The sequence below is a fragment of the Anomaloglossus baeobatrachus genome, chromosome 3 (assembly GCF_048569485.1).
Source record: "Anomaloglossus baeobatrachus isolate aAnoBae1 chromosome 3, aAnoBae1.hap1, whole genome shotgun sequence".
Taxonomy (NCBI): domain Eukaryota; kingdom Metazoa; phylum Chordata; class Amphibia; order Anura; family Aromobatidae; genus Anomaloglossus; species Anomaloglossus baeobatrachus.
The window spans coordinates 677,292,439-677,436,617 of NC_134355.1; the positions used below are offsets into that span (position 1 = coordinate 677,292,439).

The 144,179-nt window shown below is 47.7% G+C and overlaps 1 protein-coding gene and 1 long non-coding RNA gene across 2 annotated transcripts; one reads left to right on the forward strand and one right to left on the reverse strand.

Annotated features, from left to right (window-relative positions):
- Positions 1-22,051: 22,051 nt before the first annotated feature.
- On the reverse strand, positions 22,052-51,279 carry ZNF395 (zinc finger protein 395). The gene is made up of 10 exons (XM_075341272.1): positions 51,200-51,279; positions 44,413-44,636; positions 37,815-38,056; positions 37,408-37,514; positions 37,004-37,239; positions 36,819-36,919; positions 32,068-32,326; positions 31,707-31,802; positions 31,397-31,497; positions 22,052-27,086 (listed from the first exon to the last, which is right to left on the reverse strand). The coding sequence occupies exons 2-10, from the start codon at positions 44,629-44,631 to the stop codon at positions 26,975-26,977; spliced, it is 1,473 nt and encodes a 490-aa protein (XP_075197387.1). The 5' UTR covers positions 44,632-44,636; positions 51,200-51,279; the 3' UTR covers positions 22,052-26,974.
- LOC142297043 (uncharacterized) lies at positions 35,317-94,022 on the forward strand. The gene is made up of 3 exons (XR_012751726.1): positions 35,317-35,728; positions 85,046-85,090; positions 93,956-94,022. It is a non-coding gene; the product is annotated as an uncharacterized LOC142297043 (long non-coding RNA).
- Positions 94,023-144,179: the final 50,157 nt, after the last annotated feature.

A 144,179-nucleotide genomic window follows, 5' to 3' on the forward strand; every position in this document is an offset into this window, starting at 1 on the left:
GTTACGTCCCGCTCATCTCCGCCCCTCCGCTTTGATTGGCCGGCCGCTTAGTGACGTTGTGGTGACGTCGCTGTGATGCCGAACGTCCCTCCCCCTTGAAGGAGGAGTTTGTTCGGCAGTCACAGCGACGACGCCGACCAGGTAAGTATGTGTGACGCTGCCGTAGCGATAATGTTCGCTACGGCAGCGATCACAAACAATCGCATGCGCGACGGGGGCGGGTACTTACACGCTCGCTATCGCTACAAATTGCTAGCGATATCGCTACCGTGTAAAGCCCCCTTTAAAGAATGAGAGCGATGGCGCCAAAGAGTATATACCGTACAGTTGCTAAGGTGGGGCCCCGACATGGAATACTCACCACACTCGGGGATATGAACACACACACAATGCGCCACACACTACCACGTGCTTGAGCACATATACCACCCTCAGCACACATCCATACCTCCCAACCGTCCCGGATTCTGCGGGACTTGCACGATTTATCAGGGCTGTCCCGCACTCCCGCGGCTCACAGCTGATGTCCCGGCTCCTCCCCTCAGTGAAGTGAATAAATTAAATTATCATCGGCTCTGGATTTTCGGGGCGGCCGGGACTCGAACTCGTGGAACTGTGTTTCAAAGGCAGCAGCTTTACCACTGAGCTACTGCCTCTATTGAAAGCAATAGGAAGATTTTGTTATCTTGACCTCTATACTGCAGGTGAGACACCAGAAGCAGGTTATTCAGCTGCAAAGATGGATGGAGGGATGGATGAATGGAGGGATAGAGGGATGGATGGATGGATGGATGGATGATAGAGGGATGAATGGAGGGATGAATGGAGGGATAGAGGGAGGGATGGATGGATGATAGAGGGATGAATGGAGGGATAGAGGGAGGGATGGATGGATGATAGAGGAATGAATGGAGGGATAGAGGTAGGGATGAATGGAGGGATAGAGGCAGGGATGGATGGATGATAGAGGGATGAATGGAGGGATAGAGGGAGGGATGGATGGATGATAGAGGGATGAATGGAGGGATAGAGGGATGGATGGATGATAGAGGGATGAATGGAGGGATAGAAGGAGGGATGAATGGAGGGATAGAGGGATGAAAGGAGGGATAGAGGGATGGATGGATGATAGAGGGATGAATGGAGGGATGAATGGAGGGATAGAAGGAGGGATGAATGGAGGGATAGAGGGAGGGATGGATGCATGGATGATAGAGGGATGATTGGAGGGATAGAGGGATGGATGGATGGATGATAGAGGGATGAATGGAGGGATAGAGGGAGGGATGGATGGATGATAGAGGAATGAATGGAGGGATAGAGGGAGGGATGAATGGAGGGATAGAGGCAGGGATGGATGGACGATAGAGGGATGAATGGAGGGATGAATGGAGGGATTGAAGGAGGGATGAATGGAGGGATAGAGGGATGAAAGGAGGGATAGAGGGATGGATGGATGATAGAGGGATGAATGGAGGGATGAATGGAGGGATAGAGGGAGGGATGGATGCATGGATGATAGAGGGATGATTGGAGGGATAGAGGGATGGATGGATGGATGATAGAGGGATGAATGGAGGGATAGAGGGAGGGATGAATGGAGGGATAGAGGCAGGGATGGATGGATGATAGAGGGATGAATGGAGGGATGAATGGAGGGATAGAGGGATGGATGGATGATAGAGGGATGAATGGAGGGATAGAGGGATGAAAGTAGGGATAGAGGGAGGGATGGATGGATGATAGAGGGATGAATGGAGGGATAGAGGGAGGGATGGATGGATGATAGAGGGATGAATGGAGGGATGAATGGAGGGATAGAAGGAGGGATGAATGGAGGGATAGAGGGATGAAAGGAGGGATGGATGCATGGATGATAGAGGGATGAATGGAGGGATAGAGGGAGGGATGGATGCATGGATGATAGAGGGATGAATGGAGGGATAGAGGGATGGATGGATGATAGAGGGATGAATGGAGGGATGAATGGAGGGATAGAGGGAGGGATGGATGCATGGATGATAGAGGGATGATTGGAGGGATAGAGGGATGGATGGATGGATGATAGAGGGATGAATGGAGGGATAGAGGGAGGGATGAATGGAGGGATAGAGGCAGGGATGGATGGATGATAGAGGGATGAATGGAGGGATGAATGGAGGGATAGAGGGATGGATGGATGATAGAGGGATGAATGGAGGGATAGAGGGATGAAAGTAGGGATAGAGGGAGGGATGGATGGATGATAGAGGGATGAATGGAGGGATAGAGGGAGGGATGGATGGATGATAGAGGGATGAATGGAGGGATGAATGGAGGGATAGAAGGAGGGATGAATGGAGGGATAGAGGGATGAAAGGAGGGATGGATGCATGGATGATAGAGGGATGAATGGAGGGATAGAGGGAGGGATGGATGCATGGATGATAGAGGGATGAATGGAGGGATAGAGGGATGGATGGATGATAGAGGGATGAATGGAGGGATGAATGGAGGGATAGAGGGAGGGATGGATGCATGGATGATAGAGGGATGATTGGAGGGATAGAGGGATGGATGGATGGATGATAGAGGGATGAATGGAGGGATAGAGGGAGGGATGAATGGAGGGATAGAGGCAGGGATGGATGGATGATAGAGGGATGAATGGAGGGATGAATGGAGGGATAGAGGGATGGATGGATGATAGAGGGATGAATGGAGGGATAGAGGGATGAAAGTAGGGATAGAGGGAGGGATGGATGGATGATAGAGGGATGAATGGAGGGATAGAGGGAGGGATGGATGGATGATAGAGGGATGAATGGAGGGATGAATGGAGGGATAGAAGGAGGGATGAATGGAGGGATAGAGGGATGAAAGGAGGGATGGATGCATGGATGATAGAGGGATGAATGGAGGGATAGAGGGAGGGATGGATGCATGGATGATAGAGGGATGAATGGAGGGATAGAGGGATGGATGGATGATAGAGGGTTGAATGGAGGGATAGAGGGAGGGATGGATGATAGAGGGATGAATGGAGGGATAGAGGGAGAGATGAATGGAGGGATAGAGGCAGGGATGGATGGATGATAGAGGGATGAATGGAGGGATAGAGGGAGGGATGAATGGAGGGATAGAGGCAGGGATGGATGGATGATAGAGGGATGAATGGAGGGATGAATGGAGGGATAGAGGGAGGGATGGATGGATGATAGAGGGATGAATGGAGGGATAGAGGGATGGATGGATGGATGATAGAGGGATGAATGGAGGGATAGAGGGATGGATGGATGATAGAGGGATGAATGGAGGGATAGAGGGAGGGATGAATGGAGGGATAGAGGCAGGGATGGATGGATGATAGAGGGATGAATGGAGGGATGAATGGAGGGATAGAGGGAGGGATGGATGGATGATAGAGGGATGAATGGAGGGATAGAGGGATGAAAGGAGGGATAGAGGGAGGGATGGATGGATGATAGAGGGATGAATGGAGGGATAGAGGGAGGGATGGATGGATGATAGAGGGATGAATGGAGGGATGAATGGAGGGATAGAAGGAGGGATGAATGGAGGGATAGAGGGATGAAAGGAGGGATAGAGGGATGGATGGATGATAGAGGGATGAATGGAGGGATGAATGGAGGGATAGAGGGAGGGATGGATGCATGGATGATAGAGGGATGAATGGAGGGATAGAGGGATGGATGATAGAGGGATGAATGGAGGGATAGAGGGAGGGATGGATGGATGATAGAGGGATGAATGGAGGGATAGAGGGAGGGATGAATGGAGGGATAGAGGGAGGGATGAATGGAGGGATAGAGGCAGGGATGGATGGATGATAGAGGGATGAATGGAGGGATGAATGGAGGGATAGAGGGAGGGATGGATGGATGATAGAGGGATGAATGGAGGGATGAATGGAGGGATAGAGAGAGGGATGGGTGGATGAATGGAGGGATGAATGGAGCGATAGAGGGAGGGATAGAGGGATGAATGGAGGGATGAATGGAGGGATGAATGGAGAGATAGAGGTAGGGATAGAGGGAGGGATGGATGATAGTGGGATGGATGAATGATAGAGGGATGGATGATAGAGGGATATATAGATACACGACAGATAATAGATAGATAGAGATAGAATCATAGATAGAATCATAGATAGATAGAATCATAGATAGATAGATAGAATCATAGATAGATAGATAGATAGAGGGATATAGATAGATAGATAGAGGGATAGAGATAGATAGATAGATAAATACTGTATCTTAATGTTGGTGAAAGAGTCAGATTCATTTGTTCCCATAAAACTACTATAAAGAAATGAGGAAAAAAATACAAATATAATTTTTTTTTTTTATCTTCACCACCTTGGATTCAAACCAGCAATGTTCAAAACTTGTGTCCAGCAACCTCCTGGCTTTCCTAGCTGCTCTAGCTGTTTAGCCCCTAGGATTGATGATGTCAGAGGGAGGATTTCACATAAATGAACCTACAATGCAGCCTCTTACACAGCAGATTACACAGGACACAGCTCCATTGTACAGAGCAGCATCTCTATGTCCTGTATTCTAGAGGGAGAGGAAAAGAGGATTTTTTTTCTTGTAATAAAGTTACTAAAAATAATAAAAAAAATAGAATAATGTAATTTTATTGCACTTTTTTTTAAAATAATAAACATCACAAATCAGCAAATAACATGGACATATTTGGTGTCCCTGTAATCGTAATGACCTGAACAACACAGCGATCAGATTATTTATGGGGATCGGTAAATGGCGGGAAAAAAAGGCGCAATTTATTATTTTTCTTTATTAAAACCCATAAAAAATGTAATAAAAATTGATCACTGAGGCCGTGTTCACACATAGCGTAAATGCTGCATTTTTTCTGCAGGTGTCCGCGCCACGAGTGCAATAACAATGTTCTCTGATTATTGCGTGTTTGCGGTATTTTTTATACATTGTCCCCCTTATTTGATACGTTTGTTGCTGATGTCAATCCTGAAGCTTATAAAGAAAGAAACACCAAATCCGCACCGTTCAGCGGCGTCTTTCCACGCACCAGGAGCGGAGATTTCAGGCCGTCTCATCCACTTTGCTTGGACAATTAGTCCATATTCACATGTAGTGTAAATGCTGCATTTTTTTCTGCTGTTTCTTTGCACATTTATTCTGCTGTGTTTAATTGTCCAAGTAAAGTGTATGTGGTTCCATGAAAAGACGCCACTGAATTCTGCGGTTTTCGGGGGGGGGGGGGGGGGTTCTCTGGAGGTTTCTATGTGGAGCTTAAAAAATGCAGGAAAAAGCTTCTCTGTACAATAAAAACACTTAAATACGCAGATTCACATCTGAACCAAAAACGCATTAAATAATGGAGAAAAGGCAGAAAAAATGCAGCAAAAATGGAAAAACCAGAGAAGATTGTTATTGTGTAGTTTGGTGCAGACAGAAACAAAAAGAAACAGAATTTATGCAACGTGTGAACACGGATTGATAGGCACAAATAAGCAACATGTCATATAGTGACACAGAAATATAAAAAAATTCTGACTGCTATGAATATGAATGAACAGTCCACGGCATCTGCTGAATGACCCTTACTGCCAAATGGGTGTGGCTAGGGGTGTGGCTAGGGGCGTGGTCAAAATACTTTGTCCCTCTTTCCTTTCTTGAAAAGTTGGGAGGGATGCACATCTCACCACACATACACCAACCTCACCACATAATCACCCTAAACACACACAAGTCTGGTATTATCCTTCACAAATAAAAATCTGATTAATAAGCAGCCAAACTACAAGAACAACAAGTGTACCACATAGGAAATACGGCAGCCGTCAGTCACATGACCTGTCTATATGTGTATGTGTGAGCATATATATACTGTCAGGGGGAGGGCTTTCTGTTGCCTGGAGATTTATCAGGCTGCCAATAGCAACCAATCACAGCTTAGCTTCTATTTTGCTACAGGTAATTAATCTGAGCTCTGATTGGTTAATATAGGCAACAATTTAATAATTACATTTCTATCTATTTGTTTTGTGGTTTTTGTGTGCACAATACATTTTTGTTAATACATTCTATTTTGTTAACAGCAGTTATTAACCCGGGCGAAGCCGGGTAGTACAGCTAGTATGTAATAAAAGGGGGGATTGAGGCATTTAACCCCTTCATGACCGGCCGATTTTTCGCTTTCCGGGTTTTTTTTCGCCATTCTTCTTCTGAGAGATGTAACTTTTTTATTTTTCAGTCAATATGGTCATGTGAGGGCTCATTTTTTTGCGGAACGAGCTGTACTTTTAAATGAAACCATCAGTTTTACCATATGGTGTACTGGAAAACGGCAAAAAAAATTCCAAATGCAGAAAAATTGCAAATAAAGTGCGATAGCACTATTGTTTTTTAGATATTTTATTCACTGTGTTCACTATATGGTAAAACTGATGTGTGGGTGTGATGCCTCAGGTCCATGCGAGTTCGTAGACACCAAACATGTATAGGTTTCAGGTTAAAAAAACACACCAAAGAACGGATCCATCAAAAAACGGACAGAAAACTGGATCCGATATGCTGGATCCGGGAAAAAAATGGTCCGGCGCATCCCACTTTTCACAAATATTGCCGGATCCGTTGCGGGACTCACACGTCGGATTCTGCCTGACGGCAAAAACCTGATGTGTGCACTTAGCCTAACAAATTAACAACGCCTGGCTCATTCCTATGGAAAATGAACTTGTCTCAAGGGGCAGCTGTAAGCAGTCTGAGAGTGATAGTAGATCCTCCCTGTACCAATGTACACACCCAGGATCCCCCATTTCAAGTAACATGTTACCGAGCAACAGACGTAAACCTCGCCCACAGCTATGGCCCAGAGCCACAATACAGAAGCCCCCAAAAATGGATGGGAACAAAGTGCTGGAGAGTCCTGATGTGTCAGCAACGAGTCCGGATCTAAATCCCATTGACACCTGTGGAAACATCTGAAAATTTGGTGTTGGGAGAAGAGAAGAGGCCTTCAGATATGAGAGACCTGGAGCAGTTTGCAAACGACAATTTTGGGGGTCTTCTGTGACATTATGTCCAATTTGCTTTTTTTCCCCCTGTTTTTTTGTGTTGTCCCTTATACACATTCCTCTCAGGCTAATATTCTGCTGCTTGCAGTATCCTACTGCTAAGGCATGCCTAGATGCAAAGGTAGGAGCTCCACAACTATGTGGACAGAAGACTAAGTATTGGCCCTATGAAATAAGAACACAAACAACTGTGAATGTAAGACGACCCAGGAGGATTCTACCCTGTGGGGGAGTGAGATGTACCCACATTAGCTCAACCTGTGCAAGGAGAACCCTGAACTGCTAGGGAAAGACCAAGATTCCCATGGAATGTAGAAGAGCCCAGACCTCCACCCTGCACAGTCACCTACTGGGGGAAGACACCAGTGGATGAGTTAGGCTTGTTGAGGAAAAAAAACAAGACTTCAAATCTTCAAACACCCTAGTGGTCCAGCCAACATGACAGACGTCTGAAAGGTCTGCCTTAAAGCTCGAATGAGACGGACCTGGCCATCGCTCTCCTAGGGGTGATACAGGATAACCAACTTAAACAGCTCAGGATGCGTCAACCCCAGTGTATCTGATCAACGACCTAAAACCTGCCTGCTGCAGAAGCTTATATGGGTGTGACCCAACAGCATCCCGTACTGCAAATTGAAAAAAACTAGCAGAGCGACGCAGTCACCCGGCTTCTAGAATTTGGGGAAATGTTCCTCAATAATATAAAGAACCTCAATTACCAGTATAAAATGTAACCTTTATTAATATCTAGATTTAGTTAAAATACACCCAGTGACTGTGAGCACACATAGGGGCATACAAGCAAAAAAGGGGCATTACCAAATGGGATCCCTCTAAATAAGGAAGAAAGGGACTGCCCTTAGCTGTGGGGAATTATATGCTGGCGTGTCTGTAGCATACACCCCCTTTTTTTTAGAAAACTAATTATTTCTTGATGCCCCCCAGATATCAAAAAGCATTCATTACACCATAGGTGCACAAAAGGGTAGAAGGGGTGGACAGTCTCTATGGAGTCCCTATCTCACCCTATACATGCTTGCTCCTACCTACCTATGTTCCTCATAAAGGTTGGAATGAATCACCAACCAAAAGGAAGCCATCATCCTCCAGCCTGAAAAGTTGGTAAAGGGCTACCTGGACTGCTCGAGGGATGCACGAAGCTGAGAGGTCTCTTCAAAAGACAAAGATCCTGGATGGAAGTTAGAGAAATGTACCAAAGTTTGTGACTTCACCAAACAAAAAGGCCTCTGTCAATAGCGCTCTGACCTCCTCCTAGGTGAGTCATTTCGGTTGTCCACCAGAAATTCACCCTACCGAGGTGAGATTTAGCTAGACTTTCTTACCTAAGATGAGATCAGAGTACCCACTAGTTCGTGTATGCAAACTGACCTACCAAGCGGTATCTGCTAGATCGTAACTCACCCATGAGAGGCCTTACTTGTTGGGCTAACCTGCTTAAAAAAAAAAATGGTCAAAGCCCTACCTGTGCGATATGTATTACTGAAGGTTTTTGTTAACCTAGTTTACTTACCTATGAAGAGGTCCTTGCCTGGGGAGGTGGTCAGAGTCCCTTTTTGGTCAGATATGTGTCAGTTATGTGTTACTTTCAACAGAGGAGTCTGATTTTGGTGGTCTGAGTAATACAGGGAAGAGATCAAAGTAATGTCTAGTCCGCTGTTGTGATACACCCAAAGAGGAATATCACGTAGCTGAACCGTCTGAGGGCCATGGAAAGATCACCGCCTGGTCTGCTTCCAAACCGTGTGGCTCACTTGTGCGATCTTACCTAAACATAAGAGAAGACACTGGATTAAAAGGTCAGTCTCACTCGGAGTAGTCAGGTTTGCTTGTGTGGTTACGTCCTACTGAGGGAACTCTGCCTGATAATCTGACCCCCTCTGGGAGCGAGCATTGTCATACCATGAGAAATTGGACAGGCAGAAAATGGAACGTGGTTATCCAATCCCTTGGGAAGTGCTTAGACTATTGCCCTGTCCGCTGTCAAAATACACCACTAAGAGAAGACACAGCCACCCTCACACTATGTACCGCTGAAAGCACTCCGGTAGCTATTCTAACTCCTTTGGCATGGTCAGGGTAGTGTCTGACTCACCTGAGCAACACTCCTCTGAGCGAAATCACTTTGTTGGTCTGACCTACTGTGGAAAGGTGGTAGGGTAAGGTACAACTCACATTACCTGGATCCCCTACGCAACCTGACCCTACAATGAGGTCTTTGCTGGGGGTTCAGACTCACTGAGGGAAGTGATCAGAGAGCCTCCAGATTGTTCACTTAGCCGGTCTGACTCACCCAGGAAAGTGGAGAGTGCTTTCTGGATCACGTCTGTGATGCGCCACCTTATATGCTGTTGGAGAAGGTCCAAATAGCGCCAGGTCTCAGGTTCATCTGTAAAATCAGTGCAGCTGCGAGGTCTCATCTAGGAGGGTCAGACTTACTAGAGGTGGCCAAAATAATACCTTTTTTTGCAGGGTCATCTTCAGGATTCGACCAGTTGCAAGGTCTCAGCTGGTAGGGAGGCAGAGTGGCATTTTGGTTGCAGGATCCTGTGCAGGCTTTGCCCAAATGTACGGCCTTAGCTGGTAGGTCCAACTCTGAGTGGTGGTGAGAGTTCCAAAGGACAGAGAGAAAATTGTGAGATGTTTCACAACTGTAAACAAGAACAATGACATCTTGGTAAACTTGACCCATGGAGAGACAGAGCTATGCCCATTTAGTAGGGAAGTGGCAGGTGTCAACACAGGGGCGGGCGGCAGTGCCAGAAGTGTAAATCACCACAAACTAAACAGATATTATATCTACTAAAAAACACCACAAAATTATTGTTATTATTACTGTTATTAAGCACTTGCATTTTATTCATTATTATTCAGGGTATTTTTCATACAATTTTTCTTTGTTTTTTTTTTGTTTTTTTTTATTCTATCTACTAGGTTTGGACCTGATGATAGGAGAGAAAGAGCTACCTGGGCACAGCTACTCTTGGCTGTCCAGCAGGCTACTGGAGAGTGACTTCAGACCTTGACCTGGAGAGTGGCTTCACGAGTTGCCAGTGGTCAGGCAACGGTTTGATGTGAAACCCCGCAAGCTGACACTAAATAGCGGTCTGGAGGGGTCAAACTGATGCCGAGCTGGCTTTGACCTCTGTGGTGAGAGCGCCTCAGCAGAGCAGGAACAAGACCGTGACTGCATCCTAGATGGTGACCTTGACACAATGAGCTGATCCGAGGCCATTTAGATCACTTCCCCAGTCGGCTGTGTAGGTGTAGTGTAGCTGAGGGATCTAACTCAGCAGTCAGACTACCAAGGGTGGTTGAAGCTTTAGGCAATTGTTCCACAACCATATCCAGGATCAGGGATACCTTGGTTAACTCAGTTAATGAATGAGCAAAAGTCAGGGACCATACACGATGGAGAAGGGGGAGGGGGGAGCTCATCCTCCTCCCGGGTTGCGGGGGTCCCCCCCTTGAGCAGGCAGTTGAGGATATGTGACGCCCTGGCAAAACCAGGTAGTCACATAGATTAGGCCCCCGCACACCTTCCCTCACAAGGTTACACACAGCCGACCTGAAACCCTAGTCAATGCCCCCCCCAGGGAAGGACAGGCACACGAGTGGGCGGGACTAGGTGGATGAACGCCCACCTAGGGGTCTGGAGAGCCCAGGGCGGGAAAAGAAGGATTTTTGTGTACTCACCATAAAATCTCTTTCTCTGAGTCTTCATTGGGGGACACAGGACCATGGGTTATGCTGTTGTCACTAGGAGGCTGACACTAAGTAGACAAAAAATGTTAGCTCCTCCCTAGCAGTATACACCCCGAGCCGGAGGCAGGCTCAAATCAGTTTAGTGCACAAGCAGTAGGAGGAGTACCAAAACAACCAAACATAATTCAAGGTAATAAATATAACAAAGTAGCTGTGCGACAAGTGGCCTGGGAATATGGACCACTGAAATAGGCAGGCAATATGTAATAAAACAACCAACCAAAAACAAGCAGGGTGGGCGCTCTGTCCCCCAATGAAGACTCAGAGAAAGAGATTTTACGGTGAGTACACAAAAATCCTTCTCTTTCGTTTCATTGGGGGACACAGGACCGTGGGACGTCCAAAAGCAGTCCCTGGGTGGGAATAGGCAAGCACCGCAGATAGGAAGGAAACGGCCTCCCTCGGCGGGCTTGCACAAGATCTGAATGCTCTTACCTTGTTACAGGTGTGCTACTGCCACTTGCAAAACCTTTCTCCCAAGACTGGCCTCTGCCGGTGCTTGGGTGTGAACATGGTAAAACCTAGTAAAGGTATGCAGACTAGATCAGGTGGCGGCCTTGCAGACTTGGTCGGCCGACGCCTGATGCCTAATCGTCCAAGAGGCTCCCACTCCACGGGTAGAGTGCGCCTTTACTCCCCGCGACGGAGACCTGTCCTTTATCCGATAGGCCTCAGATATGGCGGAATGGATCCATGTGGCAATCGTGGCTTTGGACGCCGGCATGCCCCTCTTGGGACCAGTTGGAAGGATGAACAGACCGTCCGCCTTACGGAAAGGTGCGGTCCTGGAGACATAGATTCTGAGGGCTCGCCCCAGGTTCAAAGTGTGCAAGGCCCTTTCCAGGCTGTGAGAAGGACCAGGACAGAAGGACAATCTCCTCGTTTAGATGTAACGGCGAGACCACCTTGGGCAGAAAGGAGTGGTCCGGCCGGAGCACCACCTTGTCCTGGTAGAAGACCAAAAAGGGGGAAAGACAAGAAAGAGCTACCAGCTCTGACGTTCTTCGTATAGAAGTGATGGCAACGAGGAACACCACTTTCCAAGAGAGGTGAGAAAGGGAAGAATCTCGTAAAGGTTCAAATGGAGGACCTTGAAGCGAACCCAGCACTAGATTAAGGTCCCACGGTTCTAGTGGACGATGATACGGCGGAGCTAAATGGGCAACTCCCGGGAAGAAGGTCTTAATCTGCAGGCGAGAAGCGAGCGGCTTCTGAAACAGAATTGAGAGCCGACACTTGGCCTTTAAGCGTGGCGAGCGAGAGACCCGCATCCAGACCTGACTGCAAGAATGCCAGCAATGAAGGAAGGGAGAAGGAGAGAGGAGAAGAGATGTTGTGTTCCTCACACCACCGGAGGAAGACTCTCCACGTGCGGTAGTAGATCCTTGAAGAAGATGGCTTCCTGGCCCTAATCATTGTCTGTATCACCCTTGTCGAAAAGCCTGCCTGAGCTCGTACCCAGGATTCAATAGCCAGGCCGTCAAATTTAGGACTTCTGAGTTCTAGTGGAAGAGAGGGCCCTGCCACAGAAGATCTGGAAGGCGCCACGGGGCGTCTGCGAGGAGCTGAGTGAGTTCCGCGAACCATGCTCGTCTGGGCCACTCTGGAGTCACCAGAATGACTGGGATTCCTTCCGCCTTGATTTTCTTGAGAACCTTCGGGATCAGGGGAAGCGGTAGGAAGATGAACGGGAGCCTGAACTGGCTACACGACAGGGTGAGGGCGTCGACCCCTAGCGCCAGGTGGTCGCGGAACGATAAACTGTGGAACTTGACGTTTGAATCGGGAGACAATTAGGTCCACATCCGGAGTCCCCCATCTGCCGCAGATCTGGTTGAAGACTTCCCTGTTGAGGGACCATTCGCCTAAAGCGAGGCCTTCCCTGCTGAGGAAGTCGGCCACCCAATTGTCCACGCCGGGGATGTGTACTGCCGAGATCAGGAAGTGATGAGACTCGGCCCAGTGCAAGATCTTCTTGACCTCTCTCATTGCCATGACACTCTTTGTGCCTCCCTGGTGGTTGATGTACGCCACCGCCGTGGCATTGTCCGACTGGATCCTGACTGGGCAACCCTGTACTAGGTGCTGAAACTGTTGCAAGGCTAGCCAGATGGCTCTGATCTCCAGAATGTTGATAGGGAGACAATTCTCTTGGTGTCCATCGGCCTTGCGCTGTGTGATGCTGGAATACCGCACCCCAGCCTTGGAGACTGACGTCGGTGGTCACTATCCTCCAGTGGAGCGGAAGGAAGGACCTTCCTAGCGAGAGGTTGCGAAGACTGGTCCACCAACGAAGTGAGTGGCGGGTCTCCGGCAATAGACGGAACCTGTGGTCTAGAGAAAAGGGAGATTTGTCCCACTTCTTCAGCAAGGCCAGCTGGAGAGGCCGAAGATTAAACTGGGCAAAGGGTAAAGCCTCTATTGCCGCCACCATCTGACCGAGAACTCGCATACCAAACCTGATGGAAACCGGGTGCGGATGGCAGAGAGTACGGAGGCCTCGGTGCAGGGAAGAGATCTTCTCTTGTGTGAGGAATACCCTACCTTAGATGGTATCGAATACCATGCCTAAAAAGGTGATCCGCCGGGCCTGGGTCAGAGAGGACTCCTTCCGATTGATCAGCCACCCTAGCCGCGAAAGGGTGTCGATAGTGATCTGAACCCCAAGACGACAGTCCTCGAAGGAAGAACCTTTGACCAACATGTCGTCCAAGTACGGAATGACCATAACACCTCTGGAGTGTAGGATGGACATGGCAGTCGCCATGACCTTTGTAAACACTCTGGGGGCAGATGCGAGGCCGAGGGGAGAGCCGTGAACTGGAAGTGATCCTCTGCTATCGCAAAGTGGAGGAACTGTTGGTGGGATTGGGCTATCGGAAGGTGAAGATAGGCATCTTGAATGTCCAGCGACGCCAGGAATTCGCCCACTTCCATGGACGCGATCACAGAGCGGAGAGATTCCATGCGAAATGCCCGAGGCCTCACCGACCTGTTGAGAAGCTTCAGGTCGAGGACGGGGAGGACCGAGCCATCCTTCTTGGGGACCACAAAGAGGTTTAAATAAAACCCCTTGAAGTGTTCTGAGGGAGGGACTGGTACCACGACTCCGGCTTGAAGGAGAGACTTTATGGAGCGCGGGATACTCGGGACGGCGAGATTGGGAAAAACGTCTCGGTGGCATTGAATCGAATTCTATTTTGTAGCCTGAGACAATGATCTCTCTGACCCAGGCATCTGCGGTTAATGGGTGCCAGACGTGCTGGAACCGAGATAGGCGCCCCCCCAAGAGTCTGGCACTGCTACACGCAGACCGCGAGTCATTTGGAGGAGTGTTGTTGGTACTTGTTGACGGAATTCGTGGACTGGTGGGGACGTGAACGCCAGGAGGGATTGGTCTTGAATGACGGAGCTTTCCTGTCCCTCCGAGGGGAGCGAGTCTTCCGGGGTTGAGGTGGTTAGTTGAAGCTGGGATTGAAAGGACTAAAACCGAGTGGTGGGACGTCGATTCTGGACGCGTTTGGGCCAAAATTGGGGAAGAGATGTACTCTTTCCTCCCGTAGCCTCAGAGATCAACTGGTCTAGCCTATCTCCCGAAAAGACATTCCCCTAAGAACGGAAGGGAAGTCAGCGACTTCTTAGAGGCCGCATCCGCGTCCCAGGTCCTGAGCCAGAGGGCTCGACGGATGGCCACACTGTTGCTAGAGGCCTGGGCCGTGCAATTGGCAGACGCCAGGGCTGCGTTGAGAAGGTACTCACCCGTGAGTGAAATCTGCGAAGACATGTTAACCAGTTCCGGATCGGCAGAGATGGCACGGAGTCCGCTGCGTAGAGTGTCCGCCCAGGACATCAGCGCCTTCACAACCCAAACCGAGGCAAAGGCCGGGGAAAGGGATGCGCCCGCTGCCTCGAAAGCCGAACGGGCCAACCTAACAATGGTACGGTCCGAGGAGTCCCTGAGAGACGTACCGTTAGGGAGAGGTAGGACTGTGTAAGAAGTCAGGCGGGACACTGGCGGGTCGACCACAGGGGAGCCTGCCCATTCTTTTCGGAGCCCTTCAGGAAAGGGATAATGTAAATTAATGGACTTACCGCTGGTAAACGCCCTGTCCGGTTGTTGCCTGTGATTGCGCAGTAACTCAGCGAACTCTGGATGTCCACTGAATGCGTTATGGGCCCGCTTTATCCGCTTAAAGGAGGCCTGGGTGCTCTGAGAGGATACGGGGACTACCTGTACCTTAGAGTCTGATTCACTGCTTCTACCAGGCTATTCACCATGTTCCGAACATCAGCCGCCTGCTCGGAATCCAGCAGAGGTGCTGCATCTGAGTCATCACCGGAGAGGTCGGAGGACTCCCCTGAGGAGTGGTACTCTGGACCTGGGGGTGAGGGTGAAGCCTGGGAAGAAGCTGAATACGAGACCTGGCGGGTCCGCTTCTGAGCAGTAGATTAGGTCCTTGGAACGGGGCTCACCTCCTCCTGAGGAGATTGCGCTAGGCCTGTGGAGGTATGGCCGAGCGTCGGCAAAAGGCGCAGCGCTTGCGCGATGGTCCTAGAAGCCTCAGAGAGGGAATCTACGGACTGAGACAGGGACGCCAACCAGTCGGGAGGGGGCGGGACACAGGGCCCTGCAGGAGCTGAGGCTGCGGCGGCAGCTTCTGAGGCATCGGCAGAGGAGTCCTGTGGAGGCTGCGGGTCTGCAGAACAGACTTAGCATAGCGGGACGTCCTGGCCTAGGGGAATTTGGTTTTGCAGGCGGAGCACGCAAAAAACAAGGCAAAGGGGGCCTGCTTGGATCGGGAAGACCTAGGATTAGGCATGGGTGCAATGGTACTCTCACTGGGACTGCTAGGAAGGAGAGAGGAGAGCGACCAACCAGTCACTAAAATAAAGTGAGGGCTACCTAGTGAGGGCTAACTCTGTAGGAGCAGTTCTTACCCAATTCCTGTGTGCTGCCCACCAGTCCAGAGAGAGGGATCCAGGTCACACCGGAGCCAGGAGGAATAAAACCCAGAGCGCTGCAGCCTCAGCAGACGCTGAATGAGGGTGGAGGAGGGGCCGAGGGGAGCGCGAAAAACACATCCACCACCCACACTGTGATGCCTGGAGACTGAGCGGTGGGCGGAGTCGGGGGCGGAATTGCCGGCGGCTAATAGCGCTGCAGCGGGGGACGTGGATGGGACGTAGGGAGACTAGGCCGAGACCGGGGCCTAAATTTGCAGCTGCCCGAGGGGGAGAAGGTAGGAGAAGGGGGGTCCTACCTGAAATCAGTGGCGCCGCTCCAGCGATGGCCCGGTGTGCAGGCAGAGAGGTCTGCACTTGTGCCCGTGAGCACCGCACACCAGATGGTAGGGCTGCGGGCTCCAGGGAAACCGAGGGTGGGAAGGCAGGGAGGTGGACGCCGGGTGGGGACCCCCCTGCGAGTGTAGGCAGCGATGCGGGCCCAATCAGAAATCCGAAGCGCTGCGGAGGTCCAGCCCCTGGTGCTTGGCCCTGTGCACCCTTTGGGGTAATACCGCAGGGTGGATCAGGGGTGCCCATGCAGGATCTGCCCCACATGCAATCCCGGGAGTGGTACCGCGGGACTGGACGGGGGAGAGGGCCCGACATCACAAGCCTCTGCATCCCTGGGGAGTGGTACCTACAGGGATGGAGAGGATGAGGGATGAAAAAAGACGACACCTGCAGAAAGAGAAAAAAACAGGAATGAGAGCGATGAGCGTCGCCGAGAAAAAAAAAAAATAATTAAAAATACGCAAGAAATCAAGTGGCTGAGGGGGGCCAAAATGGGAGCTAACATTTTTTGTCTACTTAGTGTCAGCCTCCTAGTGACAGCAGCATAACCCACGGTCCTGTGTCCCCCAATGAAACGAAGGAGAAAGCAGTTAGTTCAGTGAAGTCAGTGAAGTTGAGTGGAGTAGGAAGTTGAAGTTGACAGGCGCCGGGGTTGGAACCCTGGTGCATTGGCTAGGTGGCAGACGGTGGTCCGTGTCTAGCAGGAGATCCGAGGTGGATCGGGGCAGGGTTGGAGCCCACCGATAGCGACACCGGAGAACCGTGCACAGAGGGGATACTTGGACCATGAAGCCAGGACCGGAACCAACAGCCTAGCTAATTAACCAATTGAGGGCAGGATTATAGGTCCTGTCCCAACCAAAGTCCCAAAAGAAGACAACCACCCACAGAGAGGGATAGGGCATCCGCCAAGGCCCAATAGATCCCACGGGTCAGCGTCAGCGGGCACGGCTCCCAAGAATACCACACCGGGAAGTCCACCACATCACAACACAGTGCAGAAGAAAGTGACACAGACCACCAGCCCGGGTGGGGGACCAGAGTACACCCGGCCGCGGCGGCCGGCCACCAGCACCTTGGTTAAACCACTGGACTGGTCTGATTTCTTTAACCGTGAGTAAGCCGAGACTCCCTGGTCTGACCAGGCGCGCCAGCCCCTGCAATCACCGTCACCTGCACCAAGTCATGGGTCCCAGGGCAACCATCCCTACCCACGGAGGGGTTAACAACCAGCTGCCATCCCATCGCCCTGGGTGTCCCACAGCAGCAGCGGTGGTGCCATACTTCATCACACACCGTGGGTGGCGTCACAGACTGTCTACGGCAAACCCCGTACAAATACGTCCCCCTTTGATTTGGAGTGTCCGCGTGACCCCCGGGTCCGGAGAATCCCTCGAGCCACACTGCGGGTACGAGCAGCCCGGCTGATACTAACGTGGGGGCAGTATAGATACAAGCAGTGCAATACACTACTCTGGGGGAAACTTGCCCTTTGCAAGAGATGCAGAGATGTTGCGGGCGGGGGCCGCTGCCGATTCTGGGGCCGCTCGGATCCGGGTTCGCTGCTTCGGCTCGAGTGGTGACCGGACCCGGGCTTCAACTTCGCGCCTTTTTCGGGGAAGAAGATGACGTCGTTGTTCTTGGCCAGCAAGATGGCAGTGGTTCAAAATTTGGCAACAGTTCACGGTCTACGATTCAAAAGAAGGTGCACGTCATCCAAGTCTATACGTGGGGTAGGAATCCTGTTTGTGATGCCAGGTTCGGGTTGTTGCGGGCGGGGGTCGCTGCTGCGATTCGAGTCGTTACCAGACCCGGGCTCGCATGGCCGTCCGTCATCACAACCGTCGGAAAGGGGATATTTACAGGGGATTTGATGCGTCGGTGACGCCACAAGTGGGTTGCAGTGATGGGGCGCCCGGGGCTGATGGAGCGGGGCAGCAAGGTGGGATCCCCTCCACGGATTGGGGAGGTGTAGTCCCGGGGCCCGTTGTCGGTACACGGGAGTAATAGCTGCTGGAGGTGGCGTGTCGGGTTGGACCGGGGATCAATGGTGTACTCACAGTTCAGTAATCACACACAAGTCCAGTGGTAAACAAAGTTGCCAGTGACCGGTCGCTGTTGGGGGATATATTCGGGTCCCGCACGCGGGTGTAGCAAACAGGTGTCCCTTCCTCCTGCACTCTGTGTTGGTCTCTTCTGTGTGACAACTCCGCATGGAACGGGGAAGTCCACTCCCGGTACTGAGTATGTTTGGGAGCTGTGGCCCGCAAAATCTGACCCTTGGGATTTCTGTGGGTTCTGACGGACACCCTATACCCCGCGTTGGGCTTCCGTTTCGCTCTCTGGGCTTCTGGAGAACAAGGCCTGAATCCTCATCCTCTGCTGGTTGATTAACAAGGGGCATGCAACCTTCCTCGTCCTAGGGTCCAGGCACCCAGTCTGTGCACGGCCTCCAGACCGGATCCCCGCTGTCGGCACCGGCGGGCTACAACCCTGCCCCGGTCCACTTAAGGTCTCCCGCGACCGGATCTGCGTCGCCTGTGGCCCTGTTTACTGTCTGCCACCTAGCCGGGTAGTCCAAGGGTCCCTTCCCCTGATCCACTTCTCTGTCTGCACTTCACTTCTACTCCACTACAACTCAACTCTCCAACTTCAACTCAACTTTCGTGTTCCCGCCCGACACCTCAGGACCCCTAGGTGGGCGTTCTCATCCGCCTGATCCCGCCCACTGGTGTGTCCTTATTATCATAAGAGGGTGGCTAGGCTTTAATGGCTGTGTGTTGTACCTGGGTGTGGGTTTTTGGTGGTATCAAGGAGGGTTGACCACTTTTGTGACTACCTGGTTTTGCCAGGGCGTCACACAGGCATATTAATAGGTAACCAGTCTAGGCTCGGCCATCGAGTGTGTGCGGTCTCGTCTGGCCTTCCCTTATGAGAAAGAGAAGGTAAAGGGATAGGAAATACAAGGGGAGCTATCTGGTGCCCAAAAAGAAGGAGTGCTGTTGGGGAACTGCAAGTGTCGGGCCCCCAGTAGTAAAGCATCTACACGGTCCAATGTTCTGCTTAAATTAGAGTGTGGTGAAGATTCAACAGGTTAGTGACCATGGCCGGGGAGGAGTGCAAAGTAGTGCAACCAGGACACGGCCATGTTTTGATCACCAGCCCTAGGAAAAAAAATATGGCACTGCCAAGATAGCATAAAGTGCAGAGGCATGGTCTTGAGGAGGTAAAAAGCATCCATGCACAGTCCACACCAGATAAAATAAGTCACTGGGGAAGGAGGGGGGTGCGCTACTGCCCCCCGCATTACAACTCCACTAACTGGCACACAGTAAAGGGCTTGCTGGCCTACTAAGAGTGGCCAGGGGTGCACGAACGCCGACCGCTCAGACAGGTAGTCAGGAAGAGACCGGCTCGGATAAGTTAATGGGGAGGTGCACAAGTTAGAGAATTGATAACAAATGGGGTCCCGCCAGCAAGCCCAAAATAAGTAAATAGGAAAGCCAATAGGGCCACACCAATTCTAGGCCCTTTCGGAAAACACCAAAAGGTGGGTGGGCAGGAGTCAAAGGCAAAAGGACGAAATGCCCCATGTAGCAGATTCCGAACTACGTCAAGGTACACAGTCCTGCTACACCGACAAGGGGATACATGCTGAACAGTAGTTTTTACTCTTAGTCACTTCATGGGGGGGTATAAGGGTAACTCCAAATCATGAATACCCATAGGGTATATGCGCAAGCAACCAAAACTGCAGCTTGTCCCAGAGTGCCTGGCAATGTTAACAAAAAAAAAAAAAAAAAAAAAAAAAAACACGTGGTAATGGTGCGTTTGTTAATTCTGAATTTGACGCGTTTGTGAAAAAAATAGTGATGGTTGACCGGACTGTGTAGTCAGACCCCCGTAGGTTCAAAAGGCACCCGCGGGGGTTGGACACTCGGGAAATAAAGAAAAAGACAAAAAATAAAACTGGTGCAATTTACTTACCGAGTCACCTGCATGGCTGTACACTACTTCTACAGCCTCTGCTTCTTTCGGGGCCGCTCATTAAGCTCATGCATATTCACCGCTTCCCCCGCCTACCAGCATCTGATTTGTTGCAGTCAAGACAGTGCCCCCCAGCCTGTGTGATGCTTCTAATCACAGCCTGCGGGTCTATAGCATGATGTAAATATAAAACAACGGCGTGTGGTGCCCACCAATTTTGATAACCAGCCAAGATAAAGCCAGACAGCTGGGGGCTGGTATTCTCAGGCTGGGAAAACACATTTTTAGGTTGGGGGGCTCCCAGTAACATCAGCCTGCAGCCACCCAGGATTATCGTGTGGCTGCCATGGCGTATCACATTTCTAAGATGTATTCTCAGTGTCAGCCTCTAGGTGACATCCTATTAACCCATGGATCCGGTGTCCCTCAATGAAGCAACCAAGATAGAACAGATTGTCTACATAAGCCTCTTCCCGTTCCAGAAACCCTTTTATTCTGAGGATAGAAAAGTGTTTGAGAGATCCACCACCTCCCCCCGCCTTTCGAAGCAACTCCCCATCCTCGTCTCCGGTTCTTCTGATCCTGAAGACTGTGACATCAGTAAAATTTATGTCATTGACGCGCGTCACCCCTCCATGCAGAGCATAAACAGCGATCCAATTCAGATGGTTTTATTTGGACAAATAAAATTGGCGCCCAAACAGGGAGGATTCTAATACTAGTTAATTCACTTTAATTGCAACTTTAAAAGATCATTTCTCATGCTCTCTATCGAGAACCCAATTTTTATTCTTAAATGAAAGCTGTGTAATACTTCATTTCCCCTGTGGGGGCGCTGCAGGGAAACCAAACACTAGAAACCAGGATCTTCTTGCAGTCGATCATTGTGATTGCTTACCATTGGAGGATCCTTCTAAATCTATTTATTCCCTTTAATGTTTCTATACTAGAATTCACATTTACTCATTAAAAAAAAAAAAACAAAATTGTATTAATAAATAAAAACGTAAGACAAAAGTATTATTTAGAAAATATATTTCATATCGCCGCTGTATAAACATACAAGTTCACATTTTTTTTTTATTGTATTACAATAGAAATAATACTTGGAAGACGGCTGAAAAGAAACAAAAAAATTAAGCTCCAGCAAAAACAGTAAGGAAAAAAGAAAAAAAAAAAGTTTTTTTTAACAAAGTTAAAATCGAGGTTACAACATGCACATTTACAACAAAATTATTGTACAATAATTAATAATAATAATTTTATTCATTTATATAGCGCTATTAATTCCACAGCGCTGTACAAAGTAACAAATCTCTTGATTTTAAAAAAAATAAAGAAAAAAAAAAAAAAACAAAGACCCAGTTTAAAAATGGCATAAAGACAATGATTAGTGTTTGGATGAAACTGTGGTGTGTGGATATAAACAAAGTATTTAAAAAAAAAAAAAATAAAAAAAAATATTAAAAGTATTGAAAAGTTGCAGTTTAACTTCGGAGGCTTCACCGATGAGTAAAAATTATAAAATTTGACACCCATTTATAGAATTAATGTCCCAAATTACAATTAGTACGTTAATTGAAAAATTAAAAAAAAAAAAAAAAAGCACTATCAACCCTCCCCAAGGCCGACAAAGCACAAAATTACGAAAACATGCAGTCTCAAAGCATTAGGTGAGTTTATAGAAAAATTGTGTTGCTAAAAGGGTTAAAAAGGTAGAACAGAATTATATTAAAAAATATATTTTTTTTATAATATACATTTTAAGATATATATATATATATAGATATATATATATATATATATATATATATATATATATATATATATATATATATATATATATCTATCTATTTTATAATGTATATTATAAAAAATATATTTTTATAATATACATTATAAAATATACATTATATACCGGTATTTATTATTTTATAGTGTATATCTATTCTATAATGTACATTATAATTTTTTTTTTTTTAAAATATACATAAGAGATGAGTTAGATATAGATAGATATATATATATATATATATATATATATATATCTCAAGAATTATTATATATGTATATTATAAAAAAATATATATAATTTTATCATGGCTCTCTTAAGGAAACAGCGCCACCCATACTCATGGGTTGTATTTGGTATTGCAGCCTAGATCCAAAGGAGCTGAATAAGGTGGAGCCGCACTACCGCACACAACCTGAGGACAAGCAAGAGAGCAGATTTTTTTTTATTTTTTATTTTTTAGAATTCTGGACAATCTTTTTAACATTTTTTTGGGATTTGTTTACCAGTGAATGTGCAACATAATTATAAAAAATTCTTAAGCGCTTTAGATTTTTATTTTTTTTTTTTTAAATCAAATTGAGTAAATATATTAAATCTTAAAAGTTTTAGCCTTTCTCTAGGGAAGTGCTAGATTTTAAAAAATAAATTAAAAACACTCCAAAATTCAACTGTAATCTTCATAATAAAAAACAAAAAAACAGAATTTAAAAAAAAAAAAAAAAATATATATAGAATTAAGTGTCCATGGCTATTCTTTCTCAAAACAGGTGCAAGTGCAAACAACCTCAACTACATTCAGGCCCCAAAATGTATATATTTAAAATTTCGAAAAAACAACAACCGGGGAACCGATATTTGATTAATTTGACATGGGATTATTCTTATCTCACACAATGACGGAGTTTTCAAAATTGATACAATAAAGAGAAAAAAAAACAAAATATAGCTGCCAAAAAAACAAACAAAAACCCAAAAACAAAAAAATAAAATAGGATTTTATACAAAAAAATTTAATAGGGCAAAGAGTACAGTGATCAAATTACAAAAACTCACTTTACCGCCCCCAATTTTTTTTAAACTCCTCTAGAATGGAAGTGGTCCTGTGTACATCCTCAACGGGGGCAATAATTTCTTAACCTGCCTTATTTTCAAGAGTCCTAACCAACATTCAAATTTATATACAAAAACAACAAAAAGACCACTAAGAAATGCCCCATTAATGGGCAATTTATTAAAGTAGTTTCCCCAAAATGACTAATGATGGGCCTGAAAAATAACATCGGGGGAGGTGAAACAGTTATAAACACCCCATCCCTAGTCTGGCCCTGGGGGTGTATTCATATGGTCACTTTTATTGAAGTTCCAAGCCCAAGGAATAGCTCATTAAAAGAAGACCTGTCTCAAGATCAAAAGCAACCAGGTTGTGTTTTACTGATTCCTGATGCTTCCCTGACTATTCCAGTTTTTGTTTTTCCTAAATCCGCCATACGGTTCCAGAGATATGGGACTTTTTGTATACAGCCAACTGTTGTGGTCTTTAATAAAGAGGTGTGGCTCCAGGATTCCTTGGGGGTGTGCCCTTAGACAATTTCCCTGAAGGGACCACCCACTAGGACCATGAAAATTAGTATCAAATACTAAAAATGACAATATCTCTGGAACCGTATGACGGATCTTGAAAAAATAAAAACCGGAATAGTCAGGGGAACAACGAGAATAAAATAGGAGCAAGAACTAACTACTTTTGACCTTTTTAAATAAGTTATCCCAGACACAATCTTCACAAGATGGCTTTAAAAATATTTGAGAATAAAATAAAACGTACATTATAAGACAAAGTTTAAATTTGATATACGAAAAAAACAAAATAAAACGCCCACATGAAAAATTTGCACAAATGCTAATGCAGCTTGAAGTGGAAGTGTAAACATCGAGGAGATTTATAGCCCTCCATGCATCTGCAGTTCTTTATTTTAAGCCCCAAAATGGAGTGTGCCAGACCTATATTTTTTTGTGGGGTTAAAATATATTTATATAAAAAAATATAAAATAAAAAACAAATACACAAAATGTATATATAGGAGATAGAAGGCCCAATCTCTTAAGAATCTTGGGCATAGAGGTTCTAATGTTCTAAGAGGGAAAAAATATTTTAGGGATAATATACCCCCGGGTCTGAGTGGTTTCATAAAAAAATATTCTAAATAGGCATTAAAGTAGGATAAGTGTATAGCTTTATTACACTAGCTCCAAAGTAGCAGCAAACTATAAAAAAAAGTAAAATAAAACTTTTTGGATTGCTACATATATAGACGAAGTCACCTTTTTTGGGAGCTATTTTTTTTCCAGTACGGGCCAGACAGCATCATGCAATCAGCAGCACTTTATATATTGGATTATGGGGGTTTATATTTCACCCTCTCCTTTTATAATGCAGACACATAATCCATATAAAAGCAAGTTCTGATCCTTCCAACTTTTTTGCGCAGAAGCTCGGCTATGAAATGCAAAATGCTAACTATACAGATACATTCACATTGATAAGAAACAGAAAATACACAATAGAATAAAAAAAATTCCTACAAAAGGTGCATTAAAGCTCTAAGGACCACTCCTACTTAAAGCTAGGAAAAAGGAGGGGGGGGGGTCACATACTTTCATCCTGGACACGACAATGATATTTTATGGGCCAGTATGTGGACCTCACCCAACTTCATCAACACGATGAAACTGTCTTAGATGACTCCCGAGCTGTCCAGTATCCCAACTTCATAAGTGCTTTAGAGTATCACGATAAATCTTCAAAATACTGATGTGCAGATAGTAATTTTTAGACAGTAATTTTTAGACAGCACCTTGTAGAAAATGGTCCGCGCCAAGACTTGATTTCAAATCAGCACAAAATGGAGGAGAACCAAACCAAATCGGAAGACCACAGAAATCTTGGTGGAAACGGTCATTTTTAGGACAAACCAATATTCAGGAGGAATACATTTTTGGGCGGTAGGAACACCAATAGATGGATCATCCATGCCCATTCACACTAGTCCTCAAGTATCTCCAAACAGGAGGTCCTATGGAGAGCACCACCTGGCCTGTTCGAAGACCTCCAAGGATTAGAGTTGAGAACTACTGGTCTAGATAATCTAAAAAGGGACCACCCAACGTCCTCCAGACCATGTATAATATACTCTCCAAGGACCATGTTTTGGACATATTTTGCATCACATTAGGATTCCTCTGCTGAATTCTGGTCTTACTTAGCACCTTCATATTAAACGAGCACCTAGTGGTTTATTTTGTAGGTTGTATCAGCGTTCCAGAGACAGTCGATGGATTCATGAAAGGGTTGACCAAAAACAGCCATGTTTACCCAATCCTAGACAACTCCTTCATAAGATACCCAAGAATACAAACAAAAGTCCAACTCCACCCTTGAAAAAAAACAACCAAAACATTGGTCATGAGTAAAGATGATGTTGACATCTTGCAATGGACAACCTCCAATAATGAAGCAGTCTCAAAAACAGCCATGTTTACCATCCTAGACAACTCCTTCAGAAGAAACCCAAGAGTACAAAGAAGGGAAAAATCCAAGAAGACAAACAAGAGCCCAACTCCACCAATGAAGAAAAAAAAAACAAAAAAAAACCCCACATTGGTCATGAGTAGAGATGATGTTGACCTCTTGCAATGGACAACCTCCAATAATGAAGCAGTCCAACCGCATACTTTTAGTCATCTCTAGTCATGAGAACAAGATGCACTTCTTCTGAGGAAGTTTCAACAAGTGGGCAACCACCATGGTCTAAGCCTTCTGAAGAAGTATCCACAACTGGGTAACCATGGTCTAAGCCTTCTGAGGAAGTTTCTACAACTGGGTAACCATGGTCTAAGCCTTCTGAGGAAGTTTCTACAACTGGGTAACCATGGTCTAAGCCTTCTGAGGAAGTTTCTACAACTGGGTAACCATGGTCTAAGCCTTCTGAGGAAGTTTCCACAAGTGGGTAACCATGGTCTAAGTGGTGGAAGACCACCAAACTAGATGAACTGATTTTAGTCACGAATTTGCCCTTAGATTGAGTAACTCTGCCCCTTTTCCTATGCACGTCTTGAGAAGACTGAAATGTCTCCATTATCTAGATGGAATACCGGTGGCATGTTAGGTTTTGGGCCAGGTGATAGGGCACCATGGCCACCATACATTAGTATTTCACAAATATCCACCTTACGGTGAAGATTTTGGACTGGAGTTCTCCTTGCCGAGATTCTTCAGATTGGGCACATAGAGCTGCTCTGGAAAAACTGTCAAAACACACAAAATAAGGATTTTTTTTTTTTCCCTCTGCGCAAAATGGTACCAATAAACGGAGGATAGCTGCTCAATATATTATGGATCAACGTAAGCACTTGGCCTACAGAAGATACAGAACACCACATGATGAGATATGTTCGTTTTTGTGGAATTTTCTGGTCACTTGATACAATATTTTTGAATAGATGCCAAAAAAGTGCAAAATCTGGAATTTCAGACTTCGCCAATGAAACAGCCATGTGATGGACCCTGGACGCTGCAGGAGTCAAAAATGCATCTTTACTGTACATACAACTATGTATTAAAAATAAAAAATATATATAATGGTGTCGGACACGTACAGATCATGAGCTGAAGTGGACGCTATATACAACAAGGACGGGTATTTCTTCGAAATTTCGTTAAAAAAAAAAAAAAAATAAAAAAAAAAAAACAATCAAAATTTGTAGCAATGAGGGATTTTAAAAAGTGAACACTTTGGTCCCTACACATCCATTTAGCAAATGAAAAAAAAAAAAAAAAAATCCTACAGTCTAAAACAAATTTAAAAAAATCTGGCCGACATACAAGGATGTACAGGTTTCGTCATTTACAATTCTTTACAGTCTTTAGTCATCACCACTCTTTCAGAGATGCTTTGAAATCAGACTCTAGGAGCCTTAAAGTGTTGAAGCTAGATATGTCCGCCTCTTGGGAGACGCGCATATTCTGCGGAGAAGTGGGACGACGCGTTTCAGTCAAGGAACCTCTGGCAGGCTTTTTTCCACCGGCAGGCGGTGCACCATTGGTCCCGGTGCTCAATGCCGTAGACCTTACGGCATTTTTTGGCTTCGCCACGAACTTTCCTTAAAAAAAAAAAAAAAAAAAAAATTATAATTAATTATACAGTGTTATACTGGTTTATTATCCTCATGAAGAGCGGTTAAGCAACAGATATAAGGAATATAGTAGTCTCTCAGGTCACAAAGAGACCCAAGGTCACCTCTAAGCAACTAAAGGACTTGCTCAGATTCATATTCCCAAGTCCACTATCAGGAGGACACAAATAATGGTGTGCATGGAAACATTACAGTCGAAAGCCAAAAAGAACATCACTGCCCTACTACTAAACATCACCTAGACAATGCAGAAGACTATTTGAATAGTATATTATTTGAAGGTGAATTTAGAGACTGGTGTTTTTAATCAATGGGAGGACAATCATATGTGAGTGAGCGACCGGTTATATTTAAATAAACAGGGATCTATAAAAAGTCCTTCAAAACACATTTCTAGTAGTAACAAGGGAGGTTTGTAAGGATCTTAGAACAAGAGATTTTGGTGTTCATCAGGCTGGTAAGGGTGCAAAACCCTTCTTTAAAGAGATTGAACTCCAGTAAAGCACAGTCAGATTGTGTACAAATGGAGGAAATCCAAGACCTTTCTTATCCTCCTGAAAAGCTGTTAAGCAACAGAGATCACTAGAAGAGAAAGTAATAGAATATTCTGCGAGGTCACAAAGGAAACCAAGGTCACTGCTAACCAACTAAAGGACTCGCTCATATTAAATGTTCCCAAGTCCAAAACCCATCTCTAAAGAGATTGGACAACAGTAAACCAGTGTCAGACTGTGCACAAAAGGAGGACATTGATTCAAGACCTTCAACATTCTCCTGAAAGCTGTTGAGCCACAAAGATCACAAAAGCAGCAAAGAATATGGTAGTCTCTGAAGGAACCCAAGTCACTGCTACGCAACTAAAGGACTCGCACATATTAATGTTCCTAAGTCCATGATCAGGACACAAATAGTGTGCATGGAAACATTATAGGTGAAAGCCAAAAAGAACATCACTGCCCTTCTACTAAACATCACCCGGACAATCCAGAAAACAATTGCATTAGCATATTATTTGAAGGTGAAATTAGAGACCGGTGTTTTCAATCAATGGCACGACAATCAGTTGTGGGTGGACAACTTGTTCTATTTAAAGAACAGGGATCTATAAAAAAAATCCTTTATAAAACACATTTCTGGTAGTCACTAAAGGAGGTTTCTATGGACCTTCGATCTATTGATGCTCATAAGACTGGAAGGCTACAAACCCCATCTCTAAAGAGACTGGAGTCCAGTAAACCAGTCAGATTGTGCACAAATGGAGGAAATTCAAGACCTTTATTACCGTCCTGAAGAGCGGTTGAGCAAAAGATTACTAGAAGAGCAAGTGATATAGTCTTTAAGGTCACAAAGGAACTTAAGGTCACCACAAAGCAACTAAAGGGACTCTCACATTAAATGTTACTAATTACAAAACCCATCTTCAAAGAGACTGGACTACAGTAAACCACCGTCAAATTGTGCACAAATGGAGGACATTCGAGACCTTTACTATCCTCCTGAAGAGGTTGAGCAACAGAGGTAGTCTGCGAGGTCACAAAGGAATCCAAGGTCACCACTAAGCAACTAAAGGACTCGCTCAGATTAAATATTCCTAAATCCACGATCAGGAGTACACAATGTCGTGCATGGAAACATTACAGGAGAAAGCCAAGAAGAACATCACTGCCTTTCTACTAAACAAAACCTGGACAATCCAGTGGTGCCATCATGGTTTGGGCTGTTCTTCTGCACCTGGGACAGATTTTTTTTTGCAGAAATATGGAAAAAATAATTGTTGGGGAGGGGAGGCATGCATCATTTAAATTAAAATAAACAATAGATATCATACTTCCTACACAACCATGTGACCGGGATCATGAAGTTTATACACCGACAGCAGCGCTGCGGCAATATAATGACCAGTGGGGAGGGGACGAGAAGCAATTATGTGGCAGAGAAATTGGAAATCCCCTTCGCCTCAAAGCTAGAAAATAGATTTACAGCAGATCTGTCAGCAGATTTCAACACATTAAATCCACAGGACCAACATCTTGCAGATGTGATGAGGTGTGTGTGTGTGTGTGTGTAGGTTCAAGATGAAGAAAACCATTTCACTCAGTTCAGATATAGTGAGTGTGAGATGAGAAGGCCAAGTGGATTCAGTGTCCACCCACCAAGCTGCAGCTTGTACTGAGCAGTGCGAGATCTGAGCATCAGCAGGGAGGAGGGACACTGAGGAGCAGATAATCAAGATAAGTAACTGGAAATTCAGCACTGTGGGGAGCCATCAATCAAGCTAGGTATGTGGTGATTTAGCAGTAGCAGAGAGGAGGGACACTGAGGAGCTATCAAACAGGATAGGTGAGCAGAGATTCAGCAGAAGCAGGGAGGAGGGACACTGAGGAGCTATCAAACAGGATAGGTGAGCAGAGATTCAGCAGAAGCAGGGAGGAGGGACACTGAGGAGCTATCAAACAGGATAGGTGAGCAGAGATTCAGCAGTAGCAGGGAGGAGGGACACTGAGGAGCTATCAAACAGGATAGGTGAGCAGAGATTCAGCAGTAGCAGGGAGGAGGGACACTGAGGAGCTATCAAACAGGATAGGTGAGCAGAGATTCAGCAGTAGCAGGGAGGAGGGACACTGAGGAGCTATCAAACAGGATAGGTGAGCAGAGATTCAGCAGAAGCAGGGAGGAGGGACACTGAGGAGCTATCAAACAGGATAGGTGAGCAGAGATTCAGCAGAAGCAGGGAGGAGGGACACTGAGGAGCTATCAAACAGGATAGGTGAGCAGAGATTCAGCAGTAGCAGGGAGGAGGGACACTGAGGAGCTATCAAACAGGATAGGTGGGCAGAGATTCAGCAGAAGCAGGGAGGAGGGACACTGAGGAGCTATCAAACAGGATAGGTGAGCAGAGATTCAGCAGTAGCAGGGAGGAGGGACACTGAGGAGCTATCAAACAGGATAGGTGAGCAGAGATTCAGCAGAAGCAGGGAGGAGGGACACTGAGGAGCTATCAAACAGGATAGGTGAGCAGAGATTCAGCAGTAGCAGGGAGGAGGGACACTGAGGAGCTATCAAACAGGATAGGTGAGCAGAGATTCAGCAGAAGCAGGGAGGAGGGACACTGAGGAGCTATCAAACAGGATAGGTGAGCAGAGATTCAGCAGTAGCAGAGAGGAGGGACACTGAGGAGCTATCAAACAGGATAGGTGAGCAGAGATTCAGCAGAAGCAGGGAGGAGGGACACTGAGGAGCTATCAAACAGGATAGGGGAGCAGAGATTCAGCAAAAGCAGAGAGGAGGGACACTGAGGAGCTATCAAACAGGATAGGTGAGCAGAGATTCAGCAGAAGCAGAGAGGAGGGACACTGAGGAGCTATCAAACAGGATAGGTGAGCAGAGATTCAGCAGAAGCAGGGAGGAGGGACACTGAGGAGCTATCAAACAGGATAGGTGGGCAGAGATTCAGCAGAAGCAGGGAGGAGGGACACTGAGGAGCTATCAAACAGGATAGGTGAGCAGAGATTCAGCAGAAGCAGAGAGGAGGGACACTGAGGAGCTATCAAACAGGATAGGTGAGCAGAGATTCAGCAGAAGCAGGGAGGAGGGACACTGAGGGGCTATCAAACAGGATAGGTGGGCAGAGATTCAGCAGAAGCAGAGAGGAGGGACACTGAGGAGCTATCAAACAGGATAGGTGGGCAGAGATTCAGCAGAAGCAGGGAGGAGGGACACTGAGGAGCTACAAAACTGGTTAGGGGAGCAGATTCAGCAGAAGCAGGGAGGAGGGACACTGAGGAGCTATCAAACAGGATAGGTGGGCAGTGATTGAGCAGTAGCAGGGAGGAGGGACACTGAGGTGGTGTTAGGTTAGATGGTGGAGATTAAGCAACAGCAGCAAATAGGAGGAGCTGCAATCAGGCTCGGCAAGTGGAGACACAGCAGCAGGGAGGAGGTACAGTGAAAAGCGGTCCATCAGGGTAGGCAGAGAACGAGTTCCAAGTTTCCAGGATTCTACAGCCATTCTGACAAGGATGTTTACAGTAAGTACACCGGCCCCAAATGATCAAGATCTTGGATCTTATGTATTTTGTGGTTTCAAATCTGGTGACCGATCCAAGGGACGAATTCTGAAATATCATCATTATTTATTATACCAACGCTGACCTCTAGTGGCCACTTTGGTAACAACGCAAATATCGTACTGAAAGAGCATCTCAATTTACAGCCTGCTGCAAAAGTTAAACATTTTACCTTCCGGTTACTGGGCAATCAACTGGAGAGAAACCTACCTGCTCCCATTAGACGCTCGGGGTGGGGAGGCCACGATCAGCTGGGACTTTATGGTGGGAGTCTGCTGCTGTTCACTGAAACTGAGCGACCGGCTCCGGATCTGAGAGGAGGAAGACGTTGTGTAAGGTTACAGCACACCCGACCCCAGAGGTCTCACAGCTGAGGTTTTGTTACAGTGCAACAGTCCTCTGTGAGCTGAATGTATCTCCTGCTTGTTACATAGTATCAATGGAGTGTGGACTCCATAACTGACAGCAAGCAGAGATGGAAGGCGAATGACCCCAGCGGGATCGCACCCAGAGCACTTACTGGAGAGAGGGTGGGGAGCGTGGAGGGAGCAGCCGCTGCCCAGCTTATACTGGTGAAGATATGAGGGGAAACCGGGATCTGGATGGTAGGCAGCGCCTGGCGGGACAAGGAAAACTCACATGTATCTGTATATACACACAGCCATAAAACATAGCCTTTCCTTCAGAGCTGCATTCATAATTCTACAGCTAAACATAGAGGTGGGAAAAAAAATGGAGATGCATAGCGCAAATTTTACATGGACCCATAGAAAACAGCGGCACCTAAAGCCTCCCATTGGATAATCACATGACCGGGCAGATTATATGTTCAGTGACGGCAAAGGCAGCCAGAAATGTGAATTAAAGCTGCGTTCAGTTACCTGGTAAGCGTGATCAGCCTGGATATGCCAGAAGGAGCCGGGAGCCGACTGACTGAGGACACTGGGCAATGGGGACTCCAAGCTGTGCACCTCCAGACCCGGCGTCTCCAGCTTGGGGGTCAGAGGCTGGATGAGAAGAGGTGCGGTCGCAGTGATGGGGCTCCGCGGGGTGCTCTCCGGCTCAGATTCATCCTTCATTTGGACCTCGGTGTAGTAGAAATCCTCCTCTCTCTTACGCTGATCAGTATCCATCCCATCTCTAAAAAGAGAGGAGATCAAAGGATCCTGTATTATACTCCAGAGCAGAACTCACTATTCTGCTGGTGCAGTCATTGCGTACATACATTACATTAGTGATCCTGAGTTACCTCCTGCATTATACTCCAGAGCTGCACTCACTATTCTGCTGGTGCAGTCACTGTGTACATACATTACATTACTGATCCTGAGTTACCTCCTGTATTATACTCCAGAGCGGCACTCACTATTCTGCTGGTGCAGTCACTGTGTACATACATTACTGATCCTGAGTTACCTCCTGTATTATACTCCAGAGCTGCACTCACTATTCTGCTGGTGCAGTCACTGTACATACATTACATTACTGATCCTGAGTTACCTCCTGTATTATACTCCAGAGCGGCACTCACTATTCTGCTGGTGCAGTCACTGTGTACATACATTACATTACTGATCCTGAGTTACATCCTGTATTATACTCCAGAGCGGCACTCACTATTCTGCTGGTGCAGTCACTGTGTACATACATTACTGATCCTGAGTTACCTCCTGTATTATTCTCCAGAGCTGCACTCACTATTCTGCTGGTGCAGTCACTGTGTACATACATTACTGATCCTGAGTTACCTCCTGTATTATACTCCAGAGCTGCACTCACTATTCTGCTGGTGCAGTTGTGGCGCTCTGTGCCCGAGTCGCCACAATGAATGGCTACATGTGTACTTCCATCTGTATAACATGTATTGTCAGCATTAATGACATTCGGTTTTCTTTGCTCCTCACCACATACAGACATTTACCCACACTCCCTTACTGGGGCTGGTCACCGCATACACACATTTGCCCACACTCCCTTACTGGGGCTGGTCACCGCATACACACATTTGCCCGCATTCCCTTACTGGGGCTGGTCACCGCATACACACATTTGCCCGCATTCCCTTACTGGGGCTGGTCACCGCATACACACATTTGCCCGCATTCCCTTACTGGGGCTGGTCACCACATACAGACATTTGCCCACACTCCCTTACTGGGGCTGGTCACCACATACAGACATTTGCCCGCATTCCCTTACTGGGGCTGGTCACCGCATACACACATTTGCCCGCATTCCCTTACTGGGGCTGGTCACCGCATACACACATTTGCCCGCATTCCCTTACTGGGGCTGGTCACCGCATACAGACATTTGCCCACACTCCCTTACTGGGGCTGGTCACCACATACAGACATTTGCCCACACTCCCTTACTGGGGCTGGTCACCACATACAGACATTTGCCCGCATTCCCTTACTGGGGCTGGTCACCGCATACACACATTTGCCCACACTCCCTTACTGGGGCTGGTCACCGTATACACACATTTGCCCACACTCCCTTACTGGGGCTGGTCACCGCATATACACATTTGCCCACACTCCCTTACTGGGGCTGGTCACCGCATACACACATTTGCCCGCATTCCCTTACTGGGGCTGGTCACCGCATACACACATTTGCCCGCATTCCCTTACTGGGGCTGGTCACCGCATATACACATTTGCCCACACTCCCTTACTGGGGCTGGTCACCGCATACACACATTTGCCCGCATTCCCTTACTGGGGCTGGTCACCGCATACAGACATTTGCCCACACTCCCTTACTGGGGCTGGTCACCACATACAGACATTTGCCCACACTCCCTTACTGGGGCTGGTCACCACATACAGACATTTGCCCGCATTCCCTTACTGGGGCTGGTCACCGCATACACACATTTACCCCACGCTCCCTTACTGGGGCCGGTCACCGCATACACACATTTACCCCACACTCCCTTACTGGGGCCGGTCACCACATACACACATTTACCCCACACTCCCTTACTGGGGCCGGTCACCACATACACACATTTACCCCACACTCCCTTACTGGGGCCGGTCACCACATACACACATTTACCCCACACTCCCTTACTGGGGCCGGTCACCGCATACACACATTTACCCACACTCCCTTACTGGGGCCGGTCACCGCATACACACATTTACCCCACACTCCCTTACTGGGGCCGCTCACCACATACGCACATTTGCCCACACTCCCTTACTGGGGCCGGTCACCACATACACACATTTACCCACACTCCCTTACTGGGGCCGGTCACCACATACACACATTTACCCCACACTCCCTTACTGGGGCCGCTCACCACATACACACATTTGCCCACACTCCCTTACTGTGGCCGGTCACCACATACACACATTTGCCCACACTCCCTTACTGTGGCCGGTCACCACATACACACATTTACCCACACTCCCTTACTGGGGCCGGTCACCACATACACACATTTACCCCACGCTCCCTTACTGGGGCCGGTCACCACATACACACATTTACCCCACGCTCCCTTACTGGGGCCGGTCACCGCATACACACATTTACCCCACGCTCCCTTACTGGGGCCGGTCACCGCATACACACATTTACCCACACTCCCTTACTGGGGCCGGTCACCGCATACACACATTTACCCACACTCCCTTACTGGGGCCGGTCACCGCATACACACATTTACCCCACACTCCCTTACTGGGGCCGGTCACCGCATACACACATTTACCCACACTCCCTTACTGGGGCCGGTCACCGCATACACACATTTACCCCACACTCCCTTACTGGGGCCGGTCACCACATACACACATTTGCCTCACACTCCCTTACTGGGGCCGGTCACCGCATACACACATTTACCCACACTCCCTTACTGGGGCTGTTCCCCTGAGCTGATATAACAAGGCTTGTGTTCCCGCCCTAGAAGGAGAAAGGGGAGGAGCTTGTGTTCGCTCCCTAGAAGGAGAAAGGGGTGGAGCTTGTGTTCCTGCCAAAGGAGAAAGGGGAGGAGCTTGTGTTCCTGCCAAAGGAGAAAGGGGAGGAGCTTGTGTTCGCTCCCTAGAAGGGGAAAGGGGCGGAGCTTAGGTGTGAGGTAAATTCAGTCGACAGTGTGAGGGGAGGAGGTGACATGGAGACGTCCTGTCCTGAGGGCAGTGATAATCCTCTGCAGGGGCAGCTGTACATTGCAGGTATCAGCCTCTAGGCCACCAGGACATTTATGGTCAGTGGTAAGCTGAGCGGCCATTAGCCTTTCTATAATGAGCAGTGAATTGCCCGGAGCTCAGTGACACGTGATGGAGTCTGGAAACTTCCAGAAGAAACAGTGAGGTGTTCCTCAGATTCCAGTCTCCGCTCGCTGGAAGGGGTTAGAGATCCAGAGGTTTCTTGTCTTGGAAATTCCAGACGTCTTCTCCCAGAAGGAGGAACACACGAGCCCCGCACAGCAGAGGAGCCGCTGTCATCAGGGCAGACCCCATCATTGTGAGGGCTGCAAGGAAGGTTCTGGAAGGTTCTGCAGAGCGTCAGTAACAGGTAACCGCTCCCTGTCCTGTCTGTGGCCGATTATTCTCTTCTCCACCATACCCAGGAGCCAGCCCTAATTGGGGGGGGGTGGGGGGGGGGGGTGTGAGGGGACAACCCTCTGGCACTGCGCATCACCACCGAACTCCTAAGGACCCCCAGCAGTGCCGCCATACCACAGCTGACCATCATAACTGGTGTCACAAACTATTTATTTATCCCTTTTTAAATATTTTATCCCCCCTGTATTATACTCCAGAGCTGCACTCACTATTCTGCTGGTGCAGTCACTGTGTACATACATTACATTACTGATCCTGAGTTACCTCCTGTATTATACTCCAGAGCTGCACTCACTATTCTGCTGCTGCAGTCACTGTGTACATACATTACTGATCCTGAGTTACTTCCTGTATTATACTCCAGAGCTGCACTCACTATTCTGCTGGTGCAGTCACTGTGTACATACATTACATTACTGATCCTGAGTTACCTCCTGTATTATACTCCAGAGCTGCACTCACTATTCTCCTGCTGCAGGCACTGTGTACATTACTGATCCTGAGTTACATCCTGTATTATACTCCAGAGCTGCACTCACTATTCTGCTGGTGCAGTCACTGTGTACATACATTACATTACTGATCCTGAGTTACCTCCTGTATTATACTGCAGAGCTGCACTCACTATTCTGCTGGTGCAGTCACTGTGTACATACATTACTGATCCTGTACAGATCCGGAGTTACTGTTGCTGGAGATATTACATCCTGTTATTATACTCCAGAGCAGCACTCACCATTGCTAGTGAATACCGGAAACCGTAAAATACAAGGAATAGTTGTTAGTTTTGTCATTACTGTAGAGAACCTGCTGTAAATGTGCAGTTTCTCAGAATAGAAATCATAGACCAAGCAGGAAATGCTGAAGAATTTCAGCTCTGAAGCATGCTGCACCGTGATTACAGCTCAGAAGCATATTATAGGCTGGAATGGAATTACAACATTGTAAAGCAGATTTAACAAAAACAGCAAAAGGCAGAATTAACTCCATCGGACAGTTTGGAGTTTCTGTATGGGGGGGGGGGGGATATTTGCTCTTACCCCAGGTGTTGGGTCTTTACGTGGCGCTTTATGCCCACGATGGAGCGCAGCAGTTTTCCGCAGTTCGGCCACAGACACTTGTACATCACCTTCACTGAGTTCTGGAGGGAACAAGAGACGAAAAGTCAGAGGAGAAGACGAGAGAAAGCAACTTATGATCGCCGGAGGGTCCTTGGGGGCGTCACCTTCCGCTTCCGCGGGGCCGGCTCGTCCAGGAGGAAGGGGTCGGGGTCTGTCTCGAATCCTTCATCCACGTGAGAGGCGTTGAACACCTCGCCTGTGTACTTAGGGCTGGCCTCGGTGTGCGGAGGGGACGGGGTGGAGGCGCCACACTCCACGCTCCAGTGCCCGCTGGTGGTGCTGCTGCCGCTGTCCGACACGTCACCGCTCTCCTTCCACAGATCGCAGGAGACTTGAGGAGCTGAGGATGAAAAATCGGAATCAACGTCACAGCTGAAGCTTTGCTACAATTGCATCCGCTCCTTGCACATTGGGACACATCAGCAGCACAAACCTCACTCCCGCCGCGCTGATTTGTTACAATGTATCAGTGCAGAGTAAATATATCAGCCCCCAAAAGACCCCTCACCTGGGATGATGTCACTGCAGGGTGGGCTCTGTATGATGGGGCTGCAGGACAGGCTGGTGAGGACCATGGCCGCCATCATCTCATCCATCTCCACCGCATCCGAGCGCCTAGAAGACAAGATATCAACGTCTGATCAATAACTCTGCTAGCCGTCAGTGAACGAAACCTGAGCACAGAACGTCTATTAATACAATGTGCAACTTATGGTGAAACGATACAATGTATCATTCTGCGTCTAGAGGTGTATACAACAGGAAAGTCTCCTCTGCTTTTCACAGCTGAGGGTTTGTTACAGTGTATCACTCTGCTTTCCTCTTTGTGTCTCCATTCACTACTGGCAGCAGAGATGCTGGAAATTGTGATGAGAAGAAAAGAGAACCGGACGGAGCAGAGACGCCGCCGCTCACCTCTTGGGAACGTCAATGCTGCGAGACACCATCCTCTGAGCGGCGCTGGACGAGGGGCTGCAGGACGCAACCTGCTCCATGGGGAGGCTCAGCACCCGCGGGGTCTCTGCCAGGCGCACGTCTTCTGTCTTTCGGCACAAATGTAGCCCGACCTCAAACGCAAAAATCTTCACCTCATCGTCCACATGGTTGTGTTGTTCCACCAAACCGGCGCACTCCTGACCATTGTGTGTAACGTACACCTGCAGAATACACAGCATGTCAGTACAACATGGTATATACTATATACAGTATACAATCACACATCATACAGTACAGATCCTGAGATTCCCATGTATTATGCTCCAGAGCTGCACTCACTATTCTGCTGGTGCAGTCACTGTGTACATACATTATGGATTCTGTATTATACTCCAGAGCTGCACTCACTATTCTGCTGGTGCAGTCACTGTGTACATACATTACATTACTGATCCTGGGTTACATCCTGTATTATACTCCAGAGCTGCACTCACTATTCTGCTGGTGCAGTCACTGTGTACATACATTATGGATTCTGTATTATACTCCAGAGCTGCACTCACTATTCTGCTGGTGGAGTCACTGTGTACATACATTACATTACTGATCCTGGGTTACATCCTGTATTATACTCCAGAGCTGCACTCACTATTCTGCTGGTGCAGTCACTGTGTACATACATTACATTACTGATCCTGGGTTACATCCTGTATTATACTCCAGAGCTGCACTCACTATTCTGCTGGTGCAGTCACTGTGTACATACATTATGGATTCTGTATTATACTCCAGAGCTGCACTCACTATTCTGCTGGTGGAGTCACTGTGTACATACATTACATTACTGATCCTGGGTTACATCCTGTATTATACTCCAGAGCTGCACTCACTATTCTGCTGGTGCAGTCACTGTGTACATACATTACATTACTGATCCTGGGTTACATCCTGTATTATACTCCAGAGCTGCACTCACTATTCTGCTGGTGCAGTCACTGTGTACATACATTACATTACTGATCCTGGGTTACATCCTGTATTATACTCCAGAGCTGCACTCACTATTCTGCTGGTGGAGTCACTGTGTACATACATTACATTACTGATCCTGGGTTACATCCTGTATTATACTCCAGAGCTGCACTCACTATTCTGCTGGTGCAGTCACTGTGTACATGCATTGTGTTTCTCCTCTAGACATTCCAGATCTCTTTAGCTCTGGCAGAGAAGTTGGAGGAATCTGCGGTCACAATGTCTTCCTTTCTGCAGTAACCTCGGGGGGCTCGTATAGCGCTGTGGGCAAATCTCCTGGAGTCTGGCGCGGTGCACACACACACACACACACACACACACACACACACACACACACACACACACACACACACACACACACACACACACACACACACACACACACACACACACACACACACACCCCTGCAGTGGGCACATCTCCAGGCGGCCAGACAGTAAAAGGGTTAACCCGAGCGCTACTTACAAGATGCCGCCAAGAACAAATAAACAGAGGGACATTTACGCTCCTTGGAAAGTTCACCCTGAGCGCGCTCGCTCCGTTCCTCGCCAGACGAGCAGAAGACAGATCTGCGCAGGGAAATTCCATGCAAAGCGGACGTTTCCTTACAACGTCTCGGCCGCGGCGCAGCGTGAACTCTGCAATTATCTTTGTTGGTAAATATTATAACATAATCCTTGGAATACGGCTCTTCCGTTTTGGGTACACAGCTCTTCTGCAGAACAATGCACCTAGTAATCCGACCTGGTGGCTCCCGATTTATATCCTATTCTTGCAAACTGAAAAAGTTTCCCCTGTACTTATCTGAAGGCAGCTATAATATAAGGGGGTGGTAGGATTTTGGGGGCTACCCATTTGATCTTTTGGGCATGCAAACAATTAAGAAAGTTATACATGTAAAATGATTGACCTCAATGGGAGTTATATGGAATCTATACACGTTATACGGAATCTATACACGTTATACGGAATCTATACACGTCATATGGAATCTATACACGTCATATGGAATCTATACACGTCATATGGAATCTATACACGTCATATGGAATCTATACACGTCATATGGAATCTATACACGTCATATGGAATCTATACACGTCATATGGAATCTATACACGTCATATGGAATCTATACACGTCATATGGAATCTATACACGTTATATGGAATCTATACACGTCATACGGAATCTATACACGTCATATGGAATCTATACACGTTATACGGAATCTATACACGTTATATGGAATCTATACACGTCATACGGAATCTATACACGTTATATGGAATCTATACACGTCATATGGAATCTATACACGTCATACGGAATCTATACACGTCATACGGAATCTATACACGTCATACGGAATCTATACACGTTATATGGAATCTATACACGTTATACGGAATCTATATACGTCATATGGAATCTATACACGTTATAGTCACAATTCCACTGAAAACCGTCAGCAAGCTGGTCACAAGTGTCTCACCTACTAGGCAGGGTGCACTTATTTTTGCTTATAGCAAATCCATGACATTTCCCAGAATGCATATCCCCAGAATTACCTGTCAGTGGGGGGGTCTGGCTTGAATTATATCCCACCAGTCAGCAGTAATGGAACAGCGCCATACACCATGTAGTGGCCAGGAATGGTACTGCATGCTCCCTCCAATACACGTGGCCCTGCGATACCATTCCTGGCCACTAGACTTTGCACGGCACTGTGTTAACCCCGCTGATCTGTGGGATCGAATCCGTAGAAATACAGGATATTGATAATATTCCAAAACAAATTACCAATATTTCAGTCCCACAAAACCCCTTTAATCTGTACACAACTTTATTTCTATTGGATAGACGACCCCTTTAAATGCCCCGCCCCCTTCTGCAACAGGAGCTGCGGACACAAAACAATAAGACCTCTTTCACCAAGATCTATTGCAATACATCAATCTCATCATCCCGGGACTTGTGACTCAAGATCAGGAGGACAAAAAACAAAGGATCACAAAGAGGTCACATGATCCGTCCACGAGCCGCACACGGGAAACACAGACATAAGACTGGGGGACAATTGTGCAATTATAGGAGTTGCCCAACAAATAGAAAATAGCAGTTGCTTTCGTTTTAAAAACAGCGCCACCCCCGTTCTTCAGGTTGTATGCAGTACTGCAGCTCACTGCAAAAGGAAAGGAGGTGCAATACCAGGCACCACCTGCGGAGGCAGTACAAAGTCTTAAAGGGACTTTCCATGATTACTAAAAACTTTGCTTACTTACAGAAACAGCTCCACCCCATGGTCGGGTCTGGTACTGGAGCTACGGGATAAGATGGAGCCGCACTACTGCAAACAACCTGAGAGCAGGAGGGGGCGCTGTTTTTTAATGAAAAGAAACAATAATATTGTTCAACTTCTTCAAGTACAAAGTAAATAAACTGGAACTGAGCAGACAGATAAAAGGACTGTCAATCATAACGGCCTGACTTTAGCTCCACCCCCCTGCAGACATGTGACTCCCACAATGCAGTGCTTCAGGAAACCAGCGGGATCTCCCTTCTGTCTGGACAAATCCTCATATAATTAAAGAGCGGAACGAGAAATGGAAAAAAATAAAAAATTACAAAACGCTCTCAATAGTTGATGTAGATTTTTTAAGAGGCGCATTGTAAACATTCATGGAGATGATTGAAGTGAATGGGGCCAAGGTGCAGTACCAGATCTAACCTGTTATAATGGGAGGCGCTGTTTCTAGAAGGCAGCAGCTATTGTGGCCATTCCTGGACACCCTAAAGACACCATTTATGGTCCCATGTTTGGTCAATAGGGTGACCGCAAAAAAAAAAAAAAAAAAACGATGTCGGAATTTTGTCCGTCTGGACCCCACAAAACGATTCCCCTTTCCAGATATTGAGAGAGCCAAAATTTGAGCTCGATCAAACGACGTTAACCCATGCACTGTATCTGCTGTTTACAGCTGTATAGATGTGATCAGCAGATAGATAATAGCGATCGGATTGCTGATCGCTATAGCCCCGTAGGGGGACTAGTAAAATAAAAAAAAAAGTAAAAAAAAGTAAAAAAAAGAAGTTTTAAAAAATAAAAAAAAAAAACCTAAAAGTTCAAATCACCCCCCTTTCCCCCCATGGAAAATTAAAGGGTTAGAAAATAAATAAATAAATATACACATATTTGGTATCGCCGCGTTCAGAAATGCCCGATCTATCAAAATATAAAATCAATTAATCTGATTGGTAAACGGCGTAGTGGCAAAAAAATTCCAAACGCCAAAATTACGTTTTTTGGTCGCCGCAAGTTTTACGCAAAATGCAATAACAGGCGATCAAAACGTAGCATCTGCGCAAAAATGGTACCATTATAAACGTCAGCTCGAGACGCAAAAAATAAGCAGTCACTGAGCCATAGATCCAAAAAAATAAGAACGCTATGTGTTTCGGAAAATGGCGCAAAACGTGCGCCACTTTTATTGGACAAACTTGTGATTTTTTTTTTTAACCCCTTAGATACAAGTAAACCTATACATGTTTGGTGTCTACAAACTCACACCGACCTCAGGCATCACACCCACACATCAGTTTTACCATATAGTGAACACCGTGAATAAAACATCCCAAAAACTATTGTGCCATCACACTTTTTTTGCAATTTTTCCGCATTTGGAATTTTTTTTTGCTGTTTTCCAGTACACCATATGGTAAAACTTATGGTTTCATTTAAAAGTACAACTCGTCCCGCAAAAAACAAGCCCTTATATGGCAAGATTGACGGAAAAATAAAAAAAAAAAAAGTTACGGCTCTTGGAAGAAGGGGAGCAAAAAACAAAAAACGCAAAAACGGAAAGGGCTGAAGGGGTTAAATCGGTCAAAGAATGTAAATGTTTCTTTGGTAAGTAAATTTACCAATCCTCCATCAACTACCTCTTAATTTTTCTTTCCTAACTTTTGGATTTACAACCCTAGCGTGCTCTGATGGTTCATCTGTGCTACTGAGCAATTTATTAGCCATTAAAAACTTTTCATCGTCTGTAATGGTGGGATCAAAAAACGATAATCCCACCAACTCTGCATTCAAATACCACAAATGGTTGGAAAATGTGGTCAGGGCTATTTCTGCGATGTCGTTGTCACATTCTTTATAGTCTAATAGACTATGCAACATACCTAAATCTTGCTTTGGCGCAAGATGAGCTTTTGGAGCATTGAACCAAGCTTTACAATAAATTTTAACTAGGAAAACAGAAATGGCACGCACAGAACTTTCTTCTTCTTTACACATCTTAAATTCACGACGAAAAATGAACATTTTTAAGCAGTAAATAGCCTTTGCCATCCACCTAGCGTGATGAATGGCTCCTGGAGTTCTAAAACCCACAACATTGCCGTCTAGTGACCCAACAAATACGAGAACCAACTGCAACAGCTCCTTGTAGTAGCTCCTTCTTGGGGCTAAAAGCTGTTGTAACTCAGTTTGACTTAAAATAACAACAATTATGTATAAAATATACATTTTTAAGAACAACATTAGCTTTCTTTTGAGATATTAAGCGTGTTTTTATTATTTACCGTTCTGGAGTTATGGCTTCATATGTCAGCTTTTTGGCCAAAAATTTTGATTTTTTCAAACTTTGAGCAACGAGCGGCACGGGTTAACGTCATTTGATCAAGCTCAAATTTTGGCTCTCTCAATATCTGGAAAGCGGAATAGTTTTGTGGGGTCCAGACAAACAAGAGTCCGACATTTATTCCTCCCCCCCCTATGAGATCCGGTCACCCTATTGGTCAATCCTGGACACCTCAAATACATCATTTGTAGATCCCACGTTTGGCCAATTCTGAACACCCTAAAGACACCATTTCTATGTATCACTCTTGGCCAATCGCGCACACCCTTAAGACACCATTCTAGGTCCCACGTTTGGCCAATCCTGGACATCCAAAAGACACCATTTCTTGGTCCAATGCTGGGCCAATCCTGGTCACCCTAAAGATAACCCTTTCTTGGTCCCATGTTTGAACAATCCTGGACACCATTTCTAGGTCCCATGTTTAGCCATTCCTGGACACCATTTCTAGGTCCCATGCTTGGCCCATCCTGGACACCCTAAAGTCACCATTTCTAGGTCCCATGCTTGGCCAATCCTGGACACCCTAAAGTCACCATTTCTAGGTCCCATGCTTGGCCAATCCTGGACACCCTAAAGTCACCATTTCTTGGTCCCATGCTTGGCCAATCCTGGACACCCTAAAGTCACCATTTCTAGGTCCCATGCTTGGCCAATCCTGGACACCCTAAAGTCACCATTTCTAGGTCCCATGCTTGGCCAATCCTGGACACCCTAAAGTCACAATTTCTTGGTCCCATGCTTGGCCAACCCTGGACACCCTAAAGTCACCATTCTAGGTCCCATGTTTGGCCCATCCTGGACACCCTAAAGTCACAATCTCTTGGTCCCATGCTTGGCCAATCCTGGACACGCTGAAGACACCATTTCTAGGTTGCACGTCTTGCACTCGTCTCACCTTCTGGCCTGGATACAGTTTGAAGCGACTCGGAGGCAGATTTCCAGAAATACAAGGGCTTTCCTCAAAACATGCTCCATCGTAAGCTCCAAGATGGGCCCCTCCGGTAAGGTCACCAGGCCCTTCAATGGTCATTCCGTCTGCAGATAAACTCGGGGTGCAGACCCTGGCTCCAAGGAGAGACCGCTTGCCGAGACGCTTGGAAAGTATGCTAGCCATAATAGCTGCAAAACATAAGAAGAAAGACATGGGTGAGAAGATGCAGTTTGGTAAAGTGACCACTGGGGGAGCTATAGCTATGGATCCCACCATAGATAGGACCCATCAGTGACTACAGCCCGGCTGCAACGTGTATTGTGTCTGAACTCCTCCTCCTGCCGCAAAGCATCAGACAGCTGCTCTGTCCTTTCTCCATGCTTTACACTGCAGCTTTGCTTGTTTTAGAACTTTTCTTACTCAGAACAGAGGCTGAGAACTACAACTCCCAGCATGCACACTGGGCACTTCTGTATACAGTATGTATGAAATCCAGCAGTCCTGACCAGATACAAAGGACCAAACCCTCAGCTCTGTCCAGCAACGAGCCAGAAAATCTGGAAAAACAGCAGCTGCAGAGTCCAAAATAATAAAAACCAAAATACTATTGCAACTTTATTTACACAAAACTGGACAAACAAAGCGCGGTGAGTGCGGACGTGCCGGGAGCAGCCCGGAGGTGAAGGGGTGAAACACAGATCCTGTTACAGCAGTGCAGGTCTCAGCACATGAGCATTGTATGGCCCCGCCCCCTGCTCAGCCACACCCCCTACTGCTGGCCCCTCCCCATGCTTAGCCACACCCCCTCCTGCAGCTGACAAGACAGGCAAGTGCATGTGACAGCTGAAGAAAAAAATATGTTCAGAGCTCAGGAAAAAAAAATAAAAATGAATATCTAGCAAAGTATTAACCCATGGAACGCCAAAAGCCAGATGCAGACTGGGTCATAACAGATAGGGACTATCCCTTTAAGACCGCAGACGTTAATCCATTAAGGCTGTGATCTGCAACAGTGACGTGAGCCAAGACTACTTGTACACTCTTCCATGGCCATCTGATAATCCAACACGTGCCTGGCCCTTTAAAAGCCAGATTAAAGGAATGACCTACCTTAACGTACAAGAAAGAGGCAGAGCGGTATAGCGCCCCCATATACAGAGCAGGGTCCCAGTCATTACACTTATCAGTAGACCCCCCCACCCGTGTGGCGGCAGCTGTCTGGCAGGCGGGGTGGCGGGTGTGGTAAGGAGCGGCCCAAGAGATAAGGAGCGAGGTCGGCAACATTTCACAACATCAGCAAATCCGGCAACTAGCCACATAACTGCAGGAATTAGCCAACTGCGTCTGGGACAAAGAAGCCTCCAACCCATAGACCCAATACTGGGAGCAAGAAGAATGACCCCAATGGGGCACATTTATAACATCGACACCCCTCTTTTCCCACTTGGGGGTTCCATAAATGACCTCATTATCAGCCATGTGCTGCCCCCTACAGGGGAGAAGCAACTTACCCCAAGTCCATAGAAATTAACAGATGTTCTCACATGTGTATACACAGAGCGCCCTGCTACCTCACACGTACTGTATATACACACACAGAGAGCCCTGCTACCTCACACGTACTGTATATACACAGAGAGCCCTGCTACCTCACACGTACTGTATATACACAGAGAGCCCTGCTACCTCATGTACTGTATATACACAGAACCCTGCTACCTCACATGTACTGTATATACACAGAGCCCTGCTACCTCACATGTACTGTATATACACAGAGCCCTGCTACCTCACATGTACTGTATATACACAGAGCCCTGCTACCTCACATGTACTGTATATACATACAGAACCCTGCTACCTCACATTTACTGTATATACACAGAGCCCTGCTACCTCACATGTACTGTATATACACAGAGCCCTGCTACCTCACATGTACTGTATATACACAGAGCCCTGCTACCTCACATGTACTGTATATACATACAGAACCCTGCTACCTCACATTTACTGTATATACACAGAGCCCTGCTACCTCACATGTACTGTATATACATACAGAACCCTGCTACCTCACATTTACTGTATATACACAGAGCCCTGCTACCTCACATGTACTGTATATACATACAGAACCCTGCTACCTCACACGTACTGTATATACACACAGAACCCTGCTACCTCACACGTACTGTATATACATACAGAACCCTGCTACCTCACACGTACTGTATATACACACAGAACCCTGCTACCTCACACGTACTGTACATACACGGAACCCTGCTACCTCACATGTACTGTATATACATACAGAACCCTGCTACCTCACACGTACTGTACATACACAGAGCCCTGCTACCTCACATGTACTGTATATACACAGAGCCCTGCTACCTCACATGTACTGTATATACACAGAGCCCTGCTACCTCACATGTACTGTATATACATACAGAGCCCTGCTACCTCACATGTACTGTATATACATACAGAACCCTGCTACCTCACATGTACTGTATATACATACAGAACCCTGCTACCTCACATGTACTGTATATACACAGAGCCCTGCTACCTCACATGTACTGTATATACATACAGAACCCTGCTACCTCACATGTACTGTATATACACAGAGCCCTGCTACCTCACATGTACTGTATATACACAGAGCCCTGCTACCTCACATGTACTGTATATACACAGAGCCCTGCTACCTCACATGTACTGTATATACATACAGAACCCTGCTACCTCACATTTACTGTATATACACAGAGCCCTGCTACCTCACATGTACTGTATATACATACAGAACCCTGCTACCTCACATTTACTGTATATACACAGAGCCCTGCTACCTCACATGTACTGTATATACATACAGAACCCTGCTACCTCACACGTACTGTATATACACACAGAACCCTGCTACCTCACACGTACTGTATATACATACAGAACCCTGCTACCTCACACGTACTGTATATACACACAGAACCCTGCTACCTCACACGTACTGTACATACACGGAACCCTGCTACCTCACATGTACTGTATATACATACAGAACCCTGCTACCTCACACGTACTGTACATACACAGAGCCCTGCTACCTCACATGTACTGTATATACACAGAGCCCTGCTACCTCACATGTACTGTATATACACAGAGCCCTGCTACCTCACATGTACTGTATATACATACAGAGCCCTGCTACCTCACATGTACTGTATATACATACAGAACCCTGCTACCTCACATGTACTGTATATACATACAGAACCCTGCTACCTCACATGTACTGTATATACACAGAGCCCTGCTACCTCACATGTACTGTATATACATACAGAACCCTGCTACCTCACATTTACTGTATATACACAGAGAGCCCTGCTACCTCACATGTACTGTATATACACAGAGAGCCCTGCTACCTCACATGTACTGTATATACACAGAGCCCTGCTACCTCACACGTACTGTATATACACAGAGAGCCCTGCTACCTCACACGTACTGTATATACATACAGAACCCTGCTACCTCACACGTACTGTATATACACAGAGCCCTGCTACCTCACATGTACTGTATATACACAGAGCCCTGCTACCTCACATGTACTGTATATACACAGAGCCCTGCTACCTCACATGTACTGTATATACACAGAGCCCTGCTACCTCACATGTACTGTATATACACAGAGCCCTGCTACCTCACATGTACTGTATATACACAGAGCCCTGCTACCTCACATGTACTGTATATACACAGAGCCCTGCTACCTCACATGTACTGTATATACACAGAGCCCTGCTACCTCACATGTACTGTATATACACAGAGCCCTGCTACCTCACATGTACTGTATATACACAGAGCCCTGCTACCTCACACGTACTGTATATACACAGAGCCCTGCTACCTCACATGTACTGTATATACACAGAGCCCTGCTACCTCACATGTACTGTATATACACAGAGCCCTGCTACCTCACATGTACTGTATATACACAGAGCCCTGCTACCTCACATGTACTGTATATACACAGAGCCCTGCTACCTCACATGTACTGTATATACACAGAGCCCTGCTACCTCACATGTACTGTATATACACAGAGCCCTGCTACCTCACATATATACACAGAGAAACCTACTACACACAAAGAAATATACATATGATATTTATACATATATAACCCTAATGATGATTTCTTCAGTCACTACATTGCGCCCATGATTGAGTCAGAGGCTGGCTCCTCCGGGAACTCAGATGGGCACGTGCCACCCACTGCGGGCACACAGAGCCCCCATGGGGCACTAGCCCTTCTATGTAGTTCAGCACAGTGGGCTCTGCATCCTCCGCTGGATGTGACACGACCAGGTAACATCCTTCGTTTTTATACAGAAAGTTGCTGAAAAGATTTTTTGTATGTTTTTTTTTTTCCCCCTTAAATTAGCACCCCCCCACCCCCCTGGGAACGACCACCATTCATTTACAATGCCTTCTCCAGAACACTGGCCTCACCAGGCTACTCATGCCCCAACAGTCGCAGTCCATATCTTACGGCACGACGGACAGAATAGGTTTGGACTGATGACGTCCCAGCTGCACAAAGCGCAGTTATCGCATTTCCAGCTGTAATTGGATGGCGATGGTCCGTTACCCCCTTTACGGTCCAAACGAGGGGTCCAACCGCCCCGATACATGATCCCTGCCGCACAGACACTGAAGTAGGATGAAATCCCAAGTGACAAGTTCATTCACCTGGATCGCGGTGCTGCCACCAAAACAGCCACAGAACGGACGGGATACCCATCACCACAAGGCACTGCAACAGATCTGCTGCGTGTGAATGGGGGGGGGGGGGGGGGGTGTCACACGGACGGAGGACAATCCCGGGGATCGGGGGGGGGGGGGGATTGGGGGGAGACGGCAACACAAGGGAAATACAAAAGGAACAGCAAATTGTCAGCAAGCCCAACGTGATGCACAGACCAAAGAGGTCCTGCCACCTCCAGATACAGAGCTCCACACCACCGAAGGGGGCACTGGGCAACCACAAAATAGGGGCACAACCGTAAAAGAAGCATGGCTGTCCCAAAGTGCTCACCACATACTCCATCACCGAAAGGCTGTCCCCGATTACCTAGAAGGGGCACAAACTCTCAAAACTCCGAGACCATAAAGAGGGCCCCGCCACCCTCCAGATACAGAGCTCTACACCACCGAAGGGGGCACTGGGCAACCACAAGATAGGGGCGCAATCATCCAAAGAAGGAGCACGGATGCCCCAAAGTGCCCACCACATACTCCATGACCAAACTAGGAACAGACGATCCGGATTACCAAAAAAAGGCACAAACCACCCAAACTCAGAGTATAAAGAGGGCCACTGCAATTCTCAAACTATGCAACCACAGAATGCATAACCAGAGGCGCACAGCAGCCCCCCAGGACCACCAGGGACACCCCGACCTCTGGGGATGGAAACACTGGAGCAGTTGATACAAGTTTGCAATGTGCATTAGTGGAAATCCGGTTCCATCATGTGTGAGAGCGGGGAGGCCCCGGGCAGGGTGGGTGTGCCGGCCGGAGCTGGCAGCACGGAGGGGGGTGTGCGCTGACATGGGAGGGGACACGGCGCAAAGAACGCCAAAATACAGCGATCAATCACTGCGCCGGGGGTCCGAGCCCCCAATCAAGGGGCTGTACACACCCCCAATCAAGGGGTTGCACCCCCCCAATCAAGGGTCACATCTGTCAGTAATGTCCATAACGGTCCCCCAATGCCCTGCACCCACCTTACGGAGCTATGCATGCCCCAGAGCTGTGCACCCCCCCCCCCCCCCCGGGGGAACCATGCATTCAGCCGCCCCCCACCCATGCAAAACCCCAGACTCGTAATCCCCCCCATAGCCGTGCATCCAGCTATCCCCCACCCATGCAACCCCAGACTCGTAACCCCCCCCCCCATAGCCGTGCATCCAGCTATCCCCCACCCATGCAACCCCAGACTCGTAACCCCCCCCCCATAGCCGTGCATCCAGCTATCCCCCACCCATGCAACCCCAGACTCGTAACCCCCCCCCATAGCCGTGCATTCAGCTATCCCCCACCCATGCAACCCCAGACTCGTAACCCCCCCCCATAGCCGTGCATTCAGCAGATGCCCACCTGAGCTCAGCAACCCCACAGTTGTGTGCCCCCCCCCCGGGAGTCGAGCAGCCCCAGAGCCCCCTGGGGGGCCGTGCATGCAGATCCCCTCCCCCCAGGGACCGTGCTTACAGATCCCCCCCCATAGTCGTGCAAGCAGATCCCCCCCCATAGTCGTGCAAGCAGATCCCCCCCCATAGTCGTGCAAGCAGATCCCCCCCATAGTCGTGCAAGCAGATCCCCCCCCATAGTCGTGCAAGCAGATCCCCCCCCAGAGGCGTGCATGCAGATCCCCCCCAGCTGTGCGCCCCCCAGAGCCGTGCATGCAGATCCCCCCCCAGCTGTGCGCCCCCCGGAGCCGTGCATGCAGATCCCCCCCCAGCTGTGCGCCCCCCGGAGCCGTGCATGCAGATCCCCCCCCAGCTGTGCGCCCCCCGGAGCCGTGCATGCAGATCCCCCCCCCAGCTGTGCGCCCCCCGGAGCCGTGCATGCAGATCCCCCCCCCAGCTGTGCGCCCCCCGGAGCCGTGCATGCAGATCCCCCCCTTGCTCAGCGCCTGCCCCCTCCTCACCTGCCCCGGCGCAATCCTCCTCCGCTCGATGTCTGCGCTCCCGGGGCTCGGGGAATGGGCGTCCTGTGTCCCCCGTGCAGCCTCCTCTCCGCCAGCTCCGATCAGGAGAGCGCGCGATCCCGCGCTGGATTCTGGCTGCGCTCGTGTGTGCGCGTCTCCTCCGCTGCGCCCGGGTGCCGGGGATGTGCGCGCCTGCGGCTGCAGGGATTCGGCTGCTGTGCTGCGGCCGCGCCGGGTTTTCTCCCTCACACGTCGCTGGCTGCGCCCCTCCCCCCGCTGCCCGTCCTCCTCCTCCTCCTGCCGCTGCCGGCCGGGTTAGAGCAGAGTTGTAAACAAGCTCCCCACATGCTCAGCCCTCCGCCTGCCATTGGAGGATGCACAGCCCCGGACTCACACCCACCAGCGCAGGCGGAAAACAAACAGCGAGCTGCACCGAGCGCCACAGGCAAGAGGTTCTGCAGCAGCATGCACACATGCACGTCACAGCTGCTGCAGAATCTCTTCTAAAAAAAGAGGTACTGCAGCAGCATGTACAAACATGCACGTCACAGCTGCTGCAGAATCTTATAAAAAAAAGAGGTTCTGCAGCAGCATGCACACATGCACGTCACAGCTGCTGCAGAATCTCTTCTAAAAAAAGAGGTACTTGCAGCAGCATGTACAAACATGCACATCACAGCTGCTGCAGAATCTCTTCTAAAAAAAGAGGTTCTGCAGCGGCATGTACAAACATGCACGTTACAGCTGCTGCAGAATCTCTTCTAAAAAAAGAGGTACTGCAGCAGCATGTACAAACATGCACGTCACAGCTGCTGCAGAATCTCTTCTAAAAAAAGAGGTACTGCAGCAGCATGTACAAACATGCACGTCACAGCTGCTGCAGAATCTCTTCTAAAAAAAGAGGTACTGCAGCAGCATGTACAAACATGCACGTCACAGCAGCTGCAGAATCTCTTCTGAAAAAAAGAGGTACTGCAGCAGCATGTAGAAACATGCACGTCACAGCAGCTGCAGAATCTCTTCTAAAAAAAGAGAGGTACTGCAGCAGCATGTAGAAACATGCACGTCACAGCTGCTGCAGAATCTCTTTTAAAAAAAAGAGGTACTGCAGCAGCATGTACAAACATGCACATCACAGCTGCTGCAGAATCTCTTATAAAAAAAGAGGTACTGCAGCAGCATGTACAAACATGCACATCACAGCTGCTGCAGAATCTCTTCTAAAAAAAAGAGGTACTGCAGCAGCATGTAGAAACATGCACGTCACAGCAGCTGCAGAATCTCTTCTAAAAAAAAGAGGTACTGCAGCAGCATGTAGAAACATGCACGTCACAGCTGCTGCAGAATCTCTTCTAAAAAAAAGAGGTACTGCAGCAGCATGTACAAACATGCACATCACAGCTGCTGCAGAATCTCTTATAAAAAAGAGGTTCTGCAGCAGCATGCACACATGCAAGTCACGGCTGCTGCAGAATCTCTTATAAAAAGAGGTGCTGCAGCAGCATGTACAAACATGCACGTCACAGCTGCTGCAGAGTCTCTTACAAAAAAAGAGGTTCTGCAGCTGCATGCACAAACATGCACGTCACAGCAGCTGCAGAATCTCTTCTGAAAAAGAGGTGCTGCAGCGGCATGTAGAAACACATGCACGTCACAGCTGCTGCAGAATCTTATAAAAAAAGAGGTTCTGCAACATCATGTACAAACATGCACGCCACAGCTGCTGCAGAATCTCTTCTAAAAAAAAGTGATGGACAGCTCAGCTTGACAAGAGGTTCTGCAGCAGCAAGAGCACAAGTATTAAATCAAATGCATGCACATCACAGCTGCTGCAGAATCTGTTAAGAAAAATGATGGATAGATGAGAGATGAGCTTGATAAGAGGTTCTGCAGCAGAAGATTTATAATGCACGTCACAGCTGCTGAGAACGTGATGGACAGCTCAGGCTGATAAGATGTTCTGCAGTAGAGGATTTGTAACATACCAGATGCAAGTATTAATATGCAAATCACAGCTGCTGCAGAATCTCTTCTAAGCCAAATGATGGACAACTCAGCCTAACAAGAGGTTCTGCGGGAGCAGGGACACACGTATAGGATCAGATGCATGCACTAATCCAAGCTTCTGATGAATCTAAGAAATGTGATGCACAGCTCTCCCTCACAAGATGTTCTGCAGCAGCATAGAAATCTCGATATATGATAGAACTTCTAATTCACTGTGCAGCAGAGTGTTAGCCAGGCAAGATGTTCTGCAGCAGCAGCAGAAGTTTCTAATGACCAGTTTCCGGTACAAATATGCGAGTTGCTGCAGACTATCTTCAAAGCCAAGGTGCATTTCCGGCCGACACGAGGTTCTGCAGCAGCAGGTCCCTATCTATCACAAACTAGATCAATGCACTAGTAACCAAATTATGGCTTCTAGAGAATCTTAAATGAGGACATAATGAATATCTCAACCTGATAAGATGTTCTGCAGCAGCAGTGAGACCCAAATATAGGGTAGGCCTTGTAATTGATTGTGCTGCTGCAGAATCCCAGCAACGCAAGATGATCTGCACTTGAAATCACAGCTGCTGCAGAATCTCTTCAGCAGGGTGACAAAGCCAAGTGATGGACAGCAGAGCCTGCAAAGATGTTCTGCAGCAGCAGGCATATCACAGTTGTGTAGAGGTTATTTGTACTAAAACGCAAATCACATGATGGACAGCTCTGCCTGACAAGATGTTCTTCAGCAGCAAAAAGTTTCTGGTATATTACAAATCTAATTATGCTACAGCATAATGTCAGCCAGGCAAGATGTTCTGCAGCAGCAGTAGTCTGCCCGGACACATATGCAGATCACTGTTGCTGCAGAATTTCATAAAAGCCAAGGGAAGGCCAGATCAGTCTGATAAGAGGTTCTGCAGCAGCAGAGGTTTCCCTGTATCACAGACCAAATGCCTACAATGATATGCAAACCACGGCTGCTGCAGAACCTCTTTAAACAGACGAGAACTAATCAAGATGTTCTGCAGCAGCAGAGTGCACCCCAGGCCTACAGCAGCTGCAGAACCTCTCATAAGATGGCTGCAATGTTTTCGGTCTGACAGCTCGTGTGTGGGCGCACAGAGGAGGGAGGGTCCCCGGCCAGGAATCTGTTTGTTTTCTCCAGCTCCCCCCCCCCCCTTCTCGGCCCCTCTTGCGCCCCCGTCTTGTTGGACACATAGGCAGCGCATGCGCAGGAGCCAGGAGTGAGTGGGTGGGCAGGAACCTCGTGGATTTGTTATGGAAACAAACAGAAATATATCGAGTGCCCAGTGGGTGCTGCAGCAGCCGGGCTCTGCCCATGCCGGGGGCCCCCACAGTGATCGGTGGCAGCGGGGGCCTGACAGCCGGCGCTGCAGCCGCTCTTCCTTCTCACTGTGAGAGGGGGGCGGGGGCTGTGAGCCGGTATGTACCGGCTCCTGCTGTCTACGTGCAGACATCCACGTGTGGAGGGTTCCCCGGGGCTGCCCTGTGCCTGCCGGCTGCTGCCCTGTGCCTGCCGGCTGCTGCCCTGTGCCTGCCGGCTGCTGCCCTGTGCCGGCTCAGGAATGCGGCCGGAAGCGCGCACTGCAACAGTGCAACAATTCATAAATAAACGGTTACAATTTCATAAATAAACGGTTACAATTCATAAATAAACGGACACAATTTATAAATAAACGGACACAATTTATAAATAAACAATGTAACGGTTTATAAATAAACAGAACACGAGCGGCCACAGAAACAGCCACGACTGCGGCACCTCCAGAGGCCACATCAGCCTCACTACACCCACTGTTCACCAGTGACCCTGATAAACGCTGTAAACGCCACTAAAAGACGCTCAAAAATGCCCAAAACAATGGATTTATTGTTTTTATTGGAAAAAAAAACATTTCGTTGCATTCTTTAAATGTTCAGACTTGCAAACACTCCAAGCGCTTTTTTCAGTTGCAGTTTATAAAGCTGAAATAAATTATTAATAATAATAATAATAATAATAATAATATAAAAAATTAACATGCAAAGCTGAAAAAGTGATGGAAAAAAATGTTTGCAAAAGAACATACCCTTAGGTTGTGTTCATTGTGCAATTTTTTTATTTTTTTTGCTGTTTTTGGAGAAAAAACTAAGTGGAAACTGTACAAAATCCTCCTCCAAAACTTGAAAATGTAGTGAAACTCAGCAAACCCCCCCCCCTTCCTCAGTGTTGACCCATCCTTAGGTTATATTACCATGTTACATTTTTGCTGCAGTCAAAACCTGCTCTCTTGGCAATAAGGCCGCTTTCACATTGCGTTTTTACCTACGTTCACTGGTCCCGTCGGGGCATCAGTCTAAAAACCCCTCCCCCCCTCTCCTTCCCCCCGCAAAACGGGTTTCGGACGCATACGCCGACGGAACCATTGACTGAGTCAAAAAAGCTGCTCACAAAAACCATGTTTTGCTGCTTTTTGCTGTGTTTTTGCTGCTTTTGTTCTGCATTTTTGCTGCTTTTTTGATGCGTTTTTGATGTGTCATGTCTCCAGTACATTTAATAGTTTAATTCACCACAACAGCAGCAACAACTAAAGCAAGAAGTCAGTGGTTTCATTTTTGCAGCGTTTTTGGCCTTTTTGTCATTGCTTTCAATGGTGAAAAAACACTGCAGAAATGCTGAAAGAATTGAGATACTCCTTTAAAAAAAACGCACAAGTTTTTTTATTTGTCAGTGGAAAAAAAAAAAAAACAACTAGTGTGTGTATGCATATTTCAGCTTTTAGTTTGCATAAATCTCATGAAAAATACTGCAAAAAACTGCAAAAATGCAATGTGTCCAACATATCCTTAGAGAAAGAACGGATATGCAGTTTGAATTGAACTTATCACATCTTTCTCTTCCCCGAAATCATCCGCACCCCCAATATTTGTAGGTTGGAATACCGTTAGTGTAATGTGCATGGGCGCCTTAAAGGGTTTGTCCGGCTTAGGCTACAAGTCTGCAGTCCCTCTATGTGTCGCTCTATATGACTGTAGACTGGTGAATCCTCGCATCATGCGCACTGTGGGGATTCTCGGGGTCGGTGCCAGGAGCGGATGGTCATGTGACCACAAATATGCGATTTTCATATTTCTGGCCACATACCAACTAGACTTGCATTGAGCGAGGCCATGCCCATTGTCACAAACCACCGGGGGGGTCACTCAGAAATCCCCCGCGCTGGCTACCAGTACGTCACAATCGGGGGGTAACAAGTGGGGGTCACCCCTCCTTTATACCTCCCGACCGACAGACAGAGCACGTGACGCGCTCTCTAGCGCCCCTCTTATAGTCAGGCCAATTATGGAATTGCCCGACAATAAGCAAGGAGGCCGCTATACTACTTATGCCGATTATTGAAGGGTCCCCGGTGAGAGTAAGGTATATATTCCCCCGACCTCCGCGGGCGGAATATATAAAATCTCCCCGAATCTCACTGGCCTCCCCACAATAATCCTTGGCACAATTCGCTGCCACCAACCGATTTACGGTAACTATTAGCCGAACACACAGACGTGGGATTCAAGATCGAGATAACAGAACAGCCCAAGATTAATTATATAATTTAATCAGCCTAAAGCACACTAGAAACTACAATATATACAATAGGGAATCTACAGAATATACATATGTCAGAGTACAGTTACAATCAAAGCATGGGTTACAAACAGGCATACACAGTTCCAGCAGTTACCTTGTTGCGTCTGGCCACAGGGGGGCGCTGTACCCAGGTTTCTAGGATCCTTCCCACAGATGTTTCCTACACGTGCCCCCAGCGAAAAGAACACTGGAAAATGGCCGAAGTAGGGTTATCAACCTGGGCAGATCCAGGTCCCCTCCTACCTTCGTGACCTCAGAGGGAGCACTGCTCCACCCCTGGCTGGAGTTATGGACAAAATCCACAACATGGAATATGGCCATAACTTGGCCTGGGAGCGTCGTAGGCGGACGCCAATGCTCTCATTGTGACAGTTATGAATTTAGCTACAGAACGAGGGGACTCATGACCTGTCTGCCAGTTCCCCATTGGCTGATATCACGCCTGGGGCATTTCCCAATGTCCTGCTCCCATAAAAAGGGTGTGCCGGCATCGTCCGCATGCGGAGACACCATTTTTATGGTTGCCATATTTATCGGAAATATGGCTTGCGAGATATGAACCATTTTTTACTGGAGTCGTTCTGTCTGCTAGTTCCATAGCCTTGCTAATGAGATACAACTCTTGTTACAGGGTGACGGCAGGGAGTCATCCTGTGTCCATTGTTCCCACACCACCTCATTTCCATATCACAGGACATGGCCATGGAGGTGTAAGTGGAACACTGAGAACAAGAAGGGAGGGGGCACTGCCAGGGAGTGATGAGGGATTATGACTGGAGTCATAATTCATCTTCATATCCCGGGATTTGCCTCACACCTCCCCCCTTTTGAGGGCGCTAGGGGGCAGCACACTCCGGTGTTCCCCCGTGCGCCCGTCCGCGACCTCTCCTTGTCGAGACAGCCCGTCTGCGTTACCGTGGTCACGGCCCATTTTGTGGCGAATGGTGAAGTTGTATTGCTGGAGCGCAAGGCTCCATCGCAACAATCGCCCATTCGTCCCAGAGACGGTGTGCAACCAGCTGAGGGGATTGTGGTCCGTCTCCACGATGAAGTGGCGCCCGTATAGATAGGGTTGCAGACGCTGCAGGGCCCACACTATGGCCAGGCACTCCTTCTCCATCGTGGAATAGGCAACTTCCCTTGGTAACAGCTTCCTGCTCAGGTACAAGACTGGGTGCTCTTGGCTCGCAGAGTCCACCTGGCTGAGCACCGCACCGAGGCCGAAGTCACTGGCGTCGGTCTGTACTACAAACGGCCGCGTGAAGTCGGCTGCCTGTAGCACGGGCGGGCTGGACAGGGCGTCCTTTAGGGCCCGGAAGGCTGTCTCGCAGTCCATTGTCCAATCGACTGCAGAGGGCAGCTTCTTCTTGGTGAGGTCCGTCAAGGGCTTTGCCAGGCTACTATAGCATGGAACAAACCTCCTATAGTACCCAGCGGTCCCCAAGAAGGACATCACCTGCTTCTTGGTCCTGGGGGTGGGCCAGGATGCGATGGCTTCCACTTTCTCAGGCTCGGGCTTCAGTGTTCTCCCACCTACCCGGTGACCGAGGTACTGGACCTCGCTCATGGCCAGCTGACACTTTCCCGGCTTGATGGTCAAACCTGCCCGGTGGATCCGCCTGAGCACCTGTGCTAGATGCTCTAGGTGGTCCTCCCAGGTGGGACTGAAGACGGCAATGTCATCCAGGTACGCGGCCGCGTACCCTTCAAGTCCCTTGAGCAGGGTGTTGACCATCCGCTGGAAAGTGGCAGGGGCATTCCTCATCCCGAATGGCATCACCGTGGACTCGTACAGTCCAAATGGGGTAATAAAGGCAGAGCGTTCCCTGGCCTTGCGAGTCAGGGGGATCTGCCAATATCCCCGGCTCAGATCCATGATGGTCAGGTACTGAGCCCCGGCCAACTGATCGAGCAGGTCATCGATGCGTGGCATTGGGTACGCATCGGCGACCGTGACCGCATTGAGCCCCCTGTAGTCCACGCAGAACCGAGTGGTTCGGTCCTTCTTAGGGACGAGGACTACAGGCGAGGCCCAAGCGCTGTTGGATGCCTGGATCACCCCCAGCTTCAGCATCTCGTCAATCTCCCGGCGCATGTGTTGCTGCACCTCCAGGGAGACCCGATATGCTGAACGCCGGATCGGGGGATGATCCCCAGTGTCCACGTGATGGACAGCCAAGTCAGTCCTTCCGGGCTGGTTGGTAAACAACCCCCGGAAGGGGAGGAGGGTGGCCCACAGCTGGGACCGTTGGTCTTCCAAGAGCTGGTGGCCAACCTCCACATCCTCAATGGATCCGCCTGCCCTAACCTGGGCTAGCATATCCAAGAGGGTTTCCGCTTCTCCCTCCTCGGGCAGGTTGCACACGGGGAGCGCACATGCCTCCCGCTCATGATGTGCCTTCATCATGTTCACATGGAAGGGCTTCCGCCTTCCACGGGCAGGGTCCAGGGTGACCAGGTACGTTACAGGGTTGAGCTGCTGGTACACGAGGTATGGGCCTTCCCAGGCTGCCTGAAGCTTGTCCTGTGGTACGGGGACCAGTACCCACACCTTTTGACCCACTTGGTAGGTCCTCTCACAAGCGTTCTGGTCGTACCAACGCTTCTGATCGGCCTGGGCTTGAGCCATATCGTCGTGTACCAGTTGCGTCAAGGCTTGCATTTTGTCCCGGAAGCGCATGACATACTCGATAACCGACACTCCAGGGGTGGCCAAATCCCCTTCCCAAGCCTCTTTCACCAGAGCCAGGGGGCCCCGCACACGTCGCCCGTACAGGAGCTCAAACGGTGAGAATCCTGTTGAGGCCTGTGGAACCTCCCGGTAAGCAAATAACAGGTGTGGGAGATACCGCTCCCAGTCACGCCCATGGGAGTCGACCAACATCTTAAGCATCTGCTTTAAGGTGCCATTGAACCGCTCGCACAGGCCATTAGTCTGTGGATGGTACGGGCTGGCCACCAGATGTCGCACCTGGACTTGCTTACAGAGGGCCTCCATCAGCTGGGACATGAATTGGGTCCCCCGGTCAGTGAGCATTTCCTGGGGAAAACCCACTCGGGAGAAAATCTCCAGCAATGCGGTGGCCACCTTGTCAGCCCGAATGGACGACAAGGCCACTGCTTCTGGGTACCGGGTGGCATAGTCCACTACCGTCAGTAGGAAGCGTTTCCCGGAGCTGCTGGGGATGGCCAGCGGGCCGACCAGATCCACAGCCACCCTCCTGAAAGGCTCATCGATGATTGGCAGAGATACTAGTGGGGCTTTGGGGCGTGGCCCCGCCTTCCCCACTCTCTGACAGGTTTCACACGAACGGCAGTAGGCAGCCACATCGGCCCCCATTTGTGGCCAGTAGAAATGCTGGTTTAACCTGGCCTTGGTCTTAGCGATCCCTAGGTGTCCGGCCATCGGAATCTCATGTGCGATCCGCAACAACTCCGTCCGGAACGGATAGGGTACCACCAACTGTCGGTCCCTGGGCCACGCCTCCGGTGAACCCTGCTGGACCGTGGCCCGGTACAGCCGTCCTTGGTCCCAGACCACTCGCTCCGGGTCCGAGTCCGAGGGAGGCTGTGCCGCCTGCTCCTTAAGAGCTTTCAGGCTGTCGTCAGCTTCTAACGCTGCCTGAAACCCCTGACTAGATGTGGCCAGAATCGACGAGACTGTCACATCTTCAGTCAGTACCCCGGGACCTGTGTCCTGGCCTCCACCTGACTCGGCTGCCACTTGGTCAGAAGGGGAAGAGCTATCGGACCTCCGGGAGGCCCCTTGGCTTCCAGCACTCCCACTGCGGGTGACAGCGGCCACAGCCGCTGCGACCGTGGGTCGTGCCTGCTCCTCCTCCGTTCCTGACCAAGTCGCCGGTTCAGGCAGACCTACCTGGCTTCCTGACACCCCGGTTGTGGGGGAACCATGCACCGAGATCTTACCTGGGAGCACTTCCGCTCCTGGACCGGCCCCAATCTCACCTGCCTGTTCCCCTCCTGCAGCAACAGAACCCCGCTGTGAAATCTCTGGGGACCCCACATTTGCTGTGGTAGCCCCCACCCCACACACTGGTCCTCCCCCTGCAGCACCCGGCTCTCTGCTTATCCCTGCAGAGGGCAACAGATCCCAGCTCACAGGCTGGTTACTTGTAGAGGCATTGTCACACCTTTCTCTGACCCCCTCCCCTGTCACAGCTGCAGCTGTGTGTGTGTCTATGGTGTCTATGCAAGCAGAAATATCAGAGTTCACTCCCTCCTCCCTTACATCATTCATAGATAACACATTAACATTGTCCGGAGGCATGTCAGTACTGGCTGAAGGTTCAGCCCTTGGTTGGGGCCCAAACTGGGAGGTTATCTGCCCCAAATCCGTCCCAAGTAGCACGTTTGCGGGGATCCGATCAGTTACCCCCACCTCCCTCACCCCCCGCCCTGCGCCCCAGTCCACATAAATGTCAGCAACAGGCAGCGCCGGGTCAGTGCCTCCAATCCCGGAGACAGCGAGGGTTTTTCCAGGGATCAAGTCTTGGGGGGACACCATCTCAGGCCGCACCAGAGTCACCTCCGAGGCGCTGTCTCGCAGTCCTATGGTCACAGACCGGCCGACGGTGACAGGTTGGAAGCTGTCCAGGGACCTACCACCACCCCCACCCACACAATACACCTTGGGCGGCCCTTGGGACGGGGACGGAGCCGGGGCCTTGGGACGCTGAGGGCACATGGCCTTGAAGTGTCCAGGTAAGTTGCACTGGTGGCACCGTCTTGGTTCCGCCACGGGCCTGGAGAGGGGAGTTGAGGGGGACACCCCCTGCAGTCTAGGGGCAGGTGGGGCAGTCGCCGAATTCATCTTACCCCCTCTCCAGGTGCTGCTGGTGGCCGCTCTCCTGGCCTCAGGGGCCCGGTTGTTGGTGTAGTCATCGGCAAGGGCAGCTGTAGCCGTGGCCCCCTTTGGCTTCTGGTCTCGGATGAACTGGCGGAGATCCTCAGGGCAGTTCCACAAGAGTTGCTCCGTGATGAACAAGTCCAGGATCTCCGGTCCGGTGGAAAGCTGCAGGCCTTGGGTCCAGTGGTTGGCAGCTCGGGCAAGTGCCCGCCGGTGGTCAGCCCAGGAGTCCTTTGGTCCCTTCTGTAGGCTCCGGAACTTCTTGCGGTAGGACTCTGGAGTGAGGTTGTACTGTTGGATCAGGGCCCGCTTGATGGTGTCGTAGCCCTGATCTGCCTCAGCAGGCAAGTCCCCAAGGATATCCAGGGCCTTACCCCTTAAACGGGGGGTCAGGTATTTGGCCCACTGGTCCTTGTCCAGATGGTGCTGCAAGCAAGTCCGTTCAAAAGCAGTCAAGAAAGAGTCCAAGTCTCCATCCTTCTCCAGCACTGGGAAGTCCTCAACACGGACCTTTGGAAGTTTGGTGTCTCGAAGGTCACATGTGGCTGATGAGGGCCGGAGCTGAGCTAGCTGCAGCTGGTAGTCACGGTCTGCCTGTCGCTCTCGCTCTTCACGCGCTGCCTGCCGCTCTCGCTCCGCAGCCTCACGCTCTGCGTGCCGCTCCGCAGCCTCAGCGTCACGCGCTGCCTGCCGCTCTGCCCTGCGCTCTGCCAGGAGTTCCTTGTAGCCCTTCTGGTCTCCAGCCTGGAGAAGGGCCATAGCCATTTGAAGAAGGCTATCCGAGCCTCCCAGGCTCGGTGGAATGGCACGTGGTGATCTGCGGCACGCTGCAGAGCTAGGCGATTCACTGTCCCTTTCAGAGCGGAGGGCTGGCATCTGGCTCGTTGAGGAACCTTGGGTGAGCTCCTCCTCATCTTGTCCAGCAGTGCCAGGTTGCGCAATGTCCTCGGCAGAACGGTTTTCTGGCGTCGAGCTCCTGGAGGACTCGTGGGCAACCTCCTCATTGCTGTCCACAGCACCGTCCTCCCTCTCTTCGGCTCCTGCCTTAGCATTGGCCAGTTGCATAGCTCTGCTCCTGGTGCCATCAGCCATTCTTGCAGACTTTTGGTCACTGACACAGAACTGACACCTGATGCCTCCACACACCTTACAGTATCTGCACTCTGACACTCTAGTGTTGAGCTAGTCTGAAGACCCCAGCAGCCACAGCTGCTGCAGGCAGTCTTTAGTGTCTGGGAGTATGGGTCTCACACTCACACACACTATTATCTCGATCCCACCGCTATGCCACCAATATGTCACAAACCACCGGGGGGGTCACTCAGAAATCCCCCGCGCTGGCTACCAGTACGTCACAATCGGGGGGTAACAAGTGGGGGTCACCCCTCCTTTATACCTCCCGACCGACAGACAGAGCACGTGACGCGCTCTCTAGCGCCCCTCTTATAGTCAGGCCAATTATGGAATTGCCCGACAATAAGCAAGGAGGCCGCTATACTACTTATGCCGATTATTGAAGGGTCCCCGGTGAGAGTAAGGTATATATTCCCCCGACCTCCGCGGGCGGAATATATAAAATCTCCCCGAATCTCACTGGCCTCCCCACAATAATCCTTGGCACAATTCGCTGCCACCAACCGCTTCACGGTAACTATTAGCCGAACACACAGACGTGGGATTCAAGATCGAGATAACAGAACAGCCCAAGATTAATTATATAATTTAATCAGCCTAAAGCACACTAGAAACTACAATATATACAATAGGGAATCTACAGAATATACATATGTCAGAGTACAGTTACAATCAAAGCATGGGTTACAAACAGGCATACACAGTTCCAGCAGTTACCTTGTTGCGTCTGGCCACAGGGGGGCGCTGTACCCAGGTTTCTAGGATCCTTCCCACAGATGTTTCCTACACGTGCCCCCAGCGAAAAGAACACTGGAAAATGGCCGAAGTAGGGTTATCAACCTGGGCAGATCCAGGTCCCCTCCTACCTTCGTGACCTCAGAGGGAGCACTGCTCCACCCCTGGCTGGAGTTATGGACAAAATCCACAACATGGAATATGGCCATAACTTGGCCTGGGAGCGTCGTAGGCGGACGCCAATGCTCTCATTGTGACAGTTATGAATTTAGCTACAGAACGAGGGGACTCATGACCTGTCTGCCAGTTCCCCATTGGCTGATATCACGCCTGGGGCATTTCCCAATGTCCTGCTCCCATAAAAAGGGTGTGCCGGCATCGTCCGCATGCGGAGACACCATTTTTATGGTTGCCATATTTATCGGAAATATGGCTTGCGAGATATGAACCATTTTTTACTGGAGTCGTTCTGTCTGCTAGTTCCATAGCCTTGCTAATGAGATACAACTCTTGTTACAGGGTGACGGCAGGGAGTCATCCTGTGTCCATTGTTCCCACACCACCTCATTTCCATATCACAGGACATGGCCATGGAGGTGTAAGTGGAACACTGAGAACAAGAAGGGAGGGGGCACTGCCAGGGAGTGATGAGGGATTATGACTGGAGTCATAATTCATCTTCATATCCCGGGATTTGCCTCACACCCATCTTGTCTGCATGTGACCGCACCACCCCTATAATAACGGGCCCTCATTACAGTAATAGTCGTGGTGCCTCCGGTGACAGTGACATCCTTATATCTTGGCGCGGTGTTACATAATAGCGCCCGACAGTAGCTAAATGTGGATGAATGCATATCCCTGAAGTGGCGAGAATGCGAGCGCCGTGTCATGTGACTCCAGTTATGTGACATTCTTGCACTGGGCACCTCGTAGCCGTCCAGCCAGTTCTGTCACAGCCCCCTCCCCCATCCCTATGCCTCATAGGTCACAGGAGATCCCGGCTACTGAATGCTGCAGATTGGCACACTACTGTTACAGTTTCAGCGGCCACTTTTTTAGGATCCTCAAGTGTTTTTTGTCATATCTAATCCGAGCCCTCCCAGTAAAAGCATCAGTGCTATGGAACCTTCCCAGAAAAAGCCATAACATTCACCATATACAAGTGTCATTGTGCCCCCAAAACTGTGACAACCGCAGTGTCCTGCACCATTAGGGATGGAGACGTGGTCACAAATGTGCTGCTCCCTCCATCTATCCGGGGCGTATTCTATATGTCTAGGGCATGATTACTTTTCTCACTATGTTAAATGGATACATTTTCACACTATTTGTAAATATAAAAACCTTTGCAATTCACTTCTTATTAATAATCTCCTCCAGTTTTGTTGTTTAGGTTTCCGCCGACCACTGCAGTCTATGAGAGTTGGCAATGAATGCAACACTTGCAAGCCCTTAGTTATAGAGCTTGTAAGTGCTTCTCTGAATGCTGTTGGTCTGAACTGTCAATCAATCAGGACCACTCGGCCCCTCCCCCCACTCCCATCTCCAGAGGGCTCTTTGTTTAACAAGATGAGAAACCCACTTTAAGTTTGTTTGGGCCCTAATCATGGGTTCCCTTATCAACACCAGACTATAACACTACCATCCATGGTGCCACCATCAAGCGCTTTTTGGCCCAGTACCTACCGATATGGACCAATCAAATATCGGTCAAAGAGATGGCAAAAAGATCTGCACCTCCCCCATATTGTGCACTCAATGACCTGACATCTTGGGCATAGGTCTGCATCTTCCCCGGGCAGTGTGACAATGGCGTTTATTCATTAAATATGGAGGCAACTTCCCCCACTAGAAAGACACCACATCCACTATATCTGTAACTGTGTGCACAAGGCTGGGAACGGGATCATCAGGGAGCTGGGTAGGGTGGGGGCGAAGAGTACTTTTTGTACTCAGGGAGATATATTGACGATGTCTAAATAAGGGTTAATGATTTGTTGCCCTCTCTTTGAATCTCACTTTAAATATTTGGTGACATATACAGTATATATATATATATATATATATATATATATATATATATATATATATATATATATATATATGTGTATATATATATATATATATATATATATATAAAACCAAAATTTTGGACACACCCCATTCAAAGAGTTTTCTTTATTTTCATGACTCTGAAAATTGTAGATTCACATTGAAGGCAACAAAACTATAAATTACCACGTGTGCAATGAAATACTTAACAAAAAAGTGTGAAACAACTGAAAATATGTCTTATATTCTAGGTTCTTCAAAGTAGCACCTTCTGCTTTGATTACTGCTTTGCACACTCTTGGCATTCTCTTGATGAGCTTCAAGAGGTAGTCACCAGAAATGGTCTTCACTTCACAGGTGTGCCCTGTCAGGTTTAATAAGTGGGATTTCTTGCCTTATAAATGGGGTTGGGACCATCAGTTTTGTTGTGCAGAAGTCTGGTGGATACACAGCTGATAGTCCTACTGAATAGACTGTTAGAATTTGTATTATGGCAAGAAAACACAGCTGAGTAAAGAAAAATGAGTGGCTATCATTACTTTAAGAAATGAAGGTCAGTCAGTCTGAAAAATTGGGAAAACTTTGAAAGTGTCCCCAAGTGCAGTGGCAAAAACCATCAAACGCTACAAAGAAACTGGCTCACATGAGGACCGTCCCAGGAAAGGAAGACCAAGAGTCACCTCTGCTGCGGAGGATAAGTTTATCCGAGTCACCAGCCTCAGAAATCGCAAGTTAACAGCAGCTCAGATTAGAGACCAGGTCAATGCCACACAGAGTTCTAGCAGCAAACACATCTCTAGAACAACTGTTAAGGGGAGGCTTTGTGCAGAAGGCCTTCATGGTAAAATAGCTGCTAGGAAACCACTGCTAAGGACAAGCAACAAGCAGAAGAGACTTGTTTGGGCTAAAGAACACAAGGAATGGACATTAGACCAGTGGAAATTTGTGCTTTGGTCTGATGAGTCCAAATTTGAGATCTTTGGATCCAACCACCGTGTCTTTGTAGAAAAGGTGAACGGATGGACTCTACATGGCTGGTTCCCACCGTGAAGCATGGAGAAGGAGGTGTGATGGTATGGGGGGGCTTTGCTGGTGACACTGTTGGGGATTTATTCAAAATTGAAGGCATACTGAACCAGCATGGCTACCACAGCATCTTGCAGCGGCATGCTACTCCATCCGGTTTGCGTTTAGTTGGACCATCATTTATTTTTTTCAACAGGACAATGACCCCAAACACACCTCCAGGCTGTGTAAGGGCTATTTGACTAAGAAGGAGAGTGATGGGGTGCTACGCCAGATGTCCTGGCCTCCACAGTCACCAGACCTGAACCCAATCAAGATGGTTTGGGGTGAGCTGGACCGCAGAGTGAAGGCAAAAGGGCCAACAAGTGCTAAGCATCTCTGGGAACTCCTTCAAGACTGTTGGAAGACCATTTCCGGTGACTACCTCTTGAAACTCATCAAGAGAATGCCAAGAGTGTGCAAAGCAGTAATCAAAGCAAAAGATGGCTACTTTGAAGAACCTAGAATATAAGACATATTTTCAGTTTCACACTTTGTTGTTAAGTATTTCATTCCACATGTGGTAATTCATAGTTTTGATGCCTTCAATGTGAATCTACAATTTTCAGAGTCATGAAAAAAAAAGAAAACTCTTTGAATGAGAAGGTGTGTCCAAACTTTGGGTCTGTACTGTATATATATATCTATATATATAATTGCCTTATTCTGTCTGTCTGTCTGTCTGTCATGCTCCAAAATTGTGTCACCGTGACAGTGTCACCGTGACATGTCCTTACGGTGACACAAAGCTGATTGGCCGCTGGGCTCGCCATGGCCCCGCCCCCCCACACCGATTGGCCGCTCGCCCAGGCTGCGCCCCCACACGGATTGGCCAGCCGCTCGCCCAGCCTCCGCCCCCCCACAGATTGGCCTCTCGCCCCGGCACCCTGCAGGCATTGGCAATTCGGCCACGCCCCGCCCCCCTCACGCAACGCACGTTAGCTCTGGCCCCGCCCACCTCCCCCCGCGCATTCCCCGAACTGACAGGGCTGTCACGGAGGTGAGTACTGTACTCCCCCCCCCCTCTCCCCCCCCCCCCGCGCATTCCCCGAACTGACACGGCTGTTAAGGGGGGTGAGTACTGTACTCCCCCCCCCATCCCCCATCCCCCGCTCGTACGGGAGTGGTGTGGGCTCCCGTGCGAGCGGGGGACGGGATACGTTGGCATGGTTACAAGCGCATCGAGGTCCTGTAGCGGCGGAAGATCCACACGCACACACACACACATCAGCTCACACTCACTCTCACACACACCTCACACACACATCACATCGCATCCACACACTCACAGCATCCGGCGATATCCCTTGCTTCTCGGCCTCGATACTGTGCTGTTGTGACCTTCCAGGACCTGACGGAGGATCACATGGCCAGAAGCATGTGGTATCTCCGGATGTTGTGACTGTGAGCGCGTATGTGCGATATCGTCAGTGTCTGTGTGTGTGAGTGTATGCGATCGGGTGTGTGTGTGTCGGGATCGGGTGTGTGTGAGTGGATGCGATCGTGTGTGTGAGTGGATGCGATCGTGTGTGTGAGTGGATGCGATCGTGTGTGTGAGTGTCGGGATCGGGTGTGTGTGAGTGTATGCGATCGTGTGTGTGAGTGGATGCGATCGGGTGTGTGAGTGTCGGGATCGGGTGTGTGTGAGTGTATGCGATCGTGTGTGTGAGTGGATGCGATCGTGTGTGTGAGTGTCGCCAGAGGAGGGGACAGAGAGGGGCTGAGGCTGGGGACAGAGAGGGGCTGAGGCTGGGGACAGAGAGGGGCTGAGGCTGGGGACAGAGAGGGGCTGAGGCTGGGGACAGAGAGGGGATGATGCTGGGGACAGAAGGCTGATGCTGCGGGTAGAGAGGCTGATGCTGGTGCAGCATGGCGGATGGAGCACGTTTGGGAGTGCGCAGCATGGGGGATGGAGCACGTTTGGGAGTGCGCAGCATGGGGAATGGAGCACGTTTGGGAGTGCGCAGCATGGCGGATGGAGCACGTTTGGGAGTGCGCAGCATGGCGGATGGAGCACGTTTGGGAGTGCGCAGCATGGCGGATGGAGCACGTTTGGGAGTGCGCAGCATGGCGGATGGAGCACGTTTGGGAGTGCGCAGCATGGCGGATGGAGCACGTTTGGGAGTGCGCAGCATGGCGGATGGAGCACGTTTGGGAGTGCGCAGCATGGCGGATGGAGCACGTTTGGGAGTGCGCAGCATGGCGGATGGAGCACGTTTGGGAGTGCGCAGCATGGCGGATGGAGCACGTTTGGGAGTGCGCAGCATGGCGGATGGAGCACGTTTGGGAGTGCGCAGCATGGCGGATGGAGCACGTTTGGGAGTGCGAAGCATGGCGGATGGAGCACGTTTGGGAGTGCGCAGCATGGCGGATGGAGCACGTTTGGGAGTGCGCAGCATGGCGGATGGAGCACGTTTGGGAGTGCGCAGCATGGCGGATGGAGCACGTTTGGGAGTGCGCAGCATGGCGGATGGAGCACGATGGGAAGTGCACAACACACCACACACACACACACACACTGGGAACCACAAACAACTGCCCTACACAGACACCTACACACACAGACAACGCTGCACACACACAACACCCAACACACAAACACCGCGGCACACACAAATATACGCACATACCGCACAACACACACATTGCACAAAACATACCTCCCCCCAAAACACACCACACACACACAAACCGCGCAACACACAACGCTACAGACACACAGCGCTCCACAAACAACGCAACACACATACAACACCGCTCTCACCCCCGTCACACCCAGACAACACCCAGAACATCTACAGCGCCTACACAAACACTTGGTAACTACACACAACATATATATATATAACAAAAATCATACATGAACTACACAATACGTAAATTCTAGAATACCCGATGCGTAGAATCGGGCCACCTTCTAGTATATATATATATATATATATATATGAGATGGGATTATATTGTGTGATTTGGACCGCTCCTCTTCTTTTACCAAAAATCAGTAGCGTTTTCACGGCATCTAGAAAGTCCAAAATCTCCCCCACCAGAGTGGCAGACGTGATCATCAACCAAGTAAAAACATTGTCACCAGGGCTTTACACTACCCCGGCAGCTGCCTGGCATTGAGTAGGAGGTCTTACTATTGTGTCACCGTGAAGATGAATGTCTGCGGAACTCCATGATTAGGTGTTATGAGGGGAGGGAAGCATTTCTGGGACAGTCTTGTTTGGTGAGTACAATATATCCCATCAATCTGACACAATCAGCTTTGAACATGAATGTTAAATAGGAAAGGGTTCTTTACAGTTAGAGCAGTCAGCAATCTGATAAATGGTATTAAATGAGGCTGATTTGCCCCCGAGAATGGGATGTCACTCCATCATTAAAGTATATGGGTCTGTGAACAAAATCAGGCTGAAATAATAGGGGACGTTGAGAAACTATTTTTTTCTCCACCTGCAAAAAAACGGATCCCTCTCTGATCAGCGTCTGATGAACATAATACGGCTGGTTTTCTCAGATAGAGAAAAAACTGTTGTGTGAACCTAGTGGTGAGGTAACCTGCCCGGCTGACCTGTCCGGATGATAACAAAGTATGTATCAGTGCAGATAATATGTATCTTCCTGCACCGGATAAGCTCACAGTACATTGCCTGAACCGGGCGGCACGGTGGCTCAGTGGTTAGCACTGCAGTCTTGTGGTGGCTCAGTGGTTAGCTATGCAGTCTTGTAGTGGCTCAGTGGTTAGCACTGAAGTCTTGTAGTGGCTCAGTGGTTAGCTCTGCAGTCTTGTAGTGGCTCAGTGGTTAGCTCTGCAGTCTTGTGGTGGCTCAGTGGTTAGCTCTGCAGTCTTGTGGTGGCTCAGTGGTTAGCTCTGCAGTCTTGTGGTGGCTCAGTGGTTAGCTCTGCAGTCTTGTGGTGGCTCAGTGGTTAGCTCTGCAGTCTTGTAGTGGCTCAGTGGTTAGCTCTGCAGTCTTGTGGTGGCTCAGTGGTTAGCTCTGCAGTCTTGTGGTGGCTCAGTGGTTAGCTCTGCAGTCTTGTGGTGGCTCAGTGGTTAGCTCTGCAGTCTTGTGGTGGCTCAGTGGTTAGCACTGCAGTCTTGTGGTGGCTCAGTGGTTAGCACTGCAGTCTTGCAGCGCTGGGGTCCTGGGTTCAAATCCCACCAAGGACACCACCTGCAAGGAGTTTGTATGTTCTCCCCGTGTTTGCGTGGGTTTCCTCCGGTTTCCTCCCACACTCCAAAGACATACAGATAGAGAATTTAGATTGTGAGCCCCAATGGGGACAGTGTTACCATTGTATGTAAAGCGCTGTGGAATTAATAGCGCTATATAAATTAATAAAATTATTATTATAACCAGGGGTGGGCAATTGATTTTCCAGAGGGGCAATATGAGAGACTGTGACTGGTATAGAAACTAAACCGAAAGACTGAAAGTACGGTAATTTTACTCAATACTAATATTAATATATTCATTATAATTATTATTTTATATTAAAACTAATTGTGTAACTTAATGTTGAGCAGAATTAAGTATGTTGACATCCCTCTATATACAGTATGAGCCCCCACATAGCCTCTTATAAACAGTATGAGCCCCCACATAACATCCTATGTACAGTGTGAGCCCCCACATAGTCCCCTATATACAGTATGAGCCCCACATAGCCCCCTATATGCAGTATGAGTCCCCACATAGCTTCTTATATACTTTATGAGATCCCACAAAGCCCATATATACAGTATGAGCCCCTATATATAGTATAAGCCCTCACATAGCCCCCTATTTACAGGATGAGCCCTCACACAGCCTGCTATATACAGTATGAGCCCCAGATAGCACTCTATATATATGTAGGATGAGCCCTCACATAGTCTCCTATTTACAATATGAGCCCCCACATTGCCCCCTTTATATAGTATGAGCCCCCACATAGCCCCCTATATACTGTATGAACCCGCACATAGTCCCCTATAAACAGTATGAGCCTTCATATAGCCCCCTATATACAGTATGAGCCCTCAAATAGCCCTCTATATACAGTATCAACCCCACATAGTCCCCTATCAACAGCATGAGCCCACATAGCCTCCTATATATAGTATGAGTCCCCAAATAGCCTCATATATACAGTATGAGCCCCACATAGCCTCCTACATACAGGATGAGCCCCACATAGCCTCCTACATACAATATGAGCCCCCACATAGCCCCTTATATATAATATAAGCCCCTACATAGTCCCCTATATACAGTATGAACCCCCACATAGTCCCCTATATACAGTATGAGCCCTCATGTAACCTCTATTTACAGCATAAGCCCCTACATAGTCCCCTATATACAGTATGAACCCCCACATAGTCCCCTATATACAATATGAGCCCCCACATAGCCCCTTATATACAGTATGAGCCCCCACATAGCCCCATATATACAGTATGAGCCCTCACGTAACCCCTATTTACAGCATGAGCCCCCACATAGCCTCTATATACAGGATGAACCCCAAATAACCTCCTATATACAATATGAGCCCCCACATAGCCCCTTATATATAATATGCGCCCCTACATAGTCCCCTATATACAGTATGAACCCCCACATAGTCCCCTATTGTTACGTCCGGGTGGTGGAAGCACTGGACCGTACACCGATGTCCCCTGAGGAGGCAGCCAAGCTGGTCACCCCGCCAGAGGGTCTTGATGCACGTCAGCCGGAGCACTATAGGTAACTGGACAGTCCGTAGAAAAGCCGGAAAGGTGGATGATGCTGAATCCACGGAGTTCTGGACGGTAGTCCGGGTGACGAGGCTCAGGGTCCGAGGCCGGGATATAAAGTCAGGCGGGATCCGGAACCTGCTGAGCGATGGAACGGGTCACCGAGCGGAGCCAGAGACTGGAGACTGGCGGAGCTGCAGAGGTGGTGGAACATCCGCCGAAGTCACCGTCAGGGTCCAGGGATGGACTTGGTTCGGAGCGACTGGCGTGGCAGGATAGGCTCTACGAGACAGGACAGGGTTAATACACGGCAAAGCACAGAGCAAAGCAATACGGGGACCTGAACACTAGCTTGCTAAACACGTAGAACAGGCCCCGCCCACCAGGAAAGAAAACCCTTATATACCCTGTACCTGTCTATGCAATATCCTGTTTCTGGGTGCTGGCCCTTTAAGAAAGGGTCAATGACCGCGCGCGCGCCCTAATGCGCATGCGCGAGGCCCGTGTGCCAGAAGCCAGTCCAGGAAGCGGTGAGGAGGAAGCAGGAGCGCCCGGCTGGGAGTCCCTTGTCACAGAGGAGCGCCGGGAGCGGGGAGCTGGACGCATGGAGGCTGCAGGCAGGGAAGAGGAGGCCGGAACCGGAGTGGTAATAAGTAGGGAACGCCGCCGGGGAGCGGGGAGCGGGCCACGGGAACCGGAGAACGGGACCAGGGGACCGGGAAGCGTGACACCTATATACAGTATGAGCCCTCACGTAACCTCTATTTACAGCATGAGCCCCTACATAGACCCCTATGTACAGGATGAGCCCCAAATAACCTCCTATATACAATATGAGCCCCCACATAGCCCCTTATATACAGTATGAACCCCCACATAGCCCCATATATACAGTATGAGCCCTCACGTAACCCCTATTTACAGCATGAGCCCCCACATAGCCTCTATATACAGGATGAACCCCAAATAACCTCCTATATACAATATGAGCCCCCACATAGCCCCTTATATACAGTATGAGCCCCCACATAGTCCCCTATATACAGTATGAGCCACCACATAGGCCCCTATATACAGTATGAACCCCCACATAGTCCCATATATACAGTATGAGCCCACACATAGCCTCATATATACAGCATGAGCCCACACATAGCCCCTATTTATAGGATGAGCCCCAACATAGCTCCCTATATACAGTATGAGCCCTCACGTAACCCCCTATATACAGTATGAGCCCCCACATAGCCTCCTGTATACAGGATAAGCCCCACATAGCCTCCTGTATACAGAATAAGCCCCACATAGCCTCCTGTATACAGGACAGCCCCACATAGCCTCCTGTATACAGAATAAGCCCCACATAGCCTCCTGTATACAGGACAAGCCCCACATAGCCTCCTGTATACAGGACAAGCCCCACATAGCCTCCTATATACAGGATAAGCCCCACATAGCCTCCTGTATACAGGACAAGCCCCACATAGCCTCCTGTATACAGGACAGCCCCACATAGCCTCCTGTATACAGAATAAGCCCCACATAGCCTCCTGTATACAGGACAAGCCCCACATAGCCTCCTGTATACAGGATAAGCCCCACATAGCCTCCTATATACAGGATAAGCCCCACATAGCCTCCTGTATACAGGATAATCCCCACATAGCCTCCTATATACAGGACAAGCCCCACATAGCCTCCTGTATACAGGATAAGCCCCACATAGCCTCCTGTATACAGGATAAGCCCCACATAGCCTCCTATATACAGGATAAGCCCCACATAGCCTCCTGTATACAGGATAAGCCCCACATAGCCTCCTGTATACAGGACAAGCCCCACATAGCCTCCTGTATACAGGATAAGCCCCACATAGCCTCCTATATACAGGATAAGCCCCACATAGCCTCCTGTATACAGGATAAGCCCCACATAGCCTCCTATATACAGGACAAGCCCCACATAGCCTCCTGTATACAGGACAAGCCCCACATAGCCTCCTATATACAGGACAAGCCCCACATAGCCTCCTGTATACAGGACAAGCCCCACATAGCCTCCTATATACAGGATAAGCCCCACATAGCCTCCTATATACAGGATAAGCCCCACATAGCCTCCTATATACAGGACAAGTCCCACATAGCCTCCTATATACAGGATAAGCCACACATAGCCTCCTATATACAGGATAAGCCCCACATAGCCTCCTATATACAGGATAAGCCCCACATAGCCTCCTGTATACAGGATAAGCCCCACATAGCCTCCTATATACAGGACAAGCCCCACATAGCCTCCTATATACAGGACAAGCCCCACATAGCCTCCTGTATACAGGACAAGTGTGGCGCCCCTCACCTGGTCAGGCACCACTGAGTACTGCACCCATGCTGGGGACAATACAACACAGGTAATCCAGAAGGCTGACCGGGGTGTGGAACACAGGCGCATAGTGATCAGGTCTCACACATGTACCCATGAGAGGACCCCTGGGGATCCCAGGAGGGGGAAAAGCCTTCACCTTCACTGGAATAGTGGAGGGGGCCAAAAGCCTCCATCTCCTCTCAAGGGGTGTGGTAAGAGAGTCTGGTTGCTAGGTGGCGTAGGCAGGCACAAAAGGGAAAAGAGAAGGAGGAGTAAACAGTCTGCAGGAGTCTGCAGCAGAGTGTGGAGGAGAGGAGGAGCAGTGAGCCAGTTCAGAGCAGAGTCCAGGGAGCTCCGAGGAGAGCTGACCCCTTCCCCTGGGCTGCTGTAGTCTGACAGCGTCCGCGCAGTGGCTACCGACGGGGGAGAACGGTCACCTAGGAGTGCTACCCGAAACCCATCTCCAGCTAAAGAGAGAGCACAGAGTGGGAAGTAAGGAGACTGCTAGGGAGAACCAGGCCCAAACGGGCGGCAGATCCCGAAGCGGAGATAGATCCAGCTTTCTTTTGCTAAACCTGCCGGTGTGGGGCTCTCAAAGCCCACGCCACAACACCACAAAAGCCGCAGCCACGTAGCCACAGTTAGGGCCCATAGCTCACAGGAGGCAAGAAGCTGGAGTGATCTGGCCCAGGCAACAAGCACACGGCAAACGAAGGGGAGAGAGGCTTCAGCAACTTCCCTGGGTGACCCCCATAGGGACTCAAAGTCGGGGTCACCCCAAACCACCAAGGGCTAAGGAAGGCGAGTTAGTAGTCACCCTCACAAGTCAGCCTGAAGGACACCTGGTTCCCGCCTGGTTCATCCCAGCTACGCCCGGGTTACTCACCCTGCCACCTGAAGTGAGTAAAAACCCTGAAAGACATTCTGCCTGTGTGGAGTTATTCTGCGCCTTGTGGTTCTACGCACCTACACAGGGCCCTGGGGCTAGCCTCACTCTCAGGAGGCTATTCCAACTAACTGCACTCACCATCAGCCCCAGGCGTCCCTCAACCTGCAGTGGCGGTCCCCACTGACCGCAATACTGAGAGTGGCGTCACGACAAGAAGAAGATCTCCTACCTGTGACCAGATCCAGCTACGTGGAGTCCCTGAAGGTAATGCACCGACACAGCGTTTGCGGGGCTTCACACAAGCCCCACATAGCCTCCTGTATACAGGATAAGCCCCACATAGCCTCCTATATACAGGATAAGCCCCACATAGCCTCCTATATACAGGACAAGCCCCACATAGCCTCCTGTATACAGGATAAGCCCCACATAGCCTCCTATATACAGGATAAGCCCCACATAGCCTCCTATATACAGGACAACCCCACATAGCCTCCTATATACAGGACAAGCCCCACATAGCCTCCTGTATACAGGATAAGCCCCACATAGCCTCCTGTATACAGGATAAGCCCCACATAGCCTCCTATATACAGGATAAGCCCCACATAGCCTCCTATATACAGGACAAGCCCCACATAGCCTCCTATATACAGGACAAGCCCCACATAGCCTCTTGTATACAGGACAAGCCCCACATAGCCTCCTATATACAGGATAAGCCCCACATAGCCTCCTATATACAGGACAAGCCCCACATAGCCTCCTATATACAGGATAAGCCCCACATAGCCTCCTATATACAGGATAAGCCCCACATAGCCTCCTATATACAGGACAAGCCCCACATAGCCTCCTGTATACAGGATAAGCCCCACATAGCCTCCTGTATACAGGATAAGCCCCACATAGCCTCCTATATACAGGATAAGCCCCACATAGCCTCCTGTATACAGGATAAGCCCCACATAGCCTCCTGTATACAGGACAAGCCCCACATAGCCTCCTGTATACAGGATAAGCCCCACATAGCCTCCTATATACAGGATAAGCCCCACATAGCCTCCTATATACAGGATAAGCCCCACATAGCCTCCTGTATACAGGATAAGCCCCACATAGCCTCCTGTATACAGGACAAGCCCCACATAGCCTCCTGTATACAGGACAAGCCCCACATAGCCTCCTATATACAGGATAAGCCCCACATAGCCTCCTGTATACAGGACAAGCCCCACATAGCCTCCTGTATACAGGATAAGCCCCACATAGCCTCCTATATACAGGATAAGCCCCACATAGCCTCCTGTATACAGGACAAGCCCCACATAGCCTCCTGTATACAGGATAAGCCCCACATAGCCTCCTGTATACAGGATAAGCCCCACATAGCCTCCTGTATACAGGACAAGCCCCACATAGCCTCCTGTATACAGGACAAGCCCCACATAGCCTCCTGTATACAGGATAAGCCCCACATAGCCTCCTGTATTCAGGATAAGCCCCACATAGCCTCCTGTATACAGGACAAGCCCCACATAGCCTCCTGTATACAGGACAAGCCCCACATAGCCTCCTGTATACAGGACAAGCCCCACATAGCCTCCTATATACAGGATAAGCCCCACATAGCCTCCTGTATTCAGGATAAGCCCCACATAGCCTCCTGTATACAGGACAAGCCCCACATAGCCTCCTGTATACAGGACAAGCCCCACATAGCCTCCTGTATACAGGACAAGCCCCACATAGCCTCCTATATACAGGATAAGCCCCACATAGCCTCCTGTATACAGGACAAGCCCCACATAGCCTCCTGTATACAGGATAAGCCCCACATAGCCTCCTATATACAGGATAAGCCCCACATAGCCTCCTGTATACAGGATAAGCCCCACATAGCCTCCTGTATACAGGATAAGCCCCACATAGCCTCCTATATACAGGACAAGCCCCACATAGCCTCCTATATACAGGATAAGCCCCACATAGCCTCCTGTATACAGGACAAGCCCCACATAGCCTCCTGTATACAGGATAAGCCCCACATAGCCTCCTATATACAGGATAAGCCCCACATAGCCTCCTGTATACAGGATAAGCCCCACATAGCCTCCTATATACAGGACAAGCCCCACATAGCCTCCTATATACAGGATAAGCCCCACATAGCCTCCTGTATACAGGATAAGCCCCACATAGCCTCCTGTATACAGGATAATCCCCACATAGCCTCCTATATACAGGATAAGCCCCACATAGCCTCCTGTATACAGGATAAGCCCCACATAGCCTCCTATATACAGGACAAGCCCCACAAAGCCTCCTATATACAGGATAAGCCCCACATAGCCTCCTGTATACAGGATAAGCCCCACATAGCCTCCTGTATACAGGATAAGCCCCACATAGCCTCCTGTATACAGGATAAGCCCCACATAGCCTCCTGTATACAGGATAAGCCCCACATAGCCTCCTGTATACAGGACAAGCCCCACATAGCCTCCTGTATACAGGATAAGCCCCACATAGCCTCCTGTATACAGGACAAGCCCCACATAGCCTCCTGTATACAGGACAAGCCCCACATAGCCTCCTGTATACAGGACAAGCCCCACATAGCCTCCTGTATACAGGACAAGCCCCACATAGCCTCCTATATACAGGATAAGCCCCACATAGCCTCCTATATACAGGATAAGCCCCACATAGCCTCCTATATACAGGACAAGCCCCACATAGCCTCCTGTATACAGGACAAGCCCCACATAGCCTTCTGTATACAGGGGGTCGGCAGGTAGAGCACGGGGCAGCCCGCGGTCCACTGCTTTCAGCCCTTCGGCTGTCTCGGTCGCGGGCCGCACTTTGCCCAGCCCTGGCCTAACAGATATTTTTGTGGCAAAGTATACGTATGTGCAGGAATTAAAAAATGATCTTCAGTGACAGCAAGCAGAGGTCTTCACAGGGATGAGGAATTGATGCAGAAAGTATATTGGAAAGTTTCAGAACGTTTTTTATGCAGCGACCATGATTTTATTTCTATCCCGTCTTTCATCGCAGTCTCCTCTCTCCGTATTTTGGGGGAGGTGACGGCTGTGGAGCCGCGCCAGGCTTCCCTACTCTCTGCTGTCTACAATTATTCTCGAATACCATGTGGTTTTCTGCAGAAATGTACAAAAGCCGGATTGTCCAGGATACGCCATAACATTTGATAGCTCCAGTATGTAAATAACGTTTTATATCCATGGCGCCAGGAATATCGCATGCTGCTCCTAATCCACCACTGTGCAACGCAAAGAATGGGGAATGGGATCTAATGCCATTTAAAGGGACCACAATACTATCATTGGTCAAGTGCCACCATGACACTTTACATTGACTTCTGTGCACCTGAGACCAAAGTTGTTGCGCTCTTGATTCTGTCCCACTAGCAGAATAGTGAGTGCAGCTCTGGAGTATAGTACAGGCGGTAACTCAGGATCAGTAATGTAATGTATGTACACAGTGACTGCACCAGCAGAATAGTGAGTGCAGCTCTGGAGTATAATACAGGAGGTAACTCAGGATCAGTAATGTAATGTATGTACACAATGACTCCACCAGCAGAAGAGTGAGTGCAGCTCTAGAGTATAATACAGAATATAACTCAGGATCAGTAATGTAATGTATGTACACAGTGACTGCACCAGCAGAATAGTGAGTTCAGCTCTGGAGTATAATACAGGAGGTAACTCAGGATCAGTAATGTAATGTATGTACACAGGGACCATACCAGCAGAATAGTGAGTGCAGCTCTGGAGTATATTACAGGATGTAACCCAGGATCAGTACAGGATCAGTACAGGATCAGTAATTTAATGTATGTACACAGCGATTGCACCAGCAGGACAGTGAGTTCAGCTCTGCAGAATAGTGAGTTCATCTCTAGAGTATAATACAGGATATAACTCAGGATCAATAATGTAATATATGTACACAGTGACCACACCAGCAGAATAGTGAGTGCAGCTCTGGAGTATAATACAGGAGGTAACTCAGGATCAGTACAGGATCAGTAATGTAATGTATGTACACAGTGACTGCACCAGCAGAATAGTGAGTGCAGCTCTGGAGTATAATACAGGAGGTAACTCAGGATCAGTACAGGATCAGTAATGTAATGTATGTACACAGTTACTGCACCAGCAGAATAGTGAGTGCAGCTCTGGAGTATAATACAGGATATATTTCAGGATCAGTACAGGATCAGTAATGTAATGTATGTACACAGTGATTGCACCAGCAGAATAGTGAGTGCAGCTCTGGAGTATATTACAGGATGTAACTCAGGATCAGTACAGGATCAGTAATTTAATGTATGTACACAAGGATTGCACCAGCAGAATAGTGAGTGCAGCTCTGGAGTATAATACAGGAGGTAACTCAGGATCAGTACAGGATCAGTAATGTAATGTATGTATACAGTGACTGTACCAGCAGAATAGTGAGTGCAGCTCTGGAGTATAATACAGGAGGTAATCAGGATCAGTAATGTAATGTACAGTTAGGTCCAGAAAAATTTGGACAGTGACACAAGTTTTGTTATTTTAGCTGTTTACAAAAACATGTTCAGAAATACAATTCTATATATAATATGGGCTGAAAGTGCACACTCCCAGCTGCAATATGAGAGTTTTCACATCCAAATCGGAGAAAGGGTTTAGGAATCATAGCTCTGTAATGCATAGCCTCCTCTTTTTCAAGGGACCAAAAGTAATTGGACAAGGGACTCTAAGGGCTGCAATTAACTCTGAAGGCGTCGCCCTCGTTAACCTGTAATCAATGAAGTAGTTAAAAGGTCTGGGGTTGATTACAGGTGTGTGGTTTTGCATTTGGAAGCTGTTGCTGTGACCAGACAACATGCGGTCTAAGGAACTCTCAATTGAGGTGAAGCAGAACATCCTGAGGCTGAAAAAAAAGAAAAAATCCATCAGAGAGATAGCAGACATGCTTGGAGTAGCAAAATCAACAGTCGGGTACATTCTGAGAAAAAAGGAATTGACTGGTGAGCTTGGGAACTCAAAAAGGCCTGGGCGTCCACGGATGACAACAGTGGTGGATGATCGCCGCATACTTTCTTTGGTGAAGAACAACCCGTTCACAACATCAACTGAAGTCCAGAACACTCTCAGTGAAGTAGGTGTATCTGTCTCTAAGTCACCAGTAAAGAGAAGACTCCATGAAAGTAAATACAAAGGGTTCACATCTAGATGCAAACCATTCATCAATTCCAAAAATAGACAGGCCAGAGTTAAATTTGCTGAAAAACACCTCATGAAGCCAGCTCAGTTCTGGAAAAGTATTCTATGGACAGATGAGACAAAGATCAACCTGTACCAGAATGATGGGAAGAAAAAAGTTTGGAGAAGAAAGGGAACGGCACATGATCCAAGGCACACCACATCCTCTGTAAAACATGGTGGAGGCAACGTGATGGCATGGGCATGCATGGCTTTCAATGGCACTGGGTCACTTGTGTTTATTGATGACATAACAGCAGACAAGAGTAGCCGGATGAATTCTGAAGTGTACCGGGATATACTTTCAGCCCAGATTCAGCCAAATGCCGCAAAGTTGATCGGACGGCGCTTCATAGTACAGATGGACAATGACCCCAAGCATACAGCCAAAGCTACCCAGGAGTTCATGAGTGCACAAAAGTGGAACATTCTGCAATGGCAAAGTCAATCACCAGATCTTAACCCAATTGAGCATGCATTTCACTTGCTCAAATCCAGACTTAAGACGGAAAGACCCACAAACAAGCAAGACCTGAAGGCTGCGGCTGTAAAGGCCTGGCAAAGCATTAAGAAGGAGGAAACCCAGCGTTTGGTGATGTCCATGGGTTCCAGACTTAAGGCAGTGATTTCCTCCAAAGGATTCACAACAAAATATTGAAAATAAAAATATTTTGTTTGGGTTTGGTTTATTTGTCCAATTACTTTTGACCTCCTAAAATGTGAAGTGTTTGTAAAGAAATGTGACAATTCCTACAATTTCTATCAGATATTTTTGTTCAAACCTTCAAATTAAACGTTACAATCTGCACTTGAATTCTGTTGTAGAGGTTTCATTTCAAATCCAATGTGGTGGCATGCAGAGCCCAACTCGCCAAAATTGTGTCACTGTCCAAAGATTTCTGGACCTAACTGTATGTACACAGTGACTGCACCAGCAGAATAGTGAGTGCAGCTCTGGAGTATAATACAGGAGGTAACTCAGGATCAGTAATGTATGTACACAGTGACTGCACCAGCAGAATAGTGAGTGCAGCTCTGGAGTATAATACAGGAGGTAACTCAGGATCAGTAGAGGATCGCTAATGTAAAAGAAATAATGATTAGTGAATAATAATGTATACATGTGTACAGGATCACTGTGACGTTATTATGTGGGATTTTATCTGGGCCATTGATAAGGATAATTATATTTAACCCCACGTGGCTTTTGTGCAGAAATGTGTAACTTTTTACACTTTTACATCACTTATGTCACTTTTGAAATGTGGGTGATATGAGAGCGTTTAGCCAGAAAAATAAATGTAAGACAGATTGATGAATGGTGAAAAAAAGTAACAAATAATAACCAGTAGGTGAATTGATGAGTGGTGCGGATGATGGCACCGCAGCCCTCCCTGGCGGGGCCTCCCTCCCGTTCTAGGTATTCTCTTTTCCCCTTATAATGTCGGCTTTATTACTCTGTGTTACCCTCTGCACAGCAGTCAGGAATCTGTGGTGTTACAAGAATGATGGAATAATGCATGGGAGCGTCCATGACCGGGCGCACCGGGGTCTATTTCTGTCTTCCCTGCAGGTAACGGAGCCCCAGCTGCCACCGCCACTCGCTGCCACATGACGTGCCTGTCTGGGATTTCCCAACGGCAGAGTGCCAGCCTGCGATCAAAGCGGGATACCATTCATAGGGCTGGGGGTAGTATATGGGCACTAATAGGGGGTATTATATGGACACTAATAGGGGGTATTATGTGGGCACTAATAGGGGGTATTATATGGGCACTAATAGGGTGTATTATGTGGGCACTAATAGGGGGTATTATATGGACACTAATAGGGGGTATTATGTGGGCACTAATAGGGGGTATTATATGGACACTAATAGGGTGTATTATGTGGGCACTAATAGGGGGTATTATATGGACACTAATAGGGGGTATTATGTGGGCACTAATAGGGGGTATTATATGGGCACTAGTAGGGCTGGGGGTAGTACATGGGCACTAATAGGGGGTATTATATGGGCACTAATAGGGGGTATTATATGGGCACTAAAAGGGCTGGGGATATTATATGGGAACTAATAGTACTGGGAGTATTATATGGGCACTAATAGGGCTGGGGGTATTATATGGGCACTAATAGAGCTGGGGTATTACATGGGCACTGATAGGGCTGGGGGTATTATATGGACACTAATAAAGCTAGGGGCATTATATGGGCACTAATAGGAGGTATTATATGGGCACTAATAGGGGGTATTATATGGGCACTAAAAGGGCTGGGGATATTATATGGGAACTAATAGTACTGGGAGTATTATATGGGCACTAATAGGGCTGGGGGTATTATATGGGCACTAATAGGGGATATTATATGGGCACTAATAGGGCTGGGGGTATTATATGGGCACTAATAGGGCTGGTGGTATTATATGGGCACTAATAGGACTGGGGATGTTATATGGGCACTAATAGGGCTGGGGATATTATACGGGCTTTAATAGGGCTGGGGTATTATATGGGCACTAATAGGGCTGGGGGAATTATATGGGCACTAATAGGGCTGGGGGTATTATATGGGCATTAATAGGGCTGGGGGTATTATATGGGCACTAATAGGGCTGGAGATATAATATCGGCACTAATAGGGCTGCGGATATTATATGGGCACTAATAGGGCTGCGGATATTATATGGGCACTAATAGGGCTGGGGATATTATATGCGCACTAATAGGGCTGGAGATATAATATGGGCATTAATAGGGCTGCGGATATTATATGGGCACTAATAGGGCTGGGGGTGTTATATGGGCACTAATAGGGCTGGGGGTATTATATGGGCACTAATAGGGCTGGAGATATAATATGGGCACTAATAGGGCTGCGGATATTATATCGGCTTCTAATAGGGCTGGGGGTATTATATGGGCACTAATAGGGCTGGAGGTATAATATGGGCACTAATAGGGCTGGGGGAATTATATGGGCACTAATAGGGCTGGGGGTATTATATGGGCACTAATAGGGCTGCGGATATTATATGGGCACTAATAGGGCTGCGGATATTATATGGGCACTAATAGGGCTGGAGATATTATATGGGCACTAATAGGGCTGGGGATATTATATGGGCACTAATAGGGCTGGGGGTATTATATGGGCAATTATATGGGCACTAATAGGGCTGGAGATATAATATGGGCACTAATAGGGCTGGAGGTATTATATGGGCACTAATAGGGCTGGAGGTATTATATGGGCACTAATAGGGCTGGGGGTATTATATGGGCACTAATAGGGCTGGAGGTATTATATGGGCACTAATAGGGCTAGTAGTATTATATTAGTACCAATGTAATATCTAATATGTTTGTAAAAAAAAAAAAATGAAAGACAAATGTGACTCTAATCCCATCCACACATAAGTATTTCAGAAATAATTCTTAGCCAAAAATACATTGATAGAAAGCAGTTCTGTCACCAGAATACACAATGCAAAAAACTGCATTACGAAATTTAATTTCTAGACCTGATGAGACTGAGATGCTTACTAAGAAAACCTATATAGAAATGGATGCATGATCCTGTATGAAGGTTTAACTCAATTCCCGACCACATGGTCTGATTGACAGCTCCTCAGTGTCCTTCCTCCCTGCTGCTGAATCTCCACCCAGCTTTCTTCATTGACAGCTCCTCACTATCCTCCCTCCCTGCTGCTGAATGTCCTTCCATCTTTCTTTATTGACAGCGCCTGTGTGTCCTCCCTCCCTGCAGCTGAATGTCCTCCCACCTTTCTTTATTGACAGCGCCTCTGTGTCCTTCCTCCCTGCTGCTGAATGTCCTCCCACCTTTCTTTATTGACATCGCCTCTGTGTCCTTCCTCCCTGCTGCTGACTCTCCTCCCACCTGCCTTTATTTACAGATCCTCAATGCCTTCCTCCCTGCTGCTGAATCTCCACCCACCATTTTTCATTGACAGCTCCTCAATGTCCCCCCTCCCTGCTACTGCTGAGATCTTACAGCGCTCAGCACAAGCTGCAGCTGTCAGAGAAGCTGGGTGGGCAGAGACTGGATACACTTGGACTCATGAGATCTTTCCCTCTCTAGGTGGACTTATAAAATGGATAATACAGCCATACAGAAATTTTCACAGTAAGTACACCAGTCTCAACAAGTTTAAGAGATTTTAAAGAGAAGATGAAGTCCAGCCTGGTGAGAGTATGTGTGTGTCCGGCCTGGTGTGAGTATGTGTGTGTCCGGCCTGGTGTGAGTATGTGTGTGTCCGGCCTGGTGAGAGTATGTGTGTGTCCGGCCTGGTGTGACTATGTGTGTGTCCGGCCTGGTGAGAGTATGTGTGTGTCCGGCCTGGTGAGAGTATGTGTGTGTCCAGCCTGGTGTGAGTATGTGTGTGTCCGGCCTGGTGAGAGTATGTGTGTGTCCGGCCTGGTGAGAGTATGTGTGTGTCCGGCCTGGTGAGAGTATGTGTGTTTCTGGCCTGGTGTGAGTATGTGTGTGTCCGGCCTGGTGTGAGTATGTGTGTGTCCGGCCTGGTGTATGTGTGTGTCCGGCCTGGTGTGAGTATGTGTGTGTCCGGCCTGGTGAGAGTATGTGTGTGTCCGGCCTGGTGTGAGTATGTGTGTGTCCGGCCTGGTGAGAGTATGTGTGTGTCCGGCCTGGTGTGAGTATGTGTGTGTCCGGCCTGGTGTGAGTATGTGTGTGTCCGGCCTGGTGTGAGTATGTGTGTGTCCGGCCTGGTGAGAGTATGTGTGTGTCCGGCCTGGTGTGAGTATGTGTGTGTCCGGCCTGGTGTGAGTATGTGTGTGTCCGGCCTGGTGTGAGTATGTGTGTATCCGGCCTGGTGTGAGTATGTGTGTGTCCGGCCTGGTGTATGTGTGTGTCCGGCCTGGTGTGAGTATGTGTGTGTCCGGCCTGGTGTATGTGTGTGTCCGGCCTGGTGTGAGTATGTGTGTGTCCGGCCTGGTGAGAGTATGTGTGTGTCCGGCCTGGTGTGAGTATGTGTGTGTCCGGCCTGGTGAGAGTATGTGTGTGTCCGGCCTGGTGTGAGTATGTGTGTGTCCGGCCTGGTGAGAGTATGTGTGTGTCCGGCCTGGTGTGAGTATGTGTGTGTACGGCCTGGTGTGAGTATGTGTGTGTCCGGCCTGGTGAGAGTATGTGTGTGTCCGGCCTGGTGTGAGTATGTGTGTGTCCGGCCTGGTGAGAGTATGTGTGTTTCCGCCCTGGTGAGAGTATGTGTGTGTCCGCCCTGGTGAGAGTATGTGTGTGTCCGCCCTGGTGAGAGTATGTGTGTGTCCGGGCTGGTGAGAGTATGTGTGTGTCCGCCCTGGTGTGAGTATGTGTGTGTCCGCCCTGGTGTGAGTATGTGTGTGTCCGGCCTGGTGAGAGTATGTGTGTGTCCGGCCTGGTGTGAGTATGTGTGTGTCCGGCCTGGTCAGAGTATGTGTGTGTCCGGCCTGGTGTGAGTATGTGTGTGTCCGCCCTGGTGTGAGTATGTGTGTGTCCGGCCTGGTGAGAGTATGTGTGTGTCCGGCCTGGTGTGAGTATGTGTGTGTCCGGCCTGGTGAGAGTATGTGTGTGTCCGCCCTGGTGAGAGTATGTGTGTGTCCGGGCTGGTGAGAGTATGTGTGTGTCCGCCCTGGTGAGAGTATGTGTGTGTCCGGCCTGGTGTGAGTATGTGTGTGTACGGCCTGGTGTGAGTATGTGTGTGTCCGGCCTGGTGAGAGTATGTGTGTGTCCGGCCTGGTGTGAGTATGTGTGTGTCCGGCCTGGTGTGAGTATGTGTGTGTCCGGCGTGGTGAGAGTATGTGTGTGTCCGGCGTGGTGAGAGTATGTGTGTGTCCGGCCTGGTGTGAGTATGTGTGTGTCCGGCCTGGTGAGAGTATGTGTGTGTCCGGCGTGGTGAGAGTATGTGTGTGTCCGGCCTGGTGTGAGTATGTGTGTGTCCGGCCTGGTGAGAGTATGTGTGTGTCCGGCGTGGTGAGAGTATGTGTGTGTCCGGCCTGGTGAGAGTATGTGTGTGTCCGGCCTGGTGTGAGTATGTGTGTGTCCGGCCTGGTGAGAGTATGTGTGTGTCCGGCCTGGTGAGAGTATGTGTGTGTCCGGCCTGGTGAGAGTATGTGTGTGTGTCCGGCCTGGTGTGAGTATGTGTGTGTCCGGCCTGGTGTGAGTATGTGTGTGTCCGGCCTGGTGTGAGTATGTGTGTGTCCGGCCTGGTGTGAGTATGTGTGTGTCCGGCCTGGTGTGAGTATGTGTGTGTCCGGCCTGGTGAGAGTATGTGTGTGTCCGGCCTGGTGTGAGTATGTGTGTGTCCGGCCTGGTGTGAGTATGTGTGTGTCCGGCCTGGTGTGAGTATGTGTGTGTCCGGCCTGGTGTGAGTATGTGTGTGTCCGGCCTGGTGTGAGTATGTGTGTGTCCGGCCTGGTGAGAGTATGTGTGTGTCCGGCCTGGTGTGAGTATGTGTGTGTCCGGTCTGGTGAGAGTATATGTGTGTCCGGCCTGGTGTGAGTATGTGTGTGTCCGGCCTGGTGTGAGTATGTGTGTGTCCGGCCTGGTGTGAGTATGTGTGTGTCCGGCCTGGTGTGAGTATGTGTGTGTCCGGCCTGGTGAGAGTATGTGTGTGTACGGCCTGGTGTGAGTATGTGTGTGTCCGGTCTGGTGAGAGTATATGTGTGTCCGGCCTGGTGTGAGTATGTGTGTGTCCGGCCTGGTGTGAGTATGTGTGTGTCCAGCCTGGTGAGAGTATGTGTGTGTCCAGCCTGGTGAGAGTATGTGTGTGTCCGGCCTGGTGAGAGTATGTGTGTGTCCGGCCTGGTGTGAGTATGTGTGTGTCCGGCCTGGTGTGAGTATGTGTGTGTCCGGCCTGGTGTGAGTATGTGTGTGTCCGGCCTGGTGAGAGTATGTGTGTGTCCGGCCTGGTGAGAGTATGTGTGTGTCCGGCCTGGTGAGAGTATGTGTGTGTCCGGCCTGGTGAGAGTATGTGTGTGTCCGGCCTGGTGTGAGTATGTGTGTGTCCGGGCTGGTGAGAGTATGTGTGTGTCCGGCCTGGTGTGAGTATGTGTGTGTCCGGCCTGGTGTGAGTATGTGTGTGTCCGGCCTGGTGAGAGTATGTGTGTGTCCGGCCTGGTGAGAGTATGTGTGTGTCCGGCCTGGTGTGAGTATGTGTGTGTCCGGCCTGGTGTGAGTATGTGTGTGTCCGGCCTGGTGAGAGTATGTGTGTGTCCGGCCTGGTGTGAGTATGTGTGTGTCCGGCCTGGTGTGAGTATGTGTGTGTCCGGCCTGGTGAGAGTATGTGTGTGTCCGGCCTGGTGTGAGTATGTGTGTGTCCGGCCTGGTGTGAGTATGTGTGTGTCCGGCCTGGTGTGAGTATGTGTGTGTCCGGCCTGGTGTGAGTATGTGTGTGTCCGGCCTGGAGAGAGTATGTGTGTGTCCGGCCTGGTGAGAGTATGTGTGTGTCCGGCCTGGTGAGAGTATGTGTGTGTCCGGCCTGGTGAGAGTATGTGTGTGTCCGGCCTGGTGTGAGTATGTGTGTGTCCGGCCTGGTGAGAGTATGTGTGTGTCCGGCCTGGTGAGAGTATGTGTGTGTCCGGCCTGGTGAGAGTATGTGTGTGTCCGGCCTGGTGAGAGTATGTGTGTGTCCGGCCTGGTGAGAGTATGTGTGTGTCCGGCGTGGTGAGAGTATGTGTGTGTCCGGCGTGGTGAGAGTATGTGTGTGTCCGGCCTGGTGTGAGTATGTGTGTGTCCGGCCTGGTGAGAGTATGTGTGTGTCCGGCGTGGTGAGAGTATGTGTGTGTCCGGCCTGGTGTGAGTATGTGTGTGTCCGGCCTGGTGAGAGTATGTGTGTGTCCGGCGTGGTGAGAGTATGTGTGTGTCCGGCCTGGTGAGAGTATGTGTGTGTCCGGCCTGGTGTGAGTATGTGTGTGTCCGGCCTGGTGAGAGTATGTGTGTGTCCGGCCTGGTGAGAGTATGTGTGTGTCCGGCCTGGTGAGAGTATGTGTGTGTCCGGCCTGGTGTGAGTATGTGTGTGTCCGGCCTGGTGAGAGTATGTGTGTGTCCGGCCTGGTGTGAGTATGTGTGTGTCCGGCCTGGTGAGAGTATGTGTGTGTCCGGCCTGGTGAGAGTATGTGTGTGTCCGGCCTGGTGAGAGTATGTGTGTGTCCGGCCTGGTGAGAGTATGTGTGTGTCCGGCCTGGTGAGAGTATATGTGTGTGTCCGGCCTGGTGAGAGTATGTGTGTGTCCGGCCTGGTGAGAGTATGTGTGTGTCCGGCCTGGTGAGAGTATATGTGTGTCCGGCCTGGTGTGAGTATGTGTGTGTCCGGCCTGGTGTGAGTATGTGTGTGTCCGGCCTGGTGAGAGTATATGTGTGTCCGGCCTGGTGTGAGTATGTGTGTGTCCGGCCTGGTGTGAGTATGTGTGTGTCTGGCCTGGTGTGAGTATGTGTGTGTCCGGCCTGGTGTGAGTATGTGTGTGTCCGGCCTGGTGAGAGTATATGTGTGTCCGGCCTGGTGAGAGTATGTGTGTGTCCGGCCTGGTGTGAGTATGTGTGTGTCCGGCCTGGTGAGAGTATATGTGTGTCCGGCCTGGTGAGAGTATGTGTGTGTCCGACCTGGTGTGAGTATGTGTGTGTCCGGCCTGGTGAGAGTATGTGTGTGTCCGGCCTGGTGTGAGTATGTGTGTGTCCGGCCTGGTGTGAGTATGTGTGTGTCCGGCCTGGTGAGAGTATGTGTGTGTCCGGCCTGGTGAGAGTATGTGTGTGTCCGGCCTGGTGTGAGTATGTGTGTGTCCGGCCTGGTGTGAGTATGTGTGTGTCCGGCCTGGTGTGAGTATGTGTGTGTCCGGCCTGGTGTGAGTATGTGTGTGTCCGGCCTGGTGTGAGTATGTGTGTGTCCGGCCTGGTGAGAGTATGTGTGTGTCCGGCCTGGTGTGAGTATGTGTGTGTCCGGCCTGGTGTGAGTATGTGTGTGTCCGGCCTGGTGAGAGTATGTGTGTGTCCGGCCTGGTGAGAGTATGTGTGTGTCCGGCCTGGTGTGAGTATGTGTGTGTCCGGCCTGGTGAGAGTATGTGTGTGTCCGGCCTGGTGTGAGTATGTGTGTGTCCGGCCTGGTGTGAGTATGTGTGTGTCCGGCCTGGTGTGAGTATGTGTGTGTCCGGCCTGGTGTGAGTATGTGTGTGTCCGGCCTGGTGTGAGTATGTGTGTGTCCGGCCTGGTGTGAGTATGTGTGTGTCCGGCCTGGTGTGAGTATGTGTGTGTCCGGCCTGGTGTGAGTATGTGTGTGTCCGGCCTGGTGAGAGTATGTGTGTGTCCGGCCTGGTGAGAGTATGTGTGTGTCCGGCATGGTGTGAGTATGTGTGTGTCCGGCATGGTGTGAGTATGTGTGTGTCCGGCCTGGTGAGAGTATGTGTGTGTCCGGCCTGGTGTGAGTATGTGTGTGTCCGGCATGGTGTGAGTATGTGTGTGTCCGGCCTGGTGAGAGTATGTGTGTGTCCGGCCTGGTGTGAGTATGTGTGTGTCCGGCCTGGTGAGAGTATATGTGTGTCCGGCCTGGTGTGAGTATGTGTGTGTCCGGCCTGGTGTGAGTATGTGTGTGTCCGGCATGGTGTGAGTATGTGTGTGTCCGGCCTGGTGAGAGTATGTGTGTGTCCGGCCTGGTGTGAGTATGTGTGTGTCCGGCCTGGTGTGAGTATGTGTGTGTCCGGCCTGGTGTGAGTATGTGTGTGTCCGGCCTGGTGTGAGTATGTGTGTGTCCGGCCTGGTGTGAGTATGTGTGTGTCCGGCCTGGTGTGAGTATGTGTGTGTCCGGCCTGGTGTGAGTATGTGTGTGTCCGGGCTGGTGAGAGTATGTGTGTGTCCGGCCTGGTGTGAGTATGTGTGTGTCCGGGCTGGTGTGAGTATGTGTGTCCGGCCTGGTGTGAGTATGTGTGTGTCCGGCCTGGTGTGAGTATGTGTGTGTCCGGCCTGGTGTGAGTATGTGTGTGTCCGGCCTGGTGTGAGTATGTGTGTGTCCGGCCTGGTGTGAGTATGTGTGTGTCCGGCCTGGTGTGAGTATGTGTGTGTCCGGCCTGGTGTGAGTATGTGTGTGTCCGGCCTGGTGTGAGTATGTGTGTGTCCGGCCTGGTGTGAGTATGTGTGTGTCCGGCCTGGTGTGAGTATGTGTGTGTCCGGCCTGGTGTGAGTATGTGTGTGTCCGGCCTGGTGTGAGTATGTGTGTGTCCGGCCTGGTGTGAGTATGTGTGTGTCCGGGCTGGTGTGAGTATGTGTGTGTCCGGCCTGGTGTGAGTATGTGTGTGTCCGGCCTGGTGTGAGTATGTGTGTGTCCGGCCTGGTGTGAGTATGTGTGTGTCCGGCCTGGTGTGAGTATGTGTGTATCCGGCCTGGTGAGAGTATGTGTGTGTCCGGCCTGGTGTGAGTATGTGTGTGTCCGGCCTGGTGTGAGTATGTGTGTGTCCGGCCTGGTGAGAGTATGTGTGTGTCCGGCCTGGTGTGAGTATGTGTGTGTCCGGCCTGGTGTGAGTATGTGTGTGTCCGGCCTGGTGTGAGTATGTGTGTATCCGGCCTGGTGAGAGTATGTGTGTGTCCGGCCTGGTGTGAGTATGTGTGTATCCGGCCTGGTGTGAGTATGTGTGTGTCCGGCCTGGTGAGAGTATGTGTGTGTCCGGGCTGGTGAGAGTATGTGTGTGTCCGGCCTGGTGAGAGTATGTGTGTGTCCGGCCTGGTGTGAGTATGTGTGTGTCCGGGCTGGTGAGAGTATGTGTGTGTCCGGCCTGGTGAGAGTATGTGTGTGTCCGGCCTGGTGAGAGTATGTGTGTGTCCGGCCTGGTGTGAGTATGTGTGTGTCCGGCCTGGTGTGAGTATGTGTGTGTCCGGCCTGGTGAGAGTATGTGTGTGTCCGGCCTGGTGAGAGTATGTGTGTGTCCGGCCTGGTGAGAGTATATGTGTGTCCGGCCTGGTGTGAGTATGTATGTGTCCGACCTGGTGAGAGTATGTGTGTGTCCGGCCTGGTGTGAGTATGTGTGTGTCCGGCCTGGTGTGAGTATGTGTGTGTCCGGCCTGGTGTGAGTATGTGTGTGTCCGGCCTGGTGTGAGTATGTGTGTGTCCGGCCTGGTGTGAGTATGTGTGTGTCCGGCCTGGTGTGAGTATGTGTGTGTCCGGCCTGGTGTGAGTATGTGTGTGTCCGGCCTGGTGTGAGTATGTGTGTGTCCGGCCTGGTGAGAGTATGTGTGTGTCCGGCCTGGTGTGAGTATGTGTGTGTCCGGCCTGGTGAGAGTATGTGTGTGTCCGGCCTGGTGTGAGTATGTGTGTGTCCGGGCTGGTGAGAGTATGTGTGTGTCCGGGCTGGTGAGAGTATGTGTGTGTCCGGGCTGGTGAGAGTATGTGTGTGTCCGGCCTGGTGTGAGTATGTGTGTGTCCGGGCTGGTGTGAGTATGTGTGTCCGGCCTGGTGTGAGTATGTGTGTGTCCGGCCTGGTGTGAGTATGTGTGTGTCCGGCCTGGTGTGAGTATGTGTGTGTCCGGCCTGGTGTGAGTATGTGTGTGTCCGGCCTGGTGTGAGTATGTGTGTGTCCGGCCTGGTGTGAGTATGTGTGTGTCCGGCCTGGTGTGAGTATGTGTGTGTCCGGCCTGGTGAGAGTATGTGTGTGTCCGGCCTGGTGAGAGTATGTGTGTGTCCGGCCTGGTGTGAGTATGTGTGTGTCCGGCCTGGTGAGAGTATGTGTGTGTCCGGCCTGGTGTGAGTATGTGTGTGTCCGGGCTGGTGAGAGTATGTGTGTGTCCGGCCTGGTGTGAGTATGTGTGTGTCCGGGCTGGTGTGAGTATGTGTGTGTCCGGCCTGGTGTGAGTATGTGTGTGTCCGGCCTGGTGTGAGTATGTGTGTGTCCGGCCTGGTGTGAGTATGTGTGTGTCCGGGCTGGTGTGAGTATGTGTGTGTCCGGCCTGGTGTGAGTATGTGTGTGTCCGGCCTGGTGTGAGTATGTGTGTGTCCGGCCTGGTGTGAGTATGTGTGTGTCCGGCCTGGTGTGAGTATGTGTGTGTCCGGCCTGGTGTGAGTATGTGTGTGTCCGGCCTGGTGTGAGTATGTGTGTGTCCGGGCTGGTGTGAGTATGTGTGTGTCCGGCCTGGTGTGAGTATGTGTGTGTCCGGCCTGGTGTGAGTATGTGTGTGTCCGGGCTGGTGTGAGTATGTGTGTGTCCGGCCTGGTGTGAGTATGTGTGTGTCCGGCCTGGTGAGAGTATATGTGTGTCCGGCCTGGTGTGAGTATGTGTGTGTCCGGCCTGGTGTGAGTATGTGTGTGTCCGGCCTGGTGTGAGTATGTGTGTGTCCGGCCTGGTGTGAGTATGTGTGTGTCCGGCCTGGTGTGAGTATGTGTGTGTCCGGCCTGGTGAGAGTATATGTGTGTCCGGCCTGGTGAGAGTATGTGTGTGTCCGGCCTGGTGAGAGTATATGTGTGTGTCCGGCCTGGTGAGAGTATATGTGTGTCCGGCCTGGTGTGAGTATGTGTGTGTCCGGCCTGGTGTGAGTATGTGTGTGTCCGGCCTGGTGTGAGTATGTGTGTGTCCGGCCTGGTGAGAGTATGTGTGTGTCCGGCCTGGTGAGAGTATGTGTGTGTCCGGCCTGGTGAGAGTATGTGTGTGTCCGGCCTGGTGAGAGTATATGTGTGTCCGGCCTGGTGAGAGTATGTGTGTGTCCGGCCTGGTGTGAGTATGTGTGTGTCCGGCCGGCGGCTTTCTGTGGAGTAAAGTCCATGTCTGCTTCACATTCACAGTCGGATTTTCTATAATTTCATAGAAAGAGAATGCAGAGAAAAGAATTAAGAAATGTTTCTTAACCCTTGGCCTGACAATAGAGGGCACTTATACCTGGGGGGGAGGGGGAGCTTAAAGGGAATCTGCATCACAATGTCATTTTTTTAATATTATAATCTTTATTTAAAAACAAAATGACCAATCTTGCAATTTTGACACTGACCATTGGGGCTATTTTAGACTCATACTTCTTGTCATTTCAGGAACAGTTTACAGCAGACTCTATCATCAGAGGCAGGATTACAAGGACAGATATCACCTCTATATATGGTAAAGAATGCAGAGGACACCATTCGCAATGTCACAGCTCACCTCCTCCTCCTCCTGTACAATGACAGATAACTTCTCTATATACAGCTGATAACACAGGATCCATCATTCCCAATAGGTGATGTCACAGCTCACCTACTCTTCCTCCTGTAAAATGATAGCTAACACCTTTATATACAGTAGATAACACAGGTTCTACCATTCACAATAGGTGATGTCACAGCTCACCTCCTCCTCCTGTACAATGACTGATAACACCTTTATATACAGCTGATAACATAGGATCCATCATTCACAATAGGTGATGTCACAGCTCACCTCCTCCTCCTGTGCAATGACTGATAGCACCTCTATATACAGTAGATAACACAGGATCCACCATTCACAATCAGTAAGGTCACAGCTCACCTCCTCCTCCTGCATAATGACTGAAAACACCTCTATATATAGTAGATAACACCGTATCCACCACTCACAATTGATTATGTCACAGCTCACCTCCTCCTCCTGTACAATTCCTGATAACACTTCTATATACAGTAGATAACACAGGATCCACCAGTCACAATAGATATCACAGTTCACCTCCTCCCCCTCCTGTATAATGAATGATAACACCTCTATATACAGTAGATAACACTGGATCCACCATTCACAATAGGCTATGTCACAACTCACCTCTTCCCCCTCCTTGATAATGAAAGATATCATAGATTCAGCTTTAAAAAAAAAAACAACTTTTAAATTGCATTAAAAAAATGCAGGAAAAAACGCAGCATGTGAACGTAGGCAAGCTTTCACACCTCCGGTTTTAGCAGAGCCTGCCAATCCGGCTCTAAGGCTGCTTTCACACATCCGTTTTTTCCTGTGCAGCACAATCCGGCGCTTTGCAGAAAAACCGCAACCGTTTTTTTTTGCCGCCGGTTGCGTTTTTTTTTGGCATAGACTTAGATTAGTGCCGGATTGTGCCGCATGGGCTTGCATTTGGTCCAGATTTTGCCGCATGCGGCAGATTTAGCCCATGCGGCGGCCGGATGGAACGTTGCCTGGCACGTTTTTTTTGTCCGGCAAAAAAACCTGCATCGCGCCGCATCCGGCCGATGCGGCGCAATTTGCAATGCATGCTGCGTCTTGCGGCAAACACCGCATCCGGTCTCCGCATGCGTTGTTTTCCCACTGCGCATGCTCAGTAGCGTGCCGCAAGCGGCAAAAAACGGACGGGCCGCATGTCAAAAACTTATGCAAAGGATGCGGTTTTGTCGCTGCATCTGTTGCATAGGTTTTAGAGCCGGATTGCCCGGCTCTGCTAAAACCGGATGTGTGAAAGCAGCATAAAACCTATGCAACGGATGCGGCGACAAAACCGCATCCTTTGCATAAGTTTTTGACATGCGGTCCGTCCGGTTTTTGCCGCTTGCGGCACGCTACTGAGCTTGCGCAGTGGGAAAAAAACGCATGCGGCGTCCATAGGCATGCATTGCAAATTGTGCCGCATCGGCTGGATGCGGCGCAATGCGTTTTGTTTTTGCCGGACAAAAAATGTGGCAGGCAACGTTCCATCCGGCCGCTGCATCGGCTAAATCTGCCGCATGCGGCAAAAAACGGACCGAACGCAAGCCCATGTGGCACAATCCGGCACTAATGAAAGTCTTTGCAAAAAAAACGCAACCAGCGGCAAAAAAAAAACGGTTGCGGTTTTTCTGCAAAGCGCCGGATTGTGCCGCACAGGAAAAAACGGATGTGTGACAGCAGCCGTAGTCTTAGGCAATGTCCCTAGGAGACTTTCCCTTTAAAGAACAGTCCGTCATGTAAGCAAGCCTGGTACATTCATAGGTGATGTATACAAGATGATTCCTTAAATACTCAGTTCTGCTGGGACCTCACACGATCGTAGCGCTCTGCTCCTGAAATCCTCTGTGCTGCAGTTGTGTTCTGGCTCTTGTCTGTTCATCTGTGTGAAAGAAGAACATCTTTGTGCTGTTCAGACCCGCGCTGGTTACATCGCGGATCTCATGCTTGCTGTCAGTGAATAAAACTATTTTTTGTTTACGTTCAAAGACTATAAACTGGACCTGACCCCACTAGACAACGTTCAGTGAGCTCAAAAGATCAGCAGCACAAATACCTCCCCTGCCCTGAGGATTTGCAACAATGTATCGGTGCAGATACAACTGCATTAGTCACAGGATATGGTGCAGACTAAAACAATGTAGCAAATGTTTAAAGAAGTATGCTCCCGCATGAATTTTAGGATGGGGGGAGGGGGAGGTGTGATCCTGAATGATTGACAGCTCGGGCCTGGGGCACTGCGGCGCCTCTTGTGCAGTAAGGGAGGAGCGCAGCTCACTGAAGAGTATGTAAAGACATACCGACAGGGAATCTAGATTGTGAGCCCCAATGGGGACAGTGTTGTCAATGTATGTAAAGCGCTGTGGAATTAATAGCGCTATATAAATGAATACATATTATTATATGTGTGCTCCTCACCTGGGAAACCGACCACTTCTGACTGCAGAGGAGGCCGCTAACAAAGGGGACAGCTGTAAACTATAGAATTAAAAATCCATTGTTTTTTGGGGACTGAGTGGAACGTTCGGGAGACTTTATTTACAAAGTTACTTGTTGTTTTCCAAACACTTTGTAACAGTTTTACCCGTTCATAAACTACAATCTTGTTTCCATTCACTGACAACAAGCAGAAAAGTGACCAGACTTTACTAGAGTGCATCTGCCCCCACAGGAGGCCTCGGGGGTCATTACCAGTAAACAGGCGAAGGTGGAGGGGGTGCATGGGGGGAATGTGGCGTGCATTGCTCCCCCCGTGTCTGCACAGACAGGGCGCGCGGCTTTAGGAAGTGGCTGCGGGAGCTGGGCCTGAACAATCTAGTCCTAACCAGTTTGATATTTAAAGCGGAGGGAGGGTCGGGATTGTTTGCCTTGGCGGGGCTGCTATGGTCAGGGCCGGCGGCCGGCAGCAAGCAGTGCACAGGCTGTAGCGGAGCCGCGCACTGTCTGCTGCTCAGCACGGGGACGCGCCGCTATTAATGGCAGCCACATTACATAATCCGCTGTAACACCGGCCACGCCGGGCGGAGGGGGGCGGCGAGCAGCACAGAGGATGTCAGGAGGGGACTGTGCAGATAGTATGGGAGAATGCAAGAATGCAAGGAGAGGGTCCACCACAGCAGCACAGAGTATGTCAGGAGAGGAATGTGCAGATAGTATGGGAGAATGCAAGGAGAGGGTCCACCACAGCAGCACAGAGTATGTCAGGAGAGGAATGGGCTGATAGTATGGGAGAATGGAAGGAGAGGGTCCACCACAGCAGCACAGAGTATGTCAGGAGAGGAATGTGCAGATAGTATGGGAGAATGCAAGGAGAGGGTCCACCACAGCAGCACAGAGTATGTCAGGAGGGGACTGTGCAGATAGTATGGGAGAATGCAAGAATGCAAGGAGAGGGTCCACCACAGCAGCACAGAGTATGTCAGGAGGGGACTGTGCAGATAGTATGGGAGAATGCAAGAATGCAAGGAGAGGGTCCACCACAGCAGCACAGAGTATGTCAGGAGGGGACTGGGCAGATAGTATGGGAGAATGCAAGAATGCAAGGAGAGGATCCACCACAGCAGCACAGAGTATGTCAGGAGGGGACTGGGCAGATAGTATGGGAGAATGCAAGAATGCAAGGAGAGGGTCCACCACAGCAGCACAGAGTATGTCAGGAGGGGACTGGGCAGATAGTATGGGAGAATGCAAGAATGCAAGGAGAGGATCCACCACAGCAGCACAGAGTATGTCAGGAGGGGACTGTGCAGATAGTATGGGAGAATGCAAGAATGCAAGGAGAGGGTCCACCACAGCAGCACAGAGTATGTCAGGAGGGGACTGGGCAGATAGTATGGGAGAATGCAAGGAGAGGGTCCACCACAGCATCACAGAGTATGTCAGGAGAGGAATGGGCTTATAGTATGGGAGAATGCAAGGAGAGGGTCCACCACAGCAGCACAGAGTATGCCAGGAGAGGAATGGGCTTATAGTATGGGAGAATGCAAGGAGAGGGTCCACCACAGCAGCACAGAGTATGCCAGGAGAGGAATGGGCTTATAGTATGGGAGAATGCAAGAATGCAAGGAGAGGGTCCACCACAGCAGCACAGAGTATGTCAGGAGAGGAATGGGCTGATAGTATGGGAGAATGGAAGGAGAGGGTCCACCACAGCAGCACAGAATATGTCAGGAGGGGAATGTGCAGATAGTATGGGAGAATGCAAGAATGCAAGGAGAGGGTCCACCACAGCAGCACAGAGTATGTCAGGAGAGGAATGTGCAGATAGTATGGGAGAATGCAAGAATGCAAGGAGAGGGTCCACCACAGCAGCACAGAGTATGTCAGGAGAGGAATGTGCAGATAGTATGGGAGAATGCAAGAATGCAAGGAGAGGGTCCATCACAGCAGCACAGAGTATGTCAGGAGAGGAATGTGCAGATAGTATGGGAGAATGCAAGGAGAGGGTCCACCACAGCAGCACAGAGTATGTCAGGAGGGCACTGTGCAGATAGTATGGGAGAATGCAAGAATGCAAGGAGAGGGTCCACCACAGCAGCACAGAGTATGTCAGGACTCAGGAGGGGACTGTGCAGATAGTATGGGAGAATGCAAGAATGCAAGGAGAGGGTCCACCACAGCAGCACAGAGTATGTCAGGAGGGGACTGTGCAGATAGTATGGGAGAATGCAAGAATGCAAGGAGAGGGTCCACCACAGCAGCACAGAGTATGTCAGGAGAGGAATGTGCAGATAGTATGGGAGAATGCAAGGAGAGGGTCCACCACAGCAGCACAGAGTATGTCAGGAGGGGACTGTGCAGATAGTATGGGAGAATGCAAGAATGCAAGGAGAGGGTCCACCACAGCAGCACAGAGTATGTCAGGAGGGGACTGTGCAGATAGTATGGGAGAATGCAAGAATGCAAGGAGAGGATCCACCACAGCAGCACAGAGTATGTCAGGAGGGGACTGGGCAGATAGTATGGGAGAATGCAAGGAGAGGGTCCACCACAGCATCACAGAGTATGTCAGGAGAGGAATGGGCTTATAGTATGGGAGAATGCAAGGAGAGGGTCCACCACAGCAGCACAGAGTATGCCAGGAGAGGAATGGGCTTATAGTATGGGAGAATGCAAGGAGAGGGTCCACCACAGCAGCACAGAGTATGCCAGGAGAGGAATGGGCTTATAGTATGGGAGAATGCAAGAATGCAAGGAGAGGGTCCACCACAGCAGCACAGAGTATGTCAGGAGAGGAATGGGCTGATAGTATGGGAGAATGGAAGGAGAGGGTCCACCACAGCAGCACAGAATATGTCAGGAGGGGAATGTGCAGATAGTATGGGAGAATGCAAGAATGCAAGGAGAGGGTCCACCACAGCAGCACAGAGTATGTCAGGAGAGGAATGTGCAGATAGTATGGGAGAATGCAAGAATGCAAGGAGAGGGTCCACCACAGCAGCACAGAGTATGTCAGGAGAGGAATGTGCAGATAGTATGGGAGAATGCAAGAATGCAAGGAGAGGGTCCATCACAGCAGCACAGAGTATGTCAGGAGAGGAATGTGCAGATAGTATGGGAGAATGCAAGGAGAGGGTCCACCACAGCAGCACAGAGTATGTCAGGAGGGCACTGTGCAGATAGTATGGGAGAATGCAAGAATGCAAGGAGAGGGTCCACCACAGCAGCACAGAGTATGTCAGGACTCAGGAGGGGACTGTGCAGATAGTATGGGAGAATGCAAGAATGCAAGGAGAGGGTCCACCACAGCAGCACAGAGTATGTCAGGAGGGGACTGTGCAGATAGTATGGGAGAATGCAAGAATGCAAGGAGAGGGTCCACCACAGCAGCACAGAGTATGTCAGGAGAGGAATGTGCAGATAGTATGGGAGAATGCAAGGAGAGGGTCCACCACAGCAGCACAGAGTTTGTCAGGAGGGGACTGTGCAGATAGTATGGGAGAATGCAAGAATGCAAGGAGAGGGTCCACCACAGCAGCACAGAGTATGTCAGGAGGGGACTGTGCAGATAGTATGGGAGAATGCAAGAATGCAAGGAGAGGGTCCACCACAGCAGCACAGAGTATGTCAGGAGGGGACTGGGCAGATAGTATGGGAGAATGCAAGGAGAGGGTCCACCACAGCATCACAGAGTATGTCAGGAGAGGAATGGGCTTATAGTATGGGAGAATGCAAGGAGAGGGTCCACCACAGCAGCACAGAGTATGCCAGGAGAGGAATGGGCTTATAGTATGGGAGAATGCAAGGAGAGGGTCCACCACAGCAGCACAGAGTATGCCAGGAGAGGAATGGGCTTATAGTATGGGAGAATGCAAGAATGCAAGGAGAGGGTCCACCACAGCAGCACAGAGTATGTCAGGAGAGGAATGGGCTGATAGTATGGGAGAATGGAAGGAGAGGGTCCACCACAGCAGCACAGAATATGTCAGGAGGGGAATGTGCAGATAGTATGGGAGAATGCAAGAATGCAAGGAGAGGGTCCACCACAGCAGCACAGAGTATGTCAGGAGAGGAATGTGCAGATAGTATGGGAGAATGCAAGAATGCAAGGAGAGGGTCCACCACAGCAGCACAGAGTATGTCAGGAGAGGAATGTGCAGATAGTATGGGAGAATGCAAGAATGCAAGGAGAGGGTCCATCACAGCAGCACAGAGTATGTCAGGAGAGGAATGTGCAGATAGTATGGGAGAATGCAAGGAGAGGGTCCACCACAGCAGCACAGAGTATGTCAGGAGGGCACTGTGCAGATAGTATGGGAGAATGCAAGAATGCAAGGAGAGGGTCCACCACAGCAGCACAGAGTATGTCAGGACTCAGGAGGGGACTGTGCAGATAGTATGGGAGAATGCAAGAATGCAAGGAGAGGGTCCACCACAGCAGCACAGAGTATGTCAGGAGGGGACTGTGCAGATAGTATGGGAGAATGCAAGAATGCAAGGAGAGGGTCCACCACAGCAGCACAGAGTATGTCAGGAGAGGAATGTGCAGATAGTATGGGAGAATGCAAGAATGCAAGGAGAGGGTCCACCACAGCAGCACAGAGTATGTCAGGAGAGGAATGTGCAGATAGTATGGGAGAATGCAAGAATGCAAGGAGAGGGTCCACCACAGCAGCACAGAGTATGTCAGGAGGGGAATGTGCAGATAGTATGGGAGAATGCAAGGAGAGGGTCCACCACAGCAGCACAGAGTATGTCAGGAGGGGACTGTGCAGATAGTATGGGAGAATGCAAGAATGCAAGGAGAGGGTCCACCACAGCAGCACAGAGTATGTCAGGACTCAGGAGGGGACTGTGCAGATAGTATGGGAGAATGCAAGAATGCAAGGAGAGGGTCCACCACAGCAGCACAGAGTATGTCAGGAGGGGACTGTGCAGATAGTATGGGAGAATGCAAGAATGCAAGGAGAGGGTCCACCACAGCAGCACAGAGTATGTCAGGAGGGGACTGTGCAGATAGTATGGGAGAATGCAAGAATGCAAGGAGAGGGTCCACCACAGCAGCACAGAGTATGTCAGGAGGGGACTGTGCAGATAGTATGGGAGAATGCAAGAATGCAAGGAGAGGGTCCACCACAGCAGCACAGAGTATGTCAGAAGGGGACTGTGCAGATAGTATGGGAGAATGCAAGAATGCAAGGAGAGGGCCCACCACAGCAGCACAGAGTATGTTAGGAGAGGAATTGGCTTATAGTATGGGAGAATGTAAGAAGTTCCACAGCAGCACAGAGTATTTCAGGGGAGGAATGAGCTTATAGTATGGGAGAGTGCAAGGAGAGGGTCCACCAGAGCAGCACAGAGTATGTCAGGAGGGGAATGTGCAGATAGTATGGGAGAATGCAAGGAGAGGCGTTTGCAGCAGCACAGAGTATTTCAGGAGAGGAATGTGCCTATAGTATGGGAGAATACAAGGAGAGGCGTTTGCAGCAGCACAGAGTATTTCAGGAGAGGAATGTGCCTATAGTATGGGAGAATACAAGGAGAGGCGTTTGCAGCAGCACAGAGTATTTCAGGAGGGGAATGTGCAGCTCTTATGGTGAGAGGGGGGAGGGGTTCACAGGATGCAAGGAAAAAGTCCACATCACCACAGAGTATTTCAGGAGGGGAATGTACCCATAGTATGGGAGACTGCAAGACGAGGGTTCACAGCAGCACAGAGGATGTCAGGAGAGGAATGAGCTTATAGTATGGGAGAATGCAAGGAGAGAGGTCCGCAGCAGCACAGAGTATTTCAGGAGAGGAATGTGCAGATAGTATGGGAGAATGCAAGGAGAGGGTCCACAGCAAAACAGAGTATTTCAGGCGGGGAATGTGCCTACAGCATGGGAGAATGCAAGGAGAGGCTCCACAGCAACACAGAGTATTTCAGGAGGGGAATGTGCCAATCTAATGGGAGAATGCAAGGAGAGGGTCCACAGCAGCACAGAGTATTTCAGAAGGGAAATGTGCCCATAGTATGGGAGAATACAAGAATGCATGGAGAGGGGTCCACAGCAGCACAGAGTATTTCAGGAGGGGAATGTGCAGATAGAATGGGAGAATGCAAGAATGCAAGGAGAGGGCTGCAGCAGCACAGAGTATTTCAGGAGGGGAATGTGCAGATAGTATGGAAGAATGCAAGAATGCAAGGAGCGGGTCCACCACAGCAGCACAGAGTATTTCAGGAGGGGACTGTGCAGATAGTATGGGAGAATGCAAGAATGCAAGGAGAAAGTCCACCACAGCAGCACCGAGTATTTCAGGAGGGGAATGTGCCCATAGTATGGGAGACTGCAAGACGAGGATCCACAGCAGCACAGAGGATGTCAGGAGAGGAATGAGCTTATAGTATGGGAGAATGCAAGGAGAGAGGTCCGCAGCAGCACAGAGTATTTCAGGAGAGGAATGTGCCTATAGTATGGGAGAATGCAAGGAGAGAGGTCTGCAGCAGCACAGAGTATTCCAGGAGGGGAATGTGATAATCTAATGGGAGAATGCAAGGAGAGGCTCCAAAGCAACACAGAGTATTTCAGGAGGGGAATGTGCCTACAGCATGGGAGAATGCAAGGAGAGGCTCCAAAGCAACACAGAGTATTTCAGGAGAGGAATGTGCCTATAGTATGGGAGAATGCAAGGAGAGAGGTCTGCAGCAGCACAGAGTATTTCAGGAAGGGAATGTGCCAATCTAATGGGAGAATGCAAGGAGAGGGTCCACAGCAGCACAAAGTATTTCAGGAGGGAACTGTTCCCATAGTATGGGAGAATACAAGAATGCATGGAGAGGGGTCCACAGCAGCACAGAGTATTTCAGGAGGGGAATGTGCAGATAGAATGGGAGAATGCAAGAATGCAAGGAGAGGGCTGCAGCAGCACAGAGTATTTCAGGAGGGGAATGTGCAGATAGTATGGGAGAATGCAAGGAGAGGGTCCACCACAGCAGCACAGAGTATTTCAGGAGGGGGCTGTGCAGATAGTATGGGAGAATGCAGGAATGCAAGGAGAAAGTCCACCATAGCAGCACAGAGTATTTCAGGAGGGGAATGTGCAGATAGTATGGGAGAATGCAAGAGTAAAAGGAGAAAGTCCACCACAGCAGCACAGAGTATTTCAGGAGGGGAATGTGCCCATAGTATGGGAGACTGCAAGACGAGGGTCCACAGCAGCACGGAGGATGTCAGGAGAGGAATGAGCTTATAGTATCGGAGAATGCAAGGAGAGAGGTCCGCAGCAGCACAGAGTATTTCAGGAGGGGAATGTGCTGATCTTATGGGGGGTGACAATGTAAGGAGAGGGTCCACAGCTGCACAGAGTATTTCAGGAGGGGACTGTGCTCATCTTATTTGGAAGGTGGGGGTGTCAGAGAATCACAGGAGAGGACTCCACAGCAGCACAAAGTATTTCAGGAGGGAAATGTGCCGCTCGTAGAATGTAAGGAGAGGGTCCACAGCAGCACAGAGTATTTCAGGAAAAGTGTATGCTGATCTTATGGGAGGTCACATGCCGCAAGGAGATAGTCCACAGCAGCACAGAGTATTTCACAAGAGGAATGTGCAGATAGTATGGGAGAATGCAAGAATGCAAGGAGAAGGGTCCACAGAAACACAGAGTATTTCAGGAGAAGAGTGTGCTGATCTTATGAGAGGTCACAGGATGTAAGAAGAGAGGTCCACAGCAACAAAGAGTATTTCAGGAGGGGAATGTGCTGATTTTATGGAAGTTGACAGAATGCAAGGAGAGGCTCCACAGCAGCACACAGTATTTCAGAAGATGAATGTGCTGATCACGGCTGAGCCGTATGAGGAACGTGCTGCATGTGAGCGGGGCCGGTGCAATCTCATTAGTGCGCTCGTCATCAGGCGCAGTCAGCCGTGTGCGATCAGCAGCTCCGGGGGTGACTCATCAGCTGCTGACGCCATCCGCACACTGCAGCCTCCACTAGTCACAGGCGGAGAGGACGCGCCAATAACGGGATTACTGTGAATGGAGCCGCCGAGCGCAGCCACAGAGGAGAAACAACACATCACAGTATGGAGGCACTACAACCTCCAGCAACCCTGCAATCTACACCTGTCACTAAAGACCCCAAACATCCTCCATATTCCCACAACAGCTGCTCTACATAGCAGGGAAATATATGCACAGGCCATGGGGCAGTATTATAGTAGTTATAGTCTTGTACATAGGGGCAGTATTGTAGTAGTTATATTCTTGTACATAGGAGCAGTATTATAGTAGTTATATTCTTGTACATAGGGACAATATTATAGTAGTTATAGTCTTGTATATAGGGGCAGTATTATAGTAGTTATATTCTTGTACATAGGGGCAGTATTATAGTAGTTATATTCTTGTACATAGGAGCAGTATTATAGTAGTTATAGTCTTGTACATAAGGGCAATATTATAGTAGTTATAGTCTTGTACATAGGAGCAGTATTATAGTAGTTATATTCTTGTACATAGGGACAATATTATAGTAGTTATAGTCTTGTACATAGGGGCAGTATTATAGTAGTTATATTCTTGTAAATAGGAGCAGTGTTATAGTAGTTATATTCTTGTACATAGAGGGCAGTATTATAGTAGTTATATTCTTGTATATAGGAGCAGTATTATAGTAGTTATAGTCTTGTACATAGGAGCAGTATTATAGTAGTTATATTCTTGTACATAGGGGCAGTATTATAGTAGTTATATTCTTGTAAATAGGAGCAGTGTTATAGTAGTTATATTCTTGTACATAGAGGGCAGTATTATAGTAGTTATATTCTTGTATATAGGAGCAGTATTATAGTAGTTATAGTCTTGTACATAGGAGCAGTATTATAGTAGTTATATTCTTGTACATAGGGGCAGTATTATAGTAGTTATATTCTTGTACATAGAGGCAGTATTATATTAGTTATATTCTTGTAAATAGGAGCAGTATTATAGTAGTTATATTCTTGTACATAGGGGGCAGTATTATAGTAGTTATATTCTTGTACATAGGGGGCAGTATTATAGTAGTTATATTCTTGTACATAGGGACAGTATTATAGTAGTTATATTCTTGTACATAGGGACAATATTATAGTAGTTATAGTCTTGTATATAGGGGCAGTATTATAGTAGTTATATTCTTGTATATAGGAGCAGTATTATAGTAGTTATATTCTTGTACATAGGAGCAGTATTATAGTAGTTATAGTCTTGTACATAAGGGCAATATTATAGTAGTTATAGTCTTGTACATAGGAGCAGTATTATAGTAGTTATATTCTTGTACATAGGGACAATATTATAGTAGTTATAGTCTTGTACATAGGGGCAGTATTATAGTAGTTATATTCTTGTAAATAGGAGCAGTGTTATAGTAGTTATATTCTTGTACATAGAGGGCAGTATTATAGTAGTTATATTCTTGTACATAGGAGCAGTATTATAGTAGTTATATTCTTGTACATAGGGACAATATTATAGTAGTTATAGTCTTGTATATAGGGGCAGTATTATAGTAGTTATATTCTTGTATATAGGAGCAGTATTATAGTAGTTATATTCTTGTACATAGGAGCAGTATTATAGTAGTTATAGTCTTGTACATAAGGGCAATATTATAGTAGTTATAGTCTTGTACATAGGAGCAGTATTATAGTAGTTATATTCTTGTACATAGGGACAATATTATAGTAGTTATAGTCTTGTACATAGGGGCAGTATTATAGTAGTTATATTCTTGTAAATAGGAGCAGTGTTATAGTAGTTATATTCTTGTACATAGAGGGCAGTATTATAGTAGTTATATTCTTGTATATAGGAGCAGTATTATAGTAGTTATAGTCTTGTACATAGGAGCAGTATTATAGTAGTTATATTCTTGTACATAGGGGCAGTATTATAGTAGTTATATTCTTGTACATAGAGGCAGTATTATATTAGTTATATTCTTGTAAATAGGAGCAGTATTATAGTAGTTATATTCTTGTACATAGGGGGCAGTATTATAGTAGTTATATTCTTGTACATAGGGGCAGTATTATAGTAGTTATATTCTTGTACATAGGGGCAGTATTATAGTAGTTATATTCTTGCACATAGGGGCAGTATTATAGTAGTTATATTCTTGTACATAGGGGCAGTATTATAGTAGTTATATTCTTGTACATAGGGGCAGTATTATAGTAGTTATATTCTTGCACATAGGGGCAGTATTATAGTAGTTATATTCTTGTACATAGGGGCAGTATTATATTAGTTATATTCTTGTAAATAGGAGCAGTATTATAGTAGTTATATTCTTGTACATAGGGGGCAGTATTATAGCAGTTATATTCTTGTACATAGGGGGCAGTATTATAGTAGTTATATTCTTGTACATAGGGGCACTATTATAGTAGTTATATTCTTGTACATAGGGGCAGTATTATAGTAGTTATATTCTTGTACATAGGGGCAGTATTATAGTAGTTATATTCTTGTACATAGGGGGCAGTATTATAGTAGTTATATTCTTGTACATAGGGGCAGTATTATAGTAGTTATATTCTTGTATATAGGAGCAGTATTATAGTAGTTATATTCTTGTACATAGGGGCAGTATTATAGTAGTTATATTCTTGTACATAGGGGCAGTATTATAGTAGTTATATTCTTGTACATAGGGGCAGTATTATAGTAGTTATATTCTTGTACATAGGGGGTAGTATTATAGTAGTTATATTCTTGTACATAGGGGCAGTATTATAGTAGTTATATTCTTGTACATAGGTGGCAGTATTATAGTAGTTATATTCTTGTACATAAGGGCAGTATTATAGTAGTTATATTCTTGTACATAGGAGCAGTATTATAGTAGTTATATTCTTGTATATAGGAGCAGTATTATAGTAGTTATATTCTTGTACATAGGAGCAGTATTATAGTAGTTATAGTCTTGTACATAAGGGCAATATTATAGTAGTTATAGTCTTGTACATAGGAGCAGTATTATAGTAGTTATATTCTTGTACATAGGGACAATATTATAGTAGTTATAGTCTTGTACATAGGGGCAGTATTATAGTAGTTATATTCTTGTAAATAGGAGCAGTGTTATAGTAGTTATATTCTTGTACATAGAGGGCAGTATTATAGTAGTTATATTCTTGTATATAGGAGCAGTATTATAGTAGTTATAGTCTTGTACATAGGAGCAGTATTATAGTAGTTATATTCTTGTACATAGGGACAATATTATAGTAGTTATAGTCTTGTACATAGAGGGCAGTATTATCGTAGTTATATTCTTGTAAATAGGAGCAGTGTTATAGTAGTTATATTCTTGTACATAGGGGGCAGTATTATAGTAGTTATATTCTTGTACATAGGGGCAGTATTATAGTAGTTATATTCTTGCACATAGGGGCAGTATTATAGTAGTTATATTCTTGTACATAGGGGCAGTATTATAGTAGTTATATTCTTGTACATAGAGGCAGTATTATATTAGTTATATTCTTGTAAATAGGAGCAGTATTATAGTAGTTATATTCTTGTACATAGGGGGCAGTATTATAGTAGTTATATTCTTGTACATAGGGGCAGTATTATAGTAGTTATATTCTTGTACATAGGGGCAGTATTATAGTAGTTATATTCTTGCACATAGGGGCAGTATTATAGTAGTTATATTCTTGTACATAGGGGCAGTATTATAGTAGTTATATTCTTGTACATAGGGGCAGTATTATAGTAGTTATATTCTTGCACATAGGGGCAGTATTATAGTAGTTATATTCTTGTACATAGGGGCAGTATTATATTAGTTATATTCTTGTAAATAGGAGCAGTATTATAGTAGTTATATTCTTGTACATAGGGGGCAGTATTATAGCAGTTATATTCTTGTACATAGGGGGCAGTATTATAGTAGTTATATTCTTGTACATAGGGGCAGTATTATAGTAGTTATATTCTTGTACATAGGGGCAGTATTATAGTAGTTATATTCTTGTACATAGGGGCAGTATTATAGTAGTTATATTCTTGTACATAGGGGGCAGTATTATAGTAGTTATATTCTTGTACATAGGGGCAGTATTATAGTAGTTATATTCTTGTATATAGGAGCAGTATTATAGTAGTTATATTCTTGTACATAGGGGCAGTATTATAGTAGTTATATTCTTGTACATAGGGGCAGTATTATAGTAGTTATATTCTTGCACATAGGGGCAGTATTATAGTAGTTATATTCTTGTACATAGGGGCAGTATTATATTAGTTATATTCTTGTAAATAGGAGCAGTATTATAGTAGTTATATTCTTGTACATAGGGGTCAGTATTATAGTAGTTATATTCTTGTACATAGGGGCAGTATTATAGTAGTTATATTCTTGTACATAGGGGCAGTATTATAGTAGTTATATTCTTGTACATAGGGGACAGTATTATAGTAGTTATATTCTTGTACATAGGAGCAGTATTATAGTAGTTATATTGTTGTACATAGGAGCAGTATTATAGTAGTTATATTCTTGTACATAGGGGCAGTATTATAGCAGTTATATTCTTGTACATAGGGGCAGTATTATAGTAGTTATATTCTTGTACATAGGGGCAGTATTATAGTAGTTATATTCTTGTACATAGGGGCAGTATTATAGTAGTTATATTCTTGTACATAGGAGCAGTATTATAGTAGTTATATTCTTGTACATAGAGGCAGTATTATAGTAGTTATATTCCTGTACATAGGGGCAGTATTATAGTAGTTATATTCTTGTACATAGAGGCAGTATTATAGTAGTTATATTCTTGTACATAGGAGCAGTATTATAGTAGTTATATTCTTGTACATAGAGGCAGTATTATAGTAGTTATATTCCTGTACATAGGGGCAGTATTATAGTAGTTATATTCTTGTACATAGAGGCAGTATTATAGTAGTTATATTCTTGTACATAGGGGGCAGTATTATAGTAGTTATATTGTTGTACATAGGGGCAGTATTATAGTAGTTATATTCTTGTACATAGGGGCAGTATTATAGTAGTTATATTCTTGTACATAGGGGCAGTATTATAGTGGTTATATTCTTGTACATAGGGAGCAGTATTATAGTAGTTATATTCTTGTACATAGGGGGCAGTATTATAGTAGTTATATTCTTGTACATAGGGGCAGTATTATAGTAGTTATATTCTTGTACATAGGAGCAGTATTATAGTAGTTATATTCTTGTACATAGAGGCAGTATTATAGTAGTTATATTCCTGTACATAGGGGCAGTATTATAGTAGTTATATTCTTGTACATAGAGGCAGTATTATAGTAGTTATATTCTTGTATATAGGGGGCAGTATTATAGCAGTTATATTCTTGTACATAGAGGCAGTATTATAGTAGTTATATTCCTGTACATAGGGGCAGTATTATAGTAGTTATATTCTTGTACATAGAGGCAGTATTATAGTAGTTATATTCTGGTACATAGGGGCAGTATTATAGTAGTTATATTCTTGTACATAGGGGCAGTATTATAGTAGTTATATTCTGGTACATAGGGGCAGTATTATAGCAGTTATATTCTGGTACATAGGGGGCAGTATTATAGTAGTTATATTCTTGTACATAGGAGCAGTATTATAGTAGTTATATTCTTGTACATAGGGGCAGTATTATAGCAGTTATATTCTTGTACATAGGGGCAGTATTATAGTAGTTATATTCTGGTACATAGGGGGCAGTATTATAGTAGTTATATTCTTGTACATAGGAGCAGTATTATAGTAGTTATATTCTTGTACATAGGGGCAGTATTATAGCAGTTATATTCTTGTACATAGGGGGCAGTATTATAGTAGTTATATTCTTGTACATAGGGTCAGTATTATAGTAGTTATATTCTGGTACATAGGGGCAGTATTATAGTTATATTGGGGGAGGTGTTGTATTAGTTATCTTTGCACAGTTTGCTCGGATAATGCATAGTGATGAGATGTATTGTGCTCGGAGCTCTTCCCCTTCCCTCATATTGTCCAGTTTCATTGATACTTTTATGCTACCGTAGTAGTACTAGTTTATATTTCGGGGTCGGGATGTCGCTGAGAGACATTGGTGCAGGTGAGATCTTTCTCATCACTTCATGGTGTGCGGATATGGTCGGTAATATCAGGCAGCATCGTTTCAGGCAGATATTCTCTGTGCACAGGTCGGTTGATCTAAATCCTTTCCTAGGTCTTCTGATCAGACAAGATTTATATTTATTAATACAGAACTTGTTTCACATGATTTGTGCAGATGAAATATCTGGACTGCAGACATACAGTGGCATACAAAGGTTTGGGCACCCCTGGTCAAAATCATTATTACTGTGAACAGATAAGTAAGTTGAAGATGAAATGATCTCTAAAAGGCAGAAAGTTATAGATGACACATTTCCTTTGCATTTTAGGCAAAGAAAAAAAAATAAATCATCTTTTGCATTTTAAAAATTACATAAAAAATTATGGGCCAATGCAAAAGTTTTGGCACCCTTGGAGATTTGTGTGCTCAGATAACTTTGACCAAGGTTACAGACCTTAATTAGCCTGTTTGGGTTGTGTCTTGTCACTATCATCAGGTGATACAAATTTCACAGCTTTATAATACCCCAGCCTCCTCTAACTTTGTGCCAAAAACATCACCCTTGGTGTCTTCGAAGCAGCTGCCTAGCGCTCTGAAGATGTAAATGGTGGAGGCCCACAAAGCAGGAGAAGGCTATAAGAAGATAGCAAAGCATTTCCAAGTTGTCCTTTCCTCAGTTTGAAATGTAGTTAAAAAATGGCCGTTACCAGGAACAGTGGAGGTCAAGATCAGGTCTGGAAGAGCAAGGATAATTTCTGTGAGAGCTGCTCGTAGGATTGCTAGAGAGGCAAATCAGAACCCCTGCATGACTGCAAAAGACCTTCAGGAAGATTTAGCAGACTCTGGAGTTGTGGTACATTGTTCTACTGTTCAGATACACCTGCACAAATATGGCCTTCATGGAAGAGTCATCAGAAGAAAATCTCTCCTGTGTCCTCACCATAAAATTCAGTGTCAGAAGTCTGCAAAAGAACATCTAACAAGCCTGAGGCATTGAGGAAACAAGTATTGTGGACTGATGAGGTTAAAATAGAAATCTCTGGCTACAATGATCAAAGATACAGTGCCTACAAGTAGTATTCAACCCCCTGCAGATTTAGCAGGTTTGATAAGATGCAAATAAGTTAGAGCCTGCAAACTTCAAACAAGAGCAGGATTTATTAACAGATGCATAAATCTTACAAACCAACAAGTTATGTTGCTCAGTTAAATTTTAATACATTTTCAACATAAAAGTGAGGGTCAATTATTATTCAACCCCTAGGTTTAATATTTTGTGGAATAACCCTTGTTTGCAATTACAGCTAATAATCGTCTTTTATAAGACCTGATCAGGCCGGCACAGGTCTCTGGAGTTATCTTGGCCCACTCCTCCATGCAGATCTTCTCCAAGTTATCTAGGTTCTTTGGGTGTCTCATGTGGACTTTAATCTTGAGCTCCTTCCACAAGTTTTCAATTGGGTTAAGGTCAGGAGAGTGACTAGGCCACTGCAACACCTTGATTTTTTCCCTCTTGAACCAGGCCTTGGTTTTCTTGGCTGGGTGCTTTGGGTCGTTGTCTGGTTGGAAGATGAAATGACGACCCATCTTAAGATCCTTGATGGAGGAGCGGAGGTTCTTGGCCAAAATCTCCAGGTAGGCCGTGCTATCCATCTTCCCATGGATGCGGACCAGATGGCCAGGCCCCTTGGCTGAGAAACAGCCCCACAGCATGATGCTGCCACCACCATGCTTGACTGTAGTGATGGTATTCTTGGGGTCGTATGCAGTGCCATCCAGTCTCCAAACGTCACGTGTGTGGTTGGCACCAAAGATCTCGATCTTGGTCTCATCAGACCAGAGAACCTTGAACCAGTCTGTCTCAGAGTCCTCCAAGTGATCATGAGCAAACTGTAGACGAGCCTTGACATGACGCTTTGAAAGTAAAGGTACCTTACGGGCTCGTCTGGAACGGAGACCATTGCGGTGGAGTACGTTACTTATGGTATTGACTGAAACCAATGTCCCCACTGCCATGAGATCTTCCCGGAGCTCCTTCCTTGTTGTCCTTGGGTTAGCCTTGACTCTTCGGACAAGCCTGGCCTTGGCACGGGTGGAAACTTTCAAAGGCTGTCCAGGCCGTGGAAGGCTAACAGTAGTTCCATAAGCCTTCCACTTCCGGATGATGCTCCCAACAGTGGAGACAGGTAGGCCCAACTCCTTGGAAAGGGTTTTGTACCCCTTGCCAGCCTTGTGACCCTCCACGATCTTGTCTCTGATGGCCTTGGAATGCTCCTTTGTCTTTCCCATGTTGACCATGTATGAGTGCTGTTCACAAGTTTGGGGAGGGTCTTAATTAGTCAGAAAAGGCTGGAAAAAGAGATAATTAATCCAAACATGTGAAGCCCATTGTTCTTTGTGCCTGAAATACTTCTTAATACTTTAGGGGAACCAAACAGAATTCTGGTGGTTTGAGGGGTTGAATAATAAATGACCCTCTGAATAAACTTTTCACAATTTAAATAAAAAAATAAAAAAAGAAATAACATTCTTTTTTGCTGCATTTCACACTTCCAGGCTGATCTACAGTCCAAATGTCACAATGCCAAGTTAATTCCGAATGTGTAAACCTGCTAAATCTGCAGGGGGTTGAATACTACTTGTAGGCACTGTATGTGTGGAGAAAAAAAGGGCAAAGAATTTCAGGAAAAGAACATCTCACCAACCATTAAGCATGGGAGTGGATCAATCATGCTTTGGAGTTGTGTTGCAGGAAATGGCACAAGGAACATTTCTCAGGTAGAGAGAAGAATGGATTCAATTAAATTTTAAAAAATTTGTGATGCAAACATAGCACCATCTGTAAAAAAGCTGAAGTAAGAAAGAGGAGAAGAGAGGAGAAAAGACGAGAAGAGAGGAAAAGAGAGGACGGCTTCTACAACTGCATAATGATCCTAAACACACATCAAAATCCACATTAGACGACCTTAAAAGGTGCAAGCTGAAGGTTTTACAATGGCCATCACAGTCCAATGATCTGAACATCATTGAAAATCTATGGCTAGATCTCAAAAGAGAAGGGCATGCAAGACCAGCCAGGAATCTCACAGAACTGGAAGACGTCTCCAAGGAAGAGCATTGCATGCAAGATGAGCCAGGAATCTCACAGAACTGGAAGACGTTTCCAAGGAAGAGCAGTGCATGCAAGACAAGCCAGGAATCTCACAGAACTGGAAGACGTCTCCAAGGAAGAGCAGTGCATGCAAGACGAGCCAGGAATCTCACAGAACTGGAAGACATCACTAAGGAAGAGCAGTGCATGCAAGAGGAGCCAGGAATCTCACAGAACTGAAAGACGTCTCCAAAGAAGAGCAGTGCATGCAAAACGAGCCAGGAATCTCACAGAACTGGAAAAGGTCTCCAAGGAAGAACAGTGCATACAAGATAAGCCAGGAATCTCACAGAACTGGAAGACATCTCCAAGGAAGAGCAGTGCATGCAAGAGGAGCCAGGAATCCCACAGAACTGGAAGACATCTCCAAGGAAGAGCAGTGCATGCAAGACGAGCTAGGAATCTCACAGAACTGGAAGACGTTTCCAAGGAAGAGCAGTGCATGCAAGACGAGCCAGGAATCTCACAGAACTGGAAGACATCTCTAACGAAGCGCAGTGCATACAAGATAAGCCAGGAATCTCACAGAAGTGGAAGATATCTCCAAGGAAGAGCAGTGCATGCAAGAGGAGCAAGGAATCTCACAGAACTGGAAGACATCTCCAAGGAAGAGCAGTGCATGCAAGATGAGCCAAGAATCTCACAGAACTGAAAGACGTCTCCAAGGAAGAGCAGTGCATGCAAGACGAGCCAGGAATCTCACAGAACTGGAAGACATCTCCAAGGAAGAGCAGTGCATGCAAGACGAGCTTGGAATCTCACAGAACTGGAAGACTTTTCCAAGGAAGACCAGTGCATGCAAGACGAGCCAGGAATCTCACAGAACTGGAAGACATCTCTAAGGAAGCGCAGTGCATACAATATAAGCCAGGAATCTCACAGAACTGGAAGATGTCTCTAAGGAAGAGCAGTGCATGCAAGACGAGCCAGGAATCTCACAGAACTGGAAGACGTCTCCAAGGAAGAGCATTGCATGCAAGATGAGCTAGGAATCTCACAGAACTGGAAGACGTTTCCAAGGAAGAGCAGTGCATGCAAGACAAGCCAGGAATCTCACAGAACTGGAAGACGTCTCCAAGGAAGAGCAGTGCATGCAAGATGAGCCAGGAATCTCACAGAACTGGAAGACATCACTAAGGAAGAGCAGTGCATGCAAGAGGAGCCAGGAATCTCACAGAACTGAAAGACGTCTCCAAAGAAGAGCAGTGCATGCAAGATGAGCCAAGAATCTCACAGAACTGAAAGACGTCTCCAAGGAAGAGCAGTGCATGCAAGACGAGCCAAGAATCTCACAGAACTGCTAGACCTCTCCAAGCAAGAGCAGGGCATGCAAGACGAGCCAGGAATCTCACAGAACTGGAAGACATCTCCAAGGAAGAGCAGTGCATGCAAGACGAGCTTGGAATCTCACAGAACTGGAAGACGTTTCCAAGGAAGACCAGTGCATGCAAGACGAGCCAGGAATCTCACAGAACTGGAAGACATCTCTAAGGAAGCGCAGTGCATACAATATAAGCCAGGAATCTCACAGAACTGGAAGATATCTCCAAGGAAGAGCAGTGCATGCAAGATAAGCCAGGAATCTCACAGAACTGGAAGATGTCTCTAAGGAAGAGCAGTGCATGCAAGACGAGCCAGGAATCTCACAGAACTGAAAGACGTCTCTAAGGAAGAGCAGTGCATACAAGATAAGCCAGGAATCTCACAGAACTGCAAGACGTCTCCAAGCAAGAGCAGTACATGCAAGAGAAGCCAGGAATCTCACAGAACTGGAAGATGTCTCCAAGGAAGATCAGTGCATGCAAGACGAGCTAGGAATCTCACAGAACTGGAAGACGTTTCTAAGGAAGAGCAGTGCATGCAAGACGAGCCAGGAATCTCACAGAACTGGAAGACGTCTCCAGAGAAGAGCAGTGCATGCAAGACGAGTCAGGAATCTCACAGAACTGGAAGACATCTCTAAGGAAGCGCAGTGCATACAAGATAAGCCAGGAATCTCACAGAAGTGGAAGATATCTCCAAGGAAGAGCAGTGCATGCAAGAGGAGCCAGGAATCTCACAGAACTGGAAGACATCTCCAAGGAAGAGCAGTGCATGCAAGACGAGCCAGGAATCTCACAGAACTGGAAGACGTCTCCAAGGAAGAGCAGTGCATGCAAGACGAGCCAGGAATCTAACAGAACTGGAAGACATCTCTAAGGAAGCGCAGTGCATACAAGATAAGCCAGAAATCTCACAGAACTGAAAGACGTCTCCAAGGAAAAGCAGTGCATGCAAGAGGAGCCAGGAATCTCACAAAACTGGAAAATGTCTCCAAGGAAGAGCAGTACATTCAAGAGGAGCCAGGAATCTCACAGAACTGGAAAACATCTCCAAGGAAGAGCAGTGCATGCAAGATGAGCCAAGAATCTCACAGAACTGAAAGACGTCTCCAAGGAAGAGCAGTGCATACAAGATAAGCCAAGAATCTCACATAACTGGAAGACATCTCCAAGGAAGAGCAGTGCATGCAAGATGAGCCAAGAATCTCACAGAACTGGAAGACGTTTCCAAGGAAGACCAGTGCATGCAAGATAAGCCAGGAATCTCACAGAACTGAAAGATGTCTCTAAGGAAGAGCAGTGCATACAAGATAAGCCAGGAATCTCACAGAACTGGAAGATGTCTCTAAGGAAGAGCAGTGCATACAAGATAAGCCAGGAATCTCACAGAACTGGAAGATGTCTTCAAGGAAGAGCAGTGCATGCACGACGAGCCAGAAATCTCACAGAACTGGAAGATGTCAAATATTGGATGAAAATCCCTCAGACAAGAATTGAAAGACTCTTTGGTGCTACAAAAAGTGTTTTCAAGCTGTGATATTTGCCAAAAAGGGGGTGCTACTAGGTACTAACCACGCAGGGCGCCCGAACTTTTACATCAACCTATTTTCATTTTTGTAATTTTTAAAATGTAAAAGATGAAAATATATATATTTTTGCCTAAAATGCAAAGGAAACGTGTCATCTTTAATTTTATGCCTTTTAGAGATGATTTCATCTTCAACTTTCTTAATTTTTCACAAAAACAGTAATTTTGACCAGGGGTGCACAAACTTTTACATGCCACTGTATGGGAATTAGAAGGTGATGCAAGCGTCCTGGGCTCCAGTGAGTTAATATATATGGTGCTGGTTTGTGCTTCCAGGGTGTATGGTCACGTTACACACATCAATCAGCAGAGGCGCACGTTTCCCTCCTGACTTAGTTTCTTGTTACAATGTATCCAATGAAGCTGGTAACTTATCCCACCGCAGTCTACGGGTCCATGACATAGATTTGGCAGATCAGCTAACAATTCAATGTTATCAAGTGATAAAAAGGTACAAAATGATGCTGTAACATATACAGTATCAAGAGAATAAAAATGGATATGAATATGTGTAATCAATTACATAAATTCATCAGTATATGCTAATGAATATCACCATGTCAATCCATAAATAAATAGTAATAAGTATATAAAAACTATAACAGCAAGTTATAAGTACCACAACATAAGTGCCACAGTGCACATATAGTTACCAGTCCAGAGAGCCACATGTAAGGGCAAGGTTCCACCGCACTCGACGCACGTTTCGGAAGAAATGCTTCTTTCTCCTGTGGGGGCAGTACAGAGAAATTGACCATGTGTTGCCAGTATTCTTCACACTTAATTGCTGATTGTTGGAAGTTTTGTGATCATCTTATTGGCTACAGACTTGTTTATTCATTCTTTAAAGTGGTCCTCGCTTTTATGGGGTTGAAGTCCCCAAATCCACAGTCCTCTCATGTCATCAGATTCAATGTAGACGTCATCCACCTCTGCAAGGTTTCATCCTATCGGTTTAGGAGTAAAGTATCCGCGATTTCTCCTTTTGGCACTTTTTGAGGATGGGAGTCACTGCTGACATACTGTATACAGTCATGGACAAAAGTGTTGGCACCCCTGTAATAGGAAGTATTTCCCTGAGAAAATTATTGCAGTTATACACGTTGACTTATACTCATGTTTATTTCCTTTGTGTGTATTGGAACAACACAAAAAAAAAACAGAAAAAAGGAAAATCTGACAAAATTTCATACAAAACCCCAAAAATGGTCCGGACAATATTGTTGACCCCCTCGGCTTAATATAACCTTCCACAGCTTCTTCCTCCTCTCACCTGGAATCTTTGACTCTTCTTTATAATCTGTTCCAGGTCTCACATTTTTGAAGACGTCTTCTCTTCTCTTCTTCCAACAGCAATTTTAGGATTTCCACAGATGTCAATGGGATTTAGATCCGGACTCATTGCTGACACTTCAGAACTTTCCAGCCCTTTGTTTCCATCCATTTCTGAAGGCTTCTTGATGTGTTTGGGGTCATTGTTCTGCTGGAAGACCCCCTGACCTAGGACTATACTCATCTTTTTGACACTAGGCACTACTTTTCCTCCCAAAATCCTTTGGTAATCTTCAGATTCCATGATGTCTTGCACACAGACAAGGCCCCCAGTGCCAGAGGCAGCAAAACAACCCCAAACTTCTCTGAGCTTCCATCATGTGTGACTGTAGGTGCTGTGTTCTTTTCTTTATAGGCCTCATTCCATTTTCGATAAACAGTAGAATGATGTGCTTTACCAAGAAGGCCCATCTCGGTCTCGTCTGTCCACAAGATGCTTTCCCAGAAGGATTTTGGTTACTCACATACATTTTGGCTTTTTCCTGTCTCTGTGTCAGCAGTGGGGTCCTCCTGGGTCTCCTCCATAGCACTTCATTTCATTCAGATGTGGACAGATAGTTTGCGTTGACATTAATGCACCCTGAGCTGCAGGACAGTTTTGAATTTCTTTGGAACTTGTTTGGGGCTTAGCCACCATCTGGACTATCCTGCTATCCTGTTACAACCTTTCATCAAATTTTCTCTGCCGTCCATATTCAGGGAGATTAGCTACAGTGCCATGGGTAGTAAACGTCTTGATTATGTTGCGCACCGTCGACAAAGGAACATCAAGATCTCTGGAGATGGACTTGTAACCTTGAGATTGTTGATATTTTCCAACAATTTTGGTCCTCAGTTCCTCAGACATCTCCTTCTCTTTCTCTTCTCCATTCTTAGTGTGACACGCAGAGACACACAATGCAAAGATTGAGTTAACTTCTCCCCTTTTTATCTGGTTTCAGGTGTGATTTTCATATTGCCCACATCTATTACTTGCCACAGTTCTGAATGAGCATCACATGCTTGAAACAAAGTTGTTTACCCACAATTTTTGGAAGGGTGGCAACAATTTTGTCCATCTCATTTTTGTGTGTTTGTGTGAAATTTTGTCCAATTTGCCTTTTTTTTTGAAGCTTGTCCTCTGGGCACAGTTATGGGGAACAGAAAAAAAAAGTCTCCCCCAAACTGTTCCTACAAAGGTGGAAGCTACAATTGTCCACATTGTTTAATTGCTAAAGCACCAAAGGGTTGTTTTCATCATCTGTCTTCGGGACGGTTCTGCTACTTCGCTCCTCAGATACCCGGGGGTCATGTGTTTCTGCATGATTGACAGTTTTGCCAGCGGCTTTGTTGAACTGCTGCTATGAACTGTGCGCTCTCCTGTGCATAGAAGCAGTTTTGCATCTTTAACAGTGAAGGACGGCAGCGGCAATAAAGTCAGCCAGATCCAAGCTGCGAGGGAGGAGATTGAAAGTTCGGTATTCCTTACCTTGGAGACCGGCCACCACTGAGAGACTGTTTAAGTGGCCAGTCACCAAGGCAATGAGCAGTAAACAATAATATTAAAAATCCCTTCATTCTTGAAAGTAGAAAAGAATTGAACACTTTTTATGTAAAGTTGTAATTGTAACCATTTATCATGTTGACAAAACTCCTTTGAGATTTACGTTTACTAGAATTAATGAATTGAGGCCGCGGCCGCCCCCTGATAACAGCCCCGAGCATCCTCCTTCTCCACCATCTGTACAGCACAATGCAGTCAGGGGGTAACGTCCTCCATTCCCCAAACCCAGACTCCTCCATCAGACGCAGATACAGCAGTGTGATCCATCACTGCCCAGAACACGTCTCCTCCAGAGCCCAGTGCTGGCGGCTTTACACTGCTCCATTACATTGTGCTTCGTGATGTACAGCTCTGCATTGTTCTTGGTGATGTACGGCTCGGCATTGTGCTTGGTGATGTATGGCTCGGCATTGTGCTTGGTGATGTACAGGTCTGCATTGTGCTTGGTGATGTACGGCTCGGCATTGTGCTTGGTGATGTATGGCTCGGCATTGTGCTTGGTGATGTACGGCTCGGCATTGTGCTTGGTGATGCATGGCTCGGCATTGTGCTTGGTGATGCATGGCTAGGCATTGTGCTTGGTGATGTACGGCTCGACATTGTGCTTGGTGATGTACGGCTCGGCATTGTGCTTGGTGATGTACGGCTCGGCATTGTGCTTAGTGATGTACGGCTCGGCATTGTGCTTGGTGATGTACGGCTTGGCATTGTGCTTGGTGATGTACGGCTCGGCATTGTGCTTGGTGATGTACGGCTCGGCATTGTGCTTGGTGATGTACGGCTCAGCATTGTGCTTAGTGATGTACGGCTCGGCATTGTGCTTAGTGATGTACGGCTCGGCATTGTGCTTAGTGATGTACGGGTCGGCATTGTGCTTGGTGATGTATGGCTCGGCATTGTGCTTGGTGATGTACGGCTTGGCATTGTGCTTAGTGATGTACGGCTCGGCATTGTGCTTGGTGATGTACGGCTCGGCATTGTGCTTGGTGATGTACGGCTCGGCATTGTGCTTGGTGATGTACGGCTCGGCATTGTGCTTGGTGATGTATGGCTCGGCATTGTGCTTGGTGATGTACGGCTCAGCATTGTGCTTGGTGATGTACGGCTCGGCATTGTGCTTGGTGATGTACGGCTCGGCATTGTGCTTGGTGATGTATGGCTCGGCATTGTGCTTGGTGATGCATGGCTCGGCATTGTGCCTGGTGATGTACGGCTCGGCATTGTGCTTGGTGATGTACAGCTCGGCATTGTGCTTGGTGATGTACGGCTCGGCATTGTGCTTGGTGATGTACAGCTCGGCATTGTGCCTGGTGATGTACGGCTCGGCATTGTGCTTGGTGATGTACGGCTCGGCATTGTGCTTGGTGATGGATGGCTCGGCATTGTGCTTGGTGATGTACGGCTCGGCATTGTGCTTGGTGATGTACGGCTCGGCATTGTGCTTGGTGATGGATGGCTCGGCATTGTGCTTGGTGATGGATGGCTCGGCATTGTGCTTGGTGATGTACGGCTCGGCATTGTGCTTGGTGATGGAGGGCTCGGCATTGTGCTTGGTGATGTACGGCTCGGCATTGTGCTTGGTGATGTACGGCTCGGCATTGTGCTTGGTGATGTACAGCTCGGCATTGTACCTGGTGATGTACGGCTTGGCATTGTGCTTGGTGATGTACGGCTCGGCATTGTGCTTGGTGATGTACGGCTCGGCATTGTGCTTGGTGATGTACGGCTCGGCATTGTGCTTGGTGATGTACGGCTCGGCATTGTGCTTGGTGATGTACAGCTCGGCATTGTGCTTGGTGATGGATGGCTCGGCATTGTGCTTGGTGATGTACGGCTCGGCATTGTGCTTGGTGATGTACGGCTCGGCATTGTGCTTGGTGATGTACGGCTCGGCACTGTGCTTGGTGATGTACGGCTCGGCATTGTGCTTGGTGATGTACAGCTCGGCATTGTGCTTGGTGATGTACGGCTCGGCATTGTGCTTGGTGATGTACGGCTCGGCATTGTGCTTGGTGATGTACGGCTCGGCATTGTGCTTGGTGATGTACGGCTCGACATTGTGCTTAGTGATGTACGGCTCGGCATTGTGCTTGGTGATGTACGGCTCGGCATTGTGCTTGGTGATGTACGGCTCGGCATTGTGCTTGGTGATGTATGGCTCGGCATTGTGCTTGGTGATGTACGGCTCGGCATTGTGCTTGGTGATGTATGGCTCGGCATTGTGCTTGGTGATGCACGGCTCGGCATTGTGCTTGGTGATGTACGGCTCGGCATTGTGCTTGGTGATGTATGGCTCGGCATTGTGCTTGGTGATGTACGGCTCGGCATTGTGCTTGGTGATGTATGGCTCGGCATTGTGCTTGGTGATGTACGGCTCGGCATTGTGCTTGGTGATGTACAGTCCTCTCATCTAAAAGTATACCAATTTTATAATAAAATTATAAAAAAATACCTTGAGCAATTACCAAGTTTCCCCCAACACCAGCCCTGGTTATGGGGTCTCCACTTAGTGGGTGAGTTGCTGCGGTCCCGTCTTATCATTCACCCATGGTGCGGTGTCTTTACGGCTGTATGATTCTGGGCACGTAGAGCGGCCCCTATTTCTTCATTGCTGTGTCCTCCCCTATTTTCGTATGTGATGTTTGTCATGTTTCACAACATTATTTCTTCCTGAGTGTTCGCACCGCAGAGTGAATCACACAACTTCCGAGTCTTGATGCTGAAACCACAAACAACGGCTCACAGGGAAATCAGCCGTGTGACACCATCAATGAGGCCGACTCAGCCAAAACATCAGAGATGCACCCCAGGCCGAGAGTCAAAGGTAAAAAGGTGATGAAAGGAAATGACTCCTCTGTATTAGAATATCCTAAAATGCTACTATAATGCCGTGTCTTCCATCACTCGAAAAATCCAGTAGCAGGAAATAGTTTGGATGTCCTAATCCCCCGTAATGAGGTAAAACTGCTTTTGGTCCACATACCTGTCTACATGTTCAGGAACTGTTACTTGCCATAGACTCTTTTCCTGTGGTAACTTCCTCTTCATCAGCACTCTGCCAGCACTATAGGTGCTCGAACATCCTTTTCCTCACTTCCCAGAATGCATTCTATCTGCCCTACTCCATTGTCTTGCGTTGAACAGAAAGTCTGCCTCACTGTTTTGTTTGCATTTAGTTTGACAGATAGGCGCTCTGGAGAAGAAAGACAAGGACTCATCCCTTCTTCTTGCAGAGCTAAGGATCAACCTCCACTTCCTGAAAATACATTAAGACCCACCTCCACTTCCCCTTGAAAGACAAACACCAGTGCTAGTTATTCTTGAGAGGCAAAAATCCCCCCCACTTCCTGTAGAGAGACAAAGACCCTCACCTTCTTCCTGTAGTGACAAGGACCAACCCTCACTTCCTGTAGTGACAAGGACCCACCCTTACTTCCTGTAGTGACAAGGACTCACCCTCACTTCCTGTAGTCACAAGGACCCCCACCCCTTCCTATAAAGTCAAGGACCACCCTAACTTCCTATAAAGACATGGATTCACCATCGCTTTTTGTAAAGACAAGGATCCACCCACCCTTCTTGTAAAGACAAGGACCCACACTCACTTCCTATAAAGACAAGGACTCACCCCTACTTCCTGTAGAGACAAGAACCTATCCTGCCTTCCAATAAAGACTCGCCCTCACTTCCAGTAGAAACAAGGACTCGCCCTCACTTCCTGTAGAAGCAAGGACCTGCTCTCACTTCCAGTAGAAACAAGAAATCAACCTCACTTCCTGTAGAAGCAATGACCTGCCCTCACTTTCTGTACAGACAAGGACTTGCTCTCACTTTCTGTAGAAACAATAACACACCCTCATTTCCTGTAGAAACAATGACTCCCCCTCACTTCCTGTAGAGACAAGGATCCAACCTCCCTTCTTGTAGTGACAAGGTCCATCCTCTCTTTCTATAAAGACAAGGACTCGCCCCTACTTCCCGTAGAGACAAAGACCCACCCACCCTTCTTGTAATGACAAGGACCCATCCTCCCTTCCTATAAAGACAAGGACCCGACCCTACTTCCTGTAGAGATAACGACCCACCCACCCTTCTTGTAAAGACAAGGACCCACCCTCACTTCCTATAAAGACAAGGACTCGCCAATACTTCCTGTAGAGACAAGAACCTATCCTGCCTTCCAATAAAGACTCACCCTCACTTCCAATAGAAACAAGGACTAGCCCTCACTTCCTGTAGAAGCAAGGACTTGCTCTCACTTCCAGTAGAAACAAGTAATCAACCTCACTTCCTGTAGAAGCAATGACCTGCCCTCACTTCCTGTACAGACAAGGACTTGCTCTCACTTCCTGTAGAAACAAGAACACGCCCTCACTTCCTGTAGAAACAATGACTCCCCTTCACTTCCTGTAGAGACAAGGATCCAACCTCCCTTCTTGTAGTGACAAGGTCCATCCTCCTTTTCTATAAAGACAAGGACTCGCCCTTCCTGTAGAGACAAGGACCCAACCTCCCTTCTTGTAGTGACAAGGACCCATTCTCCCTTCCTATAAAGACAAGGACCCACCCCTACTTCCTGTAGAGATAAGAACCCATCCTCCCATCCAAAAAAGACAAGGACTTACCCTCACTTCCTGTGGAGACAAGAACCCAACCTTCCTTCTTGTAGTGACAAGGACCATTCTCCCTTCCTATAAAGACAAGGAATCACCCTTACTTCCTGTATTGTCATTGACCCACCCTCACTTCCTCTAGTGACATGGACCAACCCTCACTTCCTATAAGGTCAATTACCCTCCTTTACTGTAGAGACAAGGACAAACCCTGCCTTCCTATAAGGAGAAGGACCTGCCCTCACTTCCTGTAAAGACAAGGACCCACCCCCTACTTCTTGCAAGACAAAGACCAGTTACAATTGAGAGACAAAACTCATCCCCACATCCTGTAGAAGAACAAAGACCTGTCCCACTTTCTGTAGCGAGAAAAAGACCACACCCATTTTCTCTAGAAACTAAGACCTTTGCTCACTTGTGGTAGCGCAACAATGACCCACCCCTTCTTCCTGTGGAGACAAAGACCCACCTCTACTTCCTGTAGGGAAACAAAAACCCACTTCTATTTCCTGTAGTGACAAGGATTCTCTCCCACTTCATATATAGACAATAACTGACCCACATCCCATAGTGACAAGGACCAGCCCTTACTTCCTGTAAAGACAAAGACCCTACCCACTTCTCCTTGCAAGAAAAATACCAGTTCTAGTTCCTGTTGAGAGATAAAACCCTCCCCCACTGTCTGTGGAAAGCCAAAGTCCTGCCCCCTCTTCCTATAGAAAGAAAGAAATCCCCCCATTTTCTGTAGAGACATAGACCCTCCCCCATTTGAAGAGTAACAAAGACTCATCCCCTCTTCCTATACAGAAACATAGACCCATCCCCACTTCCTGTAACAAGACAAGGATCCACTCACACTACCTGTAGACACAAAGACCCATTTTTACTCTCTGTTGGGAGACAAGGACTCTTTATGTAAAGAGAAAGACCCACTCCTACTTACTGTAGTTACAAGGACCTGCCCCCACTTCATATGAGGACAAAGACTGATCCACATCCAATAGAGACACTGACACACTCACCTCCTGTAGAGACAAGGGCCTATTCTCCCTTCCTGTAAAGACAAAGACCCGCCCTCACTTCCTGTAGAAACAAGGATCCATCTTAACTCTCTGTAGAGACGAGGACCAACACTCACTTCCTGTAGAAAAAAGGAGTCGCCCTCACTTCCTGTAGAGACAAGGACTTAACCTCACTTCCTGTAGAGACAAGGACTTAACCTAACTTCCTGTAGAAACAAGGACCTGCCCTCACTTCCTGTAGAGACAAGGACTCACCCTCACTTCCTGTAGAAACAAGGAGTCACCTTCACCTCCTGTAGAAACAAGGACTCACCCTCACTTCCTGTAGAAACAAGGACATGCCCTCACTTCCTGTAGCGACAAGGACTCACCCTCACTTCCTGTAGAAACAAGGACTCACCTTCACTTCCTGTAGAAACAAGAACTCACCCTCACTTCCTGTAGAAGCAAGGAATCAACCCCACGTCCTGTAGGAGCAAGGACCTGCCCTCACTTCCTGTACAGACAAGGACTTGCTCTCACTTCCTGTAGAAACAAGGACTCACCCTCACTTCCTGTAGATACAAGGACTCACATGCACTTCCTGTAGAAACAATGACCCTCCCTCACTTCCTGTAAACACAATGACCCAACCTCACTTCCTGTAGAGACAATGACCCAACCTCACTTCCTGTAGAGACAAGGACCTGACCTCACTTCCTGTAGAGACAAGGACCTGACCTCACTTCCTGTAGAGACAAGGACTCACACACATTTCCTGTCGAACTAAAGACCCGCCCTCACTTCCTGTAAAGACAAGAACCCGACCTCACTTCCTGTAAAGACAAGAACCCGACCTCACTTCCTGTAAAGACAAGAACCCGACCTCACTTCCTGTAAAGACAAGAACCCGACCTCACTTCCTGTAAAGACAAGCATTGCATCTGACAACAGAGAATGGACAGCAAATTATATATTGATCACTATAAATTGATTTTTCAGATTGAAAACATGTTTTTCAGTGAATAAAGTAATTTGTAGTTATGTTAGCCATCTTGGTGAGACAAATATTGGAACGTTGCAGTCAGAGCAGAGGTCTGAACTCTTGTGATCTTGAATTCTGACTGTCCGGAACTCATAAGTTAAGTCACAAGTGCTCAATGCAAGTCTATGAGAGCCAGAACAAGGCCAGAATGAGCCCCACTACAGGGGAAATATAGAATTACACTCAGCCATTCAGACTGATTGTCCACATATAGGGTCAGAGGTGCCTGAGTCTGGGGTGTAATGATGAACAATTGGATGCATTGCATTAGGGTCCCAAAATCCATAAGGCACCAGTACTATAAGAGTGGGGACTTATTACAGATTTTATAATATAGGAGAAAAATACTCCGTGACACCATACAAAATATACTGTGGGTTTGGATTTTGCCAAATTCCCACTTGTAGCAGAAACTCAAAAGCATAATTTAGAGAAATGGAGAGTTTTTAAAGTGCAAAAAATGGTACAATTTTATTAGAAAAGGGGGACATCCTTTTTGTTAAAAATACATTAAAACCCAGGACCATACCCCACTAGATGTGACCACCCCATGAAAATCATGATCAATTTCACCCATCACATATTGATACAATAGTATAAATAGAACAATTAAGCCAAATGTCCATACATTATGAAGCCTCTATCTTACAGTGCATCTATATGTTATACATGGTCAGAGTCCTTGTGATGGTCAGAATCATACCAGCAGATGGTGATGGGAATAGATAGTCAAATTTGCTGTTGTAGTAAGATCGACGGTCAGTCTCTAGACAATGGAACCTCAGGACGGCCCAACGTACGTTTCGATGGATCAATGTTTTCCTATCTTTATTAGGGGAGAAGTGCCGTAATCTGGTCCTATAACCCGCTGGGTTTAAATACTCGCCGCGGTTGTCCGTAACTCAGAAATCACCTGGTGGCGCATGCGTAGATTCATCCTTATAGTTTGCATTGTCCTGTTTGCCGGTTAATCCTTCCCCTGCTGGGCTTTTGTCCCTAGATTCATCCAGCAGGTCTGGGGGAGGGGGGCCTGGAATCCACCTAAAAACTCTTTGTTTACCTGGCAGATTAGTTAGTCTGTTTGAGAACTTCAAGAGTGAACCAGGAAGAGTCATCCTCTGTGGGCAAAAGCTGCAGCTCCCCAGAGAGACCTGGACACTTATCGCTTACTGGACTATATTCATGTTTCTGGACTATTTTTACCCTCAGTGTGGTGGATTATGTTATGGACCGTTTGATTTGCTCGGAATAAATGTTCTTTGGATTGCTCATCCATCTCTCGTTCTGTTGATTCTGTGATATGGGAGAAGGACTCCGTCACAATATACAGTACAGACCAAAAGTTTGGACACACCTTCTCATCTCTAGAACAACTGTTAGGAGGAGACTTTGTGCAGCAGGCCTTCATGGTAAAATAGCTGCTAGGAAACCACTGCTAAGGACAGGCAACAATCAGAAGAGACTTGTTTGGGCTAAAGAACACAAGGAATGGACATTACACCAGTGGAAATCTGTGCTTTGGTAACTTTTGGTCTGTACTGTATATATATATGTTCCCCATCCTGGGCCATATCTTGGTATATTACTGTATGTATGCACAATAAATCAAAGTCCCGGCACTTTGCGATGACATCACAATGCTGGGACTCTGATGTCCTGTGAAAATCGCAGAGCATAAAAAAACCAAAACATTTAACCCCTTCATTATGGGGCAATTTACCTTTTTTTTTTTTTGCTCTTTGGTATTTTTAAAAAATGTCATCGACATAGTCACATGAGGGTTTGTTTTTTTATGGAACGAGTTGTAGTTTTGGTGAAATAGTGAAAAGAAAAAAAAAACAGCAATAACTTTTATATTGTAATACTACAAAATAGTGTGAAAATGACAATCTCCTATGGAGCCAACCCAATGGTGAAAGGGATGTTAAGAGTTGACTCGCGGTCCACAGTGAGGAGCAGGTTACTTACAGGGATCTGGATGTTTAGTTATTTACTCCTATGGAGATAATAGGAATCTTAAAGATATGCCTTTGCCCTTTGAGAAAAATGTCAACATTGAAACCACAAGTCCCATTTCCTTCCATGAGAAAACCTTGGAAAACATTGTGGTTCCTTTTAGTATTTGATATTTCAGAGTCCAGCTCTGCACAGAAGCTTCTGCATCATTCTTACTGAAGATGATGGCAGATTATATTTTTAGTGCGGATTCTGTGGTTTCCTGCGCTCTGCACAATGTTACACACAGTCACATAAAATATTTGCAGAGCAGTGTGCCTCGTAGTGTGAGCGGAGACTCCAGCGTCATGAGCCGATAATCAAACTATGGGGATGCATTTTGTTCACCAGGTGTAAAACCTGCAGAATTTAATTGCAGCTCTGAAGGTTGTAGAAATGTAATACAGACAGTACAAGCAGAATAGTGAGTGCAGCTCTGGAGTATAATACAGGAGGTAACTCAGGATCAGTAATGTAATGTATGTACACAGTGACTGCATCAGAAGAATAGTGAGTGCAGCTGTGGAGTATAATACAGGAGGTAACTCAGGATCAGTAATGTAATGTATGTACACAGTGACTGCAGCAGCAGAACAGTGAGTGCAGCTCTGGAGAAAAATACAGGAGGTAACTCAGGATCAGTAATGTAAAGTATGTACACAGTGACTGCAGCAGCAGAATAGTGAGTGCAGCTCTGGAGTATAATACAGGAGGTAACTCAGGATCAGTACAGGACATGTACGTACACAGTGACTGAACCAGCAATGTGACATCCCTGTGTGTATTATCCCTGTACTGTGACATCACTGTGTGTATTATCCCTGTACTGTGACACCATTGTGTATATTATCCCTGTACTGTGACATCACTATGTGTATTACCCCTGTACTGTGACATCACTGTGTGTATTATCCCTGTACTGTGACATCACTGTGTGTATTATCCCTGTACTGTGACATCACTGTGTGTATTATCCCTGTACTGTGACATCACTGTGTGTATTATCCCTGTACTGTGACATCACTGTGTGTATTATCCCTGTACTGTGACATCACTGTGTGTATTATCCCTGTACTGTGACATTACTGTGTGTATTATCCCTGTACTGTGACATTGTAATGGGATCAACAATTCAGACTGCATCATTAATGTAGAAATGGATTTGAATACTGTTTCAGCAATTGCCCACAAGGGGGCAGTGTCAGACTGTGCAATCACAAACACAGAGCTGGGAAATCCCCTACTGCAGCTTGTGTGTGAAAACCAGGAAGAAAAAAAGTGCGGGAAGGTTGTTCAGCTCCAGAGCTCAGCCAGAGGAGAGCTGCGTGTGGTCTCCCTGAACAGAGGGCTCTTTTGCCACCGGAGTCTTGGAGAAATCACCCTGTGGAAGTGGTTTCTGCCATTCCCGGTCTGCAGGACTTTGTTTTCACCAAGGATCTAACCGGACTGCAGAGCATCGCACCCTGAGTGCAAGTGCAGGGGCTGTGATCTCCCTTCTTCTGCTCGGTGTGCCCCGGGACTAAAAGACTAGATTAGAATCCGTTACCAGCGGGGGAAGATCAAAGGAAAAGACCGAGGAGCTGCATCCCTTCAGCGCTGCACCGGGACCCATCATCGTGAGACTACAGGCCTGCGACGTGGGAGCGGCATCTTCTTCCGGGATAGACTGGTACGTGATTGTAGGGAAAGTTAGGGAAAGTTGCCGCCATTTCTTTGTTGTTGTTTTTCCTTTCTTCTTGCTGCGTACCCGGAAGGAGTGAAAATCCAGGGACTCCACCATACACATGTGCGCAGATAGTTCGGTTGATTGTATTATAAATATACCGGCTGGGAAAGAGACAGTTATCTCACTACCCCTTAGCACCACGAGACAGCTTGAAGGCGTGGAGGTGCTGATTGAGCCGCGCACCCCGAAGGAAGGGAAGCTGAATCCACTAGTCGCTCGAACTCTAGCACTAGTGAGAAAGGGAAGAATTCCTGTCAGGCTGGGCAACACGGCTAACGTGAGCGTTGACCTAGAAGCCAGGACACAGCTCGCCCGAGTCTACGCTCTAACCGAAGAGGTGAACCCTATGAGCCCCCTCCAGTTTGTACCGTCTACAGAGGGAGATTGGACAGTGACGGTCTCTGCCATGGCCGCTGTCGCGGGTGACACCAACGCGGGGCGAGAACTACGAGAGAAGTATCAGTTGGACGTATCCCAATACTCCAAACGGGAGGTGTCCCAGGTGGAAGAGCTACTTCAAGAGCATCAGGCGTCCTTTGCCCGGCATGACACCGACTTTGGGTGCACCACCAGTATCAAGCACGAAATCCCCACCGGTGACACTGCTCCTATCCGTGAAAGGTACCGCCAAATTCCTCCCCAGCAATACCAAGAAGTGAAAAATCTCCTGAATTCCATGTTACACGCGGGAGTGGTACGAGAAAGCCAGAGCCCCTGGGCGGCACCGGTAGTGTTAGTCAAGAAGAAGGACGGATCCCTGAGATTCTGTGTGGACTACCGCCGTTTGAATGCTTGCACCATCCGGGACTCGTACCCTTTGCCAAGGATCGAAGAATCCCTGACAGCCCTGAAGAAAGCCAAATACTTCTCTTCGTTGGATCTGGCCAGCGGATATTGGCAGGTACCTATGTATGAGAAAGATAGAGAGAAGACTGCTTTCATCTTACCCATGGGCCTGTACGAGTTCGACCGGATGCCCTTTGGTCTGAACAACGCGCCGGGGACTTTCCAGCGGCTGATGGAGCGCTGCTTGGGAGACTTCAACTTCGACTTCACCCTCATCTACCTGGACGACATTGTAGTCTATTCGGCCACATTTGAAGAACACCTGCAGCAGCTGGGCCGTGTGTTCAGTAGGTTGAGAGAACATGGCCTGAAGTTGAAACCCAGCAAGTGCCGTCTTCTGCAGCCCGAGATCAATTACCTGGGCCACCGGATCTCAGCCGAAGGTGTCCAGCCATCTTCAGAGAAGATAGCCGCCGTACGGGATTGGCCGCAGCCCACAAACGTCAAGGAGGTCAGGGCTTTCCTGGGGTTGGCCGGCTACTACCGCCGGTTCGTCAAAAACTTCGCCCGACTTGCTGCACCCTTGCATGACCTGCTTCGAGGGACCACCAACAGCCCCAGAGGACGACCCATCAGCTGGGGACCCAGCCAGGAAGAGTCCTTCCAAGCCCTAAAGGGTGACTTAACGTCTCCCCCCATCCTGGCATATGCGGACTACAACCTGCCCTTTCAACTACACACCGATGCCAGTCTACAGGGTCTAGGGGCAGTACTCTCACAGGTACAAGAAGGCAAGGAACAGGTCATAGCCTTTGCCAGTCGGTCCCTACATGAGGGCGAGAAGAACCCCACCAATTATAGCTCGTTCCGGCTGGAGCTGTTGGCCCTAACGTGGGCTATGGCGGAGAAATTTGCAGGGTACCTCACGGGGACCGAAGTACTAGTCCTGACCGATAACAACCCGTTGGCCCACTTAGAAAATGCGAAGCTCGGAGTCATGGATCAGCGTTGGATGGCTCGGCTCTCCAAGTTCAATTACAAGATCAAATATAGGGCTGGAGCTGAGAATCAAAATGCGGACAGCCTGTCTAGAGTGTCATACCCCTTACTCAACCGAGACCGGGATGAAGAATTAGAAGGGGACGAGACGCCTGACTTTGCAAAGCTCGCCCAACAGATGGTGGATTACCGCCAGTTCGTTGTGGGCGAAGCTGAAACTCCAGTGGGAGTCGCCTTGCCACCCCAGGAGTGGTGCAGGATCTAGGACCAGAACCCTGAATGGGCTCTACTCAAACAATGGGTGAAGCGGCAGCAGAAGCCTCCCGCCGATATACGGGCACGACTGTCTACCGGGACCTTGACCCTGCTCAGTCAGTGGGACCGGCTGATTCTGAGAGAAGGAGTGCTATACCGGAAGGTTCTCTTGTCGCACATGCTGGAGGAATGCACACAAGTTGTGGTGCCTGATCAACTGGCCCGTGAGATGGTGGCCCAAGCCCACAAAAGGAATGGACACTTCGGAATAGACAAGACCTTTCGGTGGATTCAACAGTCCATCTATTGTCCAGGGCTCCGCAAGCTGGTTGAAGACGTCTGCCAGACCTGTCGCACCTGCGAACTACACAAGTTCCCTGAGCAGCGTGCACCTGTTCAGACAATTAAAACATCCAGGCCCCTTGAGCTGTTGATGGTGGACTATCTGCTGATTGGGACGGCGAGCAGTGGCTATCAGTACTGTCTAGTCATGGTGGATCACTTCACAAAATTCGCTGTCGCTGTCGCTACCAAAGACCAGACGGCTGAATCGGCTGCTCGGGCCATCTGTCGACAGTTCATCCACGTCTACGGGTGCCCGGAGAGGTTGCACTCCGACCAGGGGGCTTGTTTCGAAGGCCGAGTCATCGAAGAGCTGCATCGGATGTATGGGATCCAGAAGTCGAGGACCACTCCTTACCACCCACAAGGGAACGGTGCATGTGAACGCTTCAACCAGACCCTACTCCAGCTGATCCGCACCTTGGCCGATGATAAGAAAGACCAATGGCCCCAATTCCTTCCCGATCTAGTATGGGCTTACAACAACCAGGTCCACTCCGTGACTGGCTACACCCCACACACCCTTCTCTTTGGCCGCCCCGGAAAAGGGGTCCATGACCTGAACCTATTCCGCCCTGGAGATGATGTCTGCCATAACTACCCCTCCTGGCTAAATGCTCACCGACAGAAGATGGAGACTGTACCCCGGCTGGTGAGCCAACAAATCCGGGGCCAGATACATGCTGACCCACTCCCCGTGCAAGAGCAGCCCTTGAAGTTGGGACAGCTAGTCCTGCTCCGTATCAAGAAGCCCCAAGGGAAACTTCGAGCCAAGTGGGAGACTGAGGTCTACCGGGTAATCGAACGCCCCTACCCCAACGGGCATGTATACCGAGTGCGGGGTGAAGACAGTCGCAGCATCCGCACTGTGCACCGAAATAAGTTGCGTCCCTGCCGATCCCAGCCTGACTCCCCTACCACAGTACCCGGACGGGGTGACGCTACCAACACGACTGACGTCACGGACGTTTCCCAGCATACTGATCACGTTGACTCTGAGATCGGTGACCCACCTACACAACCCAGTTCTTCCCCAGGAGTGCTGACTGAAGTGGGGCGTAAAGACAGTGACAGGGAGGGGAACAACCGACCCTTGAGACGCACTGACCGCACCACTGCTGGGATCCCGCCCGGGCGGTCTTACAGGGACCAGTATGTATGGCCCACTTCTCAACCAACCCCTGTGACATCTGCAGTCATCGCTGCCTGGGAACCGACGGTAGTTGACAGGGACTGCCAACCTTTAAGTGGGGGGGTATGTAATGGGATCAACAATTCAGACTGCATCATTAATGTAGAAATGGATTTGAATACTGCTTCAGCAATTGCCCACAAGGGAGCAGTGTCAGACTGTGCAATCACAAACACAGAGGTGGGAAATCCCCTACTGCAGCTTGTGTGTGAAAACCAGGAAGAAAAAAAGTGCGGGAAGGTTGTTCAGCTCCAGAGCTCAGCCAGAGGAGAGCTGCGTGTGGTCTCCCTGAACAGAGGGCTCTTTTGCCACCGGAGTCTTGGAGAAATCACCCTGTGGAAGTGGTTTCTGCCATTCCCGGTCTGCAGGACTTTGTTTTCACCAAGGATCTAACCGGACTGCAGAGCATCGCACCCAGAGTGCAAGTGCAGGGGCTGTGATCTCCCTTCTTCTGCTCGGCGTGCCCCGGGACTAAAAGACTAGATTAGAATCCGTTACCAGCGGGGGAAGATCAAAGGAAAAGACCAAGGAGCTGCATCCCTTCAGCGCTGCACCGGGACCCATCATCGTGAGACTCCAGGCCTGCGACGTGGGAGCGGCATCTTCTTCTGGGATAGACTGGTGCGTGATTGTAGGGAAAGTTAGGGAAAGTTGCCGCCATTTCTTTGTTGTTTTTTTTCCTTTCTTCTTGCTGCGTACCCGGAAGGAGTGAAAATCCAGGGACTCCACCATACACATGTGCGCAGATAGTTCGGTTGATTGTATTATAAATATGTTTCCTAGTAAAGAAATGTTACTACCGGTAAAATCTGAGTATGGGGATTTTGTTGGATTAGAGCATACACACACACCCGCGGCCCTACCACCGGTCGCTTCAACATCACTATGTGTATTATCCCTGTACTGTGACATCACTGTGTGTGTGTTATCCCTGTACTGTGACATCACTGTGTGTATTATCCCTGTACTGTGACATCACTGTGTGTATTATCCCTGTACTGTGACATCACTGTGTGTATTATCTCTGTACTGTGACATCACTGTGTGTATTATCCCTGTACTGAGACATCACTGTGTGTATTATCCCTGTACTGTGACATCACTGTGTGTATTACCCCTGTACTGTGACATCACTGTGTGTATTATCCCTGTACTGTGACATCACTGTGTGTGTTATCCCTGTACTGTGACATCACACTGTGTATTATCTCTGTACTGTGACATCACTGTGTGTATTATCCCTGTACTGAGACATCACTGTGTGTATTATCCCTGTACTGTGACATCACTGTGTGTATTACCCCTGTACTGTGACATCACTGTGTGTATTATCCCTGTACTGTGACATCACTGTATGTATTATCCCTGTACTGTGACATCACTGTGTGTGTTATCCCTGTACTGTGACATCACACTGTGTATTATCTCTGTACTGTGACATCACTGTGTGTATTATCCCTGTACTGTAACATCACTGTGTGTGTGTTATCCCTGTACTGTGACATCACTGTGTGTATTATCCCTGTACTGTGACATCACTGTGTCTATTATCCCTGTACTGTGACATCACTGTGTGTGTGTTATCCCTGTACTGTGACATCACTGTGTGTATTATCCCTGTACTGTAACATCACTGTGTGTATTATCCCTGTACTGTGACATCACTGTGTGTATTATCCCTGTACTGTAACATCACTGTGAGTATTATCCCTGTACTGTGACATCACTGTGTGTATTACCCCTGTACTGTGACATCACTGTGTGTATTATCCCTGTACTGTGACATCACTGTGTGTATTACCCCTGTACTGTGACATCACTGTGTGTATTATCCCTGTACTGTGACATCACTGTGTGTATTATCCCTGTACTGTGACATCACTGTGTGTATTATCTCTGTACTGTGACATCACTATGTGTATTATCTCTGTACTGTGACATCACTGTGTGTATTACCCCTGTACTGTGACATCACTGTATGTATTATGCCTGTACTGTGACATCACTGTGTGTATTATCCCTGTACTGTGACATCACTGTCTGTATTATCTCTGTACTGTGACATCACTGTGTGTATTATCCCTGTACTGTGACATCACTGTATGTATTATCCCTGTACTGTGACATCACTGTGTGTATTATCCCTGTACTGTGACATCACTGTGTGTATTATCCCTGTACTGTGACATCACTGTGTGTATTATCCCTGTACTGTGACATCACTGAGTGTGTGTTATCCCTGTACTGTGACATCACTATGTGTATTATCCCTGTACTGTGACATCACTGTGTGTAATATCCCTGTACTGTGACATCACTGTGTGTATTATCCCTGTACTGTGACATCACTGTGTGTATTATCCATGTACTGTGACATCACTGTGTGTATTATTCCTGTACCGTGACATCGCTGTGTGTATTATCCCTGTACCGTGACATCGCTGTGTGTATTATCCCTGTACCGTGACATCGCTGTGTGTATTCTCCCTGTACTGTGACATGACTGTGTGTATTATCCCTGTACCGTGACATCACTGTGTGTATTATCCCTGTACCGTGACATCGCTGTGTGTATTATCCCTGTACCGTGACATCGCTGTGTGTATTATCCCTGTACCGTGACATCGCTGTGTGTATTATCCCTGTACTGTGACATCGCTGTGTGTATTATCCCTGTACTGTGACATCGCTGTGTGTATTATCCCTGTACTGTGACATCGCTGTGTGTATTATCCCTGTACTGTGACATCGCTGTGTGTATTATCCCTGTACTGTGACATCGCTGTGTGTATTATCCCTGTACTGTGACATCGCTGTGTGTGTGTTATCCCTGTACTGTGACATCGCTGTGTGTATTCTCCCTGTACTGTGACATCGCTGTGTGTATTATCCCTGTACTGTGACATCGCTGTGTGTATTATCCCTGTACTGTGACATCGCTGTGTGTATTATCCCTGTACTGTGACATCGCTGTGTGTATTCTCCCTGTACTGTGACATCGCTGTGTGTATTATCCCTGTACTGTGACATCACTGTGTGTATTATCCCTGTACTGTGACATCGCTGTGTGTATTATTCCTGTACCGTGACATCGCTGTGTGTATTATCACTGTACTGTGACATCGCTGTGTGTATTATCCCTGTACTGTGACATCGCTGTGTGTATTCTCCCTGTACTGTGACATCACTGTGTGTATTATCCCTGTACTGTGACATCACTGTGTGTATTATCCCTGTACTGTGACATCACTGTGTGTATTATCCCTGTACTGTGACATCGCTGTGTGTATTATCCCTGTACTGTGACATCGCTGTGTGTATTATCCCTGTACTGTGACATCACTGTGTGTGTGTTATCCCTGTACTGTGACATCACTGTGTGTATTATCCCTGTACTGTGACATCACTGTGTGTATTATCCCTGTACCGTAACATCACTGTGTGTATTATCCCTGTACTGTGACATCACTGTGTGTATTATTCCTGTACCGTGACATCGCTGTGTGTATTATCCCTGTACTGTGACATCACTGTGTGTATTACCCCTGTACTGTGACATCACTGTGTGTATTACCCCTGTACTGTGACATCACTGTGTGTATTACCCCTGTACTGTGACATCACTGTGTGTATTACCCCTGTACTGTGACATCACTGTGTGTATTACCCCTGTACTGTGACATCACTGTGTGTATTATCCCTGTACTGTGACATCACTGTGTGTATTACCCCTGTACTGTGACATCACTGTGTGTATTATCCCTGTACTGTGACATCACTGTGTGTATTATCCCTGTACTGTGACATCACTGTGTGTATTACACCTGTACTGTGACATCACTGTGTGTATTACCCCTGTACTGTGACATCACTGTGTGTATTACCCCTGTACTGTGACATCACTGTGTGTATTATCCCTGTACTGTGACATCACTGTGTGTATTATCCCTATATTGTGACATCACTGTGTGTATTAGCCCTGTACTGTGACATCACTGTGTGTATTATCCCTGTACTGTGACATCACTGTGTGTATTATCCCTGTACTGTGACATCACTGTGTGTATTACCCCTGTACTGTGACATCACTGTGTGTATTATCCCTGTACTGTGACATCACTGTGTGTATTATCCCTGTACTGGGACATCAGTGTGTATTATCCCTGTACTGTGACATCACTGTGTGTATTATCCCTGTACTGTGACATCAGTGTGTATTATCCCTATATTGTGACATCACTGTGTGTATTAGCCCTGTACTGTGACATCACTGTGTGTATTATCCCTGTACTGTGACATCACTGTGTGTATTATCCCTGTACTGTGACATCACTGTGTGTATTATCCCTATATTGTGACATCACTATGTGTATTATCCCTGTACTGTGACATCACTGTGTGTATTATCCCTGTACTGTGACATCACTGTGTGTATTATCCCTGTACTGTGACATCACTGTGTGTATTATCCCTATATTGTGACATCACTATGTGTATTATCCCTGTACTGTGACATCACTGTGTGTATTATCCCTGTACTGTGACATCACTGTGTGTATTATCCCTATATTGTGACATCACTATGTGTATTATCCCTGTACTGTGACATCACTGTGTGTATTATCCCTGTACTGTGACATCACTGTGTGTATTATCCCTGTACTGTGACATCACTGTGTGTATTATCCCTGTACTGTGACATCTCTGTGTGTATTACCCCTGTACTGTGACATCACTGTGTGTATTATCCCTATATTGTGACATCACTATGTGTATTATCCCTGTACTGTGACATCACTGTGTGTATTATCCCTATATTGTGACATCACTGTGTGTATTATCCCTATATTGTGACATCACTGTGTGTATTATCCCTATATTGTGACATCACTGTGTGTATTATCCCTATATTGTGACATCACTGTGTGTGTTATCCGTGTACTAATCTTACATTAGTAGCCTATTTCTCTGTTGGTATCTAACACTCAGTAAATTCTGATATTGGAGCACTGCACCTGTCGGGGGTTCTTCCTTCACACTCATGAGTTTGTTGTTCCAGTTCCTCCCATATTGTGGGAATATTTCTTAAAGGGAATCTGTCAGGTGATTTTCTAGTACAATACTAATGTTCTATTTAAATAGGGCTTAAGGAGACCTTTCAGGATCAGTAACTGTTATTGCTCTACGTTATCTTGTTATCTTGTTGGGAGCTCCGGAGAATTCCATGTGACATAGTAACTAGTCAAGCACATGTAACTACAAACTGCATATATACTGCTTCCCCCTCCCATCTCTCAGTGCAAAATAAATCTGAGCTGAATTTGCACTGTGGCCCCCTCCCATACTACCAGTGATAGTGAACACACTGGGAGGTGGGTGAGGGGGGAGCAGTGCATATGCGAATTGTATGTGCATACACTTGACATTGAATTCTGAAGAGAGTACAGCAAGATAACAGGATAAGGTAGAGCAATAAAAGTTACTGACCCTAAATGGTCTACCAAAGATGTATTTGAAGATAACATTAGTATTGTACCTGAAAATCCCTTGACAGATCCCCTTTAATTACTATTAGTCAGAGCCATTCTGGACACTTGTCCTTTTCCTTTGGATCCTCCAGCGCTGACACTTTGTATCTTACCTTCCTCTGTGACCTCAGTATGTGGCTCTTCTCTGCCACAGATCCGGAGCCCCCAGCGGCTTCCATGGCTCCCGGGCACTCCAGCGTTATATGAGCACGACTGCGCCCCACGCTCAGCGCTGGTGAATAGACTGGTGCCGGCTGTGCGCGCAGGAGCCCCCCAATGTCCCACATTGGTCATCTCAGTCTCCTATTTGTTGGTCACTAAATGTGACAAGTGGCCAATTCAAGTCTGCTTAGCAGCCAGTATCACACAGGAGAGGATTAGATACACGGCTCAGCAGCCAGTATCACACAGGAGAGGATTAGATACATAGCTCAGCAGCCAGTATCACACAGGAGAGGATTAGATACACAGCTCAGCAGACAGTATCACACAGGAGAGGATTAGATACACAGCTCAGCAGGCAGTATCACACAGGAGAGGATTAGATACATAGCTCAGCAGACAGTATCACACAGGAGAGGATTAGATACACGGCTCAGCAGACAGTATGACACAGGAGAGCATTAGATGCACAGCTCAGCAGCCAGTATCACACAGGAGAGGATTAGATACACAGCTCAGCAGACAGTATCACACAGGAGAGGATTAGATACACAGCTCAGCAGACAGTATTATACAGCAGATGATTAGATACACAGCTCAGCAGACAGTATCACACAGGAGAGGATTAGATACACAGCTCAGCAGACAGTATCACACAGGAGAGGATTAGATACACAGCTCAGCAGGCAGTATCACACAGGAGAGGATTAGATACATAGCTCAGCAGACAGTATCACACAGGAGAGGATTAGATACACGGCTCAGCAGACAGTATGACACAGGAGAGCATTAGATGCACAGCTCAGCAGCCAGTATCACACAGGAGAGGATTAGATACACAGCTCAGCAGACAGTATCACACAGGAGAGGATTAGATACACAGCTCAGCAGACAGTATTACACAGCAGATGATTAGATACACAGCTCAGCAGACAGTATCACATAGGCTAGGATTAGATACACAGCTCAGCAGACAGTATCACATAGGCTAGGATTAGATACACAGTTCAGCAGACAGTATTGTGGAGACACGGGGCTCAGTGGGCGCTCTCGTCCACTAAAACCCGCCGCCTTTAGAAAGACAGCGTGGCTCAGGGCTCATCCCAACTGAACGCCGGCCTCCTTAACCGTGGGCGTAACACTACTCAGACAACACAGGGTGAGGGAACCACAATAATTAGACTTTATTGGATCCCCAAACAATTAACGGCACATAACGCATAATCAGCAAAACACACAAATGTAACAGGCAATAGAGTCTCACCCTTCCGCTGGCTCACCAGGGATTTAGAATGTCCATGCCTCACAGGTTCCAAGCTGTCTGAGGTCTGCAAAGTCTGTAACAGGTGACTGAACTGTCCCAACCTGCGTGTCCTCCTTAGGTAGTCCTGGTTTGATGTTAAAATCCTGGCAGCCGGAGTCGAAATCCCTAGGCTGTGGATATGGTCTCCAACCAGGTCCAGAGTCCCTAGATTGAAGCCATAAGATATCCTGATCCTCTAGTCAGCTCCAAAGAGCTTAGACTGGATCCATCAGCATCCATCAACCTTCATCCACCCTGGTGGCTTAAAGAAGTCTCTTTTATAGCCATAACCTTCCCTTAGGATACACTGCGTCCTCATCGATTGGATGGACAAGATTGCTTCTCCCATTGGATGAATTTCAAGCTGCATGGATAATGTTCATTTAAATGATGTGCATAGAAAGACTCAGTATATCTACATGGAGTCGGCAAGTCACCGACTAGACAATGGCTACTAAGGTAATTACATTATCAATACACAACTACAATACAATGGTTACTGGAAAAGTCTGGAGAGCAATAGCTAAGCAAACATGACTTAGCACACATAAGAACAATAGTCTGGCTGAATGTTAAGAAACTTTAACCCATGAGAGTCCATGTCGTCACAAGTATCACACAGGAGAGGATTAGATACACAGCTCAGCAGACAGTATCACACAGGACAGGATTAGATACACAGCTCAGCAGACAGTATCACACAGGAGAGGATTAGATACACAGCTCAGCAGACAGTATCACACAAGACAGGATTAGATACACAGTTCAGCAGACAGTATCACACAGGAGAGGATTAGATACACAGCTCAGCAGACAGGATCACACAGGAGAGGATTAGGTACATGGATCAGCAGACACGTTAATAAATAATAGGATTAGATACACACCTTAGCAGGCAGAATCACACAGGAGAGGATTAGATACACTAGATCTACAAACAGTTTCTCCTGATTGGGTGTAAAATATAGATTTTTTAATGAGGCATTTCCATATTTTGTGATTTCTATTGCGAAAAAACGAGACATTACATTTTTATGGAAGTCGAGGATTCATTTTTCTGACACAGAACGTCTGATGCTGCCACTAGGGGGAGCTCTGTACATGTAGCTTTTTGTGGTTCCCTTTTATGCCAATACTGGTTTTATAAAACTGTGCAAGCAGCTCCCCCTGGTGGTGGCAACAGAAAGTAACTATGTTACACTCTGTGGCTTTGTGGCAGCCAGAGGTGCAGGTTTTTGGGCATAAGACCCCCTATAAGTGCTGCTTATACACCTGCTAAACTGACGGGCTCGGATTCATGACCACAGAGATCGTATAAATAGTAAAACTTTCCAGCCTCTTGCTATGAGCTGATGTGAGTGATGGCTACCTGGGATATGCTAGGGGCAGAACTCCTGAATAATGGAAGGTGGGGTTCTGGGCTCGCTCTCTAGCAGGGGATTGGCGGTGGATCTCCACATGCGCCCCCCGGGGTAACACGTACAGGGCCCCACGCTGGCTCTTAGTGATCTGATGGCGGCTTCTGAAGTCACCGGGAATTTTTAAACAGCTCCATCTCTTATTTATGACACATTTTATGTATATTTTATCGTCATTACGAGACGACGGATGCCGCTTGATATTTTATGCACTTTCCAGCGAGTTCATGCGGAGTTCAGCTCCATCGCGTAGTGGAGAAACAGAACAAATCAGATTTATATTAGGCTTATCCTGGACATAGTGGAGATATGTGGTGACCTATAAAAGTATTCACCCCCTAGAATTGCCACTGACACATAGGTCATACAGGAATGTCACATTTGTTGCTTTGACCCTTTAATAATTCTACGACGCAAGACCACCATAAATAATAATATCGCTACCCTCCGCTGATACGATGCCTAATGCACCATTATGATGTTATTCTTTAGGGAGCGTTTAATAGAGTGTTATTTGAGTACGGTACAGAGGATTTAGTAATGTGTACAGATGATAGCGCTATTTATGTATTATTTACATAAGCTTAAATATTCTACATATAAATAATGCTACAACAGAGTGCACATAAATAATGCTGCAATACTGTATTTATACATAATGCCACAATATGGTACAAATAAACAATGCTGTCATACTGTAGATATAACTAAGTCCAAAATATACCCCATATAGCCAATGCCTCAACATAGTGCACATAAATAATGCTGCAAAACTGTACTTATACTTATTGCCACAATATAATATAAATAAATAATGCAGTCATACTGTTCATATAAATAAGCCCAGAATATACCCCATATAAATAATGCCTCAAAATAGTACACTTAAATAATGCTGCAATACTGTACTTATACATAATGCCACAATATGGTACAAATAAATACTGGCATACTGTAGATAAAACTAAGGCCAAAATATACTCCATATAGATAATGCCTCAACATAGTACACATAAATAATGCTGCAATACTGTACTTATACATAATGCCACAATAAAGTACAATTAAATAATTCTGTCATACTGTACATATAAATAAGGCCAAAATATACCACATATACAGTAGATAATACCTCAATATAGTACACATAAATAATGCTGCAATACTGTACTTATACATAATGCCACAATATAGTACAAATAATGCTGTCATACTGTACATATAAATAAGGCCAAAATATACCCCATATAGATAATGCCTCAACATAGTACACATAAATAATGCTGCAATACTGTACTTATGCATAATGTCACAATTTAATACAAATAAATAATACTGTCATACTGTACATATAAATGAGCCCAAAATATACCACATATAAATAATTGTGCCATACAGTACAATACCCTAGATAGGTTCCGCACCTATGCACCAACATGATACCTGACCCTTGCAGAACCCGTGCTGGGCCCTAAATATGACATGGATGGGATGAGCGCTTAGTCAACCCCACTAAGTTCTAGAGCACACAAAGAGAGCACAAATAGGATAAGTATAGGAGCAACGTATCTCCAGGAAGACTCTGGGAGGGGTACAACAACGAGCAACCATGTTACTTCAGAGCGATCCAAGCTAACTGCTTGCATCCAAGGCTTGTGTAACAAACAATATTGGTATCACTAGCAACTCTTAAGGGAAAATGTAAGTATTTAAGGACACAAGGGGAAGTGATGATGATTAGCAGCTGAAAGATGAGGATACCCGTAGGGTCCTAAAAGGAAAGGGATTAACACCAAACAGAGAGGGTAGGATACCATTAATTCAAGAATAGAATATCAGGGGCAGGGAGCAGTTTGTGTAGCCAAATGCTGTGACCTTCTACAGCCGGACACCACAGGACTGTCACCGGAGACACACCCGTGACAATTTCACACGTATAAAATGCTGTCATAGTATACATATAAATAAGACCAAAATATACCACATATAAATAAGGCTGTATTATAGAGTACATATAAATAGTGCCACAATAGAAGATAAAAGTTATTCTGCCATACTATGCATATATTTAGTGTCACAATATATCTCAGATAAGTAATGCAGTCATACTGTATATATAAATAATGCCACAATAGAGTACAAATAATTCTGTCTTGCACTATATGTAAATAATGCCACAATATGCCATATATAAATAATGCTGCCATAAAGTAAATATA

Bases quoted from the DNA above. Each gene is read 5' to 3' on its own strand.
- ZNF395 (XM_075341272.1), bottom strand. From the start codon at position 44,631: ATGGCTAGCATACTTTCCAAGCGTCTCGGCAAGCGGTCTCTCCTTGGA. The intron at 32,327-36,818 runs GTAAGAGCAAAT...CTCTCTTTTTAG, and splicing joins GTAAAGACCCAACACCTGGG to AGATGGGATGGATACTGATC. The intron at 27,087-31,396 runs GTAGGTTTCTCT...TTTTTTTTTAAG, and splicing joins CGAGCGTCTAATGGGAGCAG to GAAAGTTCGTGGCGAAGCCA.